We start from the raw sequence: 144,179 nt of genomic DNA on the forward strand, positions 1-144,179 counted from the left end.
AAAACCAAACATAAAACCTACCCACAAAATTCTCACACTTAATCCTCCCACCAAACTACACCTAAAACATATCACAACCCTAACACAATACATAGGAATACATAGGGTGTAACCACTTTGCCCACCCCCCCCCCCCCCCCTCACACACTTTTTTTTTTTCACCCCGGAAGGGCACCAGAAAAAAAAAAATAGAATGTGTTTAAACTTTTGTGGTTAAGCTTTTGACGTTTGCCGGCCGATTAAACTCGAGTAAGGCTTTTATTTTTTTTGCTTGTCAGCTGAAGAATCCGGAAGTGGAATCAGAAAGTTGCCCCCCTTACCCGGAAGTGGCACCTCCAGAAACTATAAAGTGCCCCCCCCCCCACTTTTCTAAACGTGTCGCCGGCCATGCTCCTTAGGCCTCAAAGAAAATAAAGCAGGAGCACTTGTCGCATGAGCAAATGTTGTGTCACCGAAATAACACCATCTCTGGGAATCATCTTGGTCAAAAAATATTTGTATTCTGACAGAAATGCAATTTGGGTGAAAATGTCTATTTGACTATACCGTCATTATAGAAGTAGATATAGACACATAGCAGACTTGTACATCACTGAGGGGAAACAATAATTCATTAATTGACACAAACATTCCACTTTAACTAAGTCCAACCAGCAAGAAGTCGTAATAAATGATCTCGCGCAAACAATGGGGAAAACTGCGTTGAGATAAAATGTTCCATGTAACACCTGTGTACACCGCTATTCTGGAGTTCGGGTCGGAAATGGCGGTGAAACTAAGTCAAGGCGGGGTCCTGCGCTTCTTGTTCTTTTCTGAGCTTGCCCTTCTGTTTTTCCTTTCTTTGTAAATGACATAGATGTAAGTACGCCTGCAGAGCCCCCCCCCCACCCCCCCCCCCCCCGATTCAATGCCACAATGAACGCATCCTTTGGGGAAGTACTACATTTATCTCGGCAAATGGCTCTGGAGGTAAGGCCCTTGAGCATGACTACAAAGAGAATCTTCTTTTTTTTGTCTTTGAAACGCGAAGATAATGAGATCGCGCGAGTGTTCATTTCCGATGTTCATGTTCGGCCATAGCAACGTATACCGGCGGAAAGGATAAAACCGTTTATGTACGTCAGTGACGCTTCCACTGCAAATATTCAGGCAATATTCAGCATGATCAGATCGAAAGATCTACTTGTCATAGACTGGATTAAGAAGTTTCAATTTGGATGATAAGTCGGACTCGCATTAGATCATGTTAGATTTTGAGATGATACGACTGATCGAGTGTGTTGATGTCAGTGGACACTGCGTGCAGATCACGTGAAACACGATCCCTTCAAACCGGAAATAAGGCTGACAGGCTTTTTGTTAGCCTTGTCTCTGTGCTTGCTTTCTTCGTCTTTCCCTCTATAGGGATAACTCTTGCGATCTCCCACTGTTAAACTCTCTGCCCCAATTATATTCCCTATTACATCTTCTCTTATCCACCCTCTCCCCTTTGCCGACTTTAAACTCTTCCTCCATTAATAAGATATAATTCTATGTCACTTCTTTTGTTTATCATGATTCATTTCCTTTTCCTTTTCCTTTTCTTGTCATAAACGGTTTTGAACTCTCCAATATGTATATTATATACATATATATAAATTATATGCATGTAATGATCATAATAATGAACATCGCTTATGACAGCTGTATGAGTATAGCGCATACAACATTATATCACAGTGTGTCGTCCCTATGCATGTATATGCGTATCTATACCTATGTATATGTCATCCTCAGAGAGACAGAGAGAGGTTCTGACGTCATGCTCAATGTCATTGAATCAGAGTAGGCGTCAATAAGTAATGTTCACACTCGTGGTCTCTACTGAGGACGTTTGTATTGAAGCGCGTAGTGTCCAGTGGGACACAGGTGTTTTTTCCCCTCATCGGACTCGCTGTAGATTCCTGTTGCTGTGCGGAAATGATATTGAAAGCAATGGGCAGAAGGATACAGTACGCTGTTACTTCCTTTGTTGCGTTGATTCCTGGCATTCGGGATGTGCACGTCATTAATTTAGTACGAAATATCATGGTTATCTTCATATTTGTCCTTTCTTTGTATAGAATGTAAAAAAAAAATCTTTTCAACTGAGACGTGGCGACATGTCAATGAAAATCACAATGTATATTTCCGGTCAGTTCGAGGTTCTTCCATATATAGACCCTATAGAGATATTGAATGAAGCTTTCGTCATGTACCAATAGGTCACAGATTTCACGTTTTTTCTTCCTTATTTCACTTTTTGAGCAGCAATGAATAGAAGGGGAAGAGAAGACAGAGGTGCCCCCCACCCACCAAACTCTACTCTGAACTGATAGAAATAATGAACTTCTCTATCAACAAACTCTAGGGAAAAATTCAAATCATCATCATGATCATAGATAAATGTGATTGTACTACCTTCTTGCGCGAAATGTATTAAAAGAGAGGGCACTGAAGCCGTATCGGGCCCTTATGGCCCGAATTCACGAAGGTGGTACAAATCCATTTTTTAAACCATGGACAAAAACCACTGTAGTGGAGCGCCAAGTGTCGCATGGAATATTTCGTTACGAAATAAGTCATTTCGTCGATAAAATGATTATTTGTAACGAAATGACAACATTTTGTAACTAAATGAACATTTCGTCGACGAAATGATAATTTCGTTAACGAAACGGTCATTTTGTCAACAAAATGGCCAATTTCGTAAGGAAATATTCCGTGCAACACCTGGCGCTCCATGGTTTTTGTCCATAGTTTAAACCATGGTTTCATTTTGTACCACCTTCGTGAATTCGGGCCTATGTGTCCGACTGAAGAGCTGCAGTATTTGTTTTATAAAAAAAATTGCAAGGATTCTCATCTGAGCGCACTCTATACTGGATTGTTTCGAGGGTTTGCGAGTGTGCTCAAAGTTCACGGCGTACCTCTGGTTTGTAAACGATTTGTCTGTAACCATCTGGTGGTAAGTTATAAATGCCCTGTAAGTTATAAATGCTCTGGTATTCGTTAGCTATTAATGGCGGATAATTTGTAACTTCTTGCTGTCAGGAAATAGATAAATGCCTGTTTGCCTCTCGCAGTCGGCACTTATTGTCATCGAATCCAAGTTTGAATTTTGTAGATTAAAAGATTATGTAAAAAAAAAAAATAGTGCGCACGGCATTCCAGTCGTAGGGGCATCGAGTGTATAAGCGTTCTTGCGAACGGGTCACTGACAGATGTAATGATTATCTGAACTTTTATTATGACTATTGTATATAAGCTTTTTGAGCTTTGTGTCAAGATTTTACTGTTGTTGTTTTCTTCTGTAGTTTGAACGGTATGATAGTGTCAATGTTTCTGGCACGCATATACGTACACACAAGAACACACACACACACACACACACACACACACACACACACACACACACATAAAGAGAAGATCATCGGTTTCGCAGGACAATATAAAGAGAACAAATAGATAAATAGAAAAAATTAGGTAAATGTTATCAAAAGGGTCGGACTATTAGGAGTATAAGGGAGAAATTTCCATGCCCCAAGAAGCACTGCTGCTGTGTTGTTGGAAGAGGAAATTATAACATGTCTGTAATTTGGCCAGAAAAGATGGAAGCAATCTAGGAAAGCGGTATTTGAATGGACGGGTTGATGGACGAGCTAAGAGACATCATGGCTCTGGAGGGGGGTTAGGCGGACGGACAACATCCGAGTGATAACAACGGGCAGTCTGCATGAGCTGGCGAAAATCGCGCAACGCGGGAAAAGCGCGAGGGGACTCATTTCGCGGATCACCAAGGGACGGATGAGGCCCCGATGACGGACGGACTATATTGGAGGAGGAGCAAGAGGAGGAGGAGGAGGATAAAGAGGAGAATGAAGATGATTTTAGACTCCATCTTTTGAAAATTTCTTTCTGTACTGTAATCTATTGTATCAGTGAACATTCAGGTGTAATCAGTAATCAGTGCAATGCCATTGCATCGATTTATCTAACTATCGTATATATCTGTCTATCTATCTATCTATTTTTCTTTCTTTCTGTCAATCCATTATCTATCTATCTATATACACATATATATATATATCTATTAATCATGTCAATCTCAACAATGTCCATCTCAAAGATTACGGCGATTTTAACAGTGATGTTCAAAAAACCTCCCAAAAACAAAAACAAAATAAAAAACGCAACCGTGAAGCAAGACGTTTCGATGATCTTGACGACGACGTTTGTGTCTAGACGACGTTGACGTGACGTTTTTATGTGACGACGGTTAATATAGATTCTCTCTCTCTCTCCCTCTCTCTCTCTCTCTATATATATATATATATACAGTATATATATGCATATATGTGTGTGTTTATACTTATATATATATATGTATATATGAGAAAGAGAAATATATATGTAAAATTTGTATATATATATAATGTACACAATACCATGTATATATATACATATCATATATATATATATATGTATATATATATATATATATATATATATATATATATTATATATATTATCAGCCGATTTCTCCTCATTTCTCATATCTCACATGTATATATATATATATGTATAGATAGATAGAGAGAGAGAGAGAGAGAGAGAGAGGGAGGGGGGGGGGGTGATGGAGGGAGCTTTTTGCCGCAACGTGATTTTAAACAAAGCAGGGCATTTTCGAATTACCTCCTAAAAGACACACACGCGCACACACACACACACACACAAACACACATTGAAATGAATGGGTACATATAGTATGTTGCTTGCCTCCAACCAAGCTGCCTGCGCTAATGATAAGTGATACAGCTCTTGTTACAGCGTTTGAGGAAAGAGGTCGCATACGCGCAACTTGCAATTAGCTTGATTGCTGTATGTCAGCCAAGTGTAACTACAACCCTTCCAGTGGACTAAATCAATTTACAGACAGAAAAAAAAATGCAACCTTCCTTGGGTTTTCTTTTGTCCACCAGCAGTCCATTACCTCTAACGCAGTAAACGTTTTAGTCAGGAATGCAGATTAATATGGAACTGCTTTCCGTTGTATTAAAAAACCCCACAAAAAAAACCCTACACAAATTGTATGATATTCTAAAATCTATACACTACACAGGGGCGGATCCAGGAATTCCGAAAGGGGGGGGGGGTGGTGCCAAAAATATTTCTGGTGCCATTTCCGGGTTTCATCGGCTGACAAGCAGAAAAAGAAAAAAAAAAGAAAAAAAAAAGGCTTCAGCGCAATTTTCTGCTCCCACTACAATCGGCTGACAAAGATGGTATCTTCAAAAATTAAAGGGGGGGGGGAGGCGCCCACGCCCCCTTTCGTTTTTTTCTTTTTATTTCTTTTGTTTTTAAAAAAATGCAGCCTCTGCTACGTGTGAGGGTGATCAATCGACAGCAATAACGAACGCACAATCAACGCGAATCTGTGTGTAGCAGCATGTGTCACTTTAATTCCCATAGACCTCGGTCCATGATTGTGTCAATCACAACATTGACTGTCTCAATGACGAGCGACGATTATAACAACGATATAAAAATACAACTGTAATTCGAAGCAAGACCTGAAGACGACGTTTCGATGATTTTACGACGTTTGAGTCAAGTCGACGTAATTTGAGCGCAGACGACATTTTATACGTGACGGTTTTTATGTAAAGACGATATACAGTACTGAAATTAGCAAACGAATAATTAACTTTATAGCATTTATGAACTCTTTTGTATAGATACAAATGAATTGCATCAGATTGATCATTTTGTCTAATACTCTATATTGATCAGTTCAGTTTTGATCCTTATACAATTAACCTCTCGTTTGCTAACTAAGTGTTTAAGTGTGTTAACTTACATTGCATGGGAACATTAAAAAAAAATTATCTTATCATATTATAGCATATTATATAAATCAATCAAAAAAATATCCCCCCCCCCCAGCAAATGTCTTTGGTGTCCGAAGACATCAACGATATACTGTGCAGGCAACTAGAGCTGCATTTTGGATAAAAATCGTTTCATAAATGCACCTTCACAATGATTTTTCTTTTTTCGTTGTCAAGATGAAAACTAATGACTGTCCCATCTGCTCTTATTGGTTGGGGATTTATTTCGTCGTTTTTTGTTATTGTTTTGTTTTGTTCGTTTTAAACTCAGTGTGTGTTATCTCCCAAACCGTGCAGTTTTTATTTTGTGAGCCAGGACCAAGAAATGGATGGAAATGTGCGAAATAAAACACTCAGAACAAAATGCAGCAAATTTCTCCTTTCTCAAATTACACTGACGTTTCTTGATGCATCCTGGCTGTTTCCGCCAGAGTGAATACTACTAGTACATTGTATATAGCCTGCCTAAACAGGAGCATCCATAATACTTTATTACAAGAGCTACTGTATTCTCTTGCAAGGGGCGGGGCGGAGGGGGGGGGGGGGGTAAGGCAGGAATCACTCATTACTGTTTCATACACCTCTCACGAAATACCACAGAAAAGGAGATTAAACAATGACTCTTTCCGTACTGAACTATTTTTGATGATTTTTCACGTCATGTATAGCACGCTTTGTGTAGACGACCACAGTCAATTGAACAAACAACTTAGCGCACACTGCTGAACAAACAAGCCATAAATCACTGCTTTCTCATTCATCTCTCAACGCTCAAAAACAAACACAGATCGTGTAATTGCAGCGACTCCGGACACATTTATCAGGAATTGGTTTCTTGGTATGTGTATTATGCGTGCGTGTGTGCGTGTGCTGGCTCTCGCGTAAAAAAACAAACTCATTTTTATTTTTCTCAGATATTTAGGCACAGACAGAATTCCAAAAAGAACACAAATAACGCATTACTCTTTTGTTTCAAAAGCAGTTCTGATTAAAAATTTTTTCTCAGAAAAAAAAGAACGTTGGCAGATTTATTTAAACAAATCAAACGCAGAGCTGCTTGACCAACACCTACATCACACAGAATTACCACTTTATCTTACTCTCTATACATGTAGTTTTAGAGTTCATAAATTTCTTTTTTTTTTTTTTTAATGTGCCTGTCTTGATTCATAAATGTATTTGGGTTGTTGTTCATCACTAAAGAATCCCTCTGAAATACTGTATATACATAATGACATTTCTGTCTCCAGGCACCCTAATACAATGTACGATGCACTAAAATCTATTGTTTCATCGATGTAAAAGACATTACTTACTAAATAACTGTCGCTCAGTAAAGCACATTCGAAAAGAGTCGCAACAAAATCAAGCAACGTGCTGGTTGGAAATTCCCACATATTTATTCATAAAGAATTCTCTGCATATGTATGATTCAGACCATGTAGAAATTTAACACAAATAATGTACATTTTTATAAACATAATGTGGTACACACATAATGAAAACTACACAGTACTGTGTCTTACACATCATTCAGCCCAAGAAATGGGACCAAGTGAAATGATTACATCTTTCACAAGACAGAATTGATAAAAATAAACATATATACCCTTTTGTTGTCTACAAAAACAAAAATCAAAATGTTGGAGACATATAAGCCAATGTTGAGATGTGTTTACCTGTTGTCTGAACATGAATGAGGGAATCTTCTTCAGTGAAAAAAGTCCAAATTCCAAAACCAAAATATTTTGTAAATTTTGATATTCCACAAGTTCTACAAATAATATGAATCAATCACAACGGAACAATGGTAAATTTTTGAGCAACTTTAATAGGTGACTCACATTGATAAATATAAACAAAATATTCAGTTCTCTTTCATTTCTGCAGAGTTAGCTGATAGAAAAATGGGTCTGCTGATTTTCCATGGCAAATGCAACAGTGGAATCGAGTTGGTGTAAAACTTTACGCAAAGTTCTGTTTATGGTATTTTCCAATGTAAGTTTATTTAACCATGGTGGGCTCAACAGAGCCAGTCAGCTGTTTTTTTCTTGCTGACACTATTTGAACGTACACCGACATAATGGAATAAAGCAAAGTTTTGGTGAAAAAAAAAAATCAAAAAGATTCCCTCACTTTTAGTTTATTCTGCCTTGTGTTGTTCTATCTTGTTTTGGCTTGTATTGTTCACTTTTGACCCTACTGTCTAACTGCCAACTAAACACCAGTGGAATACTTAATTGAACTGATATTAAACTGATTACAACAAAACTGCAATAAAAATCAACAAGAGTGTTACAACACATGCTTTCACTGATCTTTATAATGAGACTTCTTGCTAAAATAATACAACATACATGTATATGTCAAACAGACATAAATCATTACATCTTCCATATTTGACTCATATGGCAAAATATGACATTCCAATTTCTACAAGGATGAATACGATTCATGAGGTTCTTAGATATTCCTTTTCCTCTAGCAAACCAAGAAGGCAAAGCTTTCAAGAATTCAACCCAAGTCAAACCACATATGTATTACTGGTGTAAACCACATACAACGTACATTACTGATGTAAACCACAAATGGAATAATTATGGATTATCAGTGGGCAGCTGTCTTGGGCTGCTTGGATCTAACCCATGCCCGACAACATTCTGAAATAGCCATAGGCTTTTTATGGGACCACCACATTCCTGTAGGTAATGAGTGAAAGCGGAAATGCACCTGAAAAATAAAGTTTGTGAGAAAAGAAGCAGAGAAATGCCAGGAACAGAACAATAAAATTTTGAGCATATTCAGATCAAAACTCAGAAAGTTATGATCTTCTGAAGTTGGGATCAATCAAATATAAATTGACAATTTTGCAGTATCGCATGCATTTATATGCTCTATACTATGAAATAAGGCATTTTTTTTTTTTGGGGGGGGGGGGGGGGGCAAACATGTTTTAAGGGGGATTGGCTGAACTGTATTTTGAACAGTTTTATTTATATCATGCATATTGTTGACCAAAAACAAAAACCAACGGAGAAGCAGAACGTTTATACAAATGGCTAATAGCTGTCAAATGTTGACACACCAGCATGGATGGAGATATAAAGAACAGGCAGGACTATTGCTTTTTTTTAAGGACTATTGCTTATCAGGCATAATGCCAACGACTGGACTGTTTAAAGTTTGGATGTACGAGTCATTGACTTGTGTAACCCTCACTCATACCAAAAACATCATTGGACAGGTACAAGGAAAGGAGAGTGTACTGGAGTGGATGACTACCCAATTCTGTATCTGGGCTACATAATCAATCATGTGGCAAACTGCGCAGCAGTATCTACACAAAATTGAGCCCTTGGTCACAACTCAGGTACAAGGCTGCAGCTATCCGTGACTGGTTTAAATCCTTCATACCAAGGAAAGGCCAATGATCCAGGCATACTTTCAATCAAAAGATGGCTGATTTTCATTTGCTTCTCGCCCCAAAATAATTTGCATGTCATGCGCACCGTTCGTTCATTCTGTATTTTATGTAATGCTGTGTGCATTGCAGTCATGTGTATTAGTCTTGTTCAAGGACATCACTGTTTAATTTCAGTGCTCTAACAAGACTGCAGGAATGTGATACATAGTACAGTAAAAAGTAAGAATCAGCAGATACTGTATACTCCTCAGATAGCAAAAAAGCAACATAGAATGTTTATGAATGCTGAATTATTACTAATATTATCATCATTATTTTGTCTTTCTCTGCACATCACATACGTTTTTCAAGGAAGAAACTTCTTGGACTATCATTCTACAAACTTTACTATCCCCCAGTCTTTAGGCAGGGCACTGGATTGTTCTTTAAGCTTTGGAATACTCGGCATACCACCATTTTTGTTCATTTTTCTGCAACCATTTTTTGTAACCAGCATTTGACCTACAGCTAACTGCAAATGGCAACAAACCCATTTTGCATGACATTTAAATACAGTTCTCTGAGGGTGTGCTTGGTGAGAGGTTCTATTTCTGTTGGTTTCTGGTGTACCGTATAGTGTAAAAAGAGAAATGTCCACGTGCATTTTAATTTCGCAAATTTTGTGAGAGCCAAGATTCCCGAAATCAATAGCACGCGAAAGTTCTTGTCTACATTACATTTGGTTAAATGGCAGTAACAATTTGTGAAAATTTCATGCCGCGAAAAAGGCCATCGGCTTCAATTCTCTATATATCATGCTGTGAATATATCTTGCTTTACAGTAAATTCTTTCTCAGATGAATGTGGTCCTGCAAAAAAAAAACCTCTCAATTGACTTTTTGACCTCTGCAATTTGGTCCAAACGTCCTAATATACATCCTGACAAGACCAGAGTATAATGGTCAAATTTCTTTTTGAGTAGATCCTTGCCAGAACCACATACTCATCCTACAGAAAAAATTTATATTGTGCTCCAGAAACTTATTGAGCTGGACATTAAGAAGATTACAAACAAGTACAAGCTAGATTTGGGTGAAGCACTATAGAAACGAAGACACAAAAATTTCCAGTTACATTTTTGGCACACTCCATGTACCATCTGGTCTTAACCTATTGAGGACAAGTCCCAAGTATACCTGGGCTGGTGTCTATGGGAAATGCATGTCGTAGCAAATCAGTCCGTCCTCAACGGGTTAAGACCAAAGAACTTTGTCTTACCAGGTAAAAGATGCATTGTAATAATAAATGAAAACATGATTTTTATGTGAGGATGAAGTCTGTAAATCTGCAATTACTCTTTTTTATTTGGGATTCCTTGCACGGAAATGCAATTACAGTTCATCTGTTGAGGTACACAAACAGGATTTTCTGTTATTCAGTTGTTTATATCCACGTCCAGCTCAGCGCATGATTAGTCAATAACAATTATCGGAGATCATGAATCAAAGTGAATTGCAGATATTTTCTCTCTTGAAGTTCAATTTTCTTAAAAAAAAAAAAAAACCCATCGCAATAATAACAGAACATAATGCGTGCTTGGATATCATAAAAAGCCTTTACAAGGAAGACATTGAAGAGAAGCTGTGTTGAATGAACTAAAATTCCAGTACTATAAATCAAATTTGCATTGGGTATTTATCGACCAGTTGCATGGCTACCTCTCTAGGTTGGCCTTCTGTATAGCATTCTGTACGCTGTTCCTCAAAGTCTGTATCACCTGTCTTGGGTTATCACTCTTCATTATTGCACTGCCTGACACAATCATGTTGGCACCGGCCTAGAAGGAAACACACAAAAATAATATGAGATTTGTTCACAATTGTTTGTACTGATAAAGCAAGGTACCAGTAAAGAATAGTTCTCTTTCTAAACAACCACCCCTCTTCTTTTCGAAGAAGATGTTGATGAAAATAAGTAATATCATAAATATAAATCCCTTCTAGGTGTTGAGACACTCAAGCAGCACAGGCCTGTATTAGAGCTAAATCAATTGACCTTACTTTGTCTGCTTGGGCTTTCAAAATCATATACATAAATGTATGAATATATAATACATAATATATTATAAAAACTATGGATCAAGCTTTAGAGAGACATTACATGGACAAAATTACTATATTAAGGAGGCATGTGACCTTAAGGAGACAATTTATGTCTCCTTAACATTTTCAACTACATTTGTACATTATATCCCATTCAATAGCACACTTTACTGCTTGCATCGCTTTTGACACAATGTCTCCCTGAAGCTTGATCCAGAGCTATAAATATACACATAATAAACATGTATATTAATGAACTACACACATAGTATTTCATCCAAACTGACACATTTTCTTTTTTTTTTTTGGTCAGAGAGCAACCAGAGACACAGCTGAATGGACAGAAGCAAAATTGTGTTCAGAGCATCCAATGCAGTAAGGGAAACAGCTACAGCATTTTTGCATTTGATCGAAATACGCGATCTGCACATTGCAGGGGCAGATCCAGGGAGGACCGCAACCGGCGCACGCCCCCTTTTATTTTTTGTTGAAACAAAAGAAATAAAAAGAAAAAAATGGGTTAGGGGTGCGTGCGCCCCCCTTTATTTTTGTAAACGCGCCCCCTCTTTACGGAATTCCTGGATCCGCCCCTGCATTGTGTCTTCTGCTTCCACTTCACGACAACCTAAATGTTGCATGTTACATTTTTTGACATGATCAAGAATGTTGAACAGAAATGACTGAAATATTCTGCTTTTAGGTCAATTTTCACTTCATCCCTTCCTCCCCTTTCCTCCTCCTCCTCCTCTCTCTCTCTTTTCTCTTCCCTATTTCCCCCCTTCCATCTTTTGCTTCCCTTTTTTACAATGCATTTCTCTCTTTGCGCGCCCTATCTCCCCCTCCTGTTGTCTTTTCCAGCCCCATTCTTCTTCCTCAAGATGCCTATAGCAAGGCTCAACATTAACTATGTCTTTCGGTGGCCATTAAATTTCATTTTTTGGTGTCCCGACAATGAAATTTGCCAGTCCCAAAGATGAAGAAAAACCTATAGATATAATGTTATTTAATAAAACTTAAAAAAAACCCACAATAAATCATGAAAACTATGTGAAAATTGGCAGAGAGGATAAAGTGATTTAAATACCACATAACTGTGACTATGAAGTGAGAAAGAAAAACAGTAAGAAATGGAATAATTTGGTGGCCCTATCAGGCCATTAACACATATCTTTATACATAGAAGTGGTGGTCTAACAGCTATTTCTGGTAGCCACCGTTAATGTTGAGCCTTGCCTACATGGAGAAAGTCCACCCCCATTTCTCTACCCACCTCAGCAGCTGTATCAATGGTAGCAGGTCCTACTCCGCCATCAACCTCGATATCAAGATTCTTGTACATGGCTCTCAACTGCTTCACCTGTGATGGGTTGTTATAAGAAAAATCCATCATGTGTAAATACAACTGTTAGTACCATGTTATATGGGTACACAGGAACAGACTAATAACAGAAATCTGTCATAACTGCAGAAACTGCATACATACCCACTTGTTTGTACATTCTTGCCATTTTCTTGAGTAGATTGGCTAATAAGCACAAGAGGCCGATATCACTGCATTAAGTTTTTATTCATTCCATTTGGGAATGGGCTGGCCTGACTTTTAGGATACTGGTAATTTTTATTTATCCATTTAATTATTTCTATTACTCATTTATTTATTTATTTTTTGGCAAGTAGCTTTGCACATACTTGTACCGACATTTGTAATTGTAATGCTTGTCTTTAAAACGGTAGAAGCACGGAGGTGCTAGAGAAGGAGAGACAACTAATGCTCTCCTTTGAAGTCATGCATGGCACCGCCGAGAAGTTATGCGTTCAACTACAGGTGTTACCCATATGTTTTGACACAAGAGAGCATCAATAATCGGGACCAGTGCTCTCACATCTAGAAATACTTGCCCTACTGCAATTCGCTCTCTCTTTCAATGTGATGGTAACAATGAATTTGTGTACCTTGAATTGGAGTAGCGAATCAAAATGCATTGTAAAACTGACAATTTTAACAGCAAATAGTTTAAAAGCACGCTGGAACACGCTTTAGCGGAGTACTTTATTTTAAAGATCAAAATATACCAGATTAAAAGATAGAAAACTAACATGCGGAAATGTGCGCAATATAGAAAAATATTAGATTTTAAGAGGGCCTAATTTTCATTTCATTTTGATTTGCGCATTACGAAGAAACTAGAAATACATGTTTATAATATTGAATTCTTTCCTAAGCTATTCTGAATCAATTCGAGTATTTCATTTAAAATTTTACGGTGAAATAAAGCTTGTACTTCAACGAAAGAAGAAATGCGTTCTTCGTCTCTGAACTTCGTCTTGCAATTAGAGCGGTGCCGAGCATGACTTCAAAGCGTAGTGGAATGCTAGACATCCCATTGTAACGCCTTGAACCCAAACATGTGTTTGCATGAATTAAGAAGAGTTGCCACTCCATCTCTCTAAACACCTCCCTGGTAGAAGTTTTCCACTCTGTTTTATACTGAAAAAATACATTGAATTGAATTGAAATACAATTGAGTACAGGCAAACAAATCCCCTGTTTAAAGGTCAGTGATCAGAACATATATGACTTTAAAAAGATTTGCTACTAGAAAATAATTGCTTGTACACTTTTACCCTTCTCATCAAAATACTTTCCCACTGGACTTTCCTAGCTGAAGTAACATGTAGCTGCAAATGACATTTGTAGCCAAAGTTCAGAGAGGTCTGACCTTCAAGTTTGACTTTTCAACCCTATAATTTCATGAATACATTATTTTCTCTCATCCTTACTTAATCACGTCATCCCTTGACACTCCTCGCTGAAGTTTAAGTCAGTTTGTTCAATCGTGATTACAACAAAATAACATTACATGTGTTCCAAAGCTATTCTTTCAAGCCATTATATGCAGGATCAATCTTGTATATCTTTTCAAAATATCTATCAAAGTATGCACCCGCTCAGATAATTTTGAAGTTGCAAGAACATATCAAAATCATATCAAAATGCAAATTATGGAAAGTAAATGAAATTTTTGCCCAAGTTCAGTGACCTCCAAATTTGAAGTACTGATACTTCGCCCAATATCGAAACTGCACTTCATATCACCTGCCATGGCCTATCATGAACCAAAGTCAAAAAATGTCTCTGACATTGTGTTAGAAAGATCTGGGGTGTACAGATAGATGGACAGATAAGCAGAAAGGGGACATGCTGGGGGATATGAATTGAACAGAACTGAATTCAACTTTGACTTGGTTTAAGCAGCTTTTAAAAGAAAGCAATGAATGCTTGAAAACAAGCAACTGTGGGATGGACGGCTTTGAGTCCCCTTCATCAAAGCACTAAAAATGATGACAAGCAATGCTAAGACAGACATCATTACTCCTATTCTGAGTGATTCTGTTTTTGTGCCTGACCTTTGACATCATGTCCACCATGAATTTCTGTCCCCCGAAGCCTGGCTCCACCGTCATCACCAGAACCATGTTTACATCCTCAATGTACGGCAGTACGACGTCAATAGGGGTAGCTGGCTTTACTGCAATGCCAACCTGGCAAGATAAAGGCGACAAAAGAAGGCGGCTTAGATCAAATGACATTCAGCAGTGCATGAAATGGCTCAGCAACCACCAAATCAAAATTAAAAAAAAAGAAAAAAAGAAAAAGAGGAGGTAACATGGAGTCTTGAAAATAATTTAGGAAATGAAGTATTCATTATGTGGGAACACTGCATTGAGAACATCTGGGTGGGGAGTGTCAAAAACAATGCATTCTGATTGCACGTACATGTGAATCGACACATTCCACAACCACAAGTTCCTGATACAAGATAACACTAACTTGATAAAGAGTGCATTTTAAATATGAATATTAAATGCTAATAGTAAATAGTGTATTTACAGCAAGATTTGTAATTAGTCAAATTGGTACCACGTAATAGAATCTTCCAAATTACTTTGTGAAATGCATAAATCATTTTTGTTGTTGTTGAAATATTGTGCTAAAAACATTTGGGTAGGGTAAGTCTAAACAGTGCATTCTCATTACAGTTACACATGAAACTACACATTTCACAGCTGGCAGTATCTGATAACAAGATAACACTAATAATGTTGCTTATTTATATTGATGAAGGGCAATTTGTCAATCAGTTGCAATAACACTAACCTGATAAAGTATGCATTAACAAAAATGACTGATAAATGCTATCAGCATCTACTTGAAATTACTTTTTGTTTCACAAAGAGACACATCAGATTAGTTGGAGATGAATTCTAGTCTGAAGATTCCTATTTTTGTGGAAAATTTGGATGTTATGTGAATGATGGCTGCTGTCTTAAAAGGACAAGTCACGACCCCCTACCTTCATGCCTGCTTCCTTGATATGTCGGATGACTGCCTTGGGGTCATCGGTTGCCTCCACATGGAAGGTGTACTGGTCAGCACCGGCACTACTCATCGGCTCAATCCACTGGTTGATGAGCCCAAGAAAATATGTGCAGGAAGCGGAGGAAGAGAAGTAGAAAAGAACAAAAGGGGGCAAGTCAGAGGTGTGACGCCTTGCAGTTTGCATGAACTGTTACTGATTTTGCTTTTGTTTGAAAAAAACAACAACACAGAAACCCATTTATGTCTGTTTAAGCAGTAACTCTGCTTGAGAACGACTGGGTGAGCACAGTATCTGGCTAATCTGATTTGTATGCCAGCTTTACATAATGTCAAATTTTCAATAAAAAATCACACTTCAGAAATGAAAATAAGGATTTTCCCCTGAAGGAGAGGTAGCAAAGTACCAAAGTGGAGATGCCTTAGACAGCATTCATGTAACAGGAGGCAGTTATTTCGGTGAGTTGTTAATTTTGTGAAATAAGTCCACTTACAAAATTTTCAAAGAAATATAACTTGTAAAATAATGGAAGATATGGCATAAATGGTATTTTGGGGGTGCAAAAATTTGATGTCCACACACTGGCATTTATTGCCATAGCAACCTTATTGCTTCTAACATCTGCTAAAAAGACTAATACCATAAAACAGTCCATTGGGAAAACATTTTGGCATCTAATTCCCCTCAGGCTCAATTTTACTTTCACATAGTATTTTAATATGGATTCTTTTTTCTGGCTCACCTTCTCTGGATTTAAAACCATCATGTGCATGTCTGTGGGTAAAACAATGCAGGAACATGGGTTAGTTCATCCTGAGGAAGACACGTTGTGTTAAGTTGGCAATTCATAACAAGCACAGCCCACACAAACAATGATGAAATCAATTTTATCATTCTGATATCCTTAAAAAAAACAACCTTTCCAGTATAATTTGTTTACACTGAAATCATTATAGAAACATTTAAATTGTCCCAATGTACCAGAATGGCTGTACATGCATTAATCATTACCATTCATTCTTGACTGCGTAAACTGGTAAAGTTAACCTGTTGAAGACGAGTTCTGAGTGTACTCAGGCAGGTGTCTATGGGAAATGCGTGTTGTAGCAAAATCAGCCGTCCACATCGGGTTAAAATACCACTTTTTAAATTTTTTTTATTGCTTTGCCCCTGAACGTTGTATTGGGTATCATAATATGCAAAATCATTGGAGATTTAAAGAATGTGCCACAACCAATTCCTTTATAAGGCAAAAATAATGAAAGTTTGAATCCCTCAAACACAAACAGACAACAAACATTAGTAATTTCTAATCTATTAAATCTGCAGGCTAATAAAGTAATTCATGAAATTGGTAAAAAACACACATCTTTCCTCAGAGTTAATAATCATGACTTGTTAAACTTCAATTATCTGTACAATGTAACTGCTATGATATAGTTACCCTTTGCAGAACATCTCTAAAACACACAATAATATAACTAACTAGAAAGCACTCGAGCGCAGAATTCTGAAAACAGCTCTATTTCCCAATGACAAAGAATTGTATCTAGTGTCTCTACCTTAGCTCCCTGCTGCGCCTCAAACGCGCGCTCAGTCCATGTCTGTGCACCTCAAATATGCGCAGCTTGAATTCCCTCAATCGTTGGCCCTATTTACCAATGATAAACAATCCTTCAAAAGAAAAAAAAAATCCTAGAACCAGATGATGATCCATATCACTACCAAAATTTCATCATCTCTTCCTTGTGTCATTATCAACTTTTCCTGTAAATTTAATCCTCATCTATTGACAACTTTCATTTAGCAATTTTGCGAAGAAGACAGACAAACAAACAAACAAAAAATAAACAACAACAATAACGGCAAAAGCACAACCTCCTTGGTGAAACTAAGGATAACACTGTATAACGAGAAATTTTTGCGTGCATCTTAATTTCGCATATTTCGTGAGAGCCAAGATGCACAAAATCAAAATGCATGTGACAGTTCTTGTCTACACTATATGCATTGAATGCCAGTAGCAATTCACACAAATTTCATGCCATGACTATTACTTGTTTTACAGTTACAGTAATAACAATGATTCTCATTGTCATTATTCCACTACTTCTACTAAAAATGATTGTAAGGACAGATCCTGCACCAAGAAACAGGCAGTATTCCCTTCAGTTTTGATCAGCCTCGTATTACCGTTACTTTGAAGGCAAACCTATTCTTACATATGTTTATAACGATGTTAATAAATTCATACTATATCCAAGAGACTTTCTTACAGCATGTTGGTGGTCTGAGTTTTTTTATTTATTACTAACTGCTCTGGCAGTATTAAAAACCATTTTGCTAAACACAATAGCACAATTAATAACATTCTGATTCCTAAATTGACTGAAATATTATACAGAAAATAAAGAAACAAAGCTTCTTACCAAAGAAAGCTTTTGTGATCTTCTCCCTCAAGCACTGGACAACAGGGTGTCCAAAAGTCAAATTAGGTACAAAGTGACTGCATGAAGACAAAGATACAAGTACAGAAAACATTCATATATTGATCACATTCAATTGGTGGAATCTTGTTATAGCAATGTTGAATACCGTATATCGTGATACCTGATACAATGAGTCAATATTGCAGGTCACATACTTTTTATATTCTTGTTTTAAATTCCTGATAGAAAGATGTACCCTATAAGTAATCTCAGTGGTCCCTAGGCCAGCTCATTATAGTAAGATTCCTCTTTACAGTTATGTCCCATATTGCAGGTCCCATACTTTTTATATTCTTGCTTTAAATCCCTGATAGAAAGATGTACCCTATATAATGAAGTAATCTCAGTGGTCCCTAGGCCAGCTCATTATAGTAAGATTCCTCTTTACAGTGTATGTGGTGGTACTGTCCCCCTAGCAATAACATGATTATGTAATGTTGACTATATAGGTGGAAAACTAAGTAAATCATAGAAGGCAAGTCAGGATGGTGTAAATATGTTGTTTTGTGCGATTTGGTAGAATGATTGTTCAATAACGGTAATCGTCTGAAAATATATCATTAATTTAGACATTGTATTCTTAGACTGATACATCCACACACGAGGTATTTTCTATGCCACTAACAGAGTAATAGGGGAATTCCAGACCAGTTAAGGGTTAGTCTGAAAAGAAAGAGTAAGATGTTACAAACACAACAGTGAAAATTTGATCAAAATTAGACAAAACTTAGGGAAGTTATAAAATACTGTGAGGTCTCACTTATTCTCACAAGTCTCACTTATTTTCACCATAAAGTTCTTGAACAGTCAAACCAAATAGCAGGTAGTGAGTTGATGATGTTATCCCCTCACAACTTGCCATATAGTTTGTACATAAAATTTTGATATTGCCAAGTTTTTAATTCAAAAGCGATCATGTCCCAGTCTCAAATCCTAATAGATTTCCGTATGTGACTGACCAATATTTTCAAATTCTTCAACCAGGAATAACAAATATTTTACACTTTTCATATTTAGAGCAGAAGACATAATTTCTTTTTCCATTTTTTTTTTTTTTTTGCTACACAATACATGGAAACTTGGAAGATGATGACATCCTCAGTTTATTCATTTGCATATTCATATCAACTGTCTGAGAACCATTTCGTAACGATTTGCAAATCTTTAAAAATTCCTGAAGTTCCCTATCTTTAATCTGATTCTGTTCAATTTTGTGACAGTAAAATGACACTCGTTCTTTTCAGACTAACTTTTGCTGGTCAGGTCAATTGGGAAGATTCCCATGCACATATCCATAGCTCGACACTAACTTTTTTGTTTGGTGGCCCGATGGGGCCACCAAAATCCTAAATTTCACATTTTTGGTGGCCCGAGAGAAAAATTTGGTGTCCCGAAAAAAAAAAACAACAATAAGAAAACATGAAAAATCCTTTTTTTAATGAGTCAAATATTTAAGATTTATGATAGTAAGAATTAGAAGTTGGACATATCTACTCATATATAAACTTCAACAAACTTGCAACACTCACTCTCAGGCATTCATTCAGTCCTTTTCATCCATCCTTTGAACAAATTTAACTGCCAATTTCCGGCGCAAAAAGTTACGAATTTATTGACATACTTTTCAAAAAATTTTGGTGGCCCACCAAATTTGCCTTTTTTTGAAATTTGGTGGCCCGACTTTCATTTTTAGTGGCCCCAGGCCACCGTTAGTGTCGAGCCCTGACATATCTGAATCAATTACCCATCCATGACATCCAGGTGTAGATAATCTGCGCCACTGTCCATCATGCGCTGGCACTCATCCGCTAGGGATGCCAGGTCAGAGTTCAGGATGGACGGCCCAATTTTGCATTCATAGTGTGCACTGGCCATGATGACACTTCTTCGAATGAAGAACTTGTTGCTGGGTGCCACTGCAGGAAACAAAGAAGGCACAAAACAAAAATACAGTAAACCTTGTGTCAGTAAACATTGTGTAAATAGAAAAATCATTAAAGACAACAAAATAGTCAAAAAAAAAATTACTTTTTAAGAATTCTTTGTGCATGTCAACAGCTGGGGGCTTGGGGACTACCCGACATCTGACTACCTGTCAATAAATCTCTAAATGTTAACATGATTTCTTGGCTCTAACTGATCTATTCCTGTGTTAATTGCTTGGCATAAGAGGAACAGGTATTTCCATTTCTCATGTATGTTATCTGTGTTGAATTATGCATTGTCATGATGTTTACTATATTGGTTTATACTTTTTTACATTTCCTTGAAAAACAAACAAAAATAATTTACATTTATGCATCAATTGCAAATCAATCAAAACAAGGAAAAGTAGAAATTACGCGGTGCGTAATATATGTCCCCGCCGGAAGTAGCATTTTGTAGCAAAATGTGCAATATAGGTAAAAAATCAAGGTCAGAGGTCAAAGATGTCAAAGGTCAAAATTCTGTGTAAAAGTTTTGAAGCCCTCACCTAGTGCCATCACATAAAGCAAACGGAATCGAAATCGGGTTAGAAATGGCGAAGGAGTAGCATTTTATAGCCAATGTACAATACAGGTCAAAAATCAAGGTCAAAGGTCAAAGAAGGCAAAGGTCAAAATTCTGTGTAAAGTTTTGAAGCCCTCACCTAGTGCCATCACATAAAGCAAACGGAATCGAAATCGGGTTAGAAATGGCGAAGGAGTAGCATTTTGTAGCCAATGTACAATACAGGTCAAAAATCAAGGTCAAAGGTCAAAGAAGGCAAAGGTCAAAATTCTGTGTAGAAGTTTTGAAGCCCTCACCTAGTGCCATCACATAAAGCAAACGGAATCGAAATCGGGTTTGAAATGGCGAAGGAGTAGCATTTTGTAGCAAAATGTACAATATAGGTCAAAAATCAAGGTCAAAGGTCAAAGAAGGCAAAGGTCAAAATTCTGTGTAGAAGTTTTGAAGCCCTCACCTAGTGCCATCACATAAAGCAAACGGAATCGAAATCGGGTTAGAAATGGCGAAGGAGTAGCATTTTGTAGCAAAATGTACAATATAGGTCAAAAATCAAGGTCAAAGGTCAAAGAAGGCAAAGGTCAAAATTCTGTGTAGAAGTTTTGAAGCCCTCACCTAGTGCCATCACATAAAGCAAACGGAATCGAAATCGGGTTAGAAATGGCGAAGGAGTAGCATTTTGTAGCAAAATGTACAATATAGGTAAAAAACCAAGGTCAAAGGTCAAAGAAGTCAAAGGTCAAAATTCTGTGTAGAAGTTTTGAAGCCCTCACCTAGTGCCATCATATAAAGCACACGGAATCGAAATCGGGTTAGAAATGGCGAAGGAGTAGCATTTTGTAGCAAACTGTACAATATAGGTCAAAGGTCAAGGTCAAAGGTCACGACTGAAATTCTGTGTAGAAGTTTCAAAGCTCCCTTGTAGTGCTATCATATAAAGCAAACAGAATCAAAATTGGCTCATAAATGACAGAGAAGTAGCAAATTGAAGATTTTGATCACACACGGACGCACACACGCACACACGGACGGACGGACACACGGACGGATGGACGGACGGACACACGGACACACACACGTACGGAGCCCGTTTCATAGTCCCCTGCTCGAACTCGTTCGGCGGGGACAACAATGACGACATGCCGTTTGTGACCGACAGTTTGAAACTACCATTGAATTTATAGTACTAGCACTACTAATTCAACAACCAGCTAGGTACTTTAAATTTGACTGCTTTAAAACTAACAAATGTTACTATTTTACTGCTAGGTCTAAAGTACAGAAGTGCAGAATAAATTCTTTTTTCTTTTTTTTTGGCGGCTTTCGTACGTTTCAGATTTAATTCTTCTGGCAAGTTCTGATGAGTGATATGTCACGTCATGTCACGGAAGCTTAATCGTGAAATTTAACCATTGCACAGCTCACTCACAGCATGCAAACAGCATGCAGAAGAGCCCAGCATGCATCATTTAGGTCATGTTCCAATCATGAACAGAAACACTGGCGCTTCCATCAAGCCTGACAGTCACTAGGTAATTTACTGTACTAGAAAGTAGAGAAGCTAGTACTAAAAGTCGACTAGGTCTAGGCCTAGATCTATATTTTTTTAAATTAAATACAATTCTCATATGTAAAACTAATTAAAACAATATATTTTTGGAAGTAAATTTATGTATTTGTATTTGCACATACAGCCAAACAGGCTAGACCACACAGTGCAATGCAGCCAGCGCAGCTTGCAGTGCAGTGTCAGGGCGCTAGGGCCAGTTCGGCAGTTGAGCACCCAGGCAGGCTGCACTGCGCTGCGCTGCGCTGCGCTGCTGCATGCGGCATGCAGTGTGCAGCGCCAAAATACCTACACCAATGATTATGATGTGGGACTATGATCCACGTCAAGTAGGTGCTGTATCAATTTGTATTTATTGTAAAACCCGCTCTTTCTTTGCTTTAACCTCCTCTTGTTTTTATGAATGAACCGGTAAAGAGGTACTCTGACTCGAAAACAACAAGCATCAGGAATTTATGATGTGCATGTGCATATCTTACCTGGTGATTTCCGGGTTGCTGCTAATACAGAACAACCACGCAAAATACGTAGCATGGGGCCATATAAAAACAAAAGAAAAGGCGTAGTCTGCATTTTGGGTGCTCGGTATCAATAATGATATATCGGATTCATTGAAATGTAAAACCTGAAGAGCATGAAGTATATTACTAAATGAAAAGTCCTTATATAAATGCAAATTAGAATATTCAAGTATTTCAATGTATGTGACGATTTACAAAACGATAATGTATGTTCATTATTAAGATAATATTAAATGAAAATACCTTATTCAAGGCTATTTAGGAAGCACATGTTGTTCGACAATTTCGCCGGGAAATGGGAACTGAACATTCGCGTTGTGGGAATTCATGAAGTGCAGTTTAAGTAATTTTGATATTTCATATCCATTTCATATTCAATTGCTACTACTAAAGCTCTGAACTGCATTTTACCTAGGTTGTAAACACGAGTTCTGATGCGCTGAGAAAGCGAGCTTTGGCAGTAGACACCTACTCAAAGGTTGGTGTCTACCGGCGACTCCCGTGTAAAATTGCGCAATATTGCATGTGGTAGATTCCGCACAAACATGCATTGCGTAATGAAAGGGCAAAGTGCCGAATATGTTCGAGCAGCTACGACAGAACAGGACACCAATGTAAGCATTCGTGTAACAACAATAGCAGCATACATACTGACAGTATCGTCATACCAGTAAGCAGTAAACAGAGAGCGAAGCCACTTCGATTCGATGATGGCTGCGATCAATCTGCGTCACGCTGGCTTCACATCTTTATCATCAAACTTTTTGCAACCTCGCCTTGCATTACTGACAAAATATCAGTGTGACATTAGACATGCCTCAAAAAAGAAGGGCGGCGGCAAGAAGAAAAATTCACACCAAGATGGAGCGCCTGCTGGTGCTACTCCCCCAGCTGATCAGACAGGTTTGTGTTTACCATTTAAAACTAGATCCTTGATGGTTCTCTCGTCCTTTTACTCTTCCTACTAATCCTTTCAGCTTTCTCTTCATTCGAGAACAGTCTTACAAGCATTATGCAGAGTGCAGTCTCAACACAAACGTTTTTCTGTGGGGGTGGGGGGGGGGGGGAAGGGGTCAACTGAAGGTTAACAGTTACCCCCCCCCCACCCCCCATTTTGATGGGAAGAATCTAAACCACGGAACGTTTGGAAATTCCTGGGTGTTGTGATTTTTTCATGTTTTTTTTCCCCTTCTGAGCCACTCCCCCACCCCCCCCACCCCTGTTCCGCAGCAAGAGCTACCAAGTCTCACGCATTGTGAGTGAGACTCGAGCATTTAGGGTCTGTCTCACGATCTCACGCATTACCCCCATTTTTCTCACGCATCGGGAGCATAGCTTAAAGGATTAAAGTGAGAGTTGCAATTGAAGGCATATTTCCCTTTTGTCTTTCAAAATAAGTAAAAAAATAGTCACCTAAGTATGCACCAGCTTGCACCATTAAGAGCTAAAAATTGAAAAAGCCCCCTACCGTGGGAGGGCGGACACCCCCCTCCCACACCCTCCCTTCTCTCAGTCGCTTCGCTCCCTCGCGCATGCACATGCGTGCGCGCCAAGATGCCGAGTCATGAAAATCTCACTCGTAAAAAAATTTTGAACTTTGCATCTATGCGCAGCCCATTTCTGGATTTTCATTGAGAGTGCAATCCCAAAAACACATGACAAAAGAATGCAATGAAAAGGAACTTGTTAATGGAGGGTAAGTGCCATCATCGTCAGGCAGCTCTGAAAGGACTTGATAGTCTAGATGGAGCTCACTCCGTACCACTGTTGTGTTCTAAATTGTAATAGGCAGGACATTCCACAGGGAGATGACACCAATGGGGAAGAAGCTATGCTGGTAGAAAAGGATTCTGCAGCCTTCAGTATGAAGGTTTTAAATTGAATGAAAGTTTTAAAGAATTTGATGGATGTAAAGTTTACTTCTTGTATGCCTGCTTAGTAAACTCACTAAACATTGAATGAATACTATTCAGTGTGGTTGCTCAAAATGCATAATATTGCTTGATCCTCTTTTACTCTTCCAACAATTCTTTGAAGGAAAGTTTTGAGTTATTCAGTTCTATTTTCACTGTGATGAGTAAGCAGTGAACAGAATAAAAGCAAAGAAGAAGTTGCACTAGATGATGATGATGATCCATAGCATTTGACTTGTATAGCAAAGAGTCCTGCAAGAGAGTTAGCAATTGAATGCCTGGTGGAAAATGTGAATCTTAAGTGAGGCTTTGAAGTGATCCAGTCTGTCAATTTCACAGAGAAAAATGTGTGTGTGTGTGTGTGTGGGGGGGGGGGGGGGGGTTCCATAGGCAAAGAACAATAGAGGAAAATGCCTGGTCTTCATATCCCTTGAGATATCATAATGGGCATCTGGAGAGTAAGGCCAATGAATGAAGGTCAGGGCCCAGGGCGGGGATGACGCCATTCGATTAGGGAAGACAGGTATCCTTGGGCCTGATCATGAATGGCTTTAAAGGTGAGTAGTGGGATCTTGAAATCGATTCTGTTCTTCATTGTTGTTTAACCATTTAGCCAATGCTCGTCTCACAGAGGATGGCAGGAAGTTGCTGAAGGAGTTTCCAAATCCCAAGGGCATCCTGAACAAGTTGATCAGCCAGGGCACCAGCGATTCGCCGGCCAAGTTTCTGCACTACCTCACCAACAATGACCCGTTCATGAAAAGGAGCACGCTGAAGCTGTCCTGGCCTGCAGAGCTGGAGTTCAAAGGTTACGGCCGCAAGAAGAAGGAAGCTGAGATCATGGCTACGGCCAGGGCCTGCCACACTTTGAAGGTACAGACAGTCAAAGAAATTGTCACAGCTCATTCTGAAAATTTGACAGGTTACTATATTCCCTTTTTGAATGTCTGCCCTGAATGGTGCATGAAGCATAGTTTAATCAGGTTGTGTAGTTGTCCATGTCTTTCCTAGCCCAGATCTCGTTATCACTATGAAAATCCAACACGTGGCTTACAAATCCTAATGCTACATGACGTGTAGCTATATTCATAGGACAAATCTTCAAGGTTTATAGCCAAAGTTAACTGAACTTTGGCCAGAAGTTATTTTTTTCATCTGTAACTCTTATAGGAATTTCTAGTGGTAATATATTTTTTTTCTGTTATTATGAAAGAAAGAAGTAGATAATTATGCACCTAATATGATCTTTTATAAGATGTCATTATACATGTACTTTTGCCCACAAAATCTTAAATTTTCATCCATTATTTCACCTAGGAATGTCCAGTCATAATATCATCTAATGAGAATGAGAGAAATTAATAACATACAAATCACCTGACATGGTGGGAGTGAAATGTGTTGATGTTGAGATAAAAATTCACCAATGTACACTCTATTAGCGAAAAGTGCCATCCTGTCAAATATGACACACATCTTGCAGTGTTAGTCTGTTCTAATGTTATTTGGTGTAGTGGATAGATATTGATCAGAAAATAATTATTTCTTCAGTGCAGAAAGAGCCAAAGGTGAATCATGGGTCTATGATCAAGATGAGTGGACTTTTTCTCAATGTCAATGAAATGATATGAACAAATTCATTATTAGTTGTTGTTGAAGTGATTGTTTGAGAAATCACAAGCTTCCCAGTCAACTGCACAGTGTGGTTGAATGTCTGGCAAGAGAGGGCTACTTCTTTAACCCAGTGAGGATGGACTGATTTTGCTGTATACAACACACATTTCCCACTGACACCTGCCAAAGTATACTCGGTACTCATCCTCAACAGGTTGAGTGGTTAGCTAAACTTGAGCACTTTGTAGGCCCTATAGTTGAAAGTGTACAGATTTTCATCTAACAACTAGGTGTGATCTAGATAGGATTGATGAGCAAAAGTAGCACTACTTTGCTGTAGCCTGTGTATTATACATGTACATGCTATTAAAGAGACAATATTATACAACACCTCAGAATGATGTCGAATTGTGATTGGCCAAGAACATGTCACATGACATTCAATAGAAAATACCTACCAAACTCATTGAGAGTGACAGCCATACAATAGGCCCCTGGCATGGGCCTATTGCATGGCTCGAAGGTACTATAGCACGGCTTCATGGGGGGCTACTAATGCATGGCCGCTCACAGAGTTCTGTGGCTCACAGCAGCAAAGCGCCAGCAAACTACATTGTACGTGCTGGCCGGCTGCGCTGCGATGCGCTGCCGGTAAACAGACCAGTCGCGGTGGAGTACTGCATGCAACGTTAACGTGTACGCGCAGCTACTTTACCTAGCTAGGTGCATGTATTGCGGCCTACCTAGTTACCTACTGCTGTGTTTTTAGTTTTGACTCTGATCTGCTACGTGGACCACAGTGATCGATCCCAAATCGAGACTTCATTTCAAGTTGAGAAACCGTAATTTGATTATTTTTCTGTGTTTTTATACAAAATCATTTTCGGAAATAGAGAAAGTCTAGACCTACTACTAGATCTACCGACATCTCAGGTAGGCTTAACAGTCAGGCCTAACTCGATCTAACGTTAGCGTAGAATGGGTATAGACCCTGCGGAGTTTGTGATTCCTGTGACTGTGTGGTCGAATCATGACGAGTGTTTGAAAGCAGTACACAGGGTGGTTTACAATTCTCGGCCTAATTGTTACATTTATTTTTGGGCCTTCCTGAGTTAGCGGTCACTAATTTAGTACTGTGATTGTGGACAAGGTGTTGTATAAAACGAATAATTTATGATTTTGTTCGTGCATTGGGGCACGTAATACCGCACTCGGCGCGAGATTCGCCACTGGTCTATTCAACGCGGCGCTACGCGCCTTGTTGAATAGACCAGTGGCTTATCTCGCGCCTCGTGCGATATTCGTGCCCTATGCACTCACAACTCATAAATTATTCGTATACTATTGCTTGTGTACTCCAGAATGGGGGGGGGGGGGGAGTGGGGAGGTGTACATGTTTGTAGAGCAGATATCGTTGAAATAAGTGGTTTAGCAAATGCATAAATATTATGTGAAGTTAGCCATGTAGGCATTTTGTTTTTATGCCTCCGCAACGAAGTGGCCGGAGGCATTATGTTTTCGGGTCGTCCGTCCGTCCGTCCGTCCGTCCGTCCCGTTTCGTTTTTGTCGATATCTCAAGAACCGTGTGGTGGTTTTACATCAAACTTGGTATGAGGGTATATCCTTGGGGGATAATACTTTGTGTGGATTTTAGGGTTACAGGGTCAAAGGTCAAAGGTCACAGGTTATTTAGTGAAAAAAAAATTGAAATTTCATGTTTTTCTCCATATCTCGCAAATGGTTCAAGGTATCTTCATGGAACTTAGTATATACGCTTGTACCGATGGGCAGTGATTATCTAGGGAAGTTGGGGGTCATGGGTCAAAGGTCAGGGGGTCAAAGGTCAAGGTCAACTCCTCAAAATATCACTACTTTCCTTAAAATGCAATATGCCTGAAGGTTTTTTTTTAAAAACTTGATGTATGGCATGTATTACCCAATATATATTTTGGGGGAAGTTTCTCGCCAAAAGGTCAAAGGTCAAAAGGTAAAAGGTCGAGTGAAAGTGCTAAATTGCACTTTTTCCTCCATATCTCGAAAGTAACTCAAGGTATCATCATGAAACTTACATAATTATGCATGTTCAACCTAACAGTGATTCTCTTTGGAACTGTGAGGTCAAAGGTCAAAGGCCAGGTTTAGATAATGCTATTTTCCCATTTGATACTGAAATTATACTTTTTCTCAATACCTTGAAAATTACTCAATGCATAAACTTATAAAAGGGTCAAAAGTCAAGTAAAAATCATCAGTTCCCCAAATACCTGCACTCTGACATTTTAATCATTCATCCAATTGAACCTAGTTCTAGGAAAGTGAACATTCAGCACATTTGTGTCAAACCTGTCATTTTAATATTTTGCCATCACACATTTTGTCATCACACATTGTCAAGACATTGTACTATAGACCTATTAGGAGAACCATGCATTATGGCGGAGGCATATCAGTAGCCGTAGCGATATATCTAGTTTGGGATATCCTTTGTTAACTTTTTGTCTTCCTGTTGCCATAGGAACAAGGCCTGCTGGATGAAAACAACAACCCACACCTTCCTGAAAAGGTTCTCTACGACAAGGAGAGTATCCGGAACTTCCTGAGAGATCAAACCCAGCCGGACCTGCTTGAGTTTGACGAGACCGTCAAGGACGATCTTTGCAAGCTCGTCCAGCATGTGAAGGTATGCAGCAAGCACAAACTAGGGGCTTGATTGATAGCAGGCTACTGTATACACTGTGTGTTTCTTGGTGGTTTTACACAATCTTGTAGATTACAATGTGAATGTCAGGCATGACAAATTTTGTCGCTTTCTCACCACTGATCGCCGAGATTTGGGTGGGGGGGGGGGGCGTAATAAGCCCCCCTTCGGTTTTAGCATAGCCAAAAAAGCCCGGCCTGAATAGGGTTGAATATGTCAAAACCTTGGTCTTATTGTCGTGGGTAGGTGGTATGTTAGGAGGCTGTGATGATGTGGTGATAGACCCCAGGACTCAAATGAATGAGTGGAAGCAGGATTGTAGTTCACTTGACTTTATTGGTGTCAGTAAATTAGCAAAAAAAAAAAAAACCTGCAAGAAACAGGAAAACAATCATAAGTTTGTATTCAACATCTCATTTCTTAATAAATTGATCCCTTTTTTTTGCAATGCAAGAGCACTTCCCAAAGGCAAAATGTGAAAACTTTATGTATATATATTTTGCTAAATCTACAAATGTAATTACTTTCAATGCAGATCAAGATAGAAGCTGTGATGCAATATACAATAAATTGTCTTGAAAACTCGTGGACTCACTATCCACACAATTATCTCGAATATCCAAACTTCCCAGGATATCCACAAGACTCAATGACTCATTAATTGCCCGATACATGAACTAGTATTGTATCAGTGAAACTCTAATCAACCACCATCTAAGCTCGCATGTACCATCTGAACATGCACTTGAATAAACAATTTAATCATTACCCCATAGCGACTATTATAAATCATGTACATACCAATAATTACTTCCATGTATATCTGTTTAAATTTCTGCATAACAAAAGCTTTCCCCCTTTTTAGCAATAAATAAAGCACCAAAAATATTCATAGTTGTATCATAAACAGCTGCACATTAAACAAAAATGATGAACAATTGCTCATAAATAATTCATGCCTACCCTAAGTCAGGTAGCAACTCGTTCTTTGGAAGTATGAACTCTCATCCTCAGACATGAGAACACCAGTACCGGAGGGCTGAACATCTCACCCATGAACACTAAAAATAAATAAATTGATTCTTCAGTATACCACTGTACTATCGTAATGTTCATTTAGGAACACAAAATTCAATTCTCTTCTATCAAACTTTACATAAATTTCTCAATCAAAATTATAATCATTCAACCCAGAAAATAGATCAATTATAAATTTACTTGACCATGCTTTGAATAAAATACTCATCAAAATTATGATCATTCTATACATTAAAACATGAAATTACTATAAAAACCATTGATTAATTTATAAACTGGTGCCATGTAACATCATTAAGTCATGGGCGCCGCCATCTCAAATAATCTAAACCATGGGCGCCGCCATTTTGAATAATCTAAATCATGGGCGCCGCCATTTTGAATTGACTCACATTAAAACACCCTCCACATAAATTCATACTCTGACACACAATAAATACCATAAATGATTTCTCAATTCATATTATTTCTATGAATAGAACAAAAATCACATCAAATCAAGTTTCTCCCATTTACTTTCCAACAACCCAATTTATACTGTCATTAGTTTAACTCAAACTAATTACACCCGACATCTGTCAGTAACAATGTATACAGTTAACTAATAGCAGATTTTTATACTGTCACAAATATATTTTTCTCTTGTTATCTATAGCAATATAAAGGACTTAAGTTTGTCTTGTCCAAAAGAAACTCTGCCAAAAACCAAAAGACATCATAACAGGCAGAAAACAGCCAGACTCCACCCATTGCGGCAGGTTGCACGTCCTACGGTGCGAGAGTGCGAAGTGATGTGTGTGTCGTGCAGTGTGCAGTGCAAGTGTCCAAATTTCCCGTGGTACATACGACCAGCACAAAGGGCGCATTCATGTGCAACTCAGATCCCTGAAAAATGACTAATATTCATCTGCCTATTCTCTCTATTTCTGTTTACAACAAAATTTCCCAAAATTATGAAAATTATTCTTCTCACTCCTATTTCTAAACACACCAATCTAACCTTCCATTTTCCAACTACATATACCAAATTACGTATCACAAATAGGGACTACATTAATTCCAGACACTAATTTCTGATACATCGGTGGCATGGTCATCTTGAATACCTAAAACATTCCAAATTCCTGACTGTAATTACCAAGCACGTTCAACAAAGAGCGCTTTGTAAACAACTCCTGTTTCACAACAACTGTCTAATGAGCTGTATTAAACTCACAATTAAACTAGTAGTCTTCAATAAGGTATTTTCATCACTTTCTCAATTTCCATTATTCAACATACCTTTTGATTTTATTATGAAAATAATTCTTTTGATAGTGAGTTAAATTGAATAGTATTTTTGTTTAAAGGACAAGTTCACCTTCATAGACATGTGGGTTGAGTGAATGCAGCAATATTAGTGGAACACATCAATGAGAGTTTGAGGAAAATCGGACAATCCGTTCAAAAGTTATGAATTTTTGAAGTTTCTGCTCAGTCATGGCTGGATGAGAAGACTACTATAGCTTGTGATGTCATATGAGTACAACTATATAAAGAAAGTATAAAGAAAATTCAAGATATTCTCACTTTTCTCGCATAATAAAAGAGCACTCGACTTTTCTCTTTCAGAAGTCAGGGGGAATAATATTACCCCTAACATAAGTCAGTAACAAGTCGAGGAAATGTGCACTTTATTCAAAAAGTCAAGTTTTGTGAAATTCTCTTTTTATTTTCCTTATATCGTTGTACGCATGTGACATCATACACTGTAGTAGTCTTCTCCCCCAGCAGTGATTGCACAGATATTTTAAAAATTCATAACTTTTGAACGGATTGTCGGATTTTCCCCAAACTTTTACTGAGTGTTCTACTAACATTGTTGCCTTCACTCAATCCACATGTATATGAAGGTGAACTTGTCCTTTAAATTGTCAATTCTATATCTGCATCTATCTTATTCGGAGGATAAGTTGTGTTCAGTTGTCATGTGCATAAACTTACCTTCAAGAAAATGTTAATACCGGATCATGTAAGTTATCAAATCGTGAGCTCTTCTCTACCCTGTCTCCAGGATAATGAAGCTGTTGCCGGGGAAACGGTGTTGTCGGAGAACCCGACGCCATTCTACTCCTCAATGATGCCAGAAGAGCCGTATCCCCACGTCCGGGATGTGATCACGGACGAGCAGTACCAGCCGCTCTCCACCGCTAAAAGTGACCGGAAGAGCGGCGCCCTCCTCCAGAAGTTGGTGAACAGGGGCAGCAAAGTGCCGAGAGAACTCCAGAAAGTGATCAAGTCACTTCCCATCGCAGAAATGAGGTGTGGGAGCCATACTCTGAAACCAGAAATTTTCACGTGCATGTAAAACTTTCGTAAATTTTGCAATGATAAGCCAATATTTGTGAATATAAAATGCACACAATATTATACAAATAATGCACAGGTCCGAGTGTGTCAGTCAGAATTGTGTGCATAATGGAATGCTTAACCCATGATGCGAAGCTGAGTGGGTTTAGTTAAATTCCATAGTTACTGAATGCAATCTATTCTTACTGACGCACAAAAAGCTATGTGCATCATCTCATCTGTTTTATAGAATGAGGGACAAATTTCTTGCCAGAAATCAATTTTTTGATCATGATACCCGATGGCAAATTTTCTGGATGCATTTCCTTTTGGCTTTGCCGTAGACGAATACCATGCATCCATTACTTCAAAATCATGCATCCAGTAATTGCTGGATGCATTGCAAAAGTACAGGATGTGTGATTTTCCAGCCAATGAATAGACGTCTGTCACTGATGAGTGTGTGAATACTTGTTCAATATATTGAAAGCTGGTGCCAATTTGTGAAAGTTTCGAGCCCAGATAAAAATCTGTTGGCTCCAATTTTCAAAAGTTTTATGCTGCGAATGTTTCTGGTTGTAGTTGTGTGATTTTCATTGAACTCACCTCACTCTAACAATAGTGTAACATCTTGATCACCCATGTTATATTTTGTAATAAATTGAATAAATATACTTCTGTATGTATAAACATCTCATAATATTTGTCATTTGCGACAATTTCTGATATACAGCAAAGTCAAAGTACTTTTTTTTTTCCCTGCCAAACAGCAATATTAAGCAAACCTCTATAACTTCTTGTCACTGTACTTTGAAAGACATTTTCAAGGAAGAATTTTCTGTATTCTTTTGATGTTATTCTTTTTCATTGTTTTATTTTTCATTGTTTTATTTCCAAATAAATTCACAGTGTTGCCATGTGGTATCTGCCAGATCACATAATCCAATCCAACAACACTCCATTTCTGCAGAAATTTGCATGAAGTAATCATGAAATTGCCCCAATCTAGGCCAACTTGCAATTTTCTTATGTCTGACTGTCATAAGATCTGTGCTAGTTTGTGAGCATTATTTCACTCTTTTGATCGAAGATCCATGGTAAAGGGGCATGGATTTGTGTGTTGATCAGGATACATGATTTTGCAAATATGCATCTATATGTACAGAAATTGAGCAGAATGTAAAACATTAATGTGAGATTGTTATCGATTTTGCACCTGTCCACCAGGGACGAGATAGTGTCAACCATCGATGAAAACCAGGTGACTGTCCTGTGTGGGGAAACTGGATGTGGGAAGACCACCCAAGTGCCGCAGTACGTCCTGGACGATTGGATCCAACGAGCGGTCGGCTCTCGCTGCAATATTGTCACAACTCAGGTATCCCCCAATGTTCATTCCTTGCTCTGATCGACTTCATGTGAGAGGCATTCAAAAAAAAAAAAACAAACTTCAAAAGCACTCTGAGAGCGCAGACCTCCACCCAGCAGGTCATTTCCGCCACTGATCTTGTTCTTCCATAGAGATCAGTGATTTCCACCCATACGTAAGCGTGCTGAAAATTGCCCGATTTCCCAATATAGAAGCCTTTTGTTTCGTCATAAACTTCCAGTTGCCCAACGCCTCGCGCCAGCAGAAACTAGAGCATGCACTTTAGTGCGCATATGCCAACCTAAAAAAATGTGCAGCTTGAACTCTCAAGTTCAGTGACCCTACCTGCCAAAATATTGAAAATTCTTCATAAAATCCATAAAAATTCCTGAAACACTACCAAAATTTAATAATCTCTTCCTTGTGTTACTCTCAAACTTTCCTGTAAGTTTCATCCAAATCCTTTCACAATGTTTAGAGTTATTTTGCACAAAGGCAAACAAACAAACAAACAAATATACTAACAAACAAACCAACACCAATGAAAACATAACCTCCTTCCTTGATGGAGGTGAAAATCAGTGGTATTCTGTTTGTGTCCACTAGATGGGCATTGGTAAAGGGCTTTTCATGAAGGTGATGGACAGGTATCTTCCTTGTTTTTGTGCAGCTATATTCATCATCTACTGTATATTTACCATCTATATGTGTTCCATTCTCAAATGCCCCAAAATATCAATGTTATCGTGTTAGATCTACTCTTGTTCATTCGACTGCCGCCATACCGTGGACCGTGGTTGTACGGTACAGCCATTTGTGTTGTAACATTCAGCACGATTATAAAATGAAAATCTGTGTGGTAGATGGAATACATTTCTATCAAATCTCAAATTTGTAAATCAATTAACCCTTGAGGTGTCTACAGCCCTCGCCTTCAGCTGGACAGGTTCGGCGAGGGCTGCTAGACACCTCGCAGATCACCTCAGCGATGTTAGATTGTACCATTGCCCTCGAAGTCGATGATTATTTGCTTATTAACCTGTTGAGGACAGGCTGATTTAGCTATAACACTCATTTCCCATAGACACCTGCCCGAGTATACTCATGACTTGTTTTCAATGGGTTAAAATGGTGCTTGACTCACTTTGCAATCAAACTTGTCATTTGTCCTTCCTCCAAATCCTCTCTCCCATCTCTAAGCCGAGGAGGGTGAGTGTCATATCTACCGCCAAGAGGATTGCCCTGGAGAGAGGGGAAAGAATGAGGGAAACGACTGGCTACCAGATTCGGCTGGACCGCAAGACACCAGAGAATCATGGATGTATGCTGTTCTGCACCACGGGGATCCTCCTCCAGAAACTGAGACAAAATCCTGATCTCAGGGGTGAGAAAACTTTTGGTTGTTTTTATATTTTTCATCCATGAAGTCAAGGAACCATATATACATGTATTTGTTTGGGTGCTGTGTAAAACAGTAAACTCTTTACTATTCACTTTTTCTCTTTGATAAGGGAGAGTAAAATCATCTTGAAATTGAGGCCTTCATAGTTCACATAATTATATCTGTTTGTTGGGTTTGCAGTGGGTGACTTGAGATTGCAAAAAAAAAAAGTAGTAATGTTTAGAGGGATCTATGTTTTAAGCAGTCAAACTGATTGGATCTGAGGCTGTGGATCGTAAGAAACAGAGGTTTCACTTCCTGCTGGTCATGTGATCACCCCCTTTGCAGGAGTCAGTCATGTGATCATCGATGAGGCTCACGAGAGGGACATCAACATCGACTTCCTCCTCATCCTCCTTCGCGATGTCCTGAAGCGGAACGAGAGGATCAAGCTGGTGCTCATGAGCGCCTCCATCAACCCCACCCTCTTCTCAAAGTATTTTGACAAGTGAGTTCCATACTATTCCTTGATGTCTGAACTTTGATATGAATTGATTTTATTTGATTGACTGGATTTAATATTTCTGTATAGTAGCAATTAATGCAGTCTTCTTCTGCTGTATGATACAATACAACAGGATGGGTGGGGGGTTATAGCCTTATAGGTTGATGTCTAAGCTGCGGGTCCAGTTCAGGGCAGCATCCCTTGCTTTAGCAAGTTCTCCAAGATCGCCTGGGAACTTCTGCAGGTGGCAGTCTTCCACAATGTGATGCAGGGTTTGGTCAGGATGGCAGCAGTCACACGCCGGGCTAGCCCAGAACCCTCATTTGTGTAGACGGTGGCCTGTCCTTGCATGGAGGATTCGGATGTGATTTAGAGTGAGCCACTGTTTCCGAAGGAGGTTGAAGCCCTCTGGCATTGCTGCAGTCAAAATTACTGTAGCTACCATCTGTCTATAATGACCACCTGCCCAAAGTGACCCATATGTGAATGGTAATCTATTACAAAAGGCTTTGTCAAATATGGTATTTTTTTGTTTGGAAAATACTTCAGATATAAACACAGAGAGAAAGGTGCAAGAGGTCACAGTGCCATTGGATCTTTGTTTTTATTTTTTTGTATGTTTAAATGAGTTTAAGGAATTATATTATGTGTAATACCAAAAGAATAATAGCCAAAATCAATAACATGTCCACTCTGTCTTGAGTCACCCAACACTTCACTGAAATGTAAATAGGAACTCGTTTCTGAATTGGATGTGATTTTGAAAAAGCAGAACAGATCCTTGCAAGACATATCTTCACAGTTGTAAGAAAATGTGTCCTTTTCTGTGAAGACCTGAATGAAATTCTTAATGATCTTACTGAATCATTCAGTCTTCAATGAAAGCAACCATAACATATGCAGGCCAGTTTTTCAGAAAAAACACAATGACAATATTGCCCTCAATTCCAGTCAGTATGGCATACATATAGTTACTGCATCATAAATCTGTGGAATATGATTAACGGTTAAACCTAGTTTTGGGAAGGGCTGAGAATTCATCCTTCACCATTTGAAACTTGCTTTCAATAATCAATTATGTATCACAAGGGTCTACTAAAAAAAAAAAATTGTATGGCTAATGGGATTCGCCAGAATAATGAGTTGTCCGGGAGTATTTTAGGATTAGATGTGATCATTGGACACAACTTTGCCTTAGAATGAATGATCTAATGCCCTCTCTGTTCAGTAGTGAGTAAGAAGCACATTCTGTGATGATCAATCATGATTTTTCTGTGACTTTTTCTGAGCAAATGCATGCAGTTTACTCTGGCGTGAAAGATCAATTGATGCTGCTGTGACTTAACGTGTAAACAATTCAAAAACATTACATACACGTGCAGCAACTATGGTCGGAAATGCTCAAAGATTGCAATCTTTCTTGGCAGTATTGGGCATTTTCATCATCGCCTAGCTTAAAATCCTGTCACACTGTTATTTCACACATTTCGTATGTATATTGTCCACTCTAGAGCTAGAGCAAAAAACTTGTGGTTTATGCAAGCATACCAAAAGTATAATTCACCTTTAAAGTGTAAATTTTCTCATTCATTCAACCAGTGCCCCTGTAATCAATGTGCCTGGCTTCATGCACCCAGTGAAGGAATTCTTTCTTCCCGAGACACTAGCAGAGCTGGGCATCAACCCCGGCACCCACAAGAGTCCAATTTTCCAGGCGGAACGAGCCAATCAGGAGAAGACAAGGATAGCAAGGGGGAAGAAGTTGACGGGCAAGGCCCCGCCCACAAACGTCGATCTGGTGGTCGACGTCATCAAAGCCATTGACCAAAAAAAGCCTCCTGTGAGTGCATAGAAAATATTTCATGTAATGTAATCCTTTTATAAGTTAAGGCAGGAATATCTTATCTTGCCAAGCTTATTCATCCCACTCGGGTGTAGTAGTGTGCCTCAGTTCAAGAGGAAGACCATAGTCACACAATATGGATTGTGGGATTAGGTAATCTCTGTTCATTGACAATTAGATTTCAGACGTCTGTGCCAGTTGGAGATAAGCAAATGGAGGGATGTAGACAGGAGTGGATCCAGGAATTCTGCAAAGAGGAGGCGCCTTTGCAAAATTAAAGGAAGGGGCGTGCACCCCCCATTTCTTTCTTTTTATTTCTTTTTTTATTAACCAAAAAGAAACAGAGGGCGCATGCTCGGTGCGCCCCCCTCTGGATCTGCCACTGGTAGACGTGAATATAATGCTCCCCGTGTTTCCTTGTTTCATATTCAATAATGTAGCAACAACAACAAAAAAACAAACAAACAAAACTCAACAAAAAATAGAAATAGTTTTTGACAGGAAGAGGCTTTTTAGGGAGAATCTTGGGATCAAGAGGTAATCTATTTCAAATCTGAGAGCCACAGCAGTGATCAGATTTGTTGTAAAGTTTGAGGAGAAATTAAAACACTTTTAAACAGGAGGTTCTACGTTTGAATCCTACCCACAAAATACATCCGCGGTCAAGATGTTTTAGCCACAATGTCCACATCTGTCCAGGTGTATAAATGGGTGCCAGCTACACATTGTAGGCAATGCAGGGATAATGGTATTTTTTTTTTTTTTTGGGGGGGGGGGTGGGTGGGGGTAGGGGTAATGTGAGAGAACAGTGTCTCAGAGTGAAGAGTAGATACTAGGTCTGTATTATCGCAATGTTTTTGCTGACCATATGCATTTTTTTGACAGGGCGCCATCTTGTGCTTCCTCCCGAGCTGGCAGGACATACGAAGCGTGAACGACAAATTGAAAGCTGGCTGGGGAAAGGTGAGATACAGCAAGACAGATTTTTTGACACTCCCATAAATCACTTACTATTTTAAATCACCTGTAGTTTTATTTGTTTATATTATTCATGTTTTGTTTAACAAATGTTAAACAAAGTTAAAATGGTAATTTAACTCTGGCTGTCCGTCTGTTCAAGCACGGCTTATAACGGCGGCCCTCTGCATTATATGTATATATTATATATTGTACTGTGAATCAAGTCATTATTGGCCATATAAACATTTTGTATGTTATTTAACGTTTCATTTGTCTTTATATACAAAATATGACTTACTATGTAATATGTCAATAATTTTCAGAATTGTATTTGTGTAATTGAACCTGCCTTTGTTATTTTTGTATTCTGAAAGAAAATATGAAATGCAGAAAATAAAATCTTTTCAAACAAAAAAAAAAAAAAAAAACAAACAAACAATATGGGGTTGGCACATTCATTTTGATAACTACTTTACAATGGTGCCCTGTATATATACCGATCTGACTTGGCAGCAAAATCTGCCATTACTACAATGTCTCATTCGCTTGTGCATATGAGAATGCATGATATAGGTGGCACCTGCCTTGGGCCCGCCACAATGCATTCAGCTTACATGTGTATTTGTGCGCAAGTGGGACACAACAGTTAACTGCATGTGTTTTGACATCGGATCGGTCTATATACTTGCAGATAAGATAACAAGTAGTGATATGATGAGAACAAATACAAAGATATTACATGAGAAAAAAAAAAATACAGTGGACTCCTGCTCTAATGAAGTCTTCAGGACCGGCAGTTTTCTTTTTTAATATCGAAATTTTGTTATAACCGAACAAATAAACTATAAGAATACATAGTGTGGGTAATGTTGTGGCCTGAATTTTTATTTCGTTGTAACCAGAATTTCATTATAACCATGTTCGTTATAACAGGAGTGCACTAGAATAAAGTGAACTGTGTATGTGCATCAGAGGTAGAACAGAATTTGGAAAGGAGATAGTAACAATGAAAAAGTGAAAAGACTGGAAGTGTTGGATTCATTGAAACATGTTAAGTATATGAATACAATGTGGTAATACATCTTGGAGGATGCAGAAAAATCATTTTGCAGTTATATCCCATGATACTCATCCTTGTGAAATGAGTAAATACAAAAGCATTGCAAATTTATAGAACTTAAAGTAGGCTATCAAATTCTACTGAAATGAGATTGTTGAAATTATTATTTGTTCTGAAAAATTTGAGTGAAATTAGAGACCAACATGAAGTCAATTATTTCCCTGCACACAGAGTGACAAGTATGTAATCTACCCAGTGCACTCAAACATCACAATGGATAACCAGCAAGCCATGTTTGATATGTAAGTATTCAACAAAGCAGATTCTGCCTTGAGTATCATTGTCAATTTCCCTTTTCAGTACTTTGTGTTGACTTAATCTAAACCAATCAATATACATGTATATTAGTGTGTGTGAATGAATTTGATTAATGTTGTGTCAATAAAAGTGGATTTTTTTTTTCTGGCTGTACCTTTTACAACATATTCCTTCTTATAGAAATATAGGATCTTTTAAGGATATAGTGAACCTATGATAAGAAAGTGTTTCCGCAACAGACTTTGTTCAATGTGTATTCTTGTCATGCATTCTTGGACATTCGTCGCAATACGTAAATGGGTTAATTTCCATTGAATGACTTAAGGGTACATTCTTTTTAATCAAGCCTCTGGCTTTCACTAAATTGTACCTGTTACACTTTGTAAACAATTTATACTGTATTTCCAAACGATTTTATTACTGAGTAAATGTATGAATTGAATGAATTAAATTGAATTCTCAAATGATTGTATATCTCCATATAGTTTTTTTTTTTTTTACCTCTCCTTGCATTAACAATATTGTTTGCTTAAATTATTAAATCCATTAGCACCTTAGAACAGCAGGTGACTTTTTTGTCTTTCATCTTCTCCACCCTTTTATCATTGTTCATTTTAATCCGGCTAGCCCTCCCGAGGGGGTGAGAAAGGTTGTCCTGGCAACCAACATCGCAGAGACGTCTATCACCATCGGGGATGTCGTCTATGTGGTGGATCCCGGCAACCACAAAGAGGAGAGGTTCAATGCAGAGTATGGGGTGAGACATGACCAATCAATTTTCAGTGTCTTGACTGTCGGTGAAAAGTAGCATAACCCTGCAATTTCTTGTCGCTGAGACCTGAAGCCAAAGAAGAAATCATGAGCACTTTAGAAACAAAAACAAAAATAATTAAACAAAAACAAAAATAAATAAAGTTTTCTTTTTGTGCTGTTACTCTCTGTGGAAACAAGGGTATGTTCGATCTGTATTATTATAAACATCATGGGAAAAAGAAGGAACTAGCCTGGGATTTGAATCCGTGTCACCTGCTTACTGAACAGTAAATACTGAGCTGAAGCCTGTTCAAATACCAAGTACCCAGTGCTTCACCCCTCTTTCCTGTCTCTTTGGTCTTATTCATAATTTATTATTCTCCAGCTAGGCAAGTTGTAAGAATGGAGGGAATTAGTTTTTTAAAAAGGAGGAAGGTCTGACATTTAATGTTATCTTGTTTCAGTGAAGAGCTGCTGCCATCTATATAAGGCAGAGAAGGAGATCCCATGGAAATACCATCACCTTTTTTGTGCCAGAACATTTGGACAGTGTGTACAATGCTATGAGGTCTTCTATGCTGATTGAAACTCAAGGCAAACAAAGAGTTAATCTCCTGACTCCTTGTAACTATAGAATTCAGTGAATTTTTATTTCTAGTGAGGTGATACACTTTTAGCCAGAATTGAAGTGGGATTACATTTACATTCTGACATATTTGCTGATGACTTTGATAAAGGACAGTGTTACCAGAAACGTTTGGGGCATGAAGCTTTCACAAATTGGAGGCAACTGCCTTTTCTGCAGCATTAAACTTAGCAAATTGGTGACTAGCGTTCAATGCATAGTGTGGACATAAACTTCGGCATGCATTTTACATTTGCGAATCTTGGCTCTTTCCAAAATTTGTGAAAGTTTCATGCTCGTGAAAATTTTTGGTTTTACAGTATTCTTCTTTTCAATAGAATCACCCATAACCCTACAGTGTGGAACATCCCCCAGATCAAGCCATTAAGGTCATGGTGTCTTCTTACACTGGGGGGGGGGGGGGGGGGGGGGAGCTTTTGGCAAGGGATAGCCACTTGACCCCATCCATCATCTTTATGTACTTTCATACAAACATTGCTGGAGTTTGTAAGACTCAAACTATTGGAAGGTTCTTAGAAGGGCGTGGCCTTGGATGATCCGCTTGTGGTTTTAACCCCATACAGAGTGCAAGTGGTGTGTTTTATTAGTCTGTGGGGTTGTGGTAATTGAAGTCCTCTTCCTCCTCCCCCTCTTCTTTTCTCCTCCTCTCCTTCATCCCCCTCTCCTCCTCCTCCTCCCCCTCCTCCTCCTCTTCTTCTTCTTCCTCCTCCTCCTCCTCTTTCTCTCTCCCCCAACCCCACTGCCCCGTCAGGTGTCCTGTCTGGACCTCCACTGGGCTTCCAGAGCCAACATCAAGCAGAGAAAGGGACGGGCGGGGCGCCGTCAACCAGGAGAATGTTTTCATCTCTTTGACAGAGATGTCTTTAACAGGATGAGTGAGTATGGAGTTAATAATATTTTCTTCCAATGAATTTCTTATTATGCCCATCGTAGGGCAAATGTATTTATGCACACATGCTACTTACTACACACAAATTTAAATAGAGTTGTTCACCAGCACACGATGTGAATGGCAAATTTTATGGAGTGAATATCATACCAATTTCTTACATTTTTTTTTTCACAAAATAACACTTGTATGAAGTTTGTAATTTATGGAAATTCAACTCTGCATAGGAATAAGTAGTACTTGGAAATCTGTTTATTCTGAATATTCAGATGTGAATCGTTTATAATTCCATACGATGTCAGAAAGAATGTTAATCTGAATTTAATTAGTACATCAGTGTAGTGGTACAACAAGATGAGATTATATCTGGAGGAAAAGCATATCTTAGATGATATCTCATATATGAGGGATCTTGTCTTATATAAGAGGCCTGAAATTAGTGCAAATTTTGATATTTGTAGTTACCATGGCAACAACTTCATTGCTATTAGTGGCTTGGGTTACTGCCCAATTGTTTTTGATGGAATAAAAATAATTGCAAGGTGCAATTGATGTAAAATATTTTTTGCGTCAGGTCATAGATTGAAATCTTTACGTTGGTCATAACACTAGCTGAAAAAACAACAACACAAAAACAATCAAAAGATCTTCTTTGCAAATGTAAATCATTTGAGTGAAATTGTTATGCCCCACATTCATATGTTACCTCATCAGTTCACATCTGTTTGTTTTGTTTGATTGTGTTTTAGGTGAGTTTCAAGTACCGGAGATGTTGCGCATTCCCTTGGAGCACATTGTGGTGCAAGCCAAGGTCCACAATGACTCGCTGTCCGCTGCAGAGTTTCTCTCCCATGCCCTTGAGACGCCCCCTCCCGAAGCAGGTATGGAGGAAAAATCAATTTAGGGCTCACAGAGATGTCGATTCTTAATTTTTTTTTGCAGTATTTTGTATTTTGAGGAGGAAAAATCCATCTAGGACTCACATAGATGCCGTTTCCTAATTGTTTTGCAGTATTCTGTACTGTATTTTTTTTTCTTTAACCAAAAATACTGCAGGTTTCATGGAAAATACTGTTTATCTCAAGTCATATTACTACACCTGTCTATTGCCACAGAAAAAGAAAGAAAAAAAAAAGAAAAGTCCATCCAGGACTCACAGAATATCAATTGCTTTCTTTTTGACAGTATTTTGTATTATTTTTTTTACCATATATACTGCAGACTTCAAGGAAAAATTGCTGTTTTTCTCAAATCATATTACTAATATATCTATTGCAGGAAAGGAAAAAAAAAGTTTTTCCACAGAAAATACACCTTTTCAACTGTAAGTATAGTGCAATTCTGTTTAAAATGTTGACATTCCTGGGTTTAGAGGTGAAGGCCTCACAAGTTGCTTTTAATACACAAAGGCCAAATTTTATTTTGATACCAGATTTTGAGTTGTGAAGCTTAGTGCACATTGTGTGCATTGTATGTGGTGTATTGTATATATCTTCATCCAAAATGGGATAAATAAACAAACTGTGTTTGCTCTCTCTTATCTCTCTCTTTCTGCATCGTATTGTGGAAGATCATTGGCTGTATTCATACCAGAATTGGATTTAAACTACAGATGGTCTTTCATAATTAGACTCCAAGTTGCGTTTTACAATTTTCAGTATTATATTATCATCTTCTCTCACACACTATCTCTCTCTCTCTATCTATCTCTGTGATATTGTCGTGGTGATGACTACAGTTTCGGCTGCTGTGGATCTACTCCAGGACCTTGATATTATGGATAACGATGAACACCTGACACCTCTTGGCCAGAAGGTGGCGTGCTTCGCCTGTGACCCTAGGATTGCCAAGGCTCTTATTTTCTCTGCCATTTTCAGGTTCAAGTTTGAGCTCTTCTCAAACAACCATCCAAATAACAAATGAAAATAAAGAAGGAGCACATTAGTACTGTCAAAGTGGAAATTTTGGTGGTGTTGAAATTTTGACATATCTTGTGCAACCAGGAACAAGTGTGAAAATAAAAGCATGCAAATATTTTTTGCTTGCCATATGTTCCAGCAGTTGATATCATGATTCCGTGGAATTAAAACCTGGTCGAGCGCAACAAATTAGGCGCATGAGAATACCTTACACTAAGTTATTGTATACATAAACATACACACAATTCCACATATGCTGTACTTGGTATACATATCTGTATGTGCATTATGTCATTTCTTATTTATAATAATAATAATAATAATAATAATGATGATGATGATGATGATGATGATGATGATGATGATGATGATGATGATGATGATGATAATGATAAAATAATATTTCATATGCAACACAGTTATGTAATTGTGATGAATTTTTCAGGGCATGAAGGATGATAAACAGTGCATGAGCAGTGATATTTCATCATATATAATTTGATATTGAAGGTAGTAATGTGAAAAGTCTGCGTTGTCATTGAGTGTTAGATGTCTGATAATAATTTTGATAGTGGAGGTAGAAGGTGAAGTTGTACCATATAAATGAGATGTAAAAGATATGTGCATCCCAGAGTTGTCACACTACCACATATCTGAAGTTCTTTCCCAGTCTGTGCTGCACACAATATCTGGCCTTTAGATATGAATCATATGTTTACAAACTTTGGCCAAAAAAATATAAAATAAAAGGAATGTAACTTGTTTCACTGTGATAATTCAGTTTAGGTTTGGTAGTATATTGGCAACTTACATATATATATTTTTTCATTAACAGTGTCCATATATCATCCATTTTCATCAATGGATACAAAAATGGCAGTACACTACATTGATATAAAGTCAATATGGATACATTAATCCTGAAATTTTATTTGAAGATAAATTTATTTTATGTTCTGTTGATGCTGACAGGCATTTACGAATTGGAGGATTCTACATGGTAAAGTACTTGTATTTTCACATCTACTTTGGCAGGTGTGTGGATCCCATTCTGACAATAGCAGCTAGCTTGAGCACTCGAGATCTTTTTCGTGAAAACCTTGAGAACAGGAAGGAGATCATGGAGGTCAGACATCATCTTGTATCTTGCCTAGTCCGTCTGTCTGTAACTCTGTCTACCCCTAAGTTGTCTGTTGTTTTGTCCACCTTTGTCTGTCTGTCAGTAACTCTGTTCATCTCTCTTTTTGTCAGTTTAATGCTGTCTGTATCTCTGTTATCTGTTTGTAACTCTGTCCATCTCTCTGTCTGTCTGTAATTCTCTCTATCTCTGTCAGTAATTCTGTCCATCTCTCTGCTTGTCTTTCTGTATTTCTGTCCATCTGTTTGTGGTCTGTCTGTAATTCTGTCCATCTATCTGCTTGTCTGTCTTTGTTTCTGTCCATCTGTCAGTCTGTCTGTCTGTAAGTCTGTCCATCTCTCTGTGATCTGTCTGTAACTCTTTCCATCTCTCTGTTTATCTGTCTGCATTTCTGTGTCTGTTTATGAGTCTACCAGCCAGTTTTATTATATATATGTTTGGTTGTGTTTGCATGTTTTGGTTTGCTGAGGTGTCTGTTTTTATGAATATTAGCCATTTAAATGTGGTTGTATGTGTTTATGTCACATATATGTGTGCTTCTGGTTGTTTGTCTATATAATATATACTAGTTCTAATTTTTATGCCTCCGCTACGAAGTGGTGCCGGAGGCATTATGTTTTCGGGTTGTCCGTCCGTCCGTCCATCCTTCCGTCCGTCTGTAATGGATTTTGTGGACAGGGTAACTATCAAAACCTTTTGAGGTATCCTAATGAAACTTGGCATGTTTGTGTATTAGGGGGTGAAGTTGTGCCTATCAACTTTTGGGTGCACATGCTCAAGGTCAAAGGTCAAATACATAAAATTTCACTATTTCCATCATATCTATGCAATGCCTGAAGATATTTTCTTGAAACTTAGTGTATACGTGTATTACCCGATTAAGATTCTCTGGTAAAAGTTTGGGTCATGAGGTCAAAGGTCAAAGGTCAAAAGGTCAAGTAAAAATATTAAAACTTCACCTTTTTTCTCTGTACCTTGGAAATTGTTCAAGGTATCTTCATGGAACATAGTATACATACATGTACTGACTGGCAGTGATTATCTAGAGAATTTAGGGTTCATAGGGTCAAAGGTCAAGGGCAACACTTCAAAATTTTACTACTTCTCCCATGTTTATGCAATGTCAGCAGGATTTTTTTTTTTACACTTGGTGTATGCATGTATAACCTAATAGAGATTCTCTGGAAAGTTTTTTTTTTTTCTTTTGTTCTTGCCTCAAAGGTCAAAAGGTCAAAGATCAAGTGAAAGTGCTAAACTAAGTTTTTCCTCCATATCTCAGAAATGGCTCAGGTTATCTTGAAACGTACTACATATGTATGCATGTTCTGCCTGACAGTGATTTTCGTATGAATTTTAGGGTCAAAGGCCAGATGAAAATGGTAACAATTTACTATTCAATACAGAAATTGCACTTTTTCTCCATACCTTGAAAATTACTCAATGCATAAACGTATGAATGGGTCAAAGTCAAGTTAACCCGTTGAGGACGAGTCCCGAGTATACTCGGGCAGGTGTCTATGGGAAATGCGTGTTGTAGCAAATCAAACCGTCCTCAGCGGATTAAAGTCCTTAAATCCCAAATACATGCTCTCCTATTCATCCAATTAAACCTAGGTCAAGGAAGATGAACATTCAACACATTTGTGACAAACTTGTCATTTTAATATTTTGCCAATTTTGTGAAAATGTAATCACACATTGTCCACATGTACTATCTAGACCTATTAGGAGAATCATGCATAATGGCGGAGGCATACCAGTTGCCATAATGACATTTCTAGTTGTTTGTTTGTTTCTGTATGTTAGTTTCTATAGGGGCATATTCTGTTTGTCCTGTTTATTTGGACACTTTGGAAGTACATTGTAGGAATATAATATTATTGCAAACATGTAATGTGTCAAAATTTTTGCTGTGACGGATGATTTTCACACTGATGTTGCAGATGCTTGTGAAAGACAAGCAAACGCTTGAGAAAAAGGTTCCTGGAAAGCTGTCCCTTTTCTTCTTTCTCCTGCAGTTGATGCAGAAGTTTGCCCAGGGGAACGAGAGTGACCACCTGGTGCGGCTGGAAGCCTACCAAGGCTGGTTCAGGAGACAGGTAGAGGAGGGGAGGGAGAGTGCTGAGGAGTACGTCCAATCCAACCAGCTCTACCTACCAACGCTCCAGTTCATTCGTGGTATGTGCACAGTTTTACCACTTGATCCAAGCAAGAAAGCTTCGTGAAGTTCCCTGCTCATAACTCAATGTGTGGGACTAAAACAGCTCTGCCTGCCCAGTTTTTGCCTGCTCTGTTTCTCTCAATGACAAAATTACAAGATGTTGTTGTTAATCACACATTTAGAGTAACAGAATGTGTCTGCTGTGACTATGTGTCTGAAGCTAGGGCAGAAAAATAGGGATTATTGATCAGTGGTGGTCAGATGATGGCCTAAATGTACATTCATTTAAGGGGAAAGTGACCTAATACTTGTGACATCTGTCATTTCATAATAACAGCCTAGGTGTCCTTAAAAAGGTTTATGAGAACTTATTAGATTTTGTTTGAAATTCCACAAGGTCAAAGTTCATCGAAATTTTGCTGAGCATGTCATTTTCTACCCATGACTAAATCTAGTCCTTTGTTAATGTGATTGGACGTAATTAAAGTCTTGTTTCAAATGGTATTGGTGATAGGGCAGAGTTAAAGGGGACTGAACTTTGACCCAAAATATCAATTTCTAAACTTGTGTCAGTGTTGGATTGAAACATAATGTATGTTTATTACATTATTTACATGAGATTTTTTCCCTTTTTTTTTATGCTGGCAGGAATACTCAAATATCAAATTTGGAAGAGTAAGTGAAATTCTCCACTCTGCTTATCATCTTTTCTCCCAAAAAGGGGGGGGGGGGGAGGAAAAAAGGGCTCTTACCCAGTCGACTCCATTTGTCTTTGACACAGATATGGTTTGGTTCCCCCCCCCCCTTTTCCTCCTCCTTCCCAATATTGAATATTGTTGGTACCTTGCCATACTCCACTCTAGGTCTGCGCCGTCAGTTTGCCTCAAACCTGGAGGATGCGGACATGGTGATGACGATGGATGACTGCTTCAAATCAGAGGCTGGATGCAACGAGTACAGCCGTGATGCTGAAATCGTCAAGGTAACCTCCTTGTCTTTACCCTCCACAAGTCAGTATTTTAATGATCACGTTGCAGACCACGTGATTCCAAGAATCGTTGATCTGCCAGCCAATGCATCACCGGCGCCACTTCCAGTTCACTTGTCTCGTAGCAAAAGAAAAAAAAAAAACAACATTTACTGCATATGCCCATACTTTTGAAATATTTGCTACCAAGTGTGGAGAATGCACTATTGCAGGTCTTCTTGAAAGGTTCCAGTCCAGTTTCAAGACATTATGTAGGATGCAAAACTGTTTACTTTTCTGACAAATTTTTTGATTTATCATTGGCACACAGTTGTGTTTTGGAGAAAGGATATAAACTGTGCAACCTCACAGAGCAGGAACTATGAACTTTAAATATTGATGACGTGCCTTCTGGATATGAACTAGATGGATGACATATATAAGTGCTATGTATCATTCAGATCCTGTTGCATTCATTCATAGAAAAGAGCAGGGTGCATCATAACCTGGTGAAGTGGTCCGCCCCAAGTACTCATAACTTGACCCCATGGAAGACCAGCTAGTGCAGCTGAATATGGGCAATCCAGCCTTCTTTTAACAGATGGAGAAAATGAAAACAAACAAACAGACAAACAAACAATTATTATCATCAGTGCATCTATCACTATGCACACTGCTTTACCCATTGTGTGCAGGGCATAATTTTAAAACATTTCCCCCATTTGCCCCAATGGACAAACAGGCTAAGGTACCTATGCTTGTAGCAGGGATAAAATTCATTCATATAACTTGCCCCCCACAGTATATGTTTTAGCTGCTCTTGGCGATCTACAGATGCATTGATGGTCTACACACACCCTAGTGTGTACATGTATACCCATCAACCATGCCCTTCCACTGTGAGTGTATTAGAGGGAAATCCCTATTATAATGAAGTCTCTGATTTTACCTCAAAATAACTGTTACCTCTTGTAAAAGTGTTATTAAAAAGAAACCAGCCCAGGACAGTCATTGAAAATGGAGACTACTGCATTTGCCTTGTTAAAAGCAGTACCTTCGGGTAAGTGAGCTGGTTTTAGCAGGGTTTCCCTATAATGATGAGACTGTAGGTCCTCTTGTGTCAAATCAGGAAGCAAGTCCAGTGTGTGGTTTACAGGATAATGCACATTTGTGTGCAAACACACACACAAAACAAAAACAAAAACATATTCTCCTCTTTCTTGATCAGTTTTTATGTTTTCATGTTGTCAGAAATGTGTTGTTACATTATTGCATTTAGAAACTTTTTTGTTGTTTTCTAAACTCTGCCAGGCTGTCATTTGCAGTGCCTTCTACCCCAACCTCCTCAGAGCATCATACGGCAAGCATGAGAGTGGGAAGCTGAAGCCTGACAAACTTGTCTTCAAAGACCTGTGAGTGTGATAGACAGGGAGATGTGGGAGTGACCGCTAGAAAGGTGTTACTTTAGATGCACAGAAATGTGACAGTTTTTTTTTGTGTGTTAAAACAAAAGGGGAAAAAAAAATGAAAGGGGGTGCATGCGCCTCCCTTTATCTTTTATTTTGCCCCTACCCCCCTTCCTGAATTCCTAGATCTGCCCCTGCTTGAGGTCCCTGGTGTGAGTCCGCTGGCTTCAGTGATTGTGTTGTCTAGCAGGGCATTCTATCCTTAATGCAAAGTTGGGGGGGGGGGGGGGGGAGAGCTTTAGAGCTGTTTGCAATGTGGTTGGTTTCTTATGAACATTTACATGCTTTCCTGCTGGCCATGTGAAGTAAATCCAAGCTCATGAAGATAAAGCTAGGGGAAGAGAAATGAGAAAAATGGCTAAATGATGAAATAATGTTTCTGATTATTCATCTTTTCTGATAAGGGTCCATAACAACTGTTGTTATGATGGCAATAGGGGTAAACGATGTTCAAAACAATGGCAGTCATGATAAGTCATTATGAAGATGATGAAGACAAATTTGATTAAAGCACTGATTCTGACAGTCTGTCTGGGAACCATGACAACTGTTGCTATGGCAATAGTGGGTGCAATAATATCATCAGTCATGATACACATTATGAAGACTGATTGAAACTGATTGACGAATTGCCCTACATATAAATAATCACCGAATTGATCAATTCAGTGGGTATATACATTGTACATGTACGTTGATGTAGGGCAATTTGTCAATCAGTTGCAATTACAGGAATGAAGTTAATCAAATATTAGTCTAGGCTCCTCTTCTTCTTCTTCTTCTTCTGCTCCATCAGGGATCACAGCCGGGTGCTGCTCTACAGGAAGTCAGTCAACTGTGGAAGCCAAGCCCTCAGCAGTAGGTGGCTGACATACTTCTCAAAGGTGATAAATCACTTCTTTAAAAAAACCCACCAACAACAAACAAACAAACAGATAGACAGACAGACAGACAAGCAAACAAACAAACAAGGATGGCTTGAAGACAGACAGTCTATCTGCTCTGAAACGTTGACACCCTGATCAGCTACTTAGTTCCTGGAACTTTGGTCAAGCTTACTCCAGTCTTGTTAAAGCTACCAAGACAGAATACAAACAGTCCTGAATTGAGAGATATTGAAATTCAACATATTTTGTTGAGCACTATTTTTTGAGCCCTAACGTTCTTTCAACCTTCTATTTCTTTATTTCTTCATTTTATTTTACTTATCTTATGTTATTTTATTGGTTTTTTTTTTTGAGTGACTGTGGAAATCCTTTACTTTACTTTGGAGGCCAATTTTTGTTTTTATTTTTTCTCTTTCTAATCATCAATTCTCATCACGAGTTGTCAAATATAATCAATGCTTTTTATGCTTCACCGCATCAGATGCGAATAGATGTGACCTTTGTGCGGGACTGCTCTGTGGTACATCCCTTGGCCGTCATCGCATTTGTGGGTAACGTGAGATACATGGAGAAACTGAGCAACAAAGGTGAGCAAAGAGAGTGTGCTGTGGGAACAGACTGAGCCTTCCTAACCCATCAGTTCTTAAATCACTGACCAAAAATATGATTTCAAATTCTAGTAGTGCAAGTTCAAACTGGAAGGCAAAAGGCAAATATTGTGCAAAAGCAATCTACTGTTAGTTCAGATGTCACTGCATAAGAGAATTCCGAATTACACTAATCAAACTGTTTGTTGCTGATCAAATGGTTATCTGATGATACCATTGCATCATACACTGTAAAAGTGGATATTTTCGCGCGACTTATTTTTCGCACTTGGCCAGGTAAGGAGAGTTTCGTGTGTTTTTAATTCCGCGGAATGAAGACATCATGCACAGAAACATATGGCAAGCAATAATAATTCGCATGCTTTTAGTTTCGCGCTAGTTTCTGATTGCGCGAAATGCGCGAAAATTTCAACACTGTGAAAATTTCCACTTTTACAGTACTTCCCCTAATACAAGAAGCTTGAGAATAGTGTTTTATTAAAAGAAGTTAATGTGCATAATTCTTTATCCTTCTGTTTTGATACCTTAAAGGACAAGTTCACCTTCATAGACATGTGGGTTGAGTGAATGCAGCAATGTTAGTAGAACACTTCAGTGAGAGTTTGAGGAAAATCGGACAATCTGTTCAAAAGTTATGAATTTTTAAAGTTTCTGCTCAGTCATGGCTGGATGAGAAGACTACTATAGCTTGTGATGTCACATGAGTACAACGGTATAAGGAAAGTATAAAGAAAATTCACCTTATTTTCACCTTTCTCGCATAACAAAAGAACACTCGACTTCTCTCTTTCAGAAGGCAAGGGGAGTGATATTATCCTTAACATACATCAGTAACAAGTCCAAGAAATGTGCACTTTATTCAAAAAGTAAAATTTTGTGAAATTCTCTTTATTTTCATTATATCGTTGTACGCATGTGACATAACACACTGTAGTAGTCTTCTCTTCCAACAGTAATTGCGCAGATACTTAAAAAATTCATAACTTTTGAACGGATTGTCGGATTTTCCTCAAACTTTCACTGATGTGTTCTACCTATATTATTGCATTCACTCAATTCACATGTACGTGAAGGTGAACTTGTCCTTTAATGATTACTGGAACTTAACTATATATCTTTTACTGTGTATGTTAGGGTAGCCTTCACTCTAAGGTATTAATCCAAAAATTAGATTAATGTGACAGAGCCTCAATTATCTCGATTCAGTGAGGCATGTTATGATCATTCTGCTGCTGTTTTGTCCACAGACAAGAAGGTACTTCACTCGCGAGGCGATTCCGTTAACTTCCACGACAACAACCTTGTCAAGCTGGTGATCGACGACAACCACCCAGCTTCCGCGGCGCGAGAAGGTGGGAGGGAGTACAGTCCATGGGAGGGTCTGCCGATATCGTTCTATGTGAAGGCAGAGATGGCGGACTGCGCCATTGAATACCTCAACGCCATCCACTCGATGATCGACGAATGCCTCCGGGAGGATGCCCTGTTCATGGTAAGTGACAGTGGAGACGGTTGTCATGGTGATGACAGATACAAAGATATTGATGGCAAAGATTGTAAATTTGACAAAGTTGTTGGAACAATGCAGAAGAAGATCAAGAAGAAAAGGAAGAAGAAAGTTATAAAGGTGATGATGATGATGGTGATGAGGATTGCGGTGATGATGATGATGCTGACATTATTCGTGATGATTATGGTGATGATGATTATGATGGTGTGGGTTTTGAATGAGGCAAGTGTGTTAATGGTCCTGATATCAATGATAATTGTTTTGATGTCTCTGCATGTTTTTGTGGAAGTGAAGTAACTTGATACTTGATGAGGTAAACCCTCTTGCAGCTCCACGGTGGTGAGTTGCATGTAGGTCAATCGGTAGCGCGTCTGCCTCACGATCCAAAGGACCCCGGTTCGATTCCCGGGTCCCACTGAGCAATGTTGTGTGTAATCATACCATCCCCTCTAGTAAAGAGGCAAAACACTCTATCCCTCGGATAGGGCATAAAATGGAGGTCCCGTGTGTGAGAGAGTCGCAACTCATGCATGTAAAAGATCATGCTTCATTTATTCATTGCAAAGAGCAGGGTGTTTAACCTGATGAAGTGCTACTGCCTTACATCCGACTGGACCCCAAGGGAGACCAGCTATTGCAGCTGAATATGGATAATCCAGCCATCTTCTCAGATGGAAATGAAACAAACAAACAAACAAACAAGAAGCTATGCTGGGAAATAATTTAACTAAACTGTTGGTTTTTATTGCAATGTGAAGATAGTGTGTATGATGAATGCAAAGGTAGTGAACAGGAAGTTATCATCCTGTGACTTTGAATACAAAGATGAGTTCAAAGGTTACCATACAAAGCAACTTGCTGCATGAATCCAACTTCATCAATGCACAACAGAATGACAATATTCTAAGATGACATTATTCTGAGATGATTTCATTTTATGTGTATTGAAGGTCACCTGAATAATGTCAAGACCAAGCTATTGGAATATGCTGTAACGTTTCTTTGGAAACATGAAATCCAAAAGTTGCAAAGAATACAAAACGCTGCAGCTAGATTTGTCACTAATGCTCATTTCAATGAGCATATAAATCCAATTCAAGGAGGAAATCCAGTCCAAAGATAAGTTAGTCTGATAAAAATGAGTAAAATCGTACGAGTTCAATGGTAAAAAAAATTGACTGAAATCTGATGAAAAATAAGGAAGTGATGAAATTTTGAAGTTTTGTGAATTTCTGCAAAACAATTCTTGTACAGTCGATATGAATATGCAAATGAGTGAGCTGGCCATGTCATACCCTCACAATTGTCCATTGATCATGTACAAAAAAATGCTGAAAATTCAATGTTTCTGTAATTGAAGTCTGAAACATGATGTTATTCCGGGTTGAATAACTTTAGAATAGTGATCAGATAGATATATCAGGATTTGGGCCTTGGGCATAATTGCGTTTGAATGAAAATCTGGAAATTTCAAAATTTTATGTACAAGCTATATGGCAAGTTGTGAGGGAATGACATGCTCACTTTGCCTTATGCATATTCATGTTGACCTTTCAAGAACTGTTTCCTTAAAAATAAGCGAAACTTGAAAATGTCATAACGTCCTCGTTTTTCATCCAATTTCGATCAAAATTTTACCATTGAACTCGTAATATTTTACTCTTTCTTATTAGACTAACTAAGCAACAGATTGACTTCAAGATTTTAATTATCGTATTTGTGTTTACAAGAACTAGTCCCTACTTATTTACAACAATTAATCACAAAAATCATCCTGCAAGAAGCCTTCAATGGACTAAGCTTTATGCTGTATATTGCAGTTTTGTCATTTTTCATCTTGTTTTGTCTCCTCTTCTCTGTCTATTTTCCTCTATTTCTTTATTTTCCTTCCTTCAATTTGTATTTAGACATTGATTTATTTGTGTGTGTGTGTGTGTGTGTGTGTGTGTGTGTGTGTGTGTGATATGCACTATACAAATATGGTTTATTATTATTGTTATTATTATCGGTCAAAATTGAATGAATCCTGATAGAAGAATAATCCATGAGAAGTAGATCCTAGTAAGTAGATTTTTGTCTATTTGTTTGTTTGTTAAATAGTAGTCAATTAAGTGTGTATATATTGCTGCATGCCCACTGGAAGACTGCATATTTGTATGAGTGTGGGTGTAATTCTGACAAAGCTTTGCACTTGTTTCCTCACAGACCGAGAACACGAGGGACAAGCACAGCTCTCTCCTGGCGATGTTCAGTCGACTCCTGCATACCTCTCTTGGAAATGCTCAACAAGTGAAGTGACAACATGACGGGAATCAGTAACCACTGAGTGAGGCAGCCTTGTATGGGAATTATTGACTACCAAGTGAGGTAACCTTGTGTGTGTGTGGTAATAAGTGACAACCAAGTGAAGCAGCCTTGTTTGGAAATCGGTGACCGTTAAGTGAGGCAGCCTTGTGTGGGAATCAAAATGTTAATGGCACCTGTTCTGAGTGAGTGCATGAATGGGGGTGCTAACCTCACCCAACCCCTGGTTCCAAGGTGCCGTTCTGAATTACATACCTTTGAGTGTACCTGCTCCATTCCTGCATGAGTTTTGAGTTGTTTCTGTCACTATTTTACTGGTTGGAGACAATTTCACATTCCAGAAGAGTCCTGCTTGTGCTCCCCAGTGCCAAGGGAGTACTGGAAATAAAGCATTGTGGCAAAAAATGAAAGTTTTGACAGTGTTGGCTCTGTTAGCATCTCTGCAGCTTCCTATGAGTAAGAGTCAAGTGCCCCACTGCTAGACCACAGGGTCACCTAGAGATAAAGTGGGTCATGTCTGTGTAACAAAAAAAAAGAAAAGAAATAAGCTGAGACCTCCCATCTGTGGGATGGTGAAAAAGTGATAATGAGATCATTGATAGGGACCTATGTAAAAGATTTGTTGCCATAGTTACCACAAGTTTATAACTAACATAGCAACAAGCAAAAATCCTCATATCTCTTCCTTTTGTAGTTATCAAGGTAAGTTAAGTACACAGGCAGTAGGGGTTGATATGTAGATTTTGGTGTCATTTTGACTCACAATGAGGGCAAAGGGCCATGATACAAAGAGGGCATGCAATCATCACGGAGTTGGCCCAAATGCAAAAGGTGGGGCCCAGAAGTTATCAACTGGGAGAGGGGGAGAGGATATGAATGAACGCTTGACCTGGACCAAACTGGTCTGCATGGACAAGACCAGTTTGCAATGTGGATGAGAGGAAGCCCAAGAAAATCATACGAAATTCAGTAGTCATACTTCCTCGCTGAAATTTATGGAGGGATGAAAAGTATTGAGATGTGTATACTTCAGGTTCGGAGTAAGAGAATTAAAAAAAAGATGCTTTGTTTCAGTGACACTGCCTTGCTTGTATTGCAATATGATGATTGTCTGTATTTCATTTTTTTTTTTTTTTAATGGAGTAATCTGTAGAGGCTTCGTGAACAATTGTAACACTGTTCCCAAGCCTTGCTCATGAAATTTATTATTTATGTATTGCATACATGTGTCATATATTTAAGTTACAGCTTTCTTTCAAAATGGAATGATGTTTTTTGTAGGGATCTCAGAACCACCTTTGTTGTTTATAGATTTTGCATACTATGTTGCCTTGATTACAAAAGTTTATTTTGAGAGATTATTTGAATTAAAATTTTTGTCCTGTTAACTATGCAAAGTGATTTGATTTCTTGCCTTTGTATCTTAATAGCAAAATGAAAGCAAAAATGGCAACTCTTTTGAGATTCCATATGCGAAAAAGTATTGACTCTGTTGTGGATACAATAGATGATTGCTGTTATGAGAACTTTTAGTAGCTCGTTATGTTATAGATTAGATGTCATTTTATAATTTTGGTTGTCAAAACATTATCATGGTCTGAACTTGACTTTCATCACCATGGAATTTGAATTGTCTGATGTTTTGAAATGAAAGAGTGCAAAGTTTATGAGTGCATTTTTTCGTGTGCTTGCAAGACTGCACTCCCGCTATTAGACAAAGAGTGCACGCTGGGGTGGGGGTGGGGGGTGGGGGTGAGGTCAGGGACTACTGGTATTCCTCAATGATTATCTGCAACTGTGGTCAGATTTTTAACCAGTTATCATGTTTGATGTAGAACAAAATCTAAGTGTGTGATGGCAAAAGGAAGCCAGTTTAATTAGAATCAAGTGGATGTTTGTTTGTTCTTTTGTGTGTTTGGCTATTGATGAAAACACAAAGCATATCAGTTGTGTGTACCATGGGCTGCAGACCAGCACTGTGGTCCAATGGTCCCCACCCCCACCTTAGACGGGAAGAATTTATGAATGGAACCTTTGGGAAGTAATGGGTGTTGTGATTTTTTTTTTCCTCATTTTTTTTTTCCCCCAACATTTTTTTTCCAACATTTTTTTTTCAAGACCAGAGATGCCCCTGTGTACTGATGTGCCTTAAGAGGTTCTCTCATGCAGGAAAACAGACAGTGTTTGTGTGTGTGTGTGTGTGTGTGTGTGTATGTGTGTGTGTTTAATTTAAACATGGGACACTGAGAAGTTATGAAACCAAACTTCAAAGAAATTTGTTGTAGACAGCATTTCTTGCCAAAGTTTCAAAATACGAATTCCATTTACAATGTGTACTTGTTATGTGCATGATTTAATACTCTTGTTGCGTACTTCTCAAATAAGATGGTGCAATATTGTATGTTGTACATGCGAAACAGAGGGTTATATGTATCTGTAGACAGACAACAGATGCAATAGATTCAGGAAATTCAATATTTGACCTTTGACCTCAGTTCCGCATTTGCTGCATTGTGCTGAAATACTTATGTTCCTCATTGCGCATGGCTAGAAAATGCCATTTTTACTACATTATTTAATTTGTGGAATTTGAGTAGTAACTGTGGTGACAAAGGTATTACTTTATTGCAGACATTTCTAATAATTATGAGCATCAGCTAGTGGATTATGTTATATTTTCAGTGTGATTGATATTGATCAGAGTTTATATATAGCATCTAAGGCTAACTTGGGGTTGACAAATATGTTTATTTTTAACTGATGAAGGTAATGAATAAATATCTTTTTTTTTTCTTTATTGGAGAGGGAATCTTTCGGGGTTTTTTTTGTGTTTTTTTTGTAGGTGGTGTAGGGCCAGGAGGTGTAAGTATCACATGTGTGGTTTTACAGATTCAAATGGAATCAGAATCGCTCAATCATGAAACAAGGGCTATCGCTAACAGGGATTCCTAGGGACACAATGTGATGTCTTTTACCATTGTTTATGACACACTCGCTTTCTAAATCAAACCCTCTTATTAGTCAAGAATGAATTTGTTGTTATATGCGAAGATGTCGAATGTTACCTTTTTTTTGGCAGTATTTTGTTCTCTTTCTTTGTTCTTTTTTTTTCCTGCTTAAAAAAAGTGCTGTTTTCAGGGAAAGTGCTGTCTTTACCAAATTATTTTTTGCATGTGTCGATTGCAGGAAAGGTAAAAATATTGTTTACCACAAAAAATATGCCTTTTCAGCCCTTGGAATACCGCAGTGCTCTTTACAAGATTGGCATCCCTGTGTATGAGCGATTAGTAGGCCTATATGTTTTGCATCTCTGTGTAATAGTGGAGTTAACTTTTAGTTATAATATTGAGTTTTAGTGGCTCGTATGATTTTTTTTTTTTGGCAATATATATCACTTTAGTTGTTTTTTCTTGTTGATTTATGTTTATGAGATACATGTATTATGAAACATATGATTCAATATGTTGTCGAATATAATTGTGCAGAAGCATGTCAATGATTGGCATATTTTCACTCATGGATATTGTTTTGATAAAACTCTTTATGACATATTGTTATCACTTATGCTCTGATATCATAAAGATACTAAATGCTGCATGTCTGGATCTTATACTGATCTGAAATCTGCTTTTGCGGGCTTAAGTGGAGCTAAAATTTTCAATGTGATGAATGTTTTTTAAGGTATCTTAAGAATAGGAGAAGCAAATATTGTCCGCAAACTGTGCATGAGGAGACAGTGTACTTTGTGGTAACTTGCATGGTAAAGGAAAATATGAAATGCATGTAAACAAACGTTAATTAATGATAATGAAATTTTTTCCTTATGTAATTCATTTGGAAGACAAACATAGGAACAGTGCAACTGTCATTCATGACATTTTGCCATGGAATTTTCTGTTGTCAATGTAGTGAGTTGATGTCTATGGGCAATTCATAAGATTGAATCTGAATTCCCTCTAGCCTTTATAAAGTCCTCTTGCTTTTCAATTGCAAGAAATGAACGGCTGGTTGTTATGCGAGATGCAAGAGTCATGTGGTAGCAACAGCGCGAGGGCTTTGAATAAAGGCTAGTACACTGCATATGTAGTCCTTTAAAGGGATGGTACAGTATTTGTGGAGATGAGAATTGGGCTTTTAACTTTTTGCGAGATACCAAGAAAACGCTTATGATATAGTATAGAGCATACCATTTTAAGAGGAATTCAAAGTTTATTTGATGAAAATCGGGTTTCGAATGACTGAAACATCCAAAAACAAAGTAAAACAAAGCGATCGTGATAAAGTGTGGGTCCCACACTTTATTAGTATCGCTCTTTTTTGGATATCTCAGCCATTTCAAAACCAATTTTCATCAAATAAATGTTGAATTCCTCATAGAATTACATACTATTTCATATTTCATAAGAGATTTCTCATTATCTCACCAAAAACTGTTAGAAACCTGAAATTAGGTCTCAACCAAAACCGTACGATCCCTTTAACATTCAGCTTCTTGGGCCGCTAGCGACCTTTACATCTGTGACATGACCGCTAAGACGACACAGCCTCCTGGTACAATGGAAACGGCTGTGAAGCGCATGTGCAGAACACCATATGATTTGCGTAAGTGGTGTCGTCTTAGTGTTCGATCATGTTCGTAGATCGAAAGCTCACCAATATTATGTACCTGTGTGATAAAAGCATGTGTGCAATGTATCTCTTCCTCAAAACTTTCTCATACCCCATTGTTAAACAGCCTTATCTAGATGAAAATGGCATTGAAGAATTTGACGAGAGTGGTGTTACTGGAGGAAAATTTTGGAAAGAGTTTCAGTGATATTGTTATGATTTACAAAAACAGTGGATAAATCGACAATGCCTTGCAGGTGATGCAATGAAGACATCTGACAATTTTAAACACAGCCATAAAATTGATCGAATAGCACATATTATTACCGTGATTGCATGTGTAGTATGCTATTGTATTTCACTGGCTTTACCTTATACTGGCATGCTTAGGATGAAAAAAAAACAACAACAAGTGGTATCTACTTGGGTACCATTCTATGTCCTGTTCTAATAGAGAAAATCGTGTTGTATGCAGCATAATAAAGACTTAAAAACAAGAACAGAGAAAATGGTGTCACTGTATTTGTTGTAGAGGTCCATGTGGATTAAAAGTCACATTCCCTTTAATCGTGAAATTATTTTTAATCCCCCTGATGTGGTGAACTTCCGGAAATTAACACCTGACAATACACGTACAATGTAATAGCCGTGTTGCAAGATGACGTTAATGAATGGGACTGGTCTGTGGTGTGTGTGATACTAAGGATCCAGATGAAGCTTATGCTTTTCCGATGAAAAGGAAATTTGTAACGTAACATTTCTACAATTTTCCACATGAGTACTATGCTGTCTCTGAATTCTCTCGATATTTTAACATTTTTCAGAATACCTTTTGTTTGTTTGTTTGATAGATACTTTATTTTCTGCAAATCAATATACATAAGTTACATAATCATGAAGATGCAGGAAATATACAAAGTAAATTCAACGCAGAGTCGTTTGACTTGCATAAACCACGATACATATAAGTACATAATCATGAACATGTAGGAAATATGTAAAATAAATTTAACACAGTCTTTTGACTTGCATAAACAACGATATGAAAGAAATTTAATATACAGTATGCATGTCTATGCAGCAGTGATAAGAATAACATTTATACTGTAGTTAAGAAACGATTATGCAGAGGGCCGCCATTTATAAGCATTGCTTGAAAAGATGGCCGGCCCGAGGAAAAGATAAGGACGTACTAAATTCGTAACAATATAAATTCTGCTGCGAAGGTAGCAGGGGAAAATAAACTCTGGTGTGTGATGGTGATGGTGGTGAATGTGTGTGCAGGTGCTTGAGGGTGCACAATGGCAGATAGGCTGGAATTTAGAATAATGAAATTGGTTTACTGAAAGAGGGGACAATATGCGCTGTTGCTATCAGGAGACCAACATTAGTTATATAATTTATTTGTTTTTAATTCATATTTGAAGTATACTGTAATAAAATGTACTTCTTTAAGTTTGCTTTAAATGAAAACAAGGAGGCACACTGTTTCAACTCCTCAGGAAGAGTGTTCCATGTATCCGGACCGTGATGTCTAATCGACTTTTGAGCAAGTAAAAGCTTCGGATTACTTTAGTGAAAATCATGGGAACGACGGGTAGGGTATGAGTGAATATGGTCATTGGTTACTAGGGTATTATGAAAAAATGGTAATAAATTTCGAGTGTGTTTATACATAAATATGGCAGTTAGGTATAGATGTATATCATGGGCCTTCAAAGTTTTTAGGCGATAAAATATGGGATCAGTGTGAGCCAAAAAATTTGAATGTGTGCATATACGAAGAGCCTTTTTCTGGAGAAGAAAAATTGTGTTCAATTTTGTTTTGCTACTGTTGCCCCATACGATATTACAGTACATCACATATGGTAAAAATAAAGTGTTATATAACATAATTAAAATTTGATCATTAATTAAATATTTTATTCTTCTTAAAACACCAGTTGCTTTAGATATTGCTGTTGTAATATTCTGAACATGAGTATTCCATGAGTACTTCTTTAAGAATCTCACCCTCCCAATGTTTAATATGTTTTCTCTCATTTTAACTACATAACTGAGACTTCTATATCTCCCGGAAAGACAATGAATATTTCATGTCCTTTTTTTTTTTTTAAATACCACACAGGGACTGCAGGAAGAGAAGAAATAGAAAAAAAAAGAAGTAGAAAAAAATAGAGAGAAAAACTCACTGGAATCAAATATACAGTAGTTTACAAGTCTTAATTAATTTTCTTTATCTGATTTGCCTCCCCCCTCTCCCCCCCCCCCGAATGTATCGCTGTGCATGTACAGCATCCATACATAGGCATGTCAGCCAGACTTCCTCTTTGGGTTAGAACATCAAGTAATGATCCGATATCACAGAGCACATACAGGCAGCGATTTCCGTAATATCATAATAATCATGTCATGCATTGTTGTTCTTTCTTATTACCTAACAAAACACAGGAAACGGGTCGTATTGACTTTTTTCAGCAGACACGCTGTATGTAAGAGAACAAAGAACCATAATATGACACCACATGAATGACTCTTCTTCCCTCAAAGTTTCGAAATACATTTGCCTAATCCCTTGAAATATCATTAACCCGCCATGGTCTTACTTCAGCTTGTGAAGGAGTAGATACAATTTACTCCATGTACATGAACGTTCAATAATAAAAATCTGTAGTAGAATATCATGCAGATAAACCTTGCTTTGGTTATTCATGATCAACGGATCGATTCTTTCCGAGGTAATTAAAGGGGTATATACGTTTCTTCAGATGACGAAGTTCTTCAATTACAATGGCAGTGCTGTATTGGCTCCTCTTTCTTTGTTTTCGTCACATTCTTATTAATTTTCTAGTGTGTACATTGCACATAATATCTTATTTGAAAGGCACACAATGGGAAAAATCTGAAGGGGTGAGATGGCGGCTGTTTCTGCTTCCCGCTGATGCGTACGGCCCTGCACACACACACACACACACACACACACACACACACACACACACACACCTGTACTCACGTGAACACACAAATGACTTATGGGGTCTTCTCGACGTATGTCAAACATATTTCACACTGTTATAATTTATGTCTCCCAAATGTTTCCTTTCTCCCCTCACTGGTATAGGTGAATATTAAGGAGACAAAACTTAAAATGATGCTGACTTTATTTGACAAACGATGATTTGTAAAGAAAAGTTTAGTGTTTTAAGTAAAGTACGATAGTTTTGGGATTTTATTTTATTTTATTTTATTTTTTTGGTGCAGAGACTTAAAACTTGAATGCATTTCTTAACGGTACAATGAAACCATTTTTATATTGCCTCTCTAGTGTCCATTTTGTAGTATATCTCCCTTAAGTGTAACCCTGAGTTTACTTATATATATATATAATTACAAATATGTATAATATATATATATATATATATATATACATATAAAACTATCTATATTAATCTCTGAATAAGTATTGGGAAATAACATGAACACCGTATCAGAAAGACATTATGCATTTGCGTTCTCTTATGAAACAATAGTTTATTTTTTGATGTGACTTTCATTCACAGGAGTTCGTATATTGCCGGAGGGTGGTGCTGGGAACAACATAATGCAGAGCATTCTTCTGACTACAAAAGAACATTATGCATCCTTTTAATGGAATAAATACAGATAGGATGAGTACACTGCTCTCTAAAACAGAAACATAAAGAGAATAGAAGATTAGAATTGATTGCTTCACTTAAAACTCTTCGAGAAAAAAAGTAAATACCATTGATATGAGAAAATAACTACTCTACAGCCTAGTTTACATAAAAATAAGAAATCAACTTTTGAATAAAGTAACGCAAAATTACGTAATATCGGTTTGGTAGCTAATTTTTTAGTTTATTTCAGTGCAATACACTTCAGTTCAGTTGTATTTCTGGGTTTCATGGTCTGTACCGTAATTATTAAAAGAAAGTTACAAAGAGTCGGCGTATGAATTATATGCATCAATATACATGATATGTATCACAATCGTTGGGACGTAAGTAAAGATGTAATGCAATATGATATTGAAGGGACACTTGCAGAGGAAACGCTTCTGATAACGTCTTTTAAAAAATGATTTAAAAAGCAGTTCTGACCGTCTTCACAGACGGGGCTTGACTAGAAAGATGGCCCCAGGTAAACTTACGACATAGAGTAAATTATCATAAAGTACACTAAATCCTACTTGTCGCTGAGTGAATAGCAAGCAACAGCGATTGTAAATGTAATTTGGCGAGAGATCATGTCTTATGTCAGATTTACCAGGAGTTTTGTAAATCAAATCACTGTACAAGGTATATAAAATATTTATCAACAACTAACAGATAAATCAACGCCTGTTGGACTACATTCTTTCCCCGGGCACTTCTTCTTTAAAACATTCTTTTCATTTCATTTCGTTTCAAGTCTCTTCCAATCCAACCATGTAAAGATAGTTGATAGGCTAGAACTCCATTTCGGAAATCTGGGAAAGATTCTTTTTAATACCAATAACTTTACAACGAGTTAATTGTTAAAGGGAAATTCCGGACCAGATTAATGTTAGTCTGATAAGAAATAGAAAAATTCTGTGAGTACAACAGTGAATATTTGATCAGAATAACACAAAAAACTTATGAAATTAGGAAGTATCGCTAATTTTCATAAAACACCTCGTGAACAGTCATTATATGAATGTGTAAACGAGTGAGTCGATGCAAAGCCTCAAAACTTGCCTAAGAGGTTGTACACAAACTCTTGGAATTTCCCGGAAGTTATTTCAAAAGCAATTATGCCAGCCTCAAATCCTAATATATCCAATGATTAGTGTTTTGAAGGTTTTAGCCAGAAACAACATCAATTTTATACTCGTTTGCCAGAAAACTTCCATTTTTTGTAATTTTTTCTACACGATCTATGAAAAATATTCATATCAACTGTTCAAGAATTCTTTTGCAAAAATTAGCAAAACTTAAATAACTATTTAAAACTTTCCTTAATTTGTACCCGATTTTAATCAAATTTGTACAGCTGTGGTTATCCAATTTTACCCTTTATTTCCAAACTAGCTTCTAACTGGTGCTGAAATCCCCTTTAAGATATAACGTGTACAAATTATGATTCTTCAATCTCAGGAAATATTGTTGCCAAACTTCCAGAACTTTCCCGGATGTAGACCCCGGATGTTGACCTTCAAAGTGTTGCATACCTGCAGAAAAGAATCCCCAAAATATTCCTGTAATCGTTGCCAAAGAAATTTTAACAGGCATGTATGTTCTTGCCGTTTTCAAGAGAATTTTCTCTTGAAACCCAATGTTCTACTGTTACCATGGTTACGGAAGCCCTCAAAGACTACAATTAAAATACTGCTACCACTACTACTACTAACGTAAAGATAATACACAATGTTTACATAGCACATAAAACATAGCACAATGTCCCTATATGCACTCAAGAAAAGGAAAGACTATAAAAGAATATACAATACAACAGTACCGAATTTCATGGTTTCTTAAGTAGTAAATGGTAACAAGTGAAGTATTGAAAATGCAGTAACATGCCACTTTAATAGTTACTCTATCAGAGCAGAAATACTGTAAATGATACTCCATGTGAATGATTATAGTCACCCCAATCAGTAGACAATCTTTCTCTTCATGAGGACAGTGAGACAGGTGATGATGGAGAGGATGAAAATGACGATGAGAAGAACGTACGTGGTCGACGATTTCTGAAGGAACCCTTGAAAAGGGCTGGCTATGGGACCCTCTGCCAATAAAGCACCAATGGACAACAATATAGGGTTAGATCCTTCTTGGTTTATTTTCCCTTCATTCCCTCAGTATCGGGTGCGTTTCAAAGTTTGGCCTTTTTTCGAGTACTTTTTCTTTCTTTCTTTTAGAACCCTTGAAAAGGGCTGGCTATGGGACCCTCTGTCAATAAAGCACCAATGGACAACAATATAGGGTTAGATCCTTCCTGGTTTATTTTCCCTTCATTCCCTCAGTATCGGGTGCGTTTCAAAGTTTGGCCTTTTTTCGAGTACTTTTTCTTTCTTTCTTTTAGAACGAGGTACCACTATGTCTAGTTGTAATTCGTTACGAAGAGAGCAAGTAAAACACATTCTTTGCTGACAGAGAGCTTATTTGTCGATTTACGTCTTTTCCGTTCCTTGCTGTTACTTTTCTTCAGATTACTTCATTGGATCCATCCAAAAAGAAAAACGACAACAAAACATATCAACCAAGGTTCTGCCGACGACATCTTCTACTGCTAGATTACTTACATGATTATCAAAGGACATTGGGATGTACTTCCCCTAAACTAAGCATAATCTGATCATGTCTTTTAAATCGTATTTGTAATTACTTTAACCTACCAGGAGGTATTTTTGTCCGACAATGTTTCATCCGTGACAACGTATCCCCAACTCCGTTGGTGGCAGAACACGTGACATTGATGCAGTCATCGGGGAGTGGAGACAGGATCGCTGACGCACAGCTGGAGGAGGACAAGGTGTCGTCATCAGCTGTAATGTTGTATGTGTGGAGATGTGGGTAAGGCTGGTCAGAGATGTTAACATGACAGGTGATGATTAGAGTTACCAGGTTTCCTTCACCTCTGATTTCCGTCGTCTCGATCCTAAGGATGTTGCCAATAGGTTGTTCGGGGCCGGGTTCTACAATGAGAGCGAATAGTGAAAAAAAGATGAGGCTACAATATGAATAATCTGAAGGTTCCTTTCATTTAACCAACAACGATACTTAAAGTGATATGAAATGTGAGCATCTAACTGGAGTAGAATTCGCCCCATCTGCAGCAACTGATCAGTCTCCGCAACTCGCGCCAATCTATGAAATGGCATGCGGTAATTACAAGAAGGCGACTTCAGGAATCGTCCGGGACGTCTCTTAACAAGATGACAATTCATTTGCCTCGGAGTTACGGAGACATCATTCTCTGCGACGTCTTCGAGACGTATTCTCAGCGCAGAGACGTCTCTACGACGTCTCCGTTAGGTAGGTCTCAGCAAGTCAACGACTTGGGCGCGACTAAGGAGACGTGGCGGAGATGTCTCCGAGACGAGCTGGAGACTGGAAAAAGTCTCTGAAAAAAGTAAACCTGTTTTATTCCCTCGCGACTCCACGGAGACCAGGCTATCTTCCCGGAGACTTGGTGGAGACATTGCGCAGACCTCTCAGCGCCCAGCGAGACTCGCCACCTACAGCTTCCATGTAAATGAGATAGGCACTTTTATCTGCAGTTTTGATTTTGATTGGGCATTTCGTGTTCTCGTAACACGTGGTCGTTTGGACCGCAGTGATTAACTTGTCAATGATGATTCCGTTTGGCAGCTCATCTGTTGGCTATGAACGTTGTGACCTCCCAGCTCGAACCCCTTTCCCCCCCCCCCCCCCAAAAAAAAAGCCATAATGAATGTCCGTTTTTCTACATATTTTAAAATAGTAAGCTCTAAGCTTTAAAATGATATATAACTTGTTTTGACTGGACCATCCGAACCCACTCAAAAAGTGAGTGAAATAAGATAGAGTTAGAAGGGAGAAAAGAGAGGTGATTTAAAGATTATGGATTTTAAGGATCAGGATGAAGGCGTGCTGTGCAGAACTATCACTGACAAAAATAATGGTCACAAACAACTAATATCTCGTTTTCGATTCTGTTTTTAGCCGCCAAATTTTCACAGTATTAGGAAGGGAAAAGTTTACTCCCTCAGGTAAGACAAACTTTAAATATTTGCGTTGGTCAACCCATGACATACTTTGGTCCATTAGACACAGTGAATCCTAACCTGGGACATTTTGTGGGTTTTGAACTGGGTGGTAATTTTGTATTGTTACACTGCCGACAGCTTAACTTCACTTTAATCGCATGAGTAACATTTAAATTCCAAAGTTTGCAGAACATCTGTTGATCAAACGTGGTCGATACCTTAAAACCTTTGCAGAATCAGCAATAGTTGCTTTCATTTTGGGGAGACACTCCTAAATGAAGAAAGAAAACATTGTTAACCTTTCCTATTGTTTTCTTTGTTTGTTTAATGTGCTTTGCTAGTTATATTAGGGTCATCACACGAGCTAGACAGCACCCACAAGTGATACGGCCCACGAGCGAGATATTGAGAAAAGGTCTATGAGTCATACACCAAGAATCGTACAGTCCACGAGGTAGACACTAAGTATAACAGGTCCTTGAGCTAGACACTTATAGCAAAATTGCCTGGTGTCTATATCTCGTGGATTGTATATGGCTCGTGGGCCTACATATTGCACTGATGTCGCGCTCGTGGGTCTTGTTTACTCTGTGTCTAGCTGGGCTGTTTGACTCGTGAGCTGTATAACTCGTAGGCTGAATATAACTCGTGGGCAATATGATTCGTGGGTGTCTACCTTGTGACTTGTACCCTTAGATATTTACCTGACTGTGGGGGACAGTAGGTCCTGGTTGCTTCAGTCTCTCCGTATTCATTTATACCAGTACACACGACATCGATGCATGTGTTGGGATGAGGGTCAATCGTCACCATAGGAGAAGCTGAATCGGAAATGACGCTATCGTCGACGGCAATTAGGTACGTGTTGATTGGTGGAAAGGGTTGGTCTTCCACGTGACAAGTAATGTTGAGGCTTGGTTCGTCATCATCCTCTTGAATCTCAAAATCTACGCTGATGATTCCTTCTGCTGGCTTATCTGTTGGATATGATTATTTGTAATCAATGTCCTGATCGGCAGCCGGTACGTCACCAATGGGAAAATAAAAGGGTCAGACATATTTCTAAAAGATGCTCAAAATTTGTAAGAGATTGACCTTGATTTTTAGACATTCAGTAAGTAGGCCTATGAGTTAAATGAAACTAAAAGCAGCCGTTTACCAAGGTTATCCGTGACATTTCAGGTGGCATTGCTTATTGCTTTGGTAGTGCATGGGACCACATGGTGGATAGAATGGTACAGTGTATGAACAATGATCATGATGATATTGCGATATACTTTCAGTTTTATTTCTGATGCTGAGCAGCATCGATGAGAGCGCAAGTGAAAACCAATACACTTCAAACTTTGTTCGAGTAAGAGGACTGACAAGAACATTATGATGCGTTAAAAAAATTTCCCCAACAATGCATCGCTGGCATAGCTCACTGCTTTTAGTCCGTAGTGTATGGTGACTAGTTACCTTGAGGACAGTGTGTAAGCGTGGCTGAGGTTGTTCCAATCCCGTTCGTCGCGGAGCACGTGAGTTCGATGCAAGCGTTGGGGCGTGGCGAGAGGATGGCTGAGGCGCTGCTTGATGACGATAGAGTTGTATTCTCAGTCACGATGGTGTAGGTGTGGAGGTACGGGGACGGTTGATCAGTGAAGTTCACGTGACAGGAGATGACCAGATTAACCAGGTTATCCTCGCCCAAGGGCGTACCGAGGGGGGGGGGGGGGTGTTTTGGGTGTTCAAACACCCCCCTTTGCCAAAAGGGGGGTGTTTAAGGTGTTCAAACACCCCCCTTGGGCAAAAGGGAGGTGTTTGAGCTATTCAACACCCCTCTTCAGCAATGCTTAGATGTTGACAAATGAAACAAAAGCTGTCTTTACCGCTTTTATTTCCGTTTTTAATTCCGCCTTTCCTTTCTTTTGCGTTCATTCTCTCTCTCTTTCTCTTCCTTGAATGTTTGTGTGGATGATGATACATTATGGAGTTACATAATATCATACGCACTAAAGAACTCGTGTACAGTACGTGTTCATACTACGTTACTGCACCGCGCGCGAAGTTGACGCGCAAACAGTAGACATGCCCGATCCCTGCTTTGCTTTCTGACCGAATCGCGAAGATACATTGCGCATAATGTTCACCGTTTACCGGTATTATACCGTACGCGGTACCGTAAATTGTGTATGATGTGTGTACAATGCATGCTGCGCTGCAGCCTATTATAGGCACATTGCATGCTAAGTCAGTAGTATCACTACCAACAGTGGCGTATCTGGGGGGGGGGGGCAAGGGGGCACGTGAAAAAAAAGAGAAAAAAGAAGAAGAAGAAGAAGAAGAAAAAAAAAACCTCGCCCGGACGGGGGAAGGAGAATGGGGGGGGGGGGGGGGGGGGGCAGAAAACCAAATCAAACAAGATAAAAACAAAACATGAATTCCATGAATTCCATGTTTTGTAACGCTGAAATAGAAAAATTTTCGGCTCGCTCGCTGCGCCCGCTCGCCAAAATTTATCAAAAAAAAAAATAAGAAGAACAAAACGTAATGATGACGTGGAAATATAACAATTTCGGCTCACTCACTCGTAGAAAGTTAGAGTATTTTTCCAAGTCCTTAGTTTGTTGGCATAAATCGTTATCTATGAAGCCGTCACTATATCTTGATTAGAATTGTAAGATTTAATAACCAAAAAGTGACAAGAATTCCATGTTTTGTAAGGTGAAATACAAAAATTGTCGGCTCGCTCGCCAAAATTTATCAAAATTTATCAGATTTTATATCACCCTCAAAAAAAAACCCTTTTAAGTGCTCGAAAAAGCATATCAAGTGGACTTTTTTAAAGTCCCTACCGGGATGGGATTAGGGTTGAACACTGTTGGTATAAATCGTTATCTATAAGACCGTCACTATATCTTGATTAGAATTGTCATTCGAAGATTTAATAACCAAAAATGACAAGAATTCCATGTTTTGTAAGCTGAAATACAAAAATTTTCGACTCGCTCGCTGCACTCGCTCGCCAAAATTCTTCAATATCTATTACATTTAAAACACCCTCAAAAGACCCCTTCTATAAGTGCTTGAAAAAGCACATCATGTGGACTTTTTAAGTCCCTACCGGGATGGAGTTGGACACTGTTGGTACAAATCGTTATCTATAAGGCCGTCACTATGATTAGAATTGTAATTCGAAGATTTAATAACCAAAAATAACAAGAATTCCATGTTATGTATAAAGCTGAAATATAAAAATTTTCGGCTCGCTTGCTGCGCTCACTCGCCAAAATATATCAAAATTTAGGGTTGCCTATTACATTTAAATCACCCTCAAAAGACCCCTCTTAAGTGCTTCAAAAAGCATATCATGAGGACTTTTTTTAAGTCCCTACCGGGATGGGGTTGGGGTTGAACACTTTTTCAGAAATTAGGGGCGCAATTTTCGCGCTTGCCACGGGCGCCGTTTTCCCTAGATACGCCACTGACTACCAAGTACAGTCAGTATAGTAGCCTACTGGAAGCAGCAAGCTCTGGAAGCTCTGGGAGTAGCAAGTTACTTGCTACTCAATGTAATTAGTAATAGGTCATGGACTTGGTAATCTTTAGTAATAGTAGATATGAATTTTTTCAATGACTGATAGTTAAAACTGAAAGATAACTGAGTGTGAGTCTACAAATTGTGGTTGGATGACTTTATTGCGCCTAAAATTCATTAGATATCTAGGTCTAGGAACAGTGGCGTAACTACGGGGGCATGGGGGGGGGGCACGTGCCCCCCCCCCCCATCCGCTCGTTAAAAAAAAAGAAAAAAAAAGAAAAAAGAAAGAAAAAAAAGGAAATGGTAATTCAAGGGTTAGTAAACTGCTTTTGAAATCGACATGAAAGGATGATCAAGAAAAAAAGATATTTTTCTAAGATTTCTTTTAACCATATAATTAAAGAGGTATAACATTGTTTAAAAAGCCCGGAGACGACAAAAGATTGTGATTCAGCGTGATTCCTGGTTGGCATTTTGAATACAAGCAGGATGTGCGCAGCGTACTCAGAATATCGGAATGGCAAAAAGCTTGATCATTGATTTTGCAGTGTTGCTTTACATACTAGTCTATATTAAAATGCCTTGCATTGCCAATAATAAGACTTGACCTTGGCTATTTCCTAACTTTTCCATCTGTATGAAACACACACACTCACAAACACAAACAAATTAGGGGATGCTCTATATAAAGTGCAGATTTTGGACATCCTTCTCCCGCTTGGTCACTTCGACGCCCCGTCGCTGGTCATACCTCCCCCAATCATAAACATAAACCGACACCCTTGACTACCAGTGGCGGATCCAGGGGGCGCACCGGGCGCCCCCTCCCTCCAATGCGAAAAAATATACATGTAGCTACAAACGACAGTTTTTGGACGGTAAAATGTCAAAATTTTCAAGCTCGCTCGCTTCGCTCGCTCGCATTTAACCGTTATATGCCATTCTCCTGATGTTACTGCCAGTAATTGCCAGCAGTTGCGCCCGGTGCGCCCCCCCCCCCCCCCCCGAATTTCTAAAGCGAAAAAAATATAGCTTCAAACGGCAGTTTGGGGACTGTAAAATGTCAAAATTTTCAAGCTCGTTCGCTTCGCTCGCTCGCATTTTATCGTTATGCACTTCTCCTGATGTTGCTGTCAGTAATTGCCAGCAGTTGCGCCCGGTGCGCCCCCTCCCTTTAATTTCTAAGGCGAAAAAAATATAGCTACAAACGGCAGTTTGGTGACTGTAAAATGTCAAAATTTTCAAGCTCGCTCGCTTCGCTCGCTCGCATTTAATCGTTATGCCATTCTCCTGATGTTGCTGTCAGTAATTACCAGCAGTTGCGCCCGGTGCGCCCCCTCCCCTTAATTTCTAAAGCGAAAAAATATAGCTGCCAACGGCATTTTGGGGACTTAAAATGTCAAAATTTTCAAGCTCGCTCGCTTCGCTCGCTCGCATTTAATCGTTATGCCATTCTCCTGATGTTACTGCCAGCAACTGCCAGCAGTTGCACCCGGTGCAACCCCCTTAATTTCCAAAGCAAATATATATATATATATATATACATATATTATTATATAGCTACAAACGGCAGTTTAGGGACTGTAAAATGTCAAAATTTTCAAGCTCGCTCGCTCCACTCGCTCGCATTTAATTGTACAGTTATGCAATTCTGATGTTGCTTCCATGAGGTGCGCCCCCCCCCCCCAATGTCTTGACCCACGGTACGCCACTGAACACCCCCCTCTAAAAAATCCTGGGTACGCCTATGGTCAGACCCATAAAACGAATGTAAAACCTTCCACTGAATTCAGATCTCTTGTGACAACCGTTCAAGATGGATTTCCAGTATATGGAAATAAAGTTCTGCCAAGAAGAGGCTCAAGGTGTTGCTATCCTTGAAGAGCTGCTTTGTCAGGCTGCTGCTACAGCTATTGTGCAGCATTAGAGAAATAAAATAAAGAAAAACAAGAAAGGAAGAGGAAAAGAAAGACTGTTTGGTTAGAGAGTGGTTGCAGAGGACAGACTTGCAGCAATTACATGATGGAGATGTCAAGAGCTTCAAGAACTTTCTTAGAGGGGAACCTTGTCTGTTTCGGAAGCTTTTATATAGGAACCATATGGTTACTTGTTCGCTAGCAGTAGCGAATCAAATAAAAATGTTAGCGACACCGTGTTACGACCGTTTGCGAATTCTTACGAGTGTTTTGCGAATGTTTGCCACTGTTAGCGAAAATACAAATTCGCAAAGGTTCGCAAAGAAATTTTGAACATGTTCAAAATTTCTTTGCGACAAGAAAAACTGTTTGCGACAATAAAAACCGTTTGCGAACTTTCTTGCGACTGTTAACGAACCTTTTGCAACCCTTTACGAACCCTGGCGAAATCCCAAATTCGCTACGTTCGCAAACGTTCGCCGCTCAGTGAGATACCCCCTTAAGAGTTAACTGCCCACATTTTGTATTATCATGCGTTTAGGAAAAAGTGGAATTCTATAGCTCACAGCGACTTTACCCGAACAGAGTGAGTCCTATCCACCACTGCATGGCCAATCGCAACCACTCATTCTGGAATTAAAAGACTGCCTACAATTCATATTGTGGCAAGTATTCACAATCTTTCGCCAATGATATTCTTTAAACATTGGCTATCAAAATTTAATGAGAGGAACCATTTTTGACTAATCTAATAGAAAATGAGAGATAAATAAGCTTTCTGGTGTAACTGCCTTAATTTCCAAGAATCATTCGGTAGAAAAAAAAAAATCATTATTTTCTATCTCTCAGCAACTTACCAGAAGACAGTAGATTTAGGATTATTTTCCCAGCACAACAAGATATTTCCGACTTTGAACGGCTGCCATTTATTCACATTTTTCCAGTCTTCACAAACGTTGGCCAATCAAGTATTTCATATCACGGAACCAGGCCTACCTTCTTTAACGGGAACTTTTGAACAATTACCGAATATGCACTAACTCCCATCCACTCCGCCGACCCTTTATGCTTTTTCTGATTTCATCTAAACATTGTCAGAAAAAATATTTAATAAAATCAACAGGAAATTAGGAATCTACAAGATGCCCAGTTAATTGCTTTTAGGAATGCATTATGGAAGGCATCATAATATCACTGGACAAGACAAAAATGAAATTCTTCCTAAGTAGCTTCTTCTTCTTCTTCTTTTTTGTTGTTGTCCTTTTATAGCGCACAAACTCATTTCTGTCTCCGAATGACCGTCATACATAATATTTTCGCCAATCTTTGCAGACTTTTATTAAAATCATCTATTATGTATGTGGTATGTGTATGTGGTATGCTTTTGCATTGGGTGGATACGTGTCAGTGTTTTGGGTGCGCAGCCGCACACAGACGCTCTGGGTGTGGATATTGTGTAGGGGTATGTACAGCCGCAGAGCTACTATAGTACTGTAGCCCTCATGGTTCAGCTGTACACGTGTGATGTGGGCGTGTATGAGGCGTGGGTAGGTGCGGGTGTGTCTGTGTGTGTGTGCGTTTGTGTGTGCTTGTGAGTGTGTGTGTGTGTGTGTGTGTGTGTGTGTGTGTGTGTATGTGTGTGTGGATGTGGGTTTGCGTGTATTGTTTTTTAGTGTTGGGTGGGTGGGGTCCCGACCCATGCATGCTTTTTGCGTGTAATAAGACAAGTCATGTACCGGTACATGTGCAGGGACCAAGTGCAATATTTTGATTATTACAATACATGTACTTCCTGTACTTGTTTAGTGTTATATTACTTGTCTCTCAGTTATGTATACATATATATTTATTTTCCTTTACACGTGAAATTTTTAATGGAGACTGTTGTAAAGATTTTTATGCCGTAGTGCATGACAATAAATGATCTGAATCTGAATCTGAATCTGAATCTATTAAGTATTTGCTATAGAATGTGTGGGGGTGGACACAATTCAAAGGGAAGTTTACACACAGGCAAAAAGAAACAGACTTCTTCCATTTTTGCTTTTATTTGAAAAAAAAATGAAGGAAAATTTGTCTGGCACAGCTCTTATTGATACATATCCTGCAAATCTGGTGAAAATCCCAGATCATCTGTTCTTGAGATCCGTAAGATTTTATACTTTCGACCTACCAATCCCCAAATAAAATCGTTTCTACATAAGTAAGACACCTTGCGAGGTAAGTGAAAATCCTGATCATCAGAGCTGCCAAGTCTCACGCATTCTGCGTGAGACTCAAGCATTTAGGGGTCATCTCACGATCTCACGCATGGCACCCATTTTTCTCACTCATCGGGCGAAGTCTGCAACTTGGGCCTATAATAATGAGCATAGCTCAAAAGATTTAAGTGATAGTTACAAATGAAGGTAAATTCCCTTTTGTCTTTAAAAAATAAGTAAAAAATAGTCACTTCTCAAGACATTATGCACCTGATCGCACCACGAAGAGCTAAAAATTGAAAAAGCTCCCTACCGTGGGAGGCCACAGGGGGAAAAAACCCCTCCCACACCCTCGCTCGCGCGCACATTCGCATGTCGAGATGCCGAGTCATGAAAATCTTACTCATAAAATTGTTTTGAACTTGGCATCCCTGGATCATTCGTTCTTGAACTGTACTGTAGGAGATTCAGCTTAAAGGGTGTGTACAGTTTTGGTTGAGGTGAGGATTTACCTTGTAATGTTTTGCATGATATTCAGAAACCACTCTATGAGATGCCAAAGAGCAAGCAATTGTAAAGGGTAGGCCCTATCGACAGTTTGAAATGCCTGAGATATCCAAAAACAAGGTGAAACAAAGAGATCCTAATAAAAGGCGTGGTCTGTCATCTTTTATAATTATCACTTTTTTTTGATATCTCAGCCATTTCAAAACACATCATTTACATCCAAATAAACGTTGAATCCTTTTCAAAATTACATGCTCTTTCATATTTCATCAGATGTATCTCATTATCTCACTTAGGAATGTGCAAAACAATAACATGAATCCCCACCTCAACCAGTACTCCTTCTCATTGTACGTTTCTACAAACACTTCAGGAACCTGTGACCTTTGACCGCAATTCTCGTGAACCCTGAAAGTTTGATGAAAATCTAATGATGATTACACTGAGAGATTTATCTTTCTTAACCCTATAAAGCCCCCCTACCAGATTTTCGTTTGCCACTCCTTCACCCTTCATCCGATTTCAACCAAATTTGGTGACTTTTCCTAAAATCTTATTGCAAACATTTTGATATATAATTTAGCTATATTTGATGTTGCTGGTTGCTATGGCAACCATAAACTGACAACCATGTCAGTCAGATTTTACGTCTTTTTTCTGTTCCCATTTCATTTAACAGCAATACAGTGTATGAAATAGGTATTTCTAGGCTGAAATTTGCTGAAGGAGCAAAGTTCGAAGTAGTTATGATCCTGGAAAGTTTTTCTTATTATTTCCTTTGTTTTTATGTGACAAAGGCATAAAACAATAGATATAAGAGAAATAATTGAAAACAATGATATTTTCTAAAGATTGCCTTACATTTTGAGTTATTTTAATTCCTTCACCCAATGTATGACTCTAATATCATTAGTTTATCATATTATCAATGTGCAATCTCAAAATTCCAGTATTATGCAAACCCATATGAAATGTCATAACTATACATGTACCCATCCCAAACATTTCATCTCAGGTCTCATAATGTATCACTATGTTGATATGAATAGCGCCCCCATATGGTGACCTTGAGAAATTTCAACCATAACAAATAATACAATTCCACTTGCTTATCATTTGTGGCAAATATGAAAATGATTGGTGTATAATATGACATATATAATGGGGATGAAATTATACAGAAAAATCATGTTTTTAGCATATTTCCTATGTATTTCTTTATATTTTGGTAAATAGCGCCCTCCATGGGTGACCTTGTGAAAATTCAAATGTACGGTCATGTAGAGTATGAGTTACTCTACCCACGTGCCAAATATGACGATGATACATCAAATAATAAAAAAGTTATATACTGGGGGCACAATGTGCCCCCCCCCCCCCCCTTGGGCCTGCGAGGGGTCAAAATAGCTTGGGCTTAATAGGGTTAGGCCCTAATGATTTTAGGATCCCATCGACCTTTGTCCCCAAAGTGATATTTTTTCTTACTTCGTTGAGAACAAACCCTGGAAGTGTGGTGAAAATTCTTCACAATTACCATTACGATCGGCCATGATCAAAACAGCCGCCATTTTCCTGTGGTTCTTGGCCGCTTAAAGCCACCATACATAGGCGATGTCGGCGGATTGTGCGCTCACTTCAGTAGGGAGTGCAAGTACATTTTGTATAAAGGGCTCACACCCATAAATATTTCCCCATAGGGACGTGTGTTAAAAATCAAATTTCAAAAAATTCTGTAAAATAGCTGGGAGAAATGAGGTGTTTCAGCTTCACTAACCTGGATAAGTTAGATGTACCCTTTCATCCATCAAATTCTCAGGGTGGATAATTCAGTTCAAATTCTGTTCAGGGGTACGAAAAGCCAGACTACGAGTTCTTGTCACTCAAAAAGTCACCCATTTTCCGTGCACGTACCCAATGAAATATAGTCCCCTCAAATTCCACCAGAAAAGCTTTCACCTTCTAACCAAAATGCAATTTGTAGAGGAATTCATACTCAATATCTACAGCTATTCAGTTTTTTGAAAAACTGCATCATTGATTTTTAATTAATTTTTTTCTTCATTTATTTTGGTATCTTTGGTACGAATTTGTGAAGGGGTTTCGGACATTCCATTGTATTTACGGGTGTGAGCCCTATAGTGAAGGTCATATTTCTCATTTGACTTTTAAACATCATAAAAGTGTTTTTGATGATATTTGCACCTACATCATATGGGAAATTACACATTCTAGGGTTATAAAGCTTCTCAAAGGGACACTTTTGAAACTCACACCCTTTGAGGTTTTAAAAAAAAATAAAAATGTAGTGTTGATCAGTTCTTCATAAGATGAATACCTAGATGCAGGCAGTAATCTTTGATTATGGGGGTGTCATCATCACATTATTGCCTACAAAATACTTGAAAAGACTTTGTTTTGTCAAACAGACTAACTTTATGAATTTTGACCTGTTCCAGTGGTAGCCAAACAAAGAAATACATTAAAATAACACAGTCATTCAAAGTTGTGTGATACTGATGACTGCTATGTACAAAGATCTATCTATACCACAACAACACAATCAACATAATAAGAAAACAAATTATAGCCAAACAGAGTCGGGGGGGGGGGTAGAAGAGAAGGGGGGGGGGGTAGGAAGGGGAAGGGGGGAGGGAGGAAGAGATCTGACACAATACATCAACATAAACCAGCAGAGTTTGTATGGGATGAATACTTCCCATAGACTTGTGTGCATTGCATGCATCCTCTATAGTGAAGGTCATATTTCTCATTTGACTTTTTAACATCATAAATGTGTTTTTGATGATATTTGCACCTACATCATATGGGAAATTACACATTCTAGGGTTATAAAGCTTCTCAAAGGGACACTTTTGAAACTCACACCCTTTGAGGTTTTTTTAAAAAAAAATAAAAATGTAGTGTTGATCAGTTCTTCATAAGATGAATACCTAGATGCAGGCAGTAATCTTTGATTATGGGGGTGTCATCATCACATTATTGCCTACAAAATACTTGAAAAGACTTTGTTTTGTCAAACAGACTAACTTTATGAATTTTGACCTGTTCCAGTGGTAGCCAAACAAAGAAATACATTAAAATAACACAGTCATTCAAAGTTGTGTGATACTGATGATTGCTATGTACAAAGATCTATCTATACCACAACAACACAATCAACATAATAAGAAAACAAATTATAGCCAAACAGAGTCGGGGGGGGGGGGTACAAGAGAAGGGGGGTAGGAAGGGGAAGGGGGGAGGGAGGAAGAGATCTGACACAATACATCAACATAAACCAGCAGAGTTTGTATGGGATGAATACTTCCCATAGACTTGTGTGCATTGCATGCATCCTCTATAGGGCTCACACCCATAAATATTTCCCCATAGGGACGTGTGTTAAAAATCAAATTTCAAAAAATTCTGTAAAATAGCTGGGAGAAATGAGGTGTTTCAGCTTCACTAACCTGGATAAGTTAGATGTACCCTTTCATCCATCAAATTCTCAGGGTGGATAATTCAGTTCAAATTCTGTTCAGGGGTACGAAAAGCCAGACTACGAGTTCTTGTCACTCAAAAAGTCACCCATTTTCCGTGCACGTACCCAATGAAATATAGTCCCCTCAAATTCCACCAGAAAAGCTTTCACCTTCTAACCAAAATGCAATTTGTAGAGGAATTCATACTCAATATCTACAGCTATTCAGTTTTTTGAAAAACTGCATCATTGATTTTTAATTAATTTTTTTCTTCATTTATTTTGGTATCTTTGGTACGAATTTGTGAAGGGGTTTCGGACATTCCATTGTATTTACGGGTGTGAGCCCTATAGTGAAGGTCATATTTCTCATTTGACTTTTAAACATCATAAAAGTGTTTTTGATGATATTTGCACCTACATCATATGGGAAATTACACATTCTAGGGTTATAAAGCTTCTCAAAGGGACACTTTTGAAACTCACACCCTTTGAGGTTTTAAAAAAAAATAAAAATGTAGTGTTGATCAGTTCTTCATAAGATGAATACCTAGATGCAGGCAGTAATCTTTGATTATGGGGGTGTCATCATCACATTATTGCCTACAAAATACTTGAAAAGACTTTGTTTTGTCAAACAGACTAACTTTATGAATTTTGACCTGTTCCAGTGGTAGCCAAACAAAGAAATACATTAAAATAACACAGTCATTCAAAGTTGTGTGATACTGATGATTGCTATGTACAAAGATCTATCTATACCACAACAACACAATCAACATAATAAGAAAACAAATTATAGCCAAACAGAGTCGGGGGGGGGGGTACAAGAGAAGGGGGGTAGGAAGGGGAAGGGGGGAGGGAGGAAGAGATCTGACACAATACATCAACATAAACCAGCAGAGTTTGTATGGGATGAATACTTCCCATAGACTTGTGTGCATTGCATGCATCCTCTATAGGGCTCACACCCATAAATATTTCCCCATAGGGACGTGTGTTAAAAATCAAATTTCAAAAAATTCTGTAAAATAGCTGGGAGAAATGAGGTGTTTCAGCTTCACTAACCTGGATAAGTTAGATGTACCCTTTCATCCATCAAATTCTCAGGGTGGATAATTCAGTTCAAATTCTGTTCAGGGGTACGAAAAGCCAGACTACGAGTTCTTGTCACTCAAAAAGTCACCCATTTTCCGTGCACGTACCCAATGAAATATAGTCCCCTCAAATTCCACCAGAAAAGCTTTCACCTTCTAACCAAAATGCAATTTGTAGAGGAATTCATACTCAATATCTACAGCTATTCAGTTTTTTGAAAAACTGCATCATTGATTTTTAATTATTTTTTTTCTTCATTTATTTTGGTATCTTTGGTACGAATTTGTGAAGGGGTTTCGGACATTCCATTGTATTTACGGGTGTGAGCCCTATACCAGGCGAATGCGTGCGCGCGCCGATGATGCTCAGCGATCGACGAACGAGTCTCGGTACATCGCTATTTTCTAGTGCATCTGGCAATATTTGTGGTTGTAAATTCAATTTTGAACGCTGCATTCGATCTGTAATAATGGCACTCAGAAGCTGAAACATGTAAGAATACCGTTAAACAATTTATATGATCAAATGATGTCGTTATAGGGTCACAATTGTCTTGTGCCCCTAAACTCAGGAGTACCCTTTGCTCTGCTGCAGCTGAGAGCAGGATTATCGTGCTATACATTATGACATATTGCATCGCAGAAAATTGCCATGATCGTGGCGCAAAGTGTGAGAAAGTTGGCAGTAGTCTGTGATATAATAGATTCCATTTTTGAACATCCTAGCTCCCGCCAGCTCACCACAACAGTTACGTGAATATTTTCATGCCTCTTCATCCATCCCGATCCCTCGCATCCCGATCCGACCCTATCACAAATCGCACAAACCAACCACACGGGCGAGGCTTGTGTGTGCCCGTAAATCGGTTGCTATCAGTTGCTATACACACTTGGCACAGCGTCTGGTCAGGCTCGTTAAACGGTAACTGTGTAGACGAAATTAACACTAACAGACTGACGAATCGGGGTTAGATTTTGATTTTTTTATCATTTCGCAGAATAATTTCACCAAGGCCACGAGTGTATGCTCTCTGCAACAGGTTAATTAGCGATTTCCTGCTTAAGATATAACACAAAATTCATTCATTTAAAATCATGATTGAAGCACGGAAGTTTACCACTCGTTGTGTTCCATTGTGTGCCAGTGCACAGCACCCTGATTGTCTAGGGTCTGCTCGCACTCGATCACGCCGCGCCGCACGGGGAAGGGCGTAAGAGCAACAATGTGGCGTACCGTAAGAGCTTTTATCACGCACACGCACGTTGACACATTCACACACACTGCATGCATCCCAACGCGAAATCTCACACACATGAACACAGTACAGTGCCGGAAGACCCGCTGTCGACCCGCGGTGCCTGATGGGTACTCGAATTGGCCCGCACTGCTCGATTGGGGTAAAATCTCGCACCGATAATTTAGGGCCGTAAAGTGCACAATCGCCGAACGGCGTTCTCGTTAAAAAACTTTGCTGTAATGCGGACTAATAGGTACGTACGTGTATCTACCTATATGCTTATGAACAGGTGCTACATAATATAGACAATGGCTTAATTGTCTGTTGTCATCACTATAGGCCCTAAGCACAAGAAATCGTAGGTGATATATTATGTACGATACGGGCTTAACGTATACTTGCGTGCATATAATGTATATAAGCTCTAAAGGTCTAAACCCTTGCCGGCTATACAGGGCCATAAGGTGGGACTAAATAAGCACGACTTTCAAAAAAAAATGAATTATGTAACCATATTGCAAGCATTCATGTTCCTGTTCTATCGTCGTTAATGAGTTCCATGTATGTCGATCATGAATGTATTGTCTGAATCGAAGTCCATTCATTGATGTGTTTGTTATGAGCTAAAATATATCAATATTTTCATGCTCATCATCATGAGCGTATCATTCAACATAATACACAGACTGAGACTGAGATTTATGGAGATCAACATTAAAAAATCTCTATACATTCTGTGACTGGCAATTATGGGCCAGGGCATTGTGGAGGATGGTGGATGCAGGGTTTGCAACAAGGCGAAGGGCTCACTAGAGCACATTTTGTCAGCATGTGGAGGTCTATTACAGGCCTATACATGGAGGCATAACCAGGTGTTGAAGGAGATGGCGGAGGTGGCGAGGGTGGCAGTGGAGGCCAGGAAGAAGAATGGGCCTCCTAGGGTGAGGGGTATCCGGTTTGTGAAGGAGGGGGTGAGATGCAGTGTGAGAAGGAAGGGTCAGAGGGATGATGGTGGGGGGATCTTAGCAGCGGGGGATGATTGGGAGGTGCGGGTGGATGAGGGAAACCGTACAGTGCCAGAGGAGGTGGTAGTGTTAAGGTCAGTAACTTGTCCTGCATACTGGTTATACGTCATAGTCAAGGTCATAATGTCCTAATTCTTATCAGTATTCTCCCACACATATATCTAGTACAGATTGAATATCCTTTGTCCTAAAGTCATAAACTGGAGGGCTTAGTTAGCCCCTATGTGTTAATTGAACCAAGACACACACGTATAAGCTTAGTGTTGGTGCCTAGAATAAAGCAGTTATTGTAGCCCTTTTCTCATCTACTATACTGACCATGCAAGAACCTATCCTTTGTCCTCCCCTAATAGCTAGACGTTTGATGTCACCCCTTTGTAATAGTCTCAACTTTATGTCTCTTTGTCCTATGTTGTAGCCATGCCTCCCTCCAATTACCACCCTACTTGCCCAATTGTACCTGTATTAGTTTCTCATCTAATCTCTTCTATGACTATGGAACGAGCCAACTGGTTAATTGTTTGTATACAGTACTTGGCTGGGAATGATGCCAAGCTAAAACTCCTGTTTGGGAGTGAGTCTGGATTTGGTCCTCCTGAAGTCAAGACGCCAATAAATGTTCTCCCCGTAAATGAAATGATTTTATGTTGGTGTGATTGATTCATTGACTCTTGTTGGAAACGCAACAGTAGTAACTGCCCTTCGGCCGGACATGGTGCTGGTGGCTAGGTCTGTGCACAGGTTAGCAATGGTGGAGCTGACTGTGCCATGGAGACAAGGATGGATGAGGCAAGGGAAAGAAAGTTGGATAGGTATGCCGAGTTGAGGGAGGAGTGTGAGAAAAGGGGGTGGCCGGAGAGCGGAGGTGCATACTGTGGAGGTGGGGTGCAGGGGATATGCTGGACGATCGGTAAGGAGGTGGGTCAGAGGGATGGGAATAGGTGGTAGGGACGGGGAAAGGTGGATCAGGAGAATTTGTGGGGCAGCAGAGACAGGATCTGCATGGATAGTAGGGAAGGCTTGGGAGGGTGGTGGGAATAGGGGGGTGTAGAGAGAGTGTTTCTGGAGTGAGGAGAGGTGATTGATGCCAAGCGTTTTCCTTTTTTTTTTGGTCTTGTTTTGTGATGTTTTGCTTTGTTTTGTTTTGTATTGTTTTGTTTTGTTTTTCTTTGAAATGCCATGGGGGTGCTGTCAAGGGGATCCCAGCGCAGCACCGGCCAGCCAGGGGGAGGTGTACAGCAGTTAAATGGCCCAAACACTGGTGATCCCTGGTGTGCTGCTGACGACCCATGGCATTTGCGGAGTTAACATCTTTCCGTTTATTATCTTGTCTCTGCTTATATTGGTATTATCTCTCAAATTAAAAAAAACAAAACACAAACAGTCGCGTACGTGTATAAGATAGACCATGATTAGTGCACTTTATCAGCGGGAGCACTTGCTAATTTCTAATTGTGTATGTCGATAATTTTATACCACAATAATATAGTCAAAGTTGCTACTCTGCTGTGTAACCCCATAACAACTGAAGACAAGAATCGCAATGTCGTCTGCAACATTTGACCTGAGCGCGGAACAGATAGCGGAGTTTCGCGAGAACGGGGCGATTTGTCTTCGACAGGCGTTTGGGAGCGAGTGGCTCGATGTCGTTCGTCGGGGGATTGAGAAGAACATGGCCGCACCGGGGGAGAACGTCGAGGTGCTTGACAGTGAGCACGGGTCGGGCAAGTACTTCACCGACTTCGCCAACTGGTGGCGTATTCCCGAGTTCGACGATTTCGTGCGGAGATCGCCGGCAGCGGAAATCGTCGGCAAACTCATGGGGAGCAAGGTATGATCATAATCATGGAGCTCACTTGGCAGCTAAGATAGCTTCAGATAGTATCCCGGCATAATAAACGATAGGGAAAGTTGGGCCTTTTAAATGTTCAGTTTGAGCCAGAATTCGAGGTGGTATATTCGTATGATAATTCACAAATTATTGGATAATACGACGTGTATAATAACATTTGGTGTGGCAACTCGAGGAGTGAGCACATGGAATCCCAAAGGTGTGTCCCCTCCCCTCCATGTAGGGCCTATTGGTAATTAATTTCAGTTGCTACGGAGAACAAACTAAACATACGACTCCCATATGCAGAATGTTTCAACCGTGCTGAAGAATAGACTGAATAGATGAATGAATGAATGAATGAATGAATGAATGAATGAATGAGTGAATGAATGAATGAATGAATGAATGAGTGAATGAATGAATGAATGAATGAATGAATGAATGAATGAATGAATGAATAAATGAATAAATATGAATGAATGAATGAATGAATGAATGAATGAATGAATGAATGAATGAATGAATGGAAATCAAACGAGAAACTCTAGAAAGATAGGTTATAAAACAAATGAGTGATAATTGACTGTTATATATGGGACCCGGCAATCCTTGAATTAGTAGATGTTAGGCGTGAATGAATGATTGAATGAGTGTGAGGCGCATTAAATATTAATGAAAACGAAGGCACCATCCTCAAGTATAGGCATATCTAACTTCGTTTATCTGAAACATAAACACGAGTAGGAATACAGGACAATGGGATATCGAATTGAATACTTATCTTAATAGTTGAGTGTTATGAACGTTCGAAGGGATGAATAAATGAATTCGTTATAAATTTACCATCTTATTTCGTCACTGACGGTATAACTACGCAGCATGTGGTGTTCTACCACGAGTTGGTGGTGAGCAAGGAGCCCGGAACGGACCGCATCACACCTTGGCATCAGGACCAGCCCTACTTCCCCATCAACGGAGATCAGGTTGGTGTCTATTATAATGAACCCCTTCCTTTAATCTTCAGTCTTTTTTTACTCGACTCAAGTTTGACGACACCATAGCATGACTGGAAAATAGATTGATTAGTATAAGTGACAATTTAATGCACAATGAAACAAGCATTAATAAACAACGAAACAAGCGGACAAATTGATGAATCGTAAATAGATGATCGCAACATATTGATCGATAGTACTACATGGGGAGATTAATGGATTAATATATTTATTTTTTCTATATCTATTAATCTACTGATTGCGTGTAAAAGAAAAAAAAAACGCTCCATCTGCAGCCACCAGTGCCGTTCACACACGCCCGAATCAACGTTTTTTGAGACTCGAGGTTTGCAAGACAATGCGAAAACTCAGGTGTGAGTTTTAAATTAAATTTTGCTAAGACCGCAACTGCTGATCTGTAAATTAACAAATATGTCGGAAAAAAGGAACCAGTGGGACTCGAACCTGTCATCTACAAATTTAATTTGTAGAGGGAGACAAACTGAAGAAACTCACACCTGAACCTTCACCCCTCTGAATAATATATTTCTTTCATTTATCCAATGCGAAAACTGTTCATTATTGTGGGCACACAAACACACACAAATGAAAATCGAAATCTTCATCGCGATGTAAAAATCGATCCCGCTTGGTATTTTTTCCTTTATTTTTCAACATGCGGTAATTTGCCCTGAATGGCATGTAATTTTTTTTTTCAATCCCACAATGCCACTCGTCTTGCAGTTGCAAGCATTTTTTTCCTACAATAAATTTATATCGTGATTCAGTTTCAATATGATATCAAAGTACATGTAGTACAATATTGTATCATGCGACCTTTATCACCACCTTCGCCGTTCTCACACACTGAGCAAGACAAAATCATCCCGATGTTTCATAAAGATAAACTAGACTAAAATAAAATAAACATTGACCGGAACGTGAGCCTGGCATCCTACTTTAAGTCAAAGTATTTCTGTATGAGATAAATTCAAGACATGAGATAAGTGCTCACTTTGCTTGTCTGCTCAGTAAATTGAGCAAATTTGCGGCGCAGGGAATAACATAAATCCGCTAATCCAATTAACAGGTGTGTTCCATTTGGATGCCCATCGACCCTGTTGCCAAGGAGACGTGTGTGACGTACATCAAGGGGTCGCACCGGTGGGGCAAGTGGTTCTACCCCCAACGCTTCAAGACTTACTCGGACTACGAGGCCGACAACGAGAACTCATGCGACATGCATGAGTGGACGAGTCTGTCGAAGATGAACCTCGACAAGGAGATCGACCAGTACGAACTCCTCAGCTGGGAGCTGCAGGTATTTAGGAAGATGTAGGGAGCGAGTGAGCAAGTGAATTAATCCGTCTATGTACACGTTATGTGTGGTATAGGTATTAAGTCGGATTAATGACGGATGAATAAAGTAAAGAATGAGTTGGTCGATGAATGAAAACATGAATCAAAGAATGAATGAATTAATAGATAGATGAATGAATACACGAAATATCGAAAATTAGATGAAAACAACTGTACATAAAGAATGTGATGAGTGGACAAAAATTAAATGATCGAATGAATGCCTGCATACATGAATTTGTGGAACATAAAGGCCTATGTTTTTTAAGGATGCTGCTTTGAGGTATATGCCTTACGAAATGCCGATATGTCAATCATTAAAAGATTGCTTAGAATGAGGGGGGGGGGGTAGATCAGGGAATCAATGAGGAAGGAATCAAGGGGAGAGTTACGAGAAATGAAATGAAATCGATCAAACTAATCAGTCGAAAAGGGTACAGATGGTATAGACCTTGACCTCTAATGAATGAAAGGAGAAAATAGAATTAGCTATTAAGGCTAATCAAATTTAATTTTTATGAGGAATTGAGAAAAAATAAAAATACCGACATCAACAGCAGTAATCGCTTCAACCGCTTCTGAACTTTTTGTTTCCCCGTAGCCGCTGGAGTAAATATCATAGTTATAACAAGCTACGAGTATGTGAAACATTTCATGAAACGTAGCCCTGACCTACCTTGACGAAAAAGTGGATTTTGTACATGACTGTCTTCTTTTGTTTGTCTTCCTTTGCTTGTTAGTCTGTTCTTGTCTCTCGGCTAAACTGGGACAGTTTTGATGTATTTGATACAATACTAGTAATCTAACTGTCCCCCTAATTATGTTTTCGCACCAGCCTGGGGACTGCATCGTGTTCCACCTGCGCACCGTTCACATGGCGCCCGCCAACGCGTCGCGCGTCACGCCGAGACGAGTCCTGTCTACGCGCTGGGCGGGCGATGACGTCACGGGAACCAGACGACCGTGGAAGACCACCGACGTTTACACGAAGGACCTGACCCCGGGCAAGCACATCGCGTGCGAGAAGTTTCCCGTAGTGTGGAAGGCTGAAATATAGACGGACAATGATGCTGTCACCGTTTCTTCTTCATTCGTAGGACGCGGTTGTGCAAATGACAATTTGGGTTAACGGAGGATTGTCCTAGGATTCTCGACACGATGAATGGATGTCATTGCATGGTGTAGGTACACTGTATTAGCTTTTGTCAAATATCGGCTTAAAAAGGGAAATCCCCTTCATAGCATACATGATGTCTCATTCATGTTGTACCTACAAGGTGTAAGCAAAATCAGTCGAAGACATATTGGGGAGCGCGGAATTATTGTAGTTTAAACGTAGCTTTGTGATGGGTCTTTTTCTTTCAGCTTCAATTACCACTGCGGTGAATGTAAGGTGCATTAATGTCCTACGAAGATTGCTGGAAATGATATGACACTGACAGCCATGGATGTCCATTATAATCAGTACACCGATATTATTACAGATGGGTTCATATGGGGCATTTCAAAAGAATGCTGCGATACAAATCTTTCTTGTATCAATTAGTTTTGATAACTATATGTTGTTTTCATATTGTAAATGCTACATACGTCGTATATTTACAATGGACTCCCTTTATAACGAAGTCCTCGGGACTGGCAGTTTTCTATCGTTATATCGAAATTTTGTTATCACCAAACAAATAAACAGCAAAAAACATACAGCCGATAATCTTGCAGCCTGAATTTTTACGTCGTTATAACCGGAATTTCGTTACAACCGTGTTCGTTATAACAGGAGTGTATATATATATATATATATATATATATATATATATATATATATATATACTGTATATATATAATTTCATAAGCATTTAATCTGTGCTTATATATGGCATGTATGCTTTTGATAATGTATTTGCATTGGACCAAATATTTCTTAGTTTGTAAAACGTGCCACTTCATGGACCATTTCTCTGTGCAAGAAGTAAGTGGCAACACTCTTGAAGCAGGTGCATTAGTAAAGTCTTTCAGAAAAACAAGAAAAGGCCTGTGTTCACAAAATTGGCAGCAACAATCATCAAAATACATCAAGCCACTGATTACATAAGATGGTTTGGGTGTAAAGATGATCGGCATGTGTTTGTGTGTTTGGATCCAATGTTTGTGCCCACTACGGAAGCACCCAACTGCTTATGTGCTTGCCTCTATGAGACCGACAGCTTTAAGCCACTTTCGACAGATTATCCAGTGAGGATGAAGTGCCTTCCTTACGGGCACAACCACTGCTACCAGGAGATTTGAACCAGTGACCTCAAGATTGAGATGCTGTGGTCTTAACCACTGAACCACAATGGTGATGTTCTGAAAGAGAATGTGCTGTACTTGTATTGAATCTGAACTTGAAAATGATTTTATTTGCTATTTCATCTACTTGCAATACACAGATGTTTATTTCACTAGTAATAGTTGTAATAGTAGTAATAATGGTTTATTGAAAATTCATGTGCAGCCAAATGTTTGCTGAATTGCAGAATTTTGCACATTTCCATTGGGTAATAACATCAATATCTATATATATATTCTTGTATTCCACATAAACTAAGAGTAAAATGGAAACTCATTTGTGTGTGTCACGTATACTTCCTCATCCTTGTCTGATGAGATTAATATGTCTATATTCAGCTATTTTCTTGAAATGAATTACCAGCACAAATCACACTCTAGGTGAAACAATATGGTCCACGATGCTTAGTTAAGCACACGAACAGAGAAGTGATGCACTGTTGGTGATCAACGCAGACAGAAAATACCATCATTACTTCAGAATGAGAAACTGCTTTCTGTCACATACACACATACATAAACACAGGCATAAACACAGGCATGTACAATGTACACACATATAAGCACACATGCACATACACCCCACACCCGCACACACAGAATACCCACAGAAGAAAATAGAATGTACTTTACACATATATTCCCCACTCCGATATACACACACTGAACACACAAAGTGCTGACCTTTGAGCAAAACTGTTTATTCAATTAAAAAAAAAAGTTTACACATATCACACATCTATGAGTGATACAAAGTCTTTCTAAATAGTGTCCATTATAAAAAATGGAAATATTATGCATTTCATGTGGTAATAGGCAATGCACACATATCTGTACAGCCTAGCAAACACCCAGTATGAAGGCGGTGCCTTTATTGCCCACTATAAAAAGATGACAGCACTTGCCTTTTTTGCCATCATATGGTCTGCCATACAATTTAATACAGCATTAAAGGGGAAATCCAGTCAAAATATAAGTTAGTCTGATAAGAAAGAGTAAAATATTACGAGTTCAACGGTATAATTTTGATCGAAATCGGAAGAAAAAAAAGGAAGTTATGACATTTTGAAGTTTGGCTATTTTGGGGGAAACAGTTCTTGAACAGTTAATATGAATATGCAAATGGCAAAGTGAAAATGTCATTCCCTCACAACTTACCATATAGTTTGTACATAAAATGTTGAAATTTCCAGTTTTTCATTCAAACGCAATTATGCCCGAAGCTCAAATCCTCGTATATATATCTGATTGATCACTATTCTGAAGTTATTCAACCGGGAATAACATCATGTTTCATGATAGAAACATTGAATTTTCATCATTTTTTGTACACTATCAATGGAAATTTGTGAGGGTATAACATGGTTAGCTCACTCATTTGCATATTCATATCCACTATACAAGAACTGTTTTGCAGAAATTAGCAAAACTTCAAAATGTCATAACTTCCTTAATTTTCATCCGATTTCAGTCAAATTTTTACCGTTGAACTTGTAAGATTTTACTCTTTTTTATCAGACTAACTTATATTTGGACTGGATTTCCTCTTTAAAGCTCAGGAGGGAAGCATGACGCAAAGCACTGTAAAAGTGGAAATTTTTGCACATTTCGCATGACAAGAAAGTAGCCCAAATAATAAAAGCATGTGAATCATTAGCTTATCATATGTAACACTATTTTGCATTTTGATTCCGCAGAAATAAAAACTCGCAAAATTCGTCTTACCCCATCAAACGCAAAATATAATGTGCAAAATTTGCACTTTTATGGTAACATTCCCTGCACACACAAGAGGCTCATTAACCTTTTGTTTACTAGTGGAAGGTGTGACTTGCATTGATTGGCAATGGCTGCACCACAGAAGTTACGACCAAAAGGCTATAAATGCTCTCACTTGCGGAACATTCCAGATCTTGAACACAAATTGGGTTCATTGTGCTTTTCCACGACATCTGACAGGTCTTAAAGAAAACCGGGGCCCAGCTGGCGTCACAAGAACGGTTGTGTAGATTTTTGTCCACAAATTTCTGGAACAAACAAGGCTCACATGGACATGAACTTTGAAGCCGTGACTCCTGTAGCTGTTCATACGTTGAGCTGGAGTGGAATGGTGGGATACTACGAATCAAGAATGTTTCCAGTTCAGCTCTCATCTACGTCAACATTCCTCAGGGAGGAGCATTGCACAAATGACTATGTCAGTGCAGATTTCGTGTCAGCGCAGTTCGTTTGCGAGATTCTCTTCTGGCAGTGTGTGTCACGACAAAGCCAGTTCCTCCACCGCTGATGAAAGCCACTTCAGTGATGAGCTGCCATTCTTACTCAGTCTTCTCAGCTCCTTCTGGCTGAGATCCGGCACCGCTTCACGGCTGGACACCTCTTCCTGCTGCGAATCCTCGGCGGGCTGCGACCTTCTCGGGGTGTCGGAGGCACCGGACGTGGCGGGGGCGTCTGTTTCCATGTCGGAGTCGTCCGAGGGGGCGCGACCCTGCTCCCGTTCATCTCCAGACTCTGCTTCGCTATCAGTCTCTGATGATTGAGTTCTGAATCAGGGGAACAAATTCGACATTGAAAACTCACATGGGCATTTCCACAGTAAAAGGGTAATTTTAAGGGATGTCACTTTATTTTCTGTTTCCAATGTGCATTACGCCCCAATACAATATGATCTTCAAGAACACTTTAATGAGAGATAACTTTGCCCCTAAATAACTTCAAACAGGCAATCTTTTACAATTTATGCCAAAATGAACGCATGTAACACTGGACAGAAATCTATGTACCAACATATGAAGGTCAAATTATGAATGCTCAATGAAATTTTGTTGTTTTTCGATTGAATGGCCTAATATCTAATAAAAAAGATAATAACAGCTCCAAACTTCTATTGAACATTGTGTTTTATACCATTTCTAGACTTAGTGGTGAGCGTATGTAACTTGGCAGTTTTCAAGAAGATGGAAATATGAAAAGTTTATGCATAGGAGCTTACATTTGAGGGTTAACTTAACAAAGTGTATGTGTGTGGGGGGGGGGGGGGAGGGGGAGGGGTTGGAGCAAAATTCAGGACTGGGAGGGGGAGGTTGGGGAACTCACCTGTGTGGATCTGTGCTTGGTCCTAGAAGGGAATGGATGAAGGAAGAGCACAGCTGTCTGGCTGGAGGCAAAACATGGGGTGGAGCAGCCAGGATCTGAGGTTCACATAAAAGAAGAAAGAGAAGAAAATGACATATGCTCTTCGATTGGCTGAAAGGGACAGCTTTTTCTATTCCATCTCTATTTAAATTGGTTTGTGAGACCTGGGTGAAATAAAGTGCTAATAAAAAATAAAGATAAGACCTGTAACAATTTATCTACTCCTCAATTTATGCACATTAAAATTTTCTGATATGTTATTACACACAAGAATCAAGAGTTCAAAGTAATGAAATTGAGCAATGCAGCTAATAGCCTACCCACATGTTATCACCCTGGATGTGACACAGAAAAACAAAACAAAAAATAGATATCCATTCCCCCCCCCCCCACAAAAAATAAAGATAAATATATAAAACAAAACAAAAAAATGGGACAAAAATGATTCATTCAAACCTGAAGCTTAATAGAAACATACTTTACTAAAATCTCAAACTAAATTCAAATGATCACATTAACTTACTATAGACAACATTGGCTCCTTGCACAAGATAATGGTGGAGGGTTTCGAAGGGAAGAGGTTACTTTTATACCTCCATGGGATAGAGGCTACTTTTATACCTCCATGGGATAAAATATATCCGAAGCATAACCCTCTTACGACCACAATCCCAAACTGCCATAGACAATGTACTCAAACAGGTTGCCTACGGGAGTGATGGAGATCATACCTCTATGGTGGAGGCATTCTTGGAGGCCAGTTTCTGTCTGGTACTCCATCCTCCATCCACGGTTCCACGTTTTCTGGCTCCTTCTAGGAGGAGAGCGAACGGCGTCAGAGGCAAACTCTTGTGCAAAGTGGTCTGCAAGAAAAACAGAGACGATATGGCAAAGATGTCAAGAAACAAAACAACAAATCACAAAACCCTACATCAGCAACAGCATATCTGGCATATTTCCAAAGCTAAAGGATTGAAACAGTATAATCATACTAATGTCATAGAGAAACAGAGAGAAAGTTATCCTAAAAATGATAGGCTGGGTCAGCAAGGCTTCACAAAGACTAAACAAATCAAACAAAAAGAGTGTGCTGAGAACCCTGACATACACACACTCAAACACACACACATTTTTTTTTTTCATTTTATATTTTTTTATTTGAATTTCGTTTGACATCAGCATCACATTCACAATGAAACGAATATAAACAAAACCAAGCAGCTATATTCTTCTCACATGAGCTGCTATCACCTCTTTTGCTTAACATACAGAGAAATATTCGATACAAAGTCATACCATATATGCAAAGGTGATACAAACTTCTACAGAAGTCTTACTTATACAGAAATCGACTCTGATCAACTTTATCAAACTCATCAATATCTGCTAGCATGCACACATACAAAATGAATGTACTGTTGTCATCAGAGATTAATAAATGAGTGAAGTGCCCTTCTCTCTCACGGTCATCGAATACATCACTATCTGTGTAAATCACATTTATACATATAGATTCAGATCACCTGCAAAACTTGTGTTTCCTTTATCCACATAATAGACGATTACATCTTCTATTACATTAGCAGTGTGACTCTTTGCTTGCTAACAGCCTCCTAAAGATTATACACAGGCAGATTCAGTCTTGACCTTTGAACTCTTACCATGTCGTATCTGCTGACATTTCCCTCCCGCTCTGCCTGCTCCTTGCTCATCACCGTCAGCAGCTCCTGCGACCGCGTCAGGAAGAACAGCTCCGAACAGTGTTGCCACGGCAACGCGTCGGGCGGGGACGCCTCCTTCCGGGATGGCACGAAGATGGCTGAGAGGACCTCTGACTCGGAGGCGGACGGGAGCTGGAAAATGGGGCGGGGCTCCGATCCCTGGAAGACAAACACTGGAAGAGAGAAAGAGAAAGAGTTGCTAACCTAGGACTGCTGGAGATCTAATGGAATACAGGCAACTCCCGTCCTTGGGACCGGCAGTTTCCTTTGGTTATCTCAAAATTCTGTTATAACCGAACAAATGAAGTATATAAAGATATTTATCGAAAATCATTTTGGACCCAAATTTTTTTGTTGTTGAAATGAAAACCATGTTTTTTAAAGGGGGAGTGAACTGTACACAAACTGTACATTGCTTGGAAGATGAAGTCTGTTGTCAATCCACTGAAACAATTCATATTTGCTGGTTCTTGGTGGATAGTGGACATCATTTTCTTCATTACAAGACCTCACAAATTTACTTCACACAAGAACTGGGAACAGGACCACTGCCTTGACAACAATCTCCACCATTTTCACATTCAAGATTTTATGGCAACACATTAACTGACCTACTGTAAAGATGTTGCTTCCTGTGGATGCATCTATCTCTGTCTAACTTTACTGGTCCTTGCATACATGAAAGTGTGGAAAAGTGCCCTATTGTTTATCTGAACCTCAATCTATACACTTTATCCTGAAAAGCTCATATCTCATCTAAAAATGTTAGGGCTCTGATGGCTTGTATTGTGGGTACTCACAGTCATTCTCAGCATTGAAGATGGCAAAGTACTGTGTGTTGGGGTCAGCGATGAGGAGACGTACGTCCATGGAGACACTCCAGGACACTGCAGTGGACAAACGTGGACAGATATAGATAAAGACAGAGCAGACAGAAGAGACAGACAGTTTGACAAAACACATGCACACAAACAGTAAGAGAGAGAACATGAAGACTAGATGTACAAGCTAACATTTTTGCAGACAGATATATTTACAACTTTCTAGTAAGTGTCTTGTGCGACATTTTTGTTTTGCATGCTGTTAATTTTGCAGTTGTGAGGGTCTAGTAATCGTTACTTCCTTTTTCACAAAAATAAACAAGAATGAGCAACAAGCAACACTAGTAGTACTGCATGAGTTTATGCAGTGGTTCCCTGTATATACATAAGTAGCTTGTTCTGCAAGTGAAGTACTGTACTAGCATACTGTTATGGCCAAGATATCACTAAGTCCTACAAATTAAAATCCAAAAGACTCATCTGTAAGTTTTAAAGACACTCTTTCAATTTGTGGAGATGCCATTTCAGCAATTGTCAAACTTTGCTGATTAACCCGTTGAGGATGGACTGATTTTGCCACAACACACATTTCCCACAGACACCTGCCCAAGTATACTCGGGACTCAATGGGTTAAGCTGTATGATTATTTTCAAATGCATTTAAAAATAAACTCCAGCATAAAAAAAAAAATGATCAATTCTTCTCTTCCTGAAAAAACGAAACACTTCTTTTTAAAACATCTCAGAAAGGAAAAAGCCACTTCACAGATTTAGTTACCTCTGCATGTGAGCAGGTTCCAGACTGTCAGAGAGGTTGATGTGCTGCAAACCAGCAGGTGGGAGGAACTGCCATGCCCAAAACACAGGTGCCTGTAGAGAAAAGTAGGGACCAGTTCAGAACTAATTTTTAAGACTCTCACATAATGAACTAATGCCTCAGAGATACAGCTTTTCTTTTCATTTTTGTGTTGAACTTGTTTTTTTTTTTCAACCTGAGCTTTACATGTAAAACAAAGGCAATATTTTTGGTGGCAATTTGAGCACTGTTACACAGCTTCCATGAAGAAGATTTAAAGCTCTTGGTAGATGAGTAATATAATCTAATGTGACATTTCCACTGATCCCAACAGATAGCAAGATTCCACAGAAAAAGGATAATTACAGGTGTGTTAAACTGAAATATATTCAAGTCAGCCTAAATGGAAATCACTGAAAACAAAGCAAAACAAAGCAAAACCCAGAAAGGATAGCCGTCAGATTTCTAAGACTTTATTCCTTTCCCAATTTAATGAACCTTCCACAGACAGGATCTATTTGTCAAGTTTATTCTCTTTACTGAAGTCAAATCCAAACTGGTGAAAAGTTCTGCTTTAAAGCTGTATGAGCCACATTTCCAGCAAGGAGGTGACCACCAGAATATACCTTTGCTGTTTAAACTACGTCTCCACTGTTGTTTGATCCATTACGAATGCCATGATTGGCCATTAGTACCTGATCGTGGAATTTTTTTGTTTTTTTTAATGTCAATCACATTATGTGCCACAATTGAACTTGTGGTCTTAATCACAGAGTCATTGTGGTCATCTTATCTGTTTATCAGATCTTGAGGTCAGTCGTGGCAATCACGTTGATTGTTGATAAGTCTGAACCGTCCATAAACAAAAAGTCCATGATCAGCTGCTAATGGCCAATCGTGGCAAGAGTAGCTGATTGCACGCCAGTAGGAAATCCATCATTACTTGATTTGGCTGTTGACCGTGGCGTGGCAGAGAATCTTTCTAAGCTGGTTGTCGTCTGGGTCCCACAGTGTCAGCACCTCATGGAATCCTACGGCTAAGAGGGAACCGTCGCTGGCAAAGGCCGCAGCGCTGGGCTCCGTGTTCTTGTAGAAGCCCACCGAGTCACAGTTCCAGCAAACCTTGTTCCCTGCATAGGGACACATGAGAATGGTATTCATTTCAAACGTTAATAATGCTGCTTTTGCAATTGCCCACAAAATTAAATGCAATAATAACACCAATAACATGACTACATTTTCCCAAAGTAGCCTCTTTGTTGAAAGAAGTATATTATTCAACCAAGGACAGCCTGGTGGTAGCGTCACTGCCCAGAAAGCAGTAGATGACAGGTTCGAGTCCCACTGGTTCCTTTTTTTCTGACATGTTTGTTAATTTACAGATCAGCACTTGCGATCTTAACAAATTTAACTTGTAGAGGGAGACAAACTGAAGAAACTTACACCCTAGCCTCTTTGTTGTTAGTACTGTGCTTTTATTTTGATCTCTGTCTGAAGGAACTTATTTTGCACATCTCTTCTCGGTTTAGACACATCCATAGCGCACACATGCAGCAGAATCATGGCTTAAAAGATTTTATCTGACAAAGAGTGAAACTATTGGCATAACGTGTCATGAATGGATTCACCAGGATCAGAGAGCAACTTATCATAGCACGGTGACGATGTCACTTCAAAAGAGCTGATAAGATGCCATGTCTATGGAGGAACTAATATCAATTTTGTTACAGATTTCTTAGCATTCCACAGTATCAGTAAGGAATACCATCATTCATACAACTATACTTATTGCCATAGCCTTAGAATTTGTTCATTGTGTGGGCAAATCTATCCAAATTATTCATCAACTCTCAAATGAAAAACAAAACAAAACAAAAACAGAACTAACCATCCACATCTGTATCATCAACCAGGGACCATGTCTTGAATTTTCCATCCTTGCTGGTAGTGGTTGCCATGGGAACATCATCTTTGGCACCCTGCCCACTGGGCGGGCGGAAGCAGAGGCTGTTGATAGCACCCTGGTGAGGTGATTCTACTGTGGTGTTCAGCCTGAAGCTGCGGATGAAAAGAGGAGGGATGTCGGTGTCAAAGGTCAAAAAAAACAGTTTAACATTGTAGTGGTCTAATTAGAAAAAAAAAAACACACACACACACAACTCACTATCAAGCTTTGCTGACTGAGCTGTGCAAAAATTTTCAAATCAGTGAAAAAATACTGAAATATATAAACGTTTGAAATTTATGTTGTCAATACCATGATAGCTACAAAGTAATATCACCAAGCAAAAAGATCACATGGTCAAGTTTGAAAAGTAAATTATGCTGTATGCTGTGAAGGATTTGATGTTTTCCTCTATGCAGGCCCATATCCACATTGCCTGAAATACATGTGGTCTTCTATCCTTTAGTTCTACCAACTTGCTACAGACATGGACAGAAACAATATAAATGAATGAATTCGAGTGACAAAAACAAGAACAAAAAGAAAAGAATAATGTGTAAAAAAAAGTGAGGAAATGTAAGCAATTCTATCAGTATCCTGGAGCTAAATTAGAGGGAAATGGACATCTGCTGTGTCTATTATAAATGGCTTTTGTAGGCTGCTTTGCTAAGACTTTCTTGAGAAAACTGTGCATGGATGAAACAAAGACTACAGTAAAACTGGACATTTTCATGTATGTTGTGTGACATCAAACTAGCCAAAAAAATAAAAGCATGTACATTTTTGCTTGTTATATATTTCATATCTTGATTCTGCAGAATCAAAAATGCATGAAATTCATCTCACCTGGCCGAGTGCAAAAATTTATTCGTCCAAAAATTTACACTATTACAGTGCTTAATTTTCCCCCATTTCCCCCCCCCCAACCAATCCTAGAATGCAACCTACCACTGCTTGATGTGCTCGTACTGCCAGAACTTGAGTCTGAGCTCCACCGACGTCTCGCCGTCGTCCCGCCTCTCGGCGGTTATCATCCAGTCCCCTCGGTGGTCAAAGGTCACGTCGGTGACCTCCGTGTGGGCCAGTGGCTTGTCCAGCTGCTCCGGTGAAATGTAGTTCTCACTCGTGATGTCCAGCTGAGGATGAAAATTGGATTTTGTATGAGTAAAACAAAACAGAGGGCAAAGTATTCTAAAGACGCGATGTCAGACACCAAATTATTGCCATGTTCCGTAAACACTGACATATTTGGAGTGATTCATTGTTTGTGCTGAGCGGCTCAAAAACATAATCGCGGGTTCTTGAATTTGTGCTACACAATTGTCAACCCATTCAAAAAGTGCCAAGAAAATTGTGAAGATATTTTTCCGCTGTTTAAAATTTGTGGTAGCCAAAAGTAGCACAAAATACGCACAAATTTTAGTGTTCACAGTAATTGTTTTCATATTTGCAACCATTCTAAAATACTATTTTGGATAGTATCATGTCTGAGCTTATTTTGAAAATCTATGCAGTCCTTAGGACGAAGAAAAATCTTGACATATGGCTCATTTACTAAATATGAAATATGTCAGTCTGAAATGCTTTGTGTATGTTGTTACAGTTTGTTACTTTCAGAGACACTTTTGAAAGAATTTTAACAATCATCAGGCATGTTGTCTGAAAAATGAAGCCAAAGAAAACGACATCAAAGAACAGCGAATGTATTCTCACGTTGAAGAGCAGCTTGTCGTCAGAGAGGTGGTAGAACTGCAGGTGGCCGACCCTCCCGTTCAGGACCAGGGCCTTGGAGCGGGGGTCCACGCTGAGTCCCGTGGGGACCGGTCCGGACCGGCCCTGCTGGTGGAAGCTAGAATGGTTTAGACCCTGGACGGTGTGCTGCACTTTGGTGGTGACGAGAAGTATGGCTGCAGAAGAGAGGAGGAAGGAATGTTATACCCCATGGGGGATGAGAATCTCAGAATACTTTTTTTTTTTTTGCTGGAATTGGATATTCCCTTTGAAGGTACAACAATTCTGAAATCACAATAAGGGAATGATTTATCTGCCACAATGTATCTCTACAATAATCCCGCATACAAGGGGAAGTCCCTATATATGGTCAGTTTGGTCAAATTTTGCTTTTGTTTGGACTTACTTGGCAATTGTTCACCCCATTTGGTCACTTTTTGCCCTTTTCTTTTTTTTTTTCTTTTTTTTTCTTTTTTTGGAATTCATTGGGCTCGTTCAATTTAGCAGTGATTTGGCTTTCCTTGGTATGTATAAGGCCATGCTATGTATTTCCATTTCCTTTCATGTTCATCTCAAATTTTCAACTCACAGTTGTTGTTCAGGGCTAGCGCCCTCATTAGTCCATCTGGAGAGCAGGCGACGTGAGTGATGGAAGCACCGAGCCGAGGCAAGAAGTCTCTGTGTTTGGAGTTGTACTGCCACCGCACCAAGACACACTCATGTCCACCACTAAATAGGTATGTACCTAGGAAATCAGAAAACAAGAAATGCTTGTTAGTCAACTAAGGTGAAACCAATCTAAATAAAAGCAACTCAAATACTGAACAATTAATAACCTGACAACTTTCAAAGGAATGGTATAGTTTCGGTTGAGATGGGGCTTCAGGTTTCCAACTTTTGTGTGAGAATATTAGAAACCACCTATGAAATATTTAAGAGCACAAAATTCTAAGAGGAATTCAAAGTTTATTTGATGAAATACGGTTTTGAAATTGCTGAGATATCCAAAAACAAAGAGGTCCTAATGAAAGGTGGAACCACCTTTTATTAGGACCTCTGTGCTTAACTTTGCTTTTGGATATCTCAACCGATTTTCACCACATAAACTTTGAATTCCTCTTAGAATTATATGATTCTTAAAATTTCATAGGTGGTTTCTAATTATCTCAAGAGAAGCTAAAATCCGAATCCCCATTTCAACCAAAACTATACTATCCCTTTAATGGATTTCAATCAATCTTGCTATCTGAAATCTACATGGACATAGTGGGACATATAATTATTTACTTCTGTGTGTGTGTGTGTGTGTGATTGTTTCAAATGCTAAACTAGAAATGTCGCTATGGCGACTGGTATGCCTCCGCCATAATGCACGATTCTCCTAATAGGTCTATAGTACATGTGGACAATGTGTGATTACATTTTCACAAAATTGGCAAAATATTAAAATGACATGTTTGTCACAAATGTATCGAATGTTTACCTTCCTTGACCTATGTTTAATTGGATGAATAGGAGAGCATGTACTTTAACTTCGACTTTGACCCTTTCATAAGTTTAGGCACTTGAGTAATTTTCAAGGTGGAGAAAAAGTGCAATTTCTGTATTGAACAGTAAATTGTTATCATTTTCATCTGGCCTTTGATTCATAAGAGAATCACTGTCAGGCAGAACATACATAAATATGTACTAAGTTTAAAGATTACTTGAGCCGCTTCCGAGATATGGAGAAAGTAGTAAGTTCAGCACTTTCACTTGATCTTTGACCTTTTGACCTTTGACTTCTTGGCAAAAAAAAAAAAAATCCCAGAGAATCTCCAGTGGGTAATATACATGCATACATTAAGTTAAAAAAAAAAATAATCCTGCTGGCATTGCATAAATATAAGGAAAATAGTAAAATTTTGAAGTATTGCCCTTGACCTTTGACCCCTGACCTTTGACCCCATGAACCCCAAATTCCCTCTACTACTGCCAGTCAGTACATGCATGTATACTTTGTTCCATAAAGATACTTTGAACAATTTCCAAGATACAGAGAAAAAAGTGAAATTTTAACATTTTATTTGACCTTTTGACCTTTGACCTTTGACCTCATGACCCCAAACTTTCTCCAAAGAATCTTAATTGGGTAATACATGTATACACTAAGTTTCAAGAAAATATCTTCAGGCATTGCATAGATATGGGGGAAATAGTGCAATTTTAAGCATTTGACCTTGACCTTTTGACCTTTGACCTTGAGCATGTGCACCCAAAAGTTGATAGGCACAACTTCACCCCCTAATACACATACATGCCAAGTTTCATTAGGATACCTCAAAAGGTTTTGATAGTTACCCTGTCCACAAAATTCATTACGGACGGACGGAAGGACGGACGGACGGACAACCCGAAAACATAATGCCTCCGGCACCACTTCGTGGCGGAGGCATAAAAACAAGATTGTACCATAGATTTCAGTCACTAAGGAGTGATATGCAACTGCAATTAAAAGGCTGGAATATTAGAACATGTAGAGACAAAACTGAGACCAGTAAAATCACCATGGCTAAATAATGACATTTCTTACCCTCTGGTGAAAAGCAGAGATCTCCCAGAGGGAGTGCGTGCCAATGATCTACTGTCCTCACTGGAGAGGCCTTCTCTTGGATGTTCCAGAAGAGGGATATCCTCCCATTCTCGTCTCCCACGGCGACGCAGTACTCGTGGGGGTGGCAGGCCACACAGTTCGGGGGCGGCCCATCCATGTGGATTCTGTTTAGAGGTGGAAAGCATATGAAAGGCCTGAATAATGACCTCTCACCACTAAATAATAATAATAATAATAATAATAATAATAATAATAATAATAATAATAATAATAATAAAGGACATTCATATTGCGCAGCTACTATAATAATATACTCTACTGCGCATTACAAAATGACATGCATACAAGAAATTCAAACAGAAAATACATTACTTCCAGAGATGACTTTTTAACCTGGCCTTAAACTCATTAATTGTAACTGCTTGTCTGCTTGGACAAATATTGAAACAAACAAGTGAAAACTATCCCTGCATTCCTGCATTAACATAACTTACAGGCTAAAAGACCATTACTGTTGGATGTTGCTGTATCTGAACATGTACATCTGTCACCAAATATCTATCCAGACTAATACACAAAACAGGTAATTTCCACAAATGAATAAAGAAATAAATATACATCATACACACAAACACACACACATGCATAAAAACATACATGCAAACAAAACACAAACACATAAAAAAAAAGACAATCCATCTTTATTACAACTATCCCATTGCACAGGACAATCTACCAGTAATGTTCTGTTTAAAAATACGGCATTTCAGGAAAATTAACTGAACATGAAGAGGATATGTTTCTTCGAAGCATGCTAACTTGTTAATGGTCCGGTCTGCCATGGAGTAAATCCTGAGCTGGTTCCAGATCACACAGGCCAGGAACTCTCCCTTTGTGCCGAACGCCAGACACCTCTCCCCCCTGGGGCCGATGGGGGTCAGGATCTCCATGGGAACAGTCGACCCCTGGCTGGCCCCCGCTGGGGGGATGTGAGCCTCCGACACCATTAGGGGCTTCTTGTGATTGGCATTTCCAGCAGCTGAAGTAGAGAGCGAGAAGAGAAAATCAAACTTTACACTTTCAAAAGCACCTGCATACATCAGACAGCTGCAAATATATAGTACATGCATAAATATTTACACTGTACACATAAAGTATACTTATACACACATATGCTGTATATGCACAAAATCACAAAGATATACATGCATACACACATACATACATAAATATACATGTATACATACTCTTTTGTTAACCAGCCCCTTATAGGAACCTGGTCAGGTTCCCAAAATGTAGACAAGAGTGTCTGCATTTGTGGCCTAAATTCATGTTTTATTTGTGTTAAGCTGACCACTAAAATCACTTTGATTGAAAGATTAGAATTTCTTCAATCAACTGTTCTTTTTCTGTATCAGATCTGTCAGTATTTTGGTCTAATTGATGTTTTCCAATGTATTAGGGTGATTGTTTGAAATAATGCTAGAAAATTTGTATGAAGACATACAGTACATAGCCATCAAGGCTGAGCTCACTAGATTTTGACTTTCGCTGACCCCATTTAGGTGTCTTTACAGTGTATAACAAAGGAGTTTGCAAGCCTATCAGTGAATGCTTCATTTATACCTCTGCTCAATGTTTGGCATCATTTGGCATTTTGCATGACACAGGCAGTAAATGATCGTGGAAAGGGGAAACATGTACTGCTTGCCTGCTTTCACACAGGTGTATTACCAACCTATCCATTAATTCTTTGTCGACAGGCAAAAAAGAATTTCATTGAAGGCTCTCAGAAAATTGTTGGAAGAATGGGTTAACCAGCAATATCATTCACAAGTCAATTGCAAATGACCTCATCAGCAAGTCATCAAAACTTATTTGCATGGAAACAAATGTTGGTCCTGAAGTGCAAACACTCATCTCTCTTGACAAAAGGAACAACTTGAAACATTTGAATTCATTTTTAAGACATCAACATTCAATGCAATCTTCATTGTGAAGTACAGTATTCAGGGTTCATCCAAATATGAAGATTTGGAATTCCTGGCCTTTTTAAAAGACTAGTCCAGAACTGATCTTTGAATTCATTTCCAAAGTTTAGACTTTTTATATCAAAGAAAATTGAAACATTAAGGACTGTCATCAACATATTAGATGTCATATCATATGTACTATCTGACACTTTACATTTGTCATTGCATTTCATTTTCTGTCATTTTCCAGAAACAAGAGCACTAAGGAAGAGAATTAAACAAAACCTGAAATACTTTCCCGAAAACAAAATGATAAAATCCAGATTGCCATCGGACAATCAAAGACTTACTTTCTTGAATTTCCACAGGGAGTACTAGTACAGAAAGCAAGATCATGTTAACTTTCAGGATTTTACATGGCCAAATGAAAATTCAAGCCCTTTTCAAGGCCCCTAAATTTGACTTACCATCAAGTTTATGGCAGATGAGGAACACAGCATTCTTGTGGGCTTCATGGACCAACAGCCCATACAGCGGCCTGTCAAAGTTCATTTGCTGTTGAATTTTCAGAGAACACAAATGACATCGCAAATCATAATAGCATGGTGTATTGAAACACAGAAAACTTTTGTGTTTTCATTCTTGAGACAGGAAAACATATGGTGAATTTCCTCACATGAAATACACTTTTTATGAGGGATGTCTTTCTATCTTTTTTTTTTTTTTTTTTTTTGGGGGGGGAGGCTATTACACAGCATGTGATCTCCAATGTTTGACTTGTGTGACAAAATGACAAAACTATATGACAAAATTGTCAGTACTGTGTGGACATAATGGAAAATTATACTTGCAGAGCTCTTCCCCTCAAAGTGTAACAAAAAGAGCCCCAGAATTGAAATAAAAGATGATAGATAATGTGAAAACTCCAAGACACATAGAACATCTCTTTGCATTGACCCATAAGTGGGATTCAAAAGGATTGCATTTAAACAGATGCTGTGTAGTATCTTCTGTGCTCATTCTACTCAAATCTCAATCCAGTTCTAAAGCATGTAGCTTAGCATTTTCTTAAGTTCTTTTTAAACTTAAATGAAAAAAAAATACACATTATCACCCTCATTTTATTCATGTATCATGTCAGAAGATAAATCATCAGCAGAGCAAATCTTTCACTCGTATAAAGTGATGTAGAAAGAGTTATCCATACCTTCAAAATGACATTGTCCATGTAATCCCACAACAGTACTGTGCCATCTTCAGATGATGTCAAAACCTGCACAAGCAAGTGAGAGAAGTATTGTCATTGTCTTTACAGGGATGGTATAGTTTTGTTGAGATGGAGTTTCATGTTTCCAACTTTTTTGTGAGATAATGAAATCCTCCTAAGAAATGTTAAAGAGCATACTACATTGTCCCGCAAATTTGCCTTGAAACTTTCTGCTCCTACCTCAGGTCTTCGCCATCTACTCCCAACTCGAAATCCCGGCATACGGACAACGAGACACACCCAGCCTATCCCCCAACTTAGATTCCGAACAAATAGACTCCGAGATTCCGCAATACCATATTTTGTTACTCTCATCAACCAGCCGTAATTATGTCTTTAACCAATCGTTAACCGACTCTGAAATAATTGTATCAAAGATTTTGCAGTATATTGCTTTATTTTCTGTCACCCCATAGCATGTGTATTTAAATGCACTGATCATTATTATGCATGTGTTACACCGCTGTTCGCATGCTCAGGGCACAAGCAAACTATTATGTCGTACTTGTGGGTGTACGTGTGTGTCTGTGTTGTATACTGCTTGGGTATAATTATGCGTATATACCTGTATGTTCGGAAAAGTATAATATGCGTATGTATATGCCTTGTGTACAGCACATTATGTCCTGTATGTGTGGGTGTGAATGTGTTTGAGCGTGTATAATGGGTATGTGTGCCTGTGTGCATGAACTACTATTTGCCTGTTTGTACGTATGTATGTACCAGATCGAACACATTTATACTTGCATTATTATAGATGAGTGGGTGCGAGTACAAGTTCATATAAATTGAAATACTCACGGTAGGTGTGGCTCTGTTTGGTTGTATTATTATTACCGCAACGCGAACTGAATGGATTTAATCACGAAATTTACTATGTCCATTTATGTGTTTGTAATTTTTTTTTTCTCCTTAGGAGTGATTGCAAGTGATTTCAAGCTTCTGATGCAATGTAACATGTGCAATTTGAAGTTAACATATTGAAGATGAATCTGATATATTTTTTGAAGACACTGTGAAGTTTTTACAGCTTTGTTTATAGACTCAACACACTGTTGTTGTTTTTTTTTGCCGCTCTCATGTACTTCTGTATTATATATTCACATCCGAAATCATTTACCCTTTATTTGTGTGCGTTTGTGTGTGTATGTGTGAATGTGTGTGTCTGTGTGTGTTTGCGTTTGTGTACGTGTGTATAGTTATGTGTGTTGGCGTGGGTGCGTGTGCGTGTGTGTGTTGTGAGGGTATGTGTGTGCATCTTAGTGTTTCACTTGTCACATGATTGGTTTATGCCATATTTCAAAGCACGCGGAATAACTGGAGCGCTAATATTTATCACTTGGTTCAGGTTATATTTTAGTACACCATGTAATAGCAACAAATGTAACCGATACTCATAAGTGAGGCAATGATTTTTATACTTTTGATATGGTCAATGATAAATAAGTGATTGATATTTTTATTCATGTTGATTGTTGCCGTTTAAGGAGGTATTCTTACAGCGTGAAGCAAACTTATTATTTTCTCACAATTTTATCTGTGAATATAATATGTACGAGTGTATATGTGTGTGGGCGTGAATGCGTGTGTGTGTGTGCGTGTGTGTGTTGTGAGGGTATGTGTGTGCATCCTAGTGTTTCACTTGTCACTTGATTGGTTTATGCCACAATTCAAAGCACACGGTATACAGAATAACAGGAGTGTTGATATTATCATTTGGTACAGGTTATATTTTAGTACACCATGTAATAGCAACCCATGTACCCGATACTCATAAGTGATGCAATAATTTTTATATTTTTGATATGGTCAATGATAAATAAGTGATTGATATTTTTATTCATGGTGATTGTTGCCGTTTAAGTATGTATTCTTACAGCGTGAAGTAAACTTATTATTTCCTCACAGATTTATCAATGAATATAATATGTACAAGTGTATATGATCATTATATATTGTTTCCATGCAATAATGACTTTTTATATTTCATTGTGTATACAATTGTACTACTCCGCAATTCAGCCATTTGGCTGCCATGGCAGTATTATGAATAAACCTGATTGAATACAATCATAAGAGGAATTCAAAGTTTATTTGATGAAAATTTCATATTTCATAAGTAGTTTATAATTATCTTGTAAATAGTTGAAATTTGAATTCCCTATCTCAACCAAAACTATACCATCCTTTTAAACAAAATTTTGCTACATGTTTCAAATTCTCTGACTGGTATACTGAGTAATAAGAAATGCATACATAAGAACATGTTTGGAGGAAGAGTAAAGGCTCAAATTACTAATTTCTTACTAAATGCACATGACCAATGCAGTCACTTAACATATAGGGAAATGACACAAGGGGAAAAAGTCATTTGGTGATGATAGTGATACAGCTTGTACCTAAATATAACAGGCCAATGACATTGATTTCATGATATCAAATTGTTCCAAAAGATTAAAAAAAAAAATCACACACATTTTCCTTTTAAAACACACACAGTTTATAACTTTGATTATCTCTAATCCCACATGGAAATTGATGTATATTTTTGCTTTCCCATCAGCTATGCACACTTTAAACTGGTCCTAAATGTAATCTCCCTTGCCAAGACAGAAAGGCAACCGTGGGAAACCACTAAGTGAACAAAAACTACATGTACACTGTAACTTATCTGCTGCTATTTATTTTTTTTGTTTTAAGTTATAACTTGACCTTAGCATGCTGCACCAAAAGATAAAAATATACAATTGTCAGTAACACAAAAGAAATTTTACAGTTGAAAAGTCAAAATATGAATTCTTGTGAATTCTCTTGACATGCATATAAAGTACATCAATGGTAAACATGTGAAAACACAGCCAGTGGTGTTCAATCACATTCATGGCATACCTGTAGTTTGTTCCAGGGGCTGATCTGAACTCCTGTGACCCTGGCCCTGTGACCAATCAGCTCTCTGACACATTCTCCGCTGGCACAACTGATGATTTTCACCTTCTCCCCAGAGCAAACCAAGATGCACCTACACATATAAACACACACATCACATCATTGTAAAGTTCAATCACACGAAGGTTCATACAAAGGAGGAAAACCTTACAAAGAGTAATCAACCTACAAGTAGTTTGTGGAAGGGTGCCTTTTTTTGGCAGGGGCATTTTCATTCATCAATAAAACAGCTAATGAACATCATGTGCACTCAGTCCCACTTTAGAACATAAGCAGGAGTTATTCAAATTCATGAAATTCTTCCATCGAAATGTTTTCATTGCAACTGATTGACAAATTGCCCTACATTGTCGTCGATGTTGGGCAATTTGTCAATCAGTTGCAAGCAGGAGTTACTTGCGAGTGTTATAGGAAGTGACACCTGATTGGGCCTTTTCATCATCATTGAATGAAATGGCCCCTGCTGCAAACAGGCACCCTGTACACGACAAAGCCTGCCGCAAACAGGGTTGTTAACTCATCAAACAGTTCTACAGTTTGATATTTACAAAGGTCCAAGGCATCATAAAGTAAAGCAAGTGACCCTTGATTCGACAGCTTCCATGAATAGACCACTCTTACAAATAAAAATTCCCTGAAATTCATGAATGAAAAATGGCGCATATCAAGTGCGAAAGTCTATGCAACTACCTCCACATGTGTTCCGAAGAGCACAACAGTGTGCCACGTCACCGTATCCCCTGAAATCATCGTCGCGACCCTCCAGGGTCAGCTCGCATTAAAACAGTTCAACGGGTACCGGTAAGTAACGGGTAAGTAAAGTTGCATAGCAACACATATAGACTTGTTTCATTCCAAGTTTCGAAGTACACCTACAGCCACGATGGCAGCCGTTTCTGAGATAACTTGATAGTTTACGCGATATTTATATTTTGCATGCCACCCGTGCCAGAATTTGCGGTATTGCCATGGTTCGATCGCAACGTGTTTTGTGCATGCGTTGAATCTCTCGCACAGCGTGGAGTACATGGAGTACCGTGCTCTCATAGTGCGATGTACTATGTATACAGTTTCGCCCGCGCGTGGCACGCGCGCTAAGTAATAGTATACATTCATGGGCAGGGCCAGGGCGAGCGCACAGTGCGGCGCAGTACGTCGCGAATGTCGAAGCACGGACACCCGGGGCCGAACAATGAGTACAGGCGTTCGAGCGATGATCGCAGCGCCGGCGTTCGGATCATGCATGCTATTTTGCTTCCACAATTTAGGATGTCGAACATTGGGTAACTTGCTTTATCTTTTCTCACTTGTTCATATGAATACATTCAGACAAAGTCTCACATTTACATTATTAAGTTACTCACTGTTTAGTTAAGATGAGTTATTCTAACACTAGAAACAGGCAAACAAATAAAATTATTCAAAAACGGCATGACTGCCATGATAAAAATTCAAATTATGAACACCCTAGAGTTACCCAACAAAGCAAACATATTTAAACAGTATTGAGGTAGATCGAACCCCTAGGGCCCTAAAGAGTGGTAGAACTCCTACCACGTTGTTCACTGACACAGTTGGAAATATATGGGACTAAGATTACGTCGGCCTGTCTGACTTAGAGAACGCTCCGAACTATTCGATATTTAATACTTTAAAATCAAATAACACGAATAACTGATAAAGAAATTCCCCAATATGTATGCATGGTAAATTAAAATAACACTTACTTGCTATCATGGGTGAAAATTGGCCTTCTTTGAGACAAGATTCCTCCACCACGCACTACCACGTTTCCCGTCGCGATGGCTGCCATTTTGGAACATGTGGAGTTTAGTCTTTAACCAGACAATATACATTTTCTTCGCAGTCAAATAATTAGTCTTGTTTCACGAAATCAACATTTTTACAACCACTAAAAGCTGTAATATATCTAGTCGAGTATTTATGTGAATATTTACAAGTATGAAGATTAAGAAAATTATCAAAAGTTGGCTTTATGATGAAATTATTATTAGTACAAAAAAGAGGATATCACTTGATAAAGGCTAAATGACACATTATTGCAAAACATCGAACTGATGAACGATGATGTCACGAGACTGAAATTTGGTTGTATTGGAGAAACTCTCAAAAGTACTAGTATATGTCCTGTTACTCTTTTTAGAATAGTGAAATGAGTGTGTGCATGGTCAGGAAAACGCAAGCTGTTGCTTGGAGGTCTCTTTCAATATTAAGGTGAGTGAAACAAAAGTTTATTCCGGCCGGCCGGCGCGGCCCGCGGCGGCATGTCCTTTCTCTTCCACTCAACAGCCGGGCCCCGGCCGGCTGGGCTGGCTGGGTGGGTGAGACCCACGAGATAAGAGAGGCCCGCGATGCGCATATATGCGAAGGTAAAATAGAGCTGCTGTAGACCCTCTAATGTTTATCTAGAGCAAAGCTCCATTAAATCATGCTCATTTAAACAGCCTGCATCCAAATATCTGATTTATTAACCTTATTAATTTGTGGAACAAGTCAAGAGTCACAACCTTCTGTTCTGTTCCAATTATGGGGACTAAACTTAAAGTTTAAATTTAGGGCCCCGTCTTATAAACTTACAAGCCTTCAAATCAATCACGAGTCCCAAAATCAATCGCAACTTGCATTGAAGCTCTCATGAAACTTGTGATTGATTTCTATCACAAGTCTTTATAAGACAGCTAGGCCCCAGAGCTGCAGCTGCCAAGTCTCCCTGTGAAATGAAATTATTTCTTCTTGTCTGGACAGTAAAGAATGTAAAAGTCCTCTGGGCTCTGGTTTGAGATATTTTTCCTGTTGAGCAGTTGCAACTTAAAGTTACAGTGATAGGTCTGTGGAAGTGTGGAATGTCTCCCTCAGTTTGATGAGTGACTTGGTAGACTAGTCCTTGCAAGGTTTCAGTAATCAATTTATGTAATAACTAGACCTAATTATAGCCTTCATCATAAGAAAATCAGATTTTCACCGAACCATGAAATGAGATTATCCGTAGATTGATATGTGACATACACATAAACAGTGTTTAAATCAGTCCATCTTTTCATTTTCTTGGAAAAATCTCGCATTTTAATAACTTTTCGCATACACGTAGGCCTGTCGTAGCGGTGGCTTTGATTCGCCCATCATCATATTCATAAGTAGAGAGCTCGCTAGCGCCGAGCCAGCGCGCGGCCGCCGCGCGGCGTCTGCGGGCAGTCGTAAATCACACAACACCTATAGCGACTCCCGTTGGAGCAACCGCGAAGCTCTCCACGGGCTGCGCGATCGGGCAGCCAATTTCACTGAAACAGGCATTGCAAGGTCCATTTTGTGTACCTTTCTTACCACATGGGCTTTCTTGGGGTCGATAAATCTTCCTTTCAAAAAATCAGAAAACACTTCAATTTTGAAAAAAGTTAAGTTTCGACACTGCCATATTTTGCGCAATGTGGATTAAGTACAAAATACACCAAGGTCACGACAAATAAATGCAAAATTTCGACTTGGCGTGCTAACAGATCGTCCTCCTCGGGCTACCTTAGCGGTTCGTAGCAGACTCAAACCAACGTACAAGGAAGGCAAAAGTAGTTCAGGTTTGTGATTCGAACATGTCGTTTGACATAGGGCCGTATTACTTTTGAAAAGAATGATATCAATGCACCCTGTCATAACTGCTACAGCTAGCAATCATCGCGAAGAGTTGAGCACTGCGTGTGTAGAAAACGATGTACTTGCGCGAGAGCGCCATCTAGTGCTCAATGACGCTAGCTACTAATTATCATATGTGGTCATATGTTGTTGGAGGTAAAAAAAAAAACAAAAACCCAAAACAAGTAGCATGAGCAGACATCCCAAAAATGGTCATGCTAGGTGTATAATGAATATGAATGTTATAGCCCAGTGTATTTCAATAGCCAATGAAGTCTCATGTCGTGAGCTAGCTGTAAATCATAATTTTGTAATTGATAACAACACTCCTTCTACTCCTCATCCTTTGCTTCTTTTCCTTTTACCTCTTTTATCCACTCTTCTTTTTTACTCTCCTCTCTCCCCTCCTTCTGATCCTGCTTCTCCTCTTCTTTCTCCTCCTCTTCATCTTCTTTTCTTTCTTTTTTTTTCTATTCTTTGTGATTGCAGGTCAAGTCTTCTAAGAACCATGAGTGATCATCTAGACAGGACAGCTCACAGTTACAGAGAACCGGTTAGTTCAGAAAGTTACAGTGAAATGTTGGTTTGCTCTCCTGGACAGACAAATTTTTTGTTTTCCCTTTCTATCTGACAGGGTTGTGCCCTTACTGTACACAAATATCATCCCAGTGTTTAATAGGTAGAGCAAATCCAAAAGTCCAAAGTACATAGGTTCAAACTATTTCAAAAGGATGATGTACTAATGTATTACATTCAATGAAATTTGTAGCATCACAGTACAGTGCTACACTACATTCAGATTGGCTTTATAATCAACGAGTAGACTATCAGAAAAACACAATGTTGGTAGAATACACAGTTATTGTTACTTCTTTTACCAGGGTGTATCTGAAGCGGAGGTAGTCTCCATTCAGCAGGCCTCGGAAACTGTGCGACTGCTCACACTGAAGGTCGACGACCCCAAATTCACCTTCAAGGCGGGGCAATGGTGAGATTCAGAGTAAAATCATCTTTCCTCTAGTAATGTTTCTATTTGTTGGTGCTATGACTTTCTCCCCTCCCATAACTTCTTTCCATGCTCACTTCAGACAGTGACAAGATCTTCCAGTGTGTTTGATTATAGTTGCAAAGCAACATTATATCCATGTAGATTCTGAATATGTGTTAAAAAAAAATGATTAACCTGTTTTTGTTCAACATCTATTCAAAAGGACAGGATATGTGAATAAATGGAGAGCTTACCATTTGATATGATATGTAATTTATTTCTATGTTTACCCCTGTATGTGTTCATGTTCTATATTGAAATAAATCTGTCTGTCTTTGTAGTGTTTCCTTGTTTTTCTCCTTGTTTCATTTCTTCCTCTTGCTCTTTAAAGGACAAGTTCACCTTCATAGACATGTGGGTTGAGTGAATGCAGCAATATTAGTAGAACACAACAGTGAGAGTTTGAGCAAAATCAGACAATCCGTTAAAAAGTTATGAATTTTTGAAGTTTCTGCTCAGTCACGGCTGGATGAAAAGACTACTATAGCTTGTGATGTCACATGAGTACAACGATATTGAGAAAGAATAAAGAAAATTCAACATATTTCCATTTTTCTCCCATAACAAAAGAACACTCGACTTCTCTCTTTCAGAAGGCAGGGGGAATAATATTACCCTTAGCATACGTCAGTAGCACGTTGAAGAACTGTGCACTTTATTCAAAAAGTAAAGTTTTGTGAAATTCTCTTTTTATTTTCCATATATAGTTGTACGCATGTGACATCATATACTGTAGTAGTCTTCTCTTCCAGCAGTGACTGCGCAGATACTTAAAATATTCGTAACTTTTGAACAGATTGTCCAATGTTCCTCAAACTTTCACTGATGTGTTCTACTAATATTGCTGCATTCTCTCAATCTTTATGTATATGAAGGTGGACTTGTCCTTTAAGTGTTCTTTTTCATTCCTCATAGAGATAGTTATATCATGGATAATACATGTACCAATGTATGTGACACGTGAGATTTGCTGATTATGTGAAGCAGTAGGATGAAAAGAAAACATAATGGAAAAGAATCTGGTATACTTTGGAACATGAACAAGTATTGAGTCAATCTGATAGTGGCAAACTAAAGGAACAGTTACTTAGAATGAAGGAACTATCAGTCTGCCAAGAGCTTAAAGGAGACCTCCGGATGATTTTCAGATTTTTACATTTGATCAGCTATAAATTAGTTATACTGAGGACAGAGTTTCAGAAATTTGTTATAATTGGGATAAAGAATAAGAATATTTTCAAAATTTAGAACAAATTGCAATGAACAAGGATGATGACATGGCAGAGTCACCATAAGAATGCTGAGTTGGGGCTCAAGGAAGCAGAACAAAAGAAGAAGGCATGCATAGATTACACACAGGTGAACTCGCAAGCAAGCGGTATTGTAATGGAATTACGCTGCTACATTTCCGAAATATGTGAACCTCCTATGTCATCATCCTTGTTCAGTGTAATTTGTTTAAGATTTTTCAAAGTATTGTTTCTCTGCTCAAGAACCACATTAAATTCCACAAATCTATACATGGAGTTGTCGATTTATGTACTACATGATGTGAAATTATGAAAATCGTCTGGAATGTCCCTTTAAAGTCCATGATGCAAATTTATAGAGGGATCAAATAGGCAATTAAGAATTGAAAATAAAACCACATACACACACACTTACACTTGAAATCAAGCACTTTACAACAAGTTGCTGTGTTTCTGATATATTCAGGGTTGACTTCTTCATCCCGGGCATTGAGATCTTCACGGGATACTCCATGTGTTCGAGTCCATCCCAACTGACCGCAAGTCAAAAGCTAGATCTTGCGGTCAAAATCAGTGACTACCCTCCTACAATGTGGGTTCATGAGCAGGTAATACTCTACTTTGCCTGTAAAAAAAAAAAAAAATTAAAAAAATATGATGAAACAACGCATCACTTATTAGTAACTATACACATGATATCGTGTTTGACTGAAGTACATACAGAAGAATCTTTCCCTTCGGATGGTATGAAAGGATTAGAGTCAGTAAAAAAGGTGAAACAGTTTTGTCAAAGCCCGAGCAAAGTCATGCAAATATTAGATTAGAAAATACTGTAGTTAGGTCCACTTGAATGCCACTTAACTACAATTTATGTGTATCTCACATGGCGCCTCTGGGATTTCAAACTCATCTTTGTTAATGTGTGGATGTGCTGTCTCGTGTGTTGTATGTGCCTAATTTTTGTGTACCTATGCTCAGTGATGTGTGTGATTATCCTCTGTAATTTTTAGGATTCCAGTCTTTTTTTGCCCATTTCATTTGAAGGAAATGTGTTGTATCTACGGGGTAGACTAAATTGTCCATCATAAATCCCTTACGGAAAGAAGAGCAATGAACCTGGGTTCTCTCCAAGCAATTATTTCTCCCTGTGACTCAGTTAATAGACCATTAACTTCCAATCTTAAAGGGATGGTATAGTCTTGGTTGTGGTCCAAATAAAAGGTGGGACCCACCTTTTATTAGGATGATTTTATATTTTGATTAACCATTTCAAAGCCAATATTCATCAAATCGCTTGTAAGATATGAAGTCAGAAAGATCATGCAATTCTAAGAGAAATTCAAAGTTTATTTGATGAATAAATCTTTTGAAATGACTGAGATATCCCAAAACGAAGTGGTCCTATAAAAGGTTGGACCCACCTTTTATTAGGATTACAACCAAAACTATACCTTTCCTTTAAGGTGCCTCATTCTGCTGCCAAATGAGCCCTGTAACAAGGTACTTTGCTCTCACTGCCTATTTCCTTTGGAGGTAACTTAAAGCTTGTCCATCCCATGGTACCTTGCTCATTTAAATGGGAATGATACCCCAATACTCGCATGGATTAAGTAAATGCAGCAATCTTTAAAAGTAGAACACATCAGTGAAGTCTGAAAAAAACAAAACTAGACTACATCTCAAAAGCTATAAATTTTTAAATCTTTGGTATCATTATCACTGGATGAGAAGACTACTACAGTTTGTGACATCACTGCAGGACATCGATACAAGTTGACAGATCAGAATGACCACAAGCAAGAAGAAGAAGAAGAAGAAGAACATTGATATAAAGAAAATTTAAAGAGAATTCCACTTTTTTTTAACGGAAAAGTAAACATTTGGACTTGTTACAAACATTATGTTGATTGTAATATTGTTCTCCTCACTTCTGAAAGAGGTAAGTCAAGTGTTCTTCAATTATGCTCCAAAATGGCAGTATGTTTAATTTTTGTTCTAAATATTTCTTATATCTTTATATCTTGAATATAGAATACAGTGTAATATCAAACTTCATAAGTTTAGAAATGATTGTCGTAAATTACTCAAACTTCATTGATGTGTTCCACTAATATTGCTACATTAATTCAATCCACATGCATTTGTATAATTTGTTATAATCCCCTTCAAGCATCCTTTAAGCATTCAAGTGCTTCCTAGGTGGCCATGTAACATAAATCCAAACACACACAGGAATATGGTACTCTGTGTCATCCAGGGACGCCTCTTATTGGGATAATCTGTGTGATCCAGACATTTGTAACCTCTTCCCTCTTCATGTATGAATTGCTTCATGATCTTTGTGACTCTTGAGGTTGTAGTGTGGATAACACTTTTTAGTTCATGCCAACTTTGCATCACAGCTGTGCCTTTTTTTCCAGATTTATTCCCTTTGCTGCCACTCTTCCATTTCTCTTCATATGTCAAACAGTCACAAAAAAATGCCCGCAAAAACATGATCCATTGCTATCTGCAGTTCTATAATGTTTACTAGTACCTCAGTCTGATATACTCATGTAAAGGATAGGCACGCAAATTCTGTGAACGCCAGTAATCATTTCTTGGTTTTCTCTTCACAGAAAGCATAGTCATGCTATATAGATATGTCATTGGCATGTATTCTTAACGTTCTTTGCCCCTTTTGCAAACATCACAAAATTTTGCGTGGTAGAAAAACATAACGTCTCCCAATAATGTGTATGAAATCTTACAGTCATGTACCTCAGAGTTTTTACAAATGAAATGAAAGATAACCCCATGTCACTCAAAAACACACTCCCCTTTTGTACCAAGAATTACAGTTGACATTTTTTTTTTTTTTTTTTTTTTTTGTGGGGGATGGGTCCAAATAAATTCACTGGAAATCTATGGTATTGCTTCCCTCTTCATCACAAAGAAGTTTCCAGTTTAATTCTGAGGCAAGGTTCTAATCACCTACCTCTACAATATACCAATTTATGAAAAGAATTTAAAGGCATAATTTACAATTTGCAGATGAAGCAAAAACCCAGCATTAGTGCTTTAAAATAGTTCTAAAATGAGAGTTAGGGATAGAAACAACCACTGTAAAAATCTGAATCTGTAAAATTGATGTTAAGCATTGTTAAATATACAAAATGTGAACAATAGTTATGATAAAAAATGCTTCCAGACTAAACCGTCTACAGTTATGGTTTATTGAGAAAAATAATGATATCTCCTTATATTTTAGGCTTTATTGCAAAAATGTTATATGATAGGATGTTTTGTGGTACAACAGAACTACACATATATCATGAAATATTTTTTAAAATCTCTGTTCCCAAAGGTCAACAGGACCTTTAATTTGCCGGGTTGCCAAAGAGACACACAAACTTTAAAGAGATGGTATAGTTTTGGTTGAGATGCAGATTCTTTCTGAGATAACTCAGAACCACTTATAGGGAATACTAAAGACCATACAAAATAGGACGAATTCAAAGTTTGTTTTATTAAAATCGGTTGTGAAGTGGTTGAGATATCCAAAAAACAAAGTGGTCCTAATAAAAGATGGGTCCCACCTTTTATTAGGACCACTAGGAGACTTTGTTTTGTTTTGTTTGTGGATATCTCAGCCATTTCAAGGCCGATTTTAATCAAACAAACTTTGAAGTCCTCTTGGAATTGTATGCTCTTTTATATTTCATGTAAGTGGTTTCTAGTTATCTCACATGGTAAGAGTTAACCTGAATCCCCATCTCAACCAAGACTATACCATCCCTTCAAAGCAAGACCAGATATCACCCTCCCCCCCCCCCCCCCCCAAAAAAAAAAAAAAAAAAAAAAAATGTCTTCTTTAGCCCAGCAGTTTCCTTCAAAGCAAATCCTCATCCCTTTTGAAATTGTGTAATGGATTCAGTGGTTTCCTTTTTAGAATTTCCCCATTGTTCAATGTCACCACAAAGCATCTGTTGCTGTAATAGCTCTCGGTCCAAGTTTCACAGTGCAGATGTCATCAGTTGATATTATGTGACAAACGGTATTCAAGTGTTATAGTCTCAGCAATTTTTGTTGCATAATGTAACCATCCTTGACCTTGTCCTATATGTTGTATTATGATTTCCATACTTTCAATACTTTTCTTTCTCCTATTTCTGGTTGCTTTCATCTTTATAGGTGCAATATGTATCTGTATGGTACTACTCTTTATGCTTTTTTACTGTAATTATCCATCTTCTTTGCCATTGTCCAGGCCTGCCATTTGATCAACTAATCTAATATTGAACTTTCTATCTATCTATCTATCTATCTATCTATCTATTTATTTATCTATCTATCTATCTATCTATCTATTTATCTATCTGTTTTAACCATCCATCTTTTATTTTGCATTTGTCCATCAATTTGCTAGTCTGTCTGCTTTCATTATTTCTACTTGTCATTACATCTAGTAGAAACCTCTTTGTGTCATTTGATGCCTTCATTTAAAAATGTCTCAAAGAAGTCTAGTTGCTGTTTTCTCTCTATTTCTGCCAACTTAAGATTTTCCTGTCATTAACCAAAGTTGGGATTTGCTGCCAGTTTGCAATCATACTGTAAAACAAGGAATGTTCGCGTACATTTTAATTTCGCAAATTTCGCGAGCGCCAAGATTCGCGAAATTAAAGTGCACACGAAAGTTCTTGTTTACACTATATGCATTGAATGCCAGCGTCAATTTGTGAAAATTTCATGCCGCAAATATATCATGTTTTACAGTTATATCATTGCCTTCAGCCTCAGTAAAACAAAAACATTTTTTTTTCTTTGCATGGCTATTTTCCCCATACTTGCAGGGTTGACATGTTCATACCAAAGGTTCAGACTGTGGGTGGGTTTTCTATGAGCTCGGCCCCCAAAGACTTAGCAGAACATGGCCACATGGGACTTGCAGTAAAATATACTGATCATCCCCCAGCTTTCTGGGTGCATAAACAGGTACACAAATTTAGTCTAGTGTGTGCTACTTAAATAAAATGAATATTTAGTACTTATCAGAGTAGATCAGTAGAAAGATGGGTAGATAGAAAGATTGATTAAAAAAAACATGCAGTAGATTAATGCAGCTACAGAGTCCCATGTTTACAAAATTTGTAGGAAAAACTTGGCAGCAATTTGTGATATGCCTGGGAAGATAAGGGGAAACCCCATAGGGCTTAACTGAGTGCACATTTCAGCCACCACTTCCCTTGTCCCGGAGTATCATATATCAAAAGTTGTTATACTGGTGCAATGCCCTGCTCTATTATGAAGAAAGATTGGCACTGTGAACCCAAGATGAATGGAAATTGTGCTTTGCTGGCAATTGACTTTGTGTATGTATGCGTGTGTGTGTGTGTGTGTGTGTGTGTGTGTGGGTGTGTGTGGGTGTGTGTGGGTGTGTGTGTATGGTTCTTTGTCTGTCTATCTATCTGGTTGGAGCTGGCTGGCTGTTTAGCTGAGTTGTCTGTTTAGCTGAGTGGCTGCAAGGAGAGAGTGAAAAGAATCCAACCAAGTGTTTACTACAGAGAGGCATTGCCATGTACTTTTTTTTGAAAAGATATTTAGTCAAATTTATGGAGACAATAATTATAACAATTGTCGAGCTTGAACTCGAGTGTACATTTTTATCAAATTTTGTTATCTATGTTATTGTTTTACCATTTCCTTTGTGTCAAAAACTTTTATTATCTATGATATTGTTTTACCATTTCCTTTGTGTCAGAAACTTTTATTAAATGGACCTCTACAACTTTCCCCTTTCCTTTCAGTGCACTGTGGGATCAAAGGTTCATGTCAGAGCAGGAGGTGACCAGCTAATCTTTGATCCACAACCTGGTGACCCCTCCCGGAACATTCTACTCATAGCAGGGGGAATAGGCATCAACCCGCTGGTGTCCATGCTACTTCACACAGCACACCTGCACGCCGCACGGAGGGACGATGCCAATGCCTACACCCCTGGCAAAGTGGAGATGCTCTTCAGCGCAGCCTCAAAGTCTGAGCTCATTTTCAAGGTGTGTCCCAGCTAAACTTGCAGATTCCCAAGTGACATGCAATTTACTTGATGGAGCTATCAGGACCAGAAGGGCAGATGGCTAACATGTTGGTTGCCATGACATACGTAAAGCAGATAAGGTTTTAGGATACCATTGCCTCAAAACGCTCTATCAGTCAATTTTACTTAAAAAAACAAACAAACCATGAAACCATCTTTTCTGGTATTTTCTCAGCGGTTATGGTGTTTCACAAAGAATTTAAGTTGATCTTGATAATTAAGATCAAGTTAAAATTATGGTATGCTGTGTGTGTCTTCAGTGATATGTTACCTTCCAAATGAAAATCAAAATTTTGAAGACTTTTACATGCAGCCATTGATTTATGAAATAAGGTTAAGGACAAAGAATTTCTCCCCTAAATTTTGATAACAATTTGAAGCAGATCTTGAAAGCATTTATTGATAAAACTGATCAGGGAAACCCATCATCTTAAGTTGACATTAACTTTTAAGATCAACTTCATGAAACACCGCCAGGGTTATTCATGTTTTGTTCTGTCGTGTTATATCTTTCTTTCTTTCTTTTTCTTTGAGAGTACACTTGACTGTATATGAGGGAGTGTTACTTCCAGAACCAGTTGGGTTTTTGTATGCTTCCTAAAACATGCAGATCATCACACATGGTTCAAGTTTAATACTTTTATTAATTTCATCATCATCCATTACATGTTCTCCACTCCAGGACACTATTGAAGGCATCATTTCAAAACATCCCTCCGACATCTCGGCTGAATTTTTCGTCACTAGGGAGTCGATGGCTGACCCAGCACTCACAGGTAAGTGGTGAAATATATTCCTCATGTAATGTAAAATTGGAAATTTTCATGCATTTTGCACATCGTAAAACTAGCACAAAGATAAAGGCAAGCAAATACTTTGTTATGATATGTCAAAGTATTTTATATTTTATTCGTTGGGATTAAAAACAAGGAAATTCATGTAACCAGTCCTGGCTGTGCATGAAAGACCAGTCACACACAAAATTTCTTTTTTCTACAGTATAACCTGAACTCTTTGAATTATGTCTCCCAGTATTCAAGTTTACACCGTGTGACCAAAAATTTCAGTTTCTACCGTATAACCTGAACTCTTGGAATCATATCTCCCAGCATTCAGGTTTAAAGAAAAAGAAGCAAAAAACAAAGAAAAATCACACAAGCACACACAAACACATACACAAAGGAAAACTCTTGCATACCTCTAGTGCTCTTTTTTGACATTTTTCTTGCAGATTGTAGTGTCAGACATCAACTCCAACATTTATTTGAGGCATTAGTTACTGGACAAGGTTAATCAGTGAGTGCAGTTCAGTTTCAGTTCAGTCTGATTTTATTTGTACATTTTTCCATGAAAACTAATATTTACTTCCATGAACTGAATGTGTATTCATGCCGTGTTTATTAAGAATTTTGTGCAGTAAAGTAAAAAAAGAAAGTATTTAAATGCAGTCAGCTCCTGTAATAGATAAGTCCTCGGGTCTTTCGTTTAATTGAAATTTCATTTTAGCCAAACAGTACAGTGTTTAACAGTAAAAAGAAAATAATATTGGGACCTGAATGTTCACTTCGTTCTATAAAGGAGAGTTTCGTTACAATCGTGTCCATTCGCTCCACCACAGCTACATATTATGCACTTGCAATTTGATCACTATGTTCAGTAAAAATATTTCTTACCCACAAAGTTAGTTATAACATTTTTATGAGATTCACGTAAGTTAAAATCCTGAAGTCCTATCTCCCTTGTGTTTACAGGAAGGAGAATAGGTAAAGATGACGTCAAGGCGTCAATTCAGAGACTTGAAGGGCGCCCTCTACGATGCTTCCTCTGCGGCCCGCCTCCGATGATAGCCGACATGGAGGCCATCCTGCGTGACCTCGGTGTCCCAGATTCGGACGTCCTTTGCGAGAAGTGGTGGTAGTTCCTCGCATCGCCATGGTTACCGTTGCAATTCTCTGATTGAGCCGGAGAGACGCACACTACAGGTACACCTGATGCACCTTTCACAGTGTACCTCACTTGCAACCCTCCATGACTGTCAGAGATTTATGGTATGTAAGGTTGCTCTGGGAGGACCAAGATGTGGGGACAAGGCCAAAGTGTGGACAATGCATTTAGAATGAAATGAATTCTTATCAGGCTTGCCATTGTCAGTATATTGTATTGTGATATATTTTCTTCGTACCTGCTAAAACTCCCTTAAGATATATCATTTTGATTTTGGTTAGTTTTCTAGGATAGGAAGTGAATATTATTGATATACCTGTACTGTTGTATCCCTTGATACATTGGTAGTACTGTGTTACCAAATTAATCACTGTCATTACACGTCATAAGTGCATGCTTACGTTATTAACATTGGTCACGTTTAACATCATTACAGGGGAATTGACCTCAAATTTATATTTTGATTCAGAGTAGAACGCAACAATGAACTCATCAGTGAAGTTTGGGGAGACTCAAACAATGTGTTTAAAGTTATGAATTTTTCAAGTTTTGGTGTGGCCATCACTGGGTTAGAAGACTATAACATTTTATGATGTCATATTTGTGGAATGATAAAAAGAAAATATAAGGAGAGTTTCACATATTTTCATTTTTGTATCGTACTGAAAGAGCACTTGATTTGATGACTTTGGAACAGACAAGGAATAGCATTACCTTTAAATATGTCAATAATAAGTCAAGGGAATGTATGCTTTACATAAAAAGTTCAATTTTGTAGAATTCTCTTTAATGAATTTACTTAGTTTCACAACTGGGACATCACAAAATTGTATAATGTAGCTGTTATCTAGTGATGTCGGTAAATGGATTCAATCAAAACTTTGAAAAAGTCATAATTTTTCATCAAATTGTCTGATATTCCTCAAACTTGACGGATGTGTTGAATTTCTACTATTCCTGCATTCACTGAATTCACATATTTGAGATGTTTCTTTGCTTTTAATCAATGTACAAGTAGGAATTCTAGGAATGGAGAGTCAAACCTGGTGAAGATAGATGTGACACACATTCCATCTCATGTTAACCTATAACTACAGTGTCGTAGGATTATACTCTTTAATAAACTCCCATATTTTCTTACATGCAGGGCACAGAGATGTTGGCCAATTGGAGATGCAGTGTATTTCAGAGGCCAAAGTCATTTCCCTTGTCTTTGTGAAATTTATTTTTGCAAGGTTGACTGTGTATTGCTGCTGGTTCTACAGCGTTGTAATCCAATTATCTCACTGTACAAAAATTAATTCAAATGATGCCCTGATATCAAGTGAGGCCATGTTATGTGACATGTATTTTAGATTGAATCATATTTCATCCAGTTTTCTGGTGCTGATTATGTGCTAACGTCCTGAAATATCTTACGCACAAAAGTTTCTATGTTACTGGCAGTTGATATCAGCTATTGGAATCTGTATGTAATTGTGACTGTGGTAGTATTTTTTTCTGACATTGATATACAATGTCTGTAATAAGAAACTTACCTCATGTTGCATATATGCAACTATATATTATATTTGGAAAATGTGTCATTATAGCTATTATGTCATAGATTTTAATATTTCTCAGGGGTTTTCTCCCAAATATGAATTTTACATTTGAGCAGCATGAAGTACAATCAACCTTGCCATAGTCAACAAGTACAAGAGGAACAGAGAGAATCCTTCAGTTTTCATGAATTTTGATTTACCCCTATGCAATGGAATTAGCACAATTATATTCTTCCAAAATATAATTTTTCTTCTGACTCGGCCACTTTTTTACTTCTGCGAGGTCAACTTTGGCGAGGTTGACTGTATTCATGTCTTCTCAGACTACCTATTAAAATGTCAGCCCAAATTCTTGAGGGAGTTTTGCATAAACTGCAAATGATCTGCTGCCAGATAATGAAGGAGGATTTGGCATCTACCAAGATCTGTGTCACGCAGCCTTATTTTCTTTGGCTTGGACATTCCCGCAGTCTGTTAACATGCAGGTTTATTGTGTATTCCCTAACATCAAGCAGCCCAGTTTGTATATTGTACAGAAATTTGAAAGATTTATATCAAGTTTTCATCGACTCTGAATAATCACACTTCAAAATGTCAGGAGCACAATTTCAGGCATGGGTTAGGTAGTACAGTGCTCACTTTTGATAGTGGGAGCTCAGCTTAAATGGGAGAAAAGCTTGCCTCCCAACCCTTCCCAATCAAGCAGGGATCACTGCACTGCTTTTCAGAACTTGAAAGGGCAATTTAATGGCTGTTCCATGGACTAGATGTGAATGTTTCATGCCCATTTTTGACAGTTGTCTTTCTGTCAGTATGTTCATGTACTGTAAGCGTTGTGCTTGAGTACGAGAAAACACAGCAATTGCAGCCATACAATGTGGAAGACCATGTCGTTATTTATTCATATTGAATTAGTTTGATATTGACACACCTCTGTAAATGAGAGGATACAAGTTCGGCCAGATATTGAAATGATGCTTGGACATTCTGCCCAATAAATATTCTACGTAATTAAAAAATCATACATCTCTCATATTTTTTGTTTTGGTTGTAGTGCTGGCATGGAAATATTGCCTAGATTTGATATTACATGAAGAAAATATGCATGCGCCATATTTAGGTCCACCTTCAGCTGAAATCCAGAAAGGCGTACACACTGGAAAAGTGGAAATTTTTTGGTGAGAAATATTTTTCCTGCTATGCTTGGCATGATGAATTTTGCAAAGCCAAAGTCAGAAATAGTAGTACATGTAGGCCTGCATCTATAATATGCAAAATCTTTGTATGTTTCTATTTTCATACTGGTTTCATGTTGTGCAAATTGCATGAATTTCCACACAGTGAAAATTTTGACTTTACTCTAGTTAGACCCTGACATGTTTTTCTTTTTAATCCACTTCTGGTGATGTAACTTCATATGTTGTTTTAAAAAAAAAAAAAAAAAAAAAAAAAAAAAAAAAAGAGAGAGAGAGAGATTTTATGTGATGAATGGCTTGATATAACCATCACTGTTTGTTTTTTTTCCCGAAATTTATTTTTCATATTCTTATGTATGTTTTGTCTAGTGTCACAAAGAACTTCATATACTAAAGTGCACTCCCATTATAACGAACACGGCTATAACGAAATTCCGGTTACAACAAAGTAAAAATTCAGGCCGCAACATTATCTGCTCTATGTATTTCTATTGTTTATTTGTTTGGTTATAACGAAATTTCAATATAACGAAAGAAAACTGCTGGTCCCAAGGACTTCATTATAATAGGAGTCCACTGTATCGAATAATTGACCTTAGTCCAACAGACCTCTTTATACCAACATACCACCTCACAACCTAACTTGATCAAACACATAACAATGCAACCAAATCTGAACTTCTTATATAATACAATGTACACACAGGACGAGACATTGAACTCCAGCTGTTTGTTTTTCAAAACATCCGAGTTCCATCATACAGCAAAGCAATCATGTAGATACACAGCTGGCTTAAGATATTTTATTTCAAGAAATCACAAATGATATTCACGTCGAAAACATTTATTGAGAATTATGACAACTCAAATGGAAAAGTTATAGTTATTCACTCTGTCATGAACAGGACTATGCATGTGCAGCTCTACATCAGAATTTTGAGTGCGGACAAAAAACATTGTGCCATTTCGGTTCTGATTTTGACAATTTTACTAATTCATTGTTACCCTGCCCCCTTCTTTTTCAATTAGAAAAAAAAAGAAAGAAAGCAAGCTGGTTGGATTATCTTTTTAAAGAATTCCCCTATTTTTCTATTTCTTACTTGTAGGCTCTCAGTGCTCGGTTTCCAAACTTGTGTCAGATACATAAAGTGTAATCACAGGAAAAGAGAGATTATTTCACATGTTCGGAGCATGTACGTTTACAAACAGTCAAGTTGTTGCCAATGTCAACATGGCCAAGTAAACTCACATATTTTACATGACAGATTTACATAAGAACAGCTACCAAAAGAAATGACTCCTCATATTTCACAATGTCTTATCACTGCCATGGTAGGATAATTTAAAGTTGTCACTTCCGTTGCCACTTTGAAATTCAGTAATCGCAATCTGCAAGACATAGCAACCATCATGGCATTTATTGGCAGCATAATGATATTTACATATTAAAGCAAACTAGAATTCAGCTTGCGGGTGACTGGACCATGAGATGATAGAGGGAAGAAAATGGGTCCAATTGATGGCATTTTGTTGCAACCATACCAAAAACCCAGAGATGCAAACATCCCCCTCTTCTCTTCCACAAACAATGGTGATATTCAATTTTTTGCTTTGCTGTACAGTGTACTCTCGTTAATAATGAACGGGGTTATAATGAAAATCTTGTTGCAAGTTAAAATTTCAGGTTCCAAAATAATTATCTATATCTTTATATACTTTACTGTTCGAAAACTACCAGTCTCAAGGATTTAGTCATAAATTTAGTCATACAACTTGTAGAAGGCAAACCATGCAGGGCTGATCTGGTTCTGGACTTCCTTCTAGAAGCCAAAACGTGTTGTCAGGACTCAATGGCATGGTTGGATACTTTTTGTGGGATGCTTCCACACAACAAGCCAAAAAGTATTGGCATGACCAAATGACATGGTTGAATATACATCTTGTGGGATGCTCCCACGCAACAGCCTTGTACATAGATTCTTGACAAAGAGTGTACTGTTGTTTGTTTAATTTGACTAACTATCCAAGGCCATGTGACAGTAATCATGGCCACCTTTATTGACAGTGCCAGTTTGCAGAAATCATAATTCACACACACAACACACCTTGATGGTAAAATGGTGGATTAGGAGGAGTACGTGTACATCAAATGTGTGAGGAATTTTTACCGTAGGTGATCTGTGATTGTAGGTCTACATGGTATGTCAAATTATTTTTGCAGCACTTTGCAAGACAGCTTATTTAGCTATATTTCAACAGTATTATGACTGTTGATGTAGGATCGTTTATAGCATGCATATCAATAAATCGAGGACCTTGGCACCATGCATGTCATTAATCATCATGCAGTACCCAAGGCAACATTAGAACAACTTAAGTAGAATGTCTCATCGTCGCATGTTGTTGTTTTCTTTTTTCACTGTTCATTGACTCATCATGGCATCAGGAGGGGACTTGTGAAGAGTGACATACATTGTGTAATACTCTTCCAGCATTTACACTGTAAAGGAAGTGTTATTTTTTTTTCTATAGCTGGAGCTTCATTCTGCACACCTAGTCACATTGAAGCAGTGACACTGGTTTTGGTTTTTTGTGTTTTTAGTTACTTCATAATGTCATGAAAAGCCTGAATTCAGACAGGAAAGTGTCAAACCTTTTCAATCCACACGACTAAAATGAAACTTTGAATTGCCATTCTGCTATTTGCATTCTTGATCCTTTGTGCATCACAGTGGTAGACCTTGATTTGTGCAGTATCCACGAGAATCTCTCACATTAAAAGAGAGAGAGAAAAAAAAAATTAAATGTGAGATAAGTCCAAATAAGGCAAACCCTGTTATAACAAACAAAAGGATTCAAGATCTCACTCTTATGGGAAGATTATAAACATGCACGGGCCTATACGGTATAACTTTAAAAAAAGTGAGGTAATGTCGTTGTTGAAAACACATATGGAGAGATCATTTTTGCAAGAGTACAAATTCACTTGTAAATAATCTGTGTTTGACGTGAACATGCTTATAAGCCAATTTACCCTCATGCAAATAGGGCTTAACGTGTCATGATTGTACACAGCCCTGCATGTGTGTACGCTGTATTAACGTAGGAACCTATGAATGTCCATTTGATAGGGATGCACCTGTAGTTCATTCATTGGAACACTGTATAATCAACAAAAGAATACCTTTTTTTTTCTCTCTCTCTCTCTCTTGATAATTCTTTAACATGACAAACTGAACAATGCATTCTGCAAATGAGGAATCAACATTTATTATTCTAATAATTCTCAAACGCAAATCTTTCACTAGCTCTACAAGCTCTGAGCTCCATTTTTGGCTGTGACAGTGGCATTATCTGGCAGGGTGGTGAATAAAGGTGTACATCATGTGAGGTTGTATGTACAGCATGGAAGTCAATTGCCGAGATTTCAGCAAAGAAAACGCTCAAGTTCATGACAGAGATGTACGTAGTACGCTCAAGTCTTGTACGGCAGTTATGGCACTTTCAAAGTCTGGGAGAGTCGTCTGAGATGGGACACCAGTCTTTCCTTCTGCTGCAGTAGCCTGCCTTCAAGAGACTTAGCATCTTGTATCAGCTTCTCTACCACTGTGGAACTCTCTGCCTCAAACTGCTCACTTTCCCTGAAAATGTAATGAGTGTAGGTGTAAAGTGAAAAACTGATGAAAAGAGAACACTAGAGCAACTCAACTAACAGAAGATGTATTGAGGATGCCTTGATCTAGTCTTGTTATCATATTATCCCCTTCTCCAGTACAATAGCCATTTGTTCAACACCTGAGAAACATCACAATGTCCTTACAGCCTTTATGCAAGACTATCCAGTGCATGGTACATTCCTGTTGGAATCCCGATTTTCTTTCCATTACTGAGAGGTCTTTTATTTAGGATTTTTTTCTTCTTTCATGTCAACCATTGCGATCCTTGTGGAAAGTGTCCATCTCTGGCTTCACATTTTCATTTCAGAGAGCAACAATAACAACACTCGAGCGTAAAAGCTCCCCCATCATCATGTAGAAAAAACAGACAAACAAACAAACTTGAAGCAAGAAAACAATCCAGGGTGTTCCACTTACAACAAACAAGTTGTTATGAAATTTCAATCGAAGGAAGTAAAAATGCAGGTCCCAAAGTTATTCCTCATGTACAGTGCATTTATGCAATATTTTGTGAAGCTTTATGAAATTCAAATACATTTGTATCACGAAACAAAATTGCTGGTCTCAAGAAATTCAGTTATAATGGAAGTCGCCTGTACATAGAAGAGAATGACCAAGGCACCATTTACCATTTTATGACATGATTAAAAGCAAATAAATCATGTCATCAACAGCATGCCCCCTTATTTTGTCTTATTTTGTTTTTTGAAAGCCTACTTTTTACAACTATTCCCTTTCTAGCACCCCCCTTTTTTTTGTCTGTCTGTCTGTCTCTCTTCTTTGACCTGTCACATGAAGGGGTGTACACAAATGTTCACCTCTGTACTCAAGAGTTCATGTAATGGTTCAGTAATGCATAGCATTTTGGGCTTTGAATTAAAAAAAAAAAAGAAAGAAAGAAGGTACAGTTAAATTCTATTTGAATTTGCCTACACAAAATGTTTACTGCAGCATAACATGACTTTATAATAGTTCCTGTGTTTGGGGATTTCCCCTGGAATCCCCACCTCTTTTACCATTGTGATCAGGTATGATGTTGTAGTAATGTCAATGATAATACGTGTAATAGTGATAACATTAATTTGTAAATGTCAAAAAACCTAGATGTACTTACTCCTCTGTGCTGCAAAAGCTTCTGATGTGCTTGACAATAATGCACAGTTAAATAAGACAATATGTGTTTAGTCTTGATTTAAAGACTGCTACAGTTGGGGATTTCCTGACTTCTTATGGGATGTCAGTTCTTACTCTGACACTTAAGATTTTTGGTCAGATCCGGGCTGTAATGTGGTTGTACATGGTGGTGGTATTGGATTGCAGGAATACAATAAGGCGGATGTCTACTTGAATGGCATGTTCTCATGTTATTTCAACCTTTCCCCTTTCCTTTCCTTGCTCTGTCACCAGAAGTAACATGAAATTGTTGGAGGCACGGCATGCTTTAATACATAAACCACACAAGCTTCTTTCCTCTTTTTCTCTGACCATGTATAACCAAGATAAATGTTGATATAAACATGCAGGGCAGGAACAAGCTATAGTTCAATTCTGGTATAATAAGCATTGGAAGATGGCCAATGTGATCAAAATGACAACAAAATTTGAACATTTCAGAGACTGACCTTGTCAGTTAATCAATCGTTGCCAAATCTAAAGCCAAAGTAAACTTTATCATCACAACAAGTGGTTTTCCTGGTTTTGATCAAATTTAGTGGAATAAGAGAAAAGGACTGCTCACATTTGTACTTAATCAATTGGATCTCTCTTTTTCCTTTTTCTTTCTTTTTTTTTTTTGGGGGGGGGGGGGTGGCCTGTTCCAACATTTTTCATGGCAGATAACTCAAATTGTTTACAGCATACAAGTATCAAAGCAAACATTGCACCGGAACAAATAGCAGACAACCTGATCAAGCAGAAAACAAGGCCTGCCACATCGCTGTCTGTATAAAGCATAAAGATAATCAGACAGGATGTAAAACATAGATGGTATGAATTACAGCATATATGACAATTTTCTTGTGGTAGGAACATTTTTTATTCATCAGGCATGCCGTTTTCACTGCAATTTCAAAGAAGCTTTACTTGTCTCGTTTGTTGTTAACAAAACCCATTAATGTTTTTCTCCAACATTCTGTTGGATGCATATTTTTTTTTTTTTTTGTGAAACTGATGTGTCCCATGGCTTCACTGTCTCTTGAGCAGCCACCTTCCTTGTATAGCAGGTTCTTTTCAAAATCTTACTTCTGAAAAAAGAGCATTATATCCCTATTATGTGACAATTTTCTTTCCAAAATTTCAAGGACAGGTTTTCCATGTACAAATACAGATAAATGTGATGGATGTGACATACAAGTATATATGTGAAAACTCTCTGACTTGTCCTGTTTATGGTGTAATCTCAAGTGTAAAACATTCTTCCTCAAGAGTCAGAAATTGTTTCCAAGGTCAACTTTGTGCGTAACGACACCTGGAAGCATATGATGGCAGTGTACAGTGCACTCCCATTATAACGAAAACGGTTATATCGCATTTCTCATTACAACAAAGTAAAAATTCAGGCCCAAACATTATCATCCATATATCTCTATGTGCTTTACTGTTCGGTTATAACAAAATTTCAACGTATGAAAGACAAGAGACCGGGGGTCACGCGCTCACCTGAGTATCGCAAGATCACCTTCCATGCATTCTTGCAGACTCCTACCTGAGAACATTGGAAACTTATGGTGGGGGTAGCTTTGAGAGTGGGGGCATGGTGTCCATTTACATATTCCATCACACTGGTAAGAAAATACCTACCAAGTACACTGTACTTTATAGAATGTTGGATTATGCAGCTTGGGGAAAAAAGACTTAAAGCCCTATCACTTTTGCTTAGAACTAGAGAAAATATTATTGAATATTCGTTAACTTAGGAGGTTTGAACCCCCTGCCCCCCCCCCCCCCCAGGAAATCATGGTGCCCATTCAAACACTTTGAAATCTTATCCCCATGGGAATGCTACTTGCAAAGTTTGGTGAAAATCCATTGTTGTTTTCAGCAAGAAAATAGGGAGCTTTAGATTTTAGACGCGCGGACGTTCAAAGGAAAAAAACATGTTCTGAGCGTGCGCAGTAGCGCGCGTAAAGTCAATCTATTTTTAGCTTGCGTCGCCTGAGTTTTTCACTACGCGTACTGGGCTATTTTCACGTCCGCACAGTTTGCGACGCAGAGAGCTTCTTCATGCACTGATCATATGGGGGCGAGATTTTATTTTTTATACATTGCGTCCCAGCGTAATCTAAAGCTACTTTTCCACACGACGCAGGGAGAGGAGAACGTCCAGCGCAAGGGTCGGCTCAAACGTCCGCGCGTCAAAATCTAAAGCTCCCTAATAGAAAATTAAGGCCCGCATTTGGACCCCCCCCCCATCCCATCCCACTTCCTTTGTTCCCAAGGGGGTGTGGGGAGGGGTGGGGGGGGGGGGTAGGGCACCCCTGATTTTCCCATGAACAAACTTGAAACAACAGTCATCAATATACCGACTCATTGTATCAACTTAGCTCAATCCCTTCTGGTTCCAGAGAAAATCTGTAAAGATTCCTTACAGGAGGGGGGGGGGGGTGAGACCCCTGGGGCCCCCAGGTGGGGCATGGGGCCCATTTGATGGAATTAAGATTCTATTCCCCTAGGGCCACTACCTGCCAAGTTTGGTGAAAATTTGTGATAGGGTTTTCAAGAAAAAGATGAAAATTTACAATTTTGGTCCAAATTTAGGCCCCCGGGGCCCTCCAGGTGGGGTATGGTGCCCATTTGATGGGAATGAGATTCTTTCCTCCTAGGGATGCTACCTGCCAAGTTTGATGAAAATTTATGATAGGGTTTTCAAGAAAAAGATGAAAATGTACAATTTGGGCCCCATTAGGACCCCTCCCTACCCCCCTCCCCGGGTCCCAAGGGGGGCACCCCTGATTCCGCCATGAACAAACTTGAAACTACAGTCATCAATGTACTAATTCATAATATCAACTTAGCTCTATCACTTTTGGTTCTAGAGAAGAAGATTTTTTTTTAAGATTCCTTCATTTTGGGGGGTTTGGGCCCCTCTTGGGGCTCCCCAGGTGGGGTATGGTGCCCACTTGAACAAATTGAGATCCTATCCCCCCAGGAATGCTACCTGCAAAGTTTGGTGAAAATCGGTCAAGGGGTTCTCAAGAAGAAGATGAAAATGTAAAAAGTTTACGCACGACGGACAACGGACGAAGAGCGATCGCAATAGCTCACTTGAGCCTTCGGCTCAGGTGAGCTAAAAACCACAGGTCCTAACGGCTAAGGATTTCGTTTACCGGAGGTGCACTGTAGTTGGGCCAAGTGACTGCTATACATTCACTGCTGCACATTCACTACCTCTAGAAGCACTCATCTCTGCACTTACATGAAAACCTGTGTCCACTGAGCACTTGCTACCTTGACATTCTGTGTAATGTCTGCAAAGACAAGAAGAAAGCTCAATTAAACTAATGAAGCACTGATCAATACACAACGTGCCTATCTATGTGACCTAAAGCAGAGCTCGACACTAACGGTGGCCCGGGGCCACCAAAAATGAAAGTTGGGCCACCAAAATTTTTGAAAAGTATGTCGATAAATTCGTAACTTTTTGCGCCTGAAATTAGCAGTTAATTTTGTTTAAAGGATGGATGAAAAGGACTGAACGAGTGCCTGAGAGTGAGTGTTGCGAGTTTGTTGAAGTTTATTTATGAGTAGATATGTCCAACTTCCAATTTTTACTATGATAAAACTTAAAGATTGGACTCATTAAAAAGAAAGGCTTTTACTGTTTTTTATTGTTTTTTTCGGGCCACCAAATTTTTCTCTCGGGCCACCAAAACTTTGAAAATGAGGATTTTGGTGGCCCCATCGGGCCACCAAACAAAAAAGTTAGTGTGGAGCCCTGCCTAGGGGCATCTGTTTATCATACTCTTTCAAATGTACTAGCTCTTAACTGCTTAGATTTTACAATTTTTTAGTCATTTATTTGAGACAAGTGGCCATCAAGATATCAAAAAATACATGCAAACTAACCTTCCTCCACTTGAAGCTGTTTCCAAAAAGGAAGACTTGTTGATTTAAAATAGAACTAGGTATCAAAATAAAAGAAATTGTGCAGTTCTTGCAGTTGTAGTGCTCATGCCTAAACTGACTTTGTCTTGTCTCAGGTACCCTGAAGCATGAACATAATCATGAAACTTAGTAGCTTAGTATATCAATCAAGTATTATTTTCCTTAGGGGCCTATCATTTTGAACATCTCATTCAGACAATTTAATCCCTCAGTGGTAACAATCATGAAACATTTGACATAGAGCACACTGCGTAGTAACAACTACACTTCACTGCAAACTGTGTGGTAAATGAAATTATTTACAATATGAAATGAAACCATATCAACTGCAGAAGAGGTTTACGATAAAAAGGTTCTAAGAGGAGGTTATAAATGCTTATAATACGTTTTGAAGATATGAAGAAGCAAATGTCAAAAAGACCAGAAATATATTAATCAGATGAAGAGAGAGAGAGAGATAGGAGATGATATACTTTACCCTCCATGGCAGCATCCAAGGTTAGCATTCTCTTGTTGCTGCTACTCGTAGCATCTCCGGCAGGCCCTTCTTGCAGCGGAGAGTTATTGGCTGTCTCACCAAGATGTGGACTCACTATGCCGTCTCCCTTCTCCTCCTTCAGAGGCTCAGTTGACAATGCACTCCCATCATGCAACAGTGACTTCCCATAATCCATTTGGTTGGCCTGCTCCATCCCCCTCCCAGTGCCAGGCCCACACAGATCCACCGTCATAGGAACAGCATCAGATATGTTCCCCTGTGCACCATTGCTCATCTGAGGACCACTGCTGTTAGGGGGAGACTTTGCCGCCGTTGGTGCTGCAGCCTTATCCATGCTGTTGTAAACTGTCAACCATGAACAAGTGAACATTAAACATTGTGATGCTGTGATAATCTCGGAGTATTGTATTTGTATTCATTCACTGATCTGAGTGTATCCTTGGAACACTTGCATTGATACATCATTTGTAAACTCATCAGAAGACATTTAGATCTAGGTTCTACCACTCTTTCCATACAAACTGATTGTCGTTTATTTATCATCTGAGTCACTGATATCATAAAATTCTCATGCTCTGTCATCTTGCATAAAACAAATTGAACAAAAAGAAATGAAAAAAGATCTTCCTAGGTGACTTTATTGAAACTCATCACAAACAAATATTTCTAAGGTCTAAATATTATAAGTAACGGTTACAGGTCTATAGTAACTTGTTAAAGGTTTAGTAATTAGTGATAAGATGTAGTTTCTAGTCTAGCACTCGACCACCTTACTTTTTATTAAGCGACAACTTACATATGACTGTTAGTAGAATATTCAAGATTAAACGTTACAACTCTGCACCTGAAAAAAAAAAGGAAACCTACCATTAATCAACACATGCAACAATATAAAAATCTTACCAAAATGCTCACACAGTTTAGCCCTAACGTTATACTTATGGGGTTATGTGTAATTTTATGAATCCTGCAAATAGGGTCTATGAGACTCCAGGGGCTAGCCCTAACTGTAACTGTTAGTTGCTATCTTTTCTTATGATTATTAATTATATTATCTAGAAACTAGTTAGACCCCAACACTCTGTAAGGCGTTATTTTCGTTCCTACGAAGAACCCCACTTAGTGTTACTAACACAACAGTGATAACACTAACACAACAGCTAACGTTAGGCGTCAAATACTAGTATTACTAGTAATGAGTATGACCGGCGTGAATAGACCCCTCTACTCTCCTAGTCTAACGTTAGCTACTGGTAGATGATACCCTACGATGTGATTCTACGCACCCGTAGCCGTACTCTCAACAGTCAACACTCCCCAACAGATACCCTACGTCGTACCTGCATGGTTACTATACCTGGTACAGTGGTAGTAGTAGTGTCAATCACTCAATGCCGGCCGTCTATTTCCGTCTAACTTACCGTAACCGCGCCCGTTGTCTTTGACCCTTGATCGAGCGAGGTTAGATCTGTCTTTCTACTGTCTCAACGTTGCTTTCTCACCGTTTACATAGGTCTACATTACAGTAACAGCCTCACTCGCCGCCAGGCGCAGGCGTCCTCTATCACTAGCGCTATACGATAGCCGCTTAACTAGCATATAGCATAGCGCTAGTTTTAGCCACATTGCTAGTAAGAGTTCTGTGGTTTTAGCCCACCATGTACCACACTGCACTGGCGCGGCGGATGATGGCATGACCACCACGAAAGTTTATGGGCGGTCGGTCGTCCCGGTCCGGCGTACGCGTGCGCGTCCCTCCTTTTCGTGGATCGATCCTCACAACTAGCAAGCCTCTAGCTAGCTAGGCTAGGCCTACTTATACGTGTACTATAAAGCTGAAAGCATACTGTAGCTAAAGCGCGCGCGGCCGTTGCATGCGCGCGGCGCACGTCTTGATGGCAAAGAAAAAAAAAATGTTCCAGTAGGATCACTGTGGGTATATATAGGATTAGGGTTAAGGCGGGGTTATGATAGGGACTTAGGTTTGGTTCGATATGAGGATTAGGATAAGACCTACTGGTTAGGGTTATGTAACCAAAATGATGACCAAAGAGTTTTGCATTTCTGTAGGGCCTACCTGTTTGATTGAGAACTATTCTATAAACTGTAGGCCTACAGAAATCAGGGGCGGATCCAGGAATTCCGTAAAGAGGGGGCGCGTTTACAAAATTAAAGGGGGGCCACGCACCCCTCCCCCCCCCCCATTTTTTTTCTTTTTATTTCTTTTGTTTCAACAAAAAATAATGGGGGGGGGGGGGCGTGCGCCGGTTGCGGTCCTCCCTGGATCCGCCACTGGAAATCATTCATAGTGGCCACACTGCCACAGTATTACACAAAAGTTAAAAAGGGAATGAAACCCAAGTAACCTAATCTGTTATAGGCTGAATAAATCATGCGAGCAACAGGTGTAACGCGTCAGTGAAGTCTGAGGAAAATCGAATAATCCATTCAAACATTTTGTGTACAATGCTTAGTTCGCTACGTAGCGCATGGTCATGGGCATACTTATAAAATTATATAGAAAATGAAATGAAGAAAATCCTCAAAAAATGCATTTTCTCTATGAAAAGTGCACAGTCCCTCCTCGTGTTACTGATCAGTGTATGTCCTCTATTTATGTGTTATCGGTAAGGCCTAAGTCAAATGCTTTTTCATTATATGCTAGAAAAATGAAACTATGTTGAATTCTTTTTATTATTGGCTTTATATCGTTGTCCATGCGAAACGTCACATTAATCAAATAATGTCTTCTCATTCAGCAATGGCAGCACCGAAACTCATTACTTTTGAACGAATTTTCCTCAAATTTCACTCCGGTTGAAATGTCTACATTGGCTATCAATCCACACGACATTTGGGATTTTAAGGTCTTGCGAAGCCTGTCATGACTTTGTGTGAGTTGCGTATATAGGCATATACAGAAATACAATTTCCTCTCGGCAATGTTGAGTTAAAACGAATACGGTATATAGGCCTAGATTTGATACATCGGTTATAATAGGAGAAGTCCTCCAGAAGCCTTCAGTGTAATAAAACAGTGGTTAGGCCTTTATAGTGTCACGGTAGACAAATTAATGTATAGCCTACTATGGAACTTTACTCCATATCTTTAGGCCTATTCACCTGTTTATGATGACGTCATTACCCCCACAACGCTCCCGTTGGTTTGTTTGTCTTTATGATAGAATTTGAGACTTTCTTGCGCAGTGACGCCGTTACCTCTTCCAATTTAGCTATTATGACGTTGATATCATTATAATCATTAAAACACAGAATACTCTGATTTCCCATGTCATTCAGGTCCAATTTTGATAAAATCTAAATCTTTCTGTTTTCTGTTTTTACTCTGTTTAAGCCAACTTCAAAATTTATTATGGAAGGAATTTTATACTTTAAGATTTCATATAGCTCTTTGTCTGATTTAAAAAAAACAAAAAAACAAAAAAACATACCGTGACGGTTCCACCCGTGGTTGGTTGAAAACTGGTTATTTTAGTAATGTCAAGAGAGTAACCATTCATCAAAAGTAATATTTTGACATTCCAGGTGATTATAATGAGTCAACGGAAGGTCCTCATATACGAATATACGCCTATAGCAGTGCCCATCAGCATCGCAAAACGAGTGATTCGTTATAATGTTGTTATTGCAAGCACGTTTTCAATTAATGTTGACCCCCAAAATTGTAATTTTTAATCTCTATCAATCGATTATTATTTTTCTTTTTGAAAGGATTCTACTGGCTGAATTGTAAAACATGACAAGTGCATCCTAATCACACATTGCTTTATTGTTCTAGTTTTAACTTTATATTATAAAGATTATCTTACAGGGGCGCCGTAGAATCTTTTTAAGATTTTTTTTTTGAGTCAAGGTCAATGGACCCCCCACCCACTACAGGACATTATCATATTTTCTAAGTTTAATATTGCATTTGCCGTTCTGTACACTTTAAAGATTATCGTAATCGTTACGAGAATTTCATCGTGTATCATTTGATAGTTGTTGTTTTTTCACACGTGTAACGTTATTGCATGCTTAAGTTTTATGGGAAAATGGAGAAATAAAATCAAACTGAACTGAACTGCACTGAATTACAAGTTAAGTTGAATAGACCTGTTGACAAGTAGGCCTAAATATTATCGTAGGTGTGTGAAGATAAGATATGTTTACATGAGTTTTAAATCAATAAGAGACCAAATAATGTCAGTACCATAAATGCCCCGATGATTTACCGCTGATCATTACTTCTCATTATTCTTGTCTCTGACATTTGCAACCCGGACACTGTCATCTTGAGAGTAGATTGTTATGTCATTTATCTTAATCAATTTTGGCTCTCGTTGTAGAGCGCTGCTTCGGCACAAAACGACATTTTTGCCCCTCACAACTTCACCTGTTATTTTTCAACCTCTGATCTTCTTGCCTCTACAGTTAATCTCAAGCACTTTACCACAGAGATATTTACGTCTAACAATGTATAAATGTCTGATGTAATTGTGATCCTGATATCTTTACCTATTTATGGGCTTAAAAACACCTCAGTCCATAATGTATCCCTGGGGTTTTATATCTGACACTTTCACGGCAAATGTTTACTCCTGACTTTCTTTTAAAAAGATACCTTGCCTGTATGACGATACCAATTAGTTGGCATACCTCTGACATCATTTCTAGGGTCTAGGGCAATTATGGGCAATCACCGCGGACCCTTCCCCTGGCCCTAATCCTCATCCTAATCCTGAACCTAATCTTAACCCAAACCCAAACTTCTAACCCTAACCCTAACCCTAATCTTCACTCTTACCTTCCACTAACCAGTATTAGTCGGGGGGTAATTGCCCTCTGGGGGTATTTCCCTGATATACGCATTTCTAACCTCGGTTCTATCATTCAGACATACAATATTGTATACAGTGATGCAGAGAACGTGGGGAGCGATACTAGTACGTCATAATAATCAATATTATGATACTAGTTAGTGCACGGTGTACGCCGATTGGATAACGACAGTCGTGCAAGTCACATTACATTACAGTATTCTATTTATACCGGAGTTCGGGCGGGAAAGTACCTGCCGCGTATAATTCATAACACTTGGTTGAGCATGGTATTTACCGCACATTTTGCACAATGGTATTGTACGTGACAAAAAAAAAAAAAAAAAAAAAAAGATAGTTCATGCAGCGTGCAATCCCGAGCCGACATTCATTCAACTGATCAAATGAAAAGATCTCAATATGATGACTTATGAGGCTTCTTCGAATCCGATCGTATATATTCCCTTGTATTCCCCGTCCAACTGAGCTCTCGAAATCTCTCCTTGAAATTAGACAAAACGGATTACGTCGTTCTGTTCAAGACCTACGATTTGTATTGGTGGTCGTATCCTGTATAGTCACTATCTGTCTTAGTGTATTGTAATTGCTGCAGAAGGCCTGCTTAAAAAAAAAAAATAATAAATCGCACTGGTCAACTGCTGACTCGCCCGTCAGACAAAATTCCCCTAATTTAGGAGCGAAGTGTTTGGCAACTCACCCGATGTATTAGTGTTACTAACGAAGAAGGCCCAGCACTATAATATAGCTGAACTATCATACCTGGTGAACATGGAAAAATTAAACTTGTGATTCTTGAAACACGCACACATGTCTAATCGTGTGCCTATACCCTCTGTCGGCCTCCAGCAGCAGCAGCAGCAACAACAACAACAGCAACAACAGAAAAGAAGCAACAACGCCAAAGAAGCAACAACAGGTGTAGGGTCAGATATGGATGCGACTGTCACATCGGAAACAGCGAGCAATAGACGAGCAAGTTCCACGGTACTGAACTATCATTTACTGGTGCCAGAAGGCCAATACCAGTTGGCCTAGATGAAGATGGGACCCCACTGCCGATCATAACTCGATCAAGCCCAACCAACCTATTTTCTCCCACTGATCTCTTTGGAAGTTCCATTATAGAGATCAGTGATTTTGGCCTTTGATCGGGGTTGATATACTTTGATCGGTATTGGTTCGGCTTCCTCCGCGACAATTTTTGAAACGCTTGAATTATCCAGTATCCAATTCAATTCTAATTTTAATGTTCAGACAAAGCCAGGTTTACTTTTTGTATAATTTCTTTCAGCCAGTGTCACATGAAGGAGGAACATGCAAATTTTAATTTCTCGCATGTTATAATATCATGCATATACTCCTTGCCACTAGGTATAGAGAGATAATAGAGTGTAGGTTGTGAGAGAACGAAAGAGTGGATAGATTATTGTTACGGATATGTATGTATGTATATATATATATAGCGAGAGAGATGGAGTGTGTGTCTGTCTGTCTGTCTGTCTGTCTACTGTCTGTGCGAGGATCAATCGAAGAAATCCAGCAGCGTAATTTACTGATACCGCTTGTAGCAACAGTTCCCCCGCACCATAAGGCTTCATTCATCAACCATCCATTGAAACGCAACGCGAATTGGTACATAATAGCCTACACCCAAGGGAGCCTATTATTATCATCAAATACTGTTGGATACGAAGAACTGCTATAGAAATACGCTATGGCATGGTCGTTTCCTCCTTGAAAAATCTGCAGGCGTCTGCCCCTTTCACCCACGTTGCAATAGGCGTGATGACAGCTGTCTCGTATGTGTTCACTCTTGCTGACTGGCAAAACGTGAAACACGCAAACCTTGGTACGATAAGGAAGTAAGTTGCTCATTCGTCAGTGCTCAGTGGTTCGTGGCTTGTCATTGGTCAAAACTTCGTTACCAGTCAGCGCACGCCGATCGAGGGCTGCGCGCTCATCATCAGATTTGGCTGCTATTAAAATACAACGTACTATAAACCGCGATCATTGCTCATCAAACAAGCATTATAGTAAGCAACACTCGATAGGCATGCAGTCCCGAAACAGTCATGTGGCCAGGGAAAACATCCGTTTAGAATCGAGTCTCTGTGTACTCAGTAAGATACACTTGGCTGCCTGCTGCTTCATTTCCTGCACAGCAAACTCCGTCTACTCGAATTCACAGACACCTTCGCGAGCAACGGTGACTTGGAACTTCAATTACCAGTGCATCTGCTTTAATTTTGATTTCATGAAGCATCCGTTCGAGTGCTTATAGGGGGCCAACATGGGAGTATTAATATCGTTATAAAAGTAGCATTTGTGCAATATACGACCTCTTTCACAAGTATACCTTGTCAACCTGCATTGTAAAGCTTTACTCGGTGGAAAAGTGACAAACTTGTGGATGAATATTACTGCCGATAGCACTATATGAGTGAAAAAGTTGAATGCTCTTGAATGAAGTCCTGCCAAATTATGCTGATGACAGTGCTACTCTACTGTTGAACTGTGTTAAACGTTGAAACTGACATACCACTCCATGTAAGTATTGATCGAAATGCTTATTCCACCTTGCATATCGGGTGAATTCGATTTCTCGGTGTAAATTGTGATGCAGTCAAGGATGTTTATCATTTTTTGATACAGTTCACTGCCATAGGATTATATCAAACTCCACTGGCTATACGTGTAGTTTAAATGCGTCATGGTTATTCAGCAATGCATGCAAAATCGGATTTATGCACATTGATTGCTAGTTGTCTATCGCGAAAAGATGTTCTTCAGGTAAGGTAAAGAATGATATCCGTTTGAATGAGAAAATCACCATGAGAAAGTTCTTCTGAATAAAGGGGGTTATAGTCAATGTCGAGGTGTCTCATTGACATTTTCCTGCAATACTCAAGAGATCCCTATACAGTAAGATAGGTCTATATTGATGTTAATGTCGTCAAATATTGTCGAGTTCCTTCTGGCTTTGTTTATAGTTTCAATTGCTCCTTTCGATTCTCAGTCACCGTCGGTGTCAATCGACAAACATTTGGGTAACATCTGAAGTCAGACCGTTGCAAGTCCGATGCTATAAAAGTGTGACTTGCACATTACAACGAAACTCACAGTCGGAGACTCTAACACAAAAGAATAAGCCGAATACAGATCATGAGTCTGAATCGAACATACCGTCTCTCATTGTCGTTATACAAGATGACTCAGACTTTGAACAATAAATTAATGATCCCGGATCCCGAATGTGGGTTGTATAGGCAGAAAGCTTGATTAAAAGGGAGCAAAAAATTTAAAACCAACATCCGTTTTAAACGTCATCATTTCCCTTAATAATACTGGTACACACTACATAGGCCTATATATTATGATGTGCAAACGAAAAAATAAACTGGTAATGCATTTTTGCCAATAAAGAATGGGTTTACTCGACTCAAAATTTCAGCGGCCTCCGCCTTCTCCAGGAGTCTTGGCGGAGGCCGCTGAAAATGTGAGTAGAATAAGCTCATTCTATACTGGCAAAAATGCATTACCAGTTTATTTCTTCATTTCTTCGTGGAGCCAATACGTGAATTCTCAACACACACACACACACACACACACACACACATATATATATATATATATTATATTCATACATACATAAACATTAAATTATGTATATATTACATATTAATATATAGTGTATACACATTATATTATATTATATATATATATATATTATATTTGTTATGACATGAATATATATTGTATATATACATGAAATAGATTATGATACTAGTACATCAAAGAGCTCTCTTCGATGAGTCTTGAAAAGTACAGCATGGTAAAACCACCATGATATCAAAATGATATCATCAGAAAGGAAATCAGCATTTGCTTGACGACTGATGTCTATAGCGACATGGGGGTTCACAGTGCAATTAACATTAATTTTCCCAGATCATCACTCACCGCGTGAGTGGATCCTGCATAGTTGTCCTGGAATTCATCACTTTATGGAGAACGAGACAGTTACGAGAGAATAAATCCTGAAACAGCTGATGTGCAAAGTCATGCTCCTAGTTTTATTTTTGGAAACGGAAGTCAGTGGGAGAGGGCACAGGGAAAGAGAGAGAGAGAGAGAGAGGTGGGCAATAGTATTGAGGAACGGAACGGGACTTCCCCTACCGCTCGATTAATGCTATTATGTTTCACAGACCAAAGACCGTCATATCTTTTAACTCGAGACTCGAGACTCAATGGCAACAATAACAACCAAGGAGGGAGGACGCACTTCTAAGAACGTGCGTATCAATGAAAAGTGAATTCTCTCGACTTTTATTTGATTTCAACAAATTTAACGTACTGGAAATAAGAATAAAGACCTACCGATTCTTGAATTGGACTGGACAAATGACAATGGGTCATGAATTTAATATTACAGGTGGTGATAGATCTAAGAAACACCGGCTGAGCACCGAATCATGCTCGCAGTGCTTGTCTAAATTTCAATTGAAAGATAACCAGTGTTATTTTTTTCGTGTCTGTATATCCCTTCCTAATCTTCTTCTAGGAAACCACGACGGCGCTCGCTGGAATGAGATAAAGGAGCGTTCTCCGACGCCAGGAACACTCTACCAACAAACATGATGATGGATGAATTGGAAGAGCAAGAAATCATAGGGGAGGTCGGTTGCCATCTCACCTGGCCCGAACTTCAGAAGGTCAACAGGGATCAGCTCCAGAAGTCCTGGTTAGTCTTGGAGAAGCGATCGGTGGAATTTTCCGAGCTGCCCACGTACTCCTGCTCGATACGGAACCTCCAGGGATATATCTTGTATTCGATGGATGAACAGAAGAAGGCCGAGGAGAAATTCGACGAGGTCTTGCAGCTGGACAGGAACAACATCAACGCGACAGGCAATCTGGTTGTCCTGTATAAGAGGCAGTCCAGGATGCGGTTCTTCCGGGAATGTCTTGAGAAACTGAAAAAGCTGCTGGCTGATAGGAATCCCTTGTATCTCGCGAGAGCGTATGCAGACCGCGCCCATGCTATCAGGCATTTTGAGCAGGACGTCCGCTGCTTCAGTTACACGGCGTTCATCAAAAAAGCGGTGGAGATCGGCGCGGAAACGGACTCGAAGGAGAAGGCAGAGTGGCTCTTTGATTACGGACTTGCGCTCTACCGAAGGGATAGCCAGCTGGTGATGGGCCAGGCGGCTTCGTCCGTGACAGAGGCCAGCTTCAGGGAAGCCGCGGCGCACTTCGCCTTGGTCACTGAAATATCAGAAGCGCCTTCAGAGTACAGGGCACTTTCTTGGATCTTCATGGGTATTCTCTTGAGGACGAAGCCGTCTAGAACTCTTGGACAAGCACTCCCCGATTCGATTTATTTGAACTCATATACTCCTCAGGACTGCTTTGAGCAGGCTTTGTCCATCAGATCCGACCATCCCATTGTCCT

General features: G+C 38.7%; 7 protein-coding genes across 7 annotated transcripts in view; 4 read left to right on the forward strand and 3 right to left on the reverse strand.

Annotated features, from left to right (window-relative positions):
• Positions 1-8,964: 8,964 nt before the first annotated feature.
• On the reverse strand, positions 8,965-22,235 carry LOC139718725 (ribulose-phosphate 3-epimerase-like). Its single transcript, XM_071630187.1, has 8 exons — positions 22,199-22,235; positions 20,027-20,198; positions 18,223-18,299; positions 16,536-16,567; positions 15,770-15,877; positions 14,823-14,957; positions 12,685-12,771; positions 8,965-11,149 (listed from the first exon to the last, which is right to left on the reverse strand). The coding sequence occupies exons 1-8, from the start codon at positions 22,233-22,235 to the stop codon at positions 11,027-11,029; spliced, it is 771 nt and encodes a 256-aa protein (XP_071486288.1). The 3' UTR covers positions 8,965-11,026.
• A 1,483-nt stretch (positions 22,236-23,718) lies between these two features.
• Positions 23,719-61,952, forward strand: LOC139718751 (ATP-dependent RNA helicase DHX30-like). Its single transcript, XM_071630217.1, is given in 24 exon segments — positions 23,719-23,760; positions 24,650-24,719; positions 25,384-25,643; positions 28,900-29,064; positions 32,174-32,421; positions 33,676-33,826; positions 35,018-35,201; positions 35,547-35,706; positions 37,303-37,543; positions 38,432-38,509; positions 39,798-39,868; positions 40,512-40,641; positions 42,035-42,158; positions 42,922-43,053; positions 43,911-44,049; positions 45,127-45,217; positions 47,248-47,407; positions 48,254-48,372; positions 49,669-49,769; positions 50,620-50,707; positions 51,192-51,297; positions 52,566-52,810; positions 55,034-55,117; positions 61,869-61,952. Coding segments are annotated over 24 exon segments (3,273 nt in total).
• Positions 61,953-83,988: 22,036 nt separating this feature from the next.
• On the forward strand, positions 83,989-88,398 carry LOC139718689 (probable phytanoyl-CoA dioxygenase). Its single transcript, XM_071630148.1, has 4 exons — positions 83,989-84,294; positions 85,176-85,280; positions 86,383-86,613; positions 87,487-88,398. The coding sequence occupies exons 1-4, from the start codon at positions 84,007-84,009 to the stop codon at positions 87,706-87,708; spliced, it is 846 nt and encodes a 281-aa protein (XP_071486249.1). The 5' UTR covers positions 83,989-84,006; the 3' UTR covers positions 87,709-88,398.
• Positions 88,399-91,236: 2,838 nt separating this feature from the next.
• LOC139718752 (WD repeat-containing protein 75-like) lies at positions 91,237-109,720 on the reverse strand. The gene is made up of 17 exons (XM_071630218.1): positions 109,635-109,720; positions 107,851-107,980; positions 104,902-104,967; positions 104,162-104,249; positions 102,541-102,760; positions 101,701-101,885; positions 99,718-99,873; positions 99,111-99,304; positions 98,346-98,533; positions 97,341-97,510; positions 96,396-96,582; positions 95,435-95,526; positions 94,636-94,722; positions 93,776-94,008; positions 92,846-92,977; positions 92,076-92,170; positions 91,237-91,522 (listed from the first exon to the last, which is right to left on the reverse strand). Exons 1-17 carry the CDS (start codon positions 109,718-109,720, stop codon positions 91,237-91,239), a joined length of 2,595 nt encoding a protein of 864 aa, XP_071486319.1.
• A 329-nt stretch (positions 109,721-110,049) lies between these two features.
• LOC139718754 (oxidoreductase NAD-binding domain-containing protein 1-like) lies at positions 110,050-119,897 on the forward strand. The gene is made up of 5 exons (XM_071630219.1): positions 110,050-110,142; positions 112,042-112,105; positions 112,434-112,540; positions 114,317-114,458; positions 119,637-119,897. Exons 1-5 carry the CDS (start codon positions 110,081-110,083, stop codon positions 119,895-119,897), a joined length of 636 nt encoding a protein of 211 aa, XP_071486320.1. The 5' UTR covers positions 110,050-110,080.
• An 8,040-nt stretch (positions 119,898-127,937) lies between these two features.
• On the reverse strand, positions 127,938-135,430 carry LOC139718690 (uncharacterized). The gene is made up of 4 exons (XM_071630149.1): positions 135,308-135,430; positions 133,866-134,231; positions 132,699-132,750; positions 127,938-128,248 (listed from the first exon to the last, which is right to left on the reverse strand). Exons 2-4 carry the CDS (start codon positions 134,218-134,220, stop codon positions 128,101-128,103), a joined length of 555 nt encoding a protein of 184 aa, XP_071486250.1. The 5' UTR covers positions 134,221-134,231; positions 135,308-135,430; the 3' UTR covers positions 127,938-128,100.
• Positions 135,431-140,769: 5,339 nt separating this feature from the next.
• Positions 140,770-144,179, forward strand: part of LOC139718691 (tetratricopeptide repeat protein 22-like) — a 4,735-nt gene continuing 1,325 nt past the window's right edge. Inside the window, exons 1-2 of the mRNA XM_071630150.1 lie at positions 140,770-141,274; positions 143,289-144,179. The exon at positions 143,289-144,179 is cut by the window's right edge and continues 1,325 nt beyond it. Of these exons, the coding sequence (XP_071486251.1) occupies positions 143,362-144,179 (818 nt within the window). The 5' untranslated portion in view covers positions 140,770-141,274; positions 143,289-143,361. The remainder of the gene's footprint in view (positions 141,275-143,288) is intronic.

The sequence above is a fragment of the Diadema antillarum genome, unplaced genomic scaffold (assembly GCF_040938485.1).
Source record: "Diadema antillarum isolate AM-2024a unplaced genomic scaffold, OU_Dant_1.0 scf00000099, whole genome shotgun sequence".
Lineage (NCBI taxonomy): Eukaryota > Metazoa > Echinodermata > Echinoidea > Diadematoida > Diadematidae > Diadema > Diadema antillarum.

Coding starts and splice junctions, on each gene's coding strand:
- LOC139718725 (XM_071630187.1), bottom strand. CDS start 22,235: ATGCATGCTGGGCTCTTCTGCATGCTGTTTGCATGCT. Junction 18,300..20,026: donor CACCTGGATGTCATGGATGG/GTAATTGATTCA, acceptor GTCTTCATGCAG/TCACTTTGTACCTAATTTGA. Junction 14,958..15,769: donor TCAAGGAAGCAGGCATGAAG/GTAGGGGGTCGT, acceptor TTATCTTGCCAG/GTTGGCATTGCAGTAAAGCC.
- LOC139718689 (XM_071630148.1), top strand. CDS start 84,007: ATGTCGTCTGCAACATTTGACCTGAGCGCGGAACAGATAGCGGAGTTT. Junction 84,295..85,175: donor GCAAACTCATGGGGAGCAAG/GTATGATCATAA, acceptor ATAACTACGCAG/CATGTGGTGTTCTACCACGA. Junction 86,614..87,486: donor TCCTCAGCTGGGAGCTGCAG/GTATTTAGGAAG, acceptor TTTTCGCACCAG/CCTGGGGACTGCATCGTGTT.
- LOC139718752 (XM_071630218.1), bottom strand. CDS start 109,720: ATGGCAGCCATCGCGACGGGAAACGTGGTAGTGCGTGGTGGAGGAATC. Junction 102,761..104,161: donor CATCTGCCATAAACTTGATG/GTAAGTCAAATT, acceptor TCTCTACTTCAG/CTGCTGGAAATGCCAATCAC. Junction 95,527..96,395: donor ACGGTCAACAGCCAAATCAA/GTAATGATGGAT, acceptor TTTTCTCTACAG/GCACCTGTGTTTTGGGCATG.
- LOC139718754 (XM_071630219.1), top strand. CDS start 110,081: ATGAGTGTGTGCATGGTCAGGAAAACGCAAGCTGTTGCTTGGAGGTCT. Junction 112,541..114,316: donor ACCTTCAAGGCGGGGCAATG/GTGAGATTCAGA, acceptor TGATATATTCAG/GGTTGACTTCTTCATCCCGG. Junction 114,459..119,636: donor CAATGTGGGTTCATGAGCAG/GTAATACTCTAC, acceptor CTTTCCTTTCAG/TGCACTGTGGGATCAAAGGT.
- LOC139718690 (XM_071630149.1), bottom strand. CDS start 134,220: ATGGATAAGGCTGCAGCACCAACGGCGGCAAAGTCTCCCCCTAACAGC. Junction 132,751..133,865: donor CTTGGATGCTGCCATGGAGG/GTAAAGTATATC, acceptor TTGTCTTTGCAG/ACATTACACAGAATGTCAAG. Junction 128,249..132,698: donor CAGTGGACACAGGTTTTCAT/GTAAGTGCAGAG, acceptor TTACATTTTCAG/GGAAAGTGAGCAGTTTGAGG.